The sequence below is a fragment of the Galleria mellonella genome, unplaced genomic scaffold (assembly GCF_026898425.1).
Source record: "Galleria mellonella isolate WM207_F2 unplaced genomic scaffold, CSIRO_AGI_GalMel_v1 utg35, whole genome shotgun sequence".
Lineage (NCBI taxonomy): Eukaryota > Metazoa > Arthropoda > Insecta > Lepidoptera > Pyralidae > Galleria > Galleria mellonella.
In genome coordinates this window covers 949,901-1,077,034 of record NW_026442082.1, presented here as the reverse complement: position 1 = coordinate 1,077,034, position 127,134 = coordinate 949,901, and the positions used below count along the sequence as shown (strand labels likewise).

At 31.9% G+C, this 127,134-nt stretch overlaps 7 protein-coding genes across 8 annotated transcripts; 3 read left to right on the top strand and 4 right to left on the bottom strand.

The window, feature by feature from the left end:
* Positions 1-8,976: 8,976 nt before the first annotated feature.
* LOC113514526 (granzyme M-like) lies at positions 8,977-14,712 on the top strand. 2 transcript variants are annotated; one of them, XM_026898614.3, is made up of 10 exons: positions 8,977-9,086; positions 9,483-9,595; positions 9,996-10,147; positions 10,396-10,478; positions 11,432-11,649; positions 12,077-12,244; positions 12,951-13,139; positions 13,552-13,724; positions 14,052-14,129; positions 14,496-14,712. In XM_026898614.3, the coding sequence occupies exons 1-10, from the start codon at positions 9,041-9,043 to the stop codon at positions 14,677-14,679; spliced, it is 1,404 nt and encodes a 467-aa protein (XP_026754415.3). In that variant the 5' UTR covers positions 8,977-9,040; the 3' UTR covers positions 14,680-14,712. The 2 variants fall into 2 exon arrangements, with proteins under 2 accessions (XP_026754415.3, XP_031764061.2); XM_031908201.2 differs by lacking the exon at positions 12,951-13,139.
* Positions 14,713-14,771: 59 nt separating this feature from the next.
* LOC113514527 (uncharacterized) lies at positions 14,772-21,810 on the top strand. The gene is made up of 8 exons (XM_052896814.1): positions 14,772-14,787; positions 15,322-15,578; positions 16,677-16,911; positions 17,137-17,348; positions 18,301-18,483; positions 18,813-18,971; positions 19,404-19,576; positions 20,247-21,810. The coding sequence occupies exons 1-8, from the start codon at positions 14,772-14,774 to the stop codon at positions 20,323-20,325; spliced, it is 1,314 nt and encodes a 437-aa protein (XP_052752774.1). The 3' UTR covers positions 20,326-21,810.
* Positions 21,811-21,904: 94 nt separating this feature from the next.
* On the bottom strand, positions 21,905-24,947 carry LOC113514528 (uncharacterized). Its single transcript, XM_026898616.3, has 4 exons — positions 24,930-24,947; positions 24,392-24,562; positions 23,675-23,827; positions 21,905-22,458 (listed from the first exon to the last, which is right to left on the bottom strand). Exons 2-4 carry the CDS (start codon positions 24,542-24,544, stop codon positions 22,282-22,284), a joined length of 483 nt encoding a protein of 160 aa, XP_026754417.2. The 5' UTR covers positions 24,545-24,562; positions 24,930-24,947; the 3' UTR covers positions 21,905-22,281.
* A 2,681-nt stretch (positions 24,948-27,628) lies between these two features.
* On the bottom strand, positions 27,629-46,383 carry LOC113514270 (methenyltetrahydrofolate synthase domain-containing protein). Its single transcript, XM_052896858.1, has 13 exons — positions 46,181-46,383; positions 41,555-41,777; positions 38,163-38,323; positions 37,810-37,896; positions 37,298-37,386; positions 36,385-36,459; positions 35,453-35,568; positions 34,212-34,329; positions 33,201-33,368; positions 32,563-32,652; positions 31,989-32,039; positions 30,512-30,742; positions 27,629-29,365 (listed from the first exon to the last, which is right to left on the bottom strand). Exons 1-13 carry the CDS (start codon positions 46,218-46,220, stop codon positions 29,351-29,353), a joined length of 1,464 nt encoding a protein of 487 aa, XP_052752818.1. The 5' UTR covers positions 46,221-46,383; the 3' UTR covers positions 27,629-29,350.
* A 1,842-nt stretch (positions 46,384-48,225) lies between these two features.
* Positions 48,226-118,178, bottom strand: LOC113514271 (BTB/POZ domain-containing protein KCTD9). The gene is made up of 7 exons (XM_052896840.1): positions 117,875-118,178; positions 52,978-53,519; positions 52,235-52,434; positions 51,245-51,380; positions 50,573-50,647; positions 50,205-50,323; positions 48,226-49,436 (listed from the first exon to the last, which is right to left on the bottom strand). Exons 1-7 carry the CDS (start codon positions 118,051-118,053, stop codon positions 49,320-49,322), a joined length of 1,368 nt encoding a protein of 455 aa, XP_052752800.1. The 5' UTR covers positions 118,054-118,178; the 3' UTR covers positions 48,226-49,319.
* Positions 104,255-115,320, top strand: LOC113514240 (microtubule-associated protein futsch-like). The gene is made up of 5 exons (XM_026898267.3): positions 104,255-104,548; positions 104,723-105,850; positions 106,020-107,304; positions 108,334-108,536; positions 112,473-115,320. The coding sequence occupies exons 2-5, from the start codon at positions 104,753-104,755 to the stop codon at positions 113,157-113,159; spliced, it is 3,273 nt and encodes a 1,090-aa protein (XP_026754068.2). The 5' UTR covers positions 104,255-104,548; positions 104,723-104,752; the 3' UTR covers positions 113,160-115,320.
* LOC113514529 (hexosaminidase D-like) lies at positions 118,108-121,893 on the bottom strand. Its single transcript, XM_031908258.2, has 4 exons — positions 121,105-121,893; positions 120,448-120,639; positions 119,772-119,884; positions 118,108-119,107 (listed from the first exon to the last, which is right to left on the bottom strand). The coding sequence occupies exons 1-4, from the start codon at positions 121,444-121,446 to the stop codon at positions 118,108-118,110; spliced, it is 1,647 nt and encodes a 548-aa protein (XP_031764118.2). The 5' UTR covers positions 121,447-121,893.
* Between the last annotated feature and the right edge of the window lie 5,241 nt (positions 121,894-127,134).

Here is a 127,134-nt window from a genome sequence, read left to right as displayed (position 1 = left end):
TAGAGTTGGATTTTGTAGATGAATTGAAAGAGAAATTATAGCCGAGAATGTAAGGAACTACACCCTATTTGTATTAAAATAGTAATTTGGAATAAATAATTAATTAGCAAGACATAAATATATAACAATTTGAGAAGGAAATGAAAATTTTTGGAAATATGAATATATTTAATTCTAAAAATATATTTTATTTAAAATCCTTACTAATATTATGAATGTTAATTATAAATGTGAGTATATTTGTTTGCTACCTCTTAACACTTTCACAGCTTGACCAATTACTATGAAATTTGGTGTACACGTACAATATAGAATGAACAAAAATAAAGACCTTTTGTCCCGGTTAGTGAAAAATCCCGCGAAAAAATGATCACGTGAACGACGCGACGTCGCGGATAAAAGCTAGTTAATAAATATATCCTTTATTTCAATATGATACATATTTTTATGAAAGATACTTGTTTAGGTAATTATAATAAAAACATTTAAACAATATGTTTTTAATACACTGAACATTAAACAAAATATAATATGAAAACAAAGAACTGTTGCCTACAGCCAAAACTTCAAGTTTCTATATTTTATTTAATCGTTACTAATAATACCTATACTTAAACATAGCAGTGTACAACATTATTATACTTTAAGTAATACTTTAATATATTAATAATGTCTTTTACCCCTGACATTATCTGCGTGGCTGGGATATGTTTATTGACTGGGATAAAAAGTGGCCTATATCCTTTTCTATCCATGGGATAGAAAAGTATATATACCATATAGTATCTACGTGTACCAAATTTCATAGAGATTGGTTAAGTCGTTAAGGCACTATAAGCTAACAAACAGACAAGCTCACTTCCACATTTATAATGTCAGTAAGGATTATAAAATTTATTTACTTTGTCTTTTTTTTATCCAATTTAGCATGGCAAACAAGCTGACGGCCCACCTGATGGAAAGTGGGCCTACAGACATGAGCAGTACCAAGGACATAACAGAGTATACAGGTTCGCCAATGTTACTCCCCATGCGTTGCTATTCCTGAGGACTCAGGTGTTATTCCTCTGTAACCTATAAATTGTTGAGGTATGAATAACAGCGTATCTCGTAAAACATTACCAAAACCTAACTGCGGTTGCCAATCTGTCTGCCAAGCATGGCCACTACTGGCAAAGCCCCCCCCCCCTCCATGGGTGGAGTAAGACTCCCTGGTCCTGTTCAGCAATAGACAGTTGATATGATAGACAGTTGAGTTGATATGATAATAAAATTTATAAATTTATAAAATTTAGAAGTGTTTGTACCTCTTATCGATTTAATGACACAATTAATTTTCATTAAATTTTATATACTTATATTATATACATACATTTTATATATCTACATGTAGATAGTAATTAAAATAAAAAAGGGCATGGCTATATGCCGCATCGCTAAGTCAATAATAAATTAAAAAATAAAATAAAAACTAGCTATATTATCAATTTTAAAACCTTTTTACATTATCTGTGTCAAATTGGACCATTAAGTACTTTTATAATTCGGAATGTTAAAATAATTTTTATCAATGTAATTAAAAATTAAAATTATTGATCGTTTTGGCAGCGTTCAAAATGTTAATTGGGTCGCTATCAATATAATTAGGTAGCTTATTTTGTTCTTAAAACAAACGATATCGTAATCCTAATGGTTGCGTATGTATTCTTTTTCAACCGACTTTAGAAAAAGGAGGTTCTCAATTCAGCTATATTTTTTTAAAATATTTGTTGGCTCGTAACTTAGTCAGTTCTAAAGTAATTTGGACTAAATTTTGTTTTATCTGAAAGGATACATTTACAGATTAATCTGATGGAAATTTTATTAAAATCGGTTCAATAGTTTAATTTTTAAACCAAAATAACCGGTTTTGTCACAATTCAAGTCGGTTTTATTTTTGTGGCCGTTTATTTGTTTAATGTTCACGTTTCCTAGGAATGGGTAATACAGAACCGCTTCGATATCCACATATATTTTGGATTTATCTGAACATTGATGGTGGAAAAAATGGTAATTCAATATAATCCGTACTAGACGGATATCTATATTCATTTCAATCGGATATTTAATCTCAATGTTATATATTTATATGCAACTTAGAATGGCAAACAAGCTGACGGCCCACCTGACCTGAGTGGTAACTGTCGCCTATAAACATGAGCAGTACCATGGACATAACAGAGTATACTGTACTGAGTATTACATAACTGATATTTAATATATTTTTTATTTAGCCAATATACCAGTAGCCAGATGTTCTAGCTACAATATATAGATATTTTTTTAATGGATGATAATGGAATGGTATCCTGGTATCCACGCGCTATCGGTATACACCGGCGGGGCACCAGTGAAGGATGATAGGTGAGGATAAAGTAGGTCAGTTAGTCCATCGTGACGAATTCAACAAGAATTGTTCACGATAGTTTCCAGGGGGAACCACGTTATTACACACCCCTAACATTTCACCAGATGATACATAAAAATGCGTTTAACAAATGTGCAATCGAGCAATATTTGAAATCGTTAACAGTACTTCAGGTGTAACTAGTGATGTTAAAGAAGAGAACGTATCTTCTTTCATGTGTCGTTTTAATATGAGATTTCATTTTATACAGTTAATCATGAAATTTCTATATTAATTTCTTCTTCGATCGATAGATACTTTTAGATGGAAAAGGATATCCCTGAGTTGTTGCACCTAAGTACTTAATGTCTCTGGTTTAGTTATCCTGTTTCTACCTAGGAAACCAATGATGTATACATCCCATCCTTCAAATTTCAAGTAATTCATCCTTCCAAAATCAGTAATTTAATAGTCTTGTAATTTTTTACTATTCAAATATATATATATATATATATATATATATATATATATATATAATAGTATAAATTACTTATATCGAAAAAAAATTACAATCGCATTTTTCTAAATTATGTAAATTTGTGTTACATATATATATATATATATATATATATATATATATATATATATATATATATATATATATATATATATATATATATTTGAAACTCATTTATAACTATTTATAATACATTTATAAATAAAATAAACAGTTATTAAATAAGTAAGCTGTTGCCAAATAAGTTATGTATTGGGCTCAAGTGCACGAGGATCGCAACGGCGTCTGCGCTACGAGCTTGTATATCGTGAACTATATATCGTATGATAATAAAAAATGTCTTATTTTTTAGATAAATACATCTAGATTAATTCGTCACTTGGATGTTTTACAGCAATGGCCGTTTTTCAGAAAATTGATAGCAAATGCAAATTTTATGTAAGAAATTAATTTTCGTGCATTTGAAACAAGCATGTCTCATAACCCCGTGGAAACCATCGTGGTTAATTCATATCGAATTCCTCAGGATAGGCCAACTGACCTGCTTTCATCCTCATTTATCATCCCTCACTGGTGCCCCGCCGACATACCTATACCGATAGCGCAGGCGGAGTTACCATTCTGTTCTTACCTATTAAAAAAATCATCAATGGCTAATTAATATTGATGATATTTATTCGAATAAATTAGATGGACCGCAAACGTATTGCAGGGAGTCAGTGAATGCAGGTGGCTCAGGACTGTTCCTTATGACAGTCTATGAGAAAGGCCTATATATTTGTTTTTTGATGGGTTTAAATGGAAAGGTAACCCCGCCTGCGCTAGTGGGATACGCTGGCGGAGCACCAGTAAAGGGTGATCGATGAGAATGAAAACAGGTCAGTTAGCCCATCATGATGAATTCATCAGGAATTAACCACGATAGTTTCCAGGGGGAACCGCGAGGAGGTCGACCTGGTTGGGTATATTGCTAGCAATGGGATTCTCAGTCTCCATTACTAACAATCCCTTTCCCCCCTAAGGGAAAGGCCTATATTCAGTAGTGGGAAGGTAATGGCTGAGATAATGTTGATGATGATCAATTGGGAACGCCAATGATTTTTTGAGTTGGCATTGAGATAAGATACAATCCTTATTCTTACTAATATTATAAATGTGAAAATAAGTTTGTTTGTTTGTTACCTATTAACGCCTTAACAGCTAAACCAATCACTATGAAATTTACTATACGTACTGCGTAGGATGGAAAAGGGCATAGGTTTCATTTTCAATATTTACATTCCGGTCACACAGGCGAAGACGCGGGTAAAAGCTAGTGAATAAATAAATCAAAGTTTTAAAACTCTACAACGTTATGCGTAATACACTTGGGTTGATATTGCCAAGTTTTTGATTCAATCATAGCTAACTATGATAAATTTCCCCAAAAGAGATAAATTTAATTTGGCGAAGCTTCAATGCTTTCTTTAGATATCTGTTTTTTTTTTTTATATTAAAGTGTCTAGAATAAGGATTTTTATAGCGAGTTCTGCGGAACTTAAGGGTTCAGTACAGATATTTTTTAGGGTTCCACACCTAAGAAAAAAAAAACGGAATCTTATTAGATTGTTGTATTGTTTCAACTACATAAGTACGTACTTTTTTTAACTATCATTAACTTTGCGTCAAATATAAAATAATTTATGAGACGTAAATAATCAACGCACGAAATCCTGTACATGCGATTTTTTTGAGGAAATTCATCAAGAATTAATTACGATAGTTTTTAGGAGAAACCGCTGACAAGATTTATTGCTAGCAATGGGACTGCTAGTCCCCATTACTAACAATTCCTCCTTCCCCCACTGTCCGAGGATCCCAATAAGGGAGTTAGTCAGTTTACCTACCGTAAATTCACCAGAATTAGACGCCATGGTTCTCAAGGAGGCCCGTGTAGAAACCGACCTGATAATCCCCTTCCTCAGTGGACCAGAGATTACACAAAAACTAATCTTACTAATATTACAATGTGAAAGTTTCTAAATTTATCTGATTCATGCGGACATAGCCGCAGTATGCAGTAAATATAACTACACGTACAACCAAACGTAGTTACAGGTCGACTCTCCACTAGATGGAGCCACGAACAAAAATATTTTGACCTCTGATGAGCCTTATGATGAGTCTGTCTTTAGCTGTAAACACTGAAGAGCTGAAACGCCGATGATGAATAAAAATATTTACTTCATAGTAATCTTCGTGTTGATAATTTCATTATTAATAATTTTATCTTACATTTTCGTTTTATTTAAAAACAAATTTTATGATTGATTTGCCATCTAGCGGCAAGTAGCAAAGATTAAAAGCGACATCTATTAAACTACACTGATTATTAAAAATTTTATAACTCGAAAACAAAAGCAACAAAGGAAGAAATTTTATAAGCAATGCATAGAGGGATTTTAATTTTATGGGTAAGAACGGAAAGTATTGTTTGTATTTGGAATTTGTTTATAATGTCTCAAAACTGTGATAGTTGGAAACATATTTTTATATTTCTTGAAATATTCACATACACTTTTATAAACAATAATTATTTTAGATTTTTCGCTTTACGAATTTCAGAAATAAAGGAAGGGGGGGGGGAGACTTTATTATTTTATATTTTCAATTATTAGTTTAAAACTACACAGCATATAAATAATTAAAAAATGTTTTAAAATCTACAAATGAAGATATCATATCACTTGAAGTAGAAGTATCATTTTAAAATTTTCTGTACCTTTTTTGAAGGACGGACGAACAGACAGACGGACAAAGTCGCACTATAAGGGTTCCTTTGTATGTATCGTTTTGTTACAGATCTCTAAAAAGTCTCTGAAAGGATACGATTTAAGTTAGCATGCAATCACATTTCAGCAGACCATGACACCGTAATAATAAACTCTGATAGTAAAACGAATTTTATTTCTTCTTTACTATTGTACAACTTTAATTTGTTACTTATTTTGCATTTAGAACTGTTATTTTGTTTTCTAATTTATTCAGCAAGTTAGTACGAACTATTTTTTTTTACACAAAAACTTGTTTTAATGCCACTACAGTCAAACAGTGTATCAATCAAAGTGATAACCGGCACCATATCTCAACAAAGTTTATTTATTTATTTTAAAAAACCAACAGCGGTTTAAAAATAAAATTAACAAACATTTTATAACAAAGTAGTATGGCCAATAACAGGTTTTTCTAAAAAAAAGAAATTGAAAGGAAATTGAAAGAAAATTGAAAGAAAGAAAAGAAATTGATATAGACATATAAAGAAAATTAGACTATTTTAGACTAAATACTTTAAATAGACTATCTTTCACAGTTTAACTACCTATATATTATATTATGAGATATATGATAAATTTCATCAAAATTAGTCGTTTAGTTTTAAATTTAATTAATGTGTCGTTCTAATTTCCAGTATCTCAATTATCAAGCATAGAGAGGCGAAGAAGTAGCGAAATACTATCAAACACAAGAAAAATACTGAACGGACACGAAGTCGGGGATACGAGACCTTATATGGTAAAAAATTAATGTATCTAATATATCAACCCACAGCAATTCACTGCTGGACGTTAGCGTTTATCTTTTATTTTTTATACAACTTAGAATGGCAAACAAGCTGATGGCCCACCTGTTGGAAAATGGTAACCGTCGTACGTCATGAGCATGGACATAACAGAGTATATTGTTTCACCCATGCGTTGGCATTCCTGAGGACACAGGTGTTATTTTTCTGTACCCTGTAAATTCACGCCATATCATCATATCCCACTCTTCAAATCAAAACACAGCCATGCAAACACAACTGCTTTACGGTTGAAACACGAATGGGACAGAGGTATACGCATACGTATAGACTCTCAGACATACCTTTGTAGATAACTACGAGTAATATAATAGTTCCGCTCTCATATTGGGGTAGACAGAAGAAAATTATAGAATGAACACGGACTTCTACAAATATACCTACTCTAATATGCTCACTCAAATATGCCTATGATGTCGGACATAAATTTCTACCAAGATTACACTCCACGGTCCTTTTACGCATTCATTTATTCTCAGCAACTTTAATAATCATGATTGTTGGCATTTGATGGAACTTTATTAATTTTTTTTTTTTAATAAAATTAACATATCACCGTGTGATCCCGATGTAGACTTTTTCACCCGTTCCTTCTCGTGGATATCGTAAAATGCAACTAAGAAAACTTAAAGGTCGAGGGATGGGCAACAGCGCTCCTCTTATAATTTTACCAAAGGCTAGCTGCGTTTGCCAACTCGTCTGCCAAGCGTGGCGACTACTTGCAAAACCCTCCTTAGGGGGAAATTCTTAAATTTGACGTGTACCTACATAATTTTTTTATTTTGTTACTTATATTGTTTGTTTTGTCCTGTAGTTTTGGCATAGAATGAGCCTTTACTTTCCCGTAGGTGTCATAAAAAGCGAATAAGGTAACCTTATGATTGAGGGATGGTCAGCAGCGTCCCTCTTAACAAAAAGCCTAACTACGGTTGCCAGCCTGCTTTGCTTGGCAACTGTTGGCAAAACGCCACTTATGGGAGAAGTTTATGTTCAGCAGTAGATAATTAACAGCTGATATGATAACGATGAAGACGATTGTGTGTCTGGTAAAGAATCCAAAAGATTGCATTTCGTTTTTATCTTTAGGTTTTATGCTAATCAACTTATGATTGAATATTGATAAAAAGAGGTACGTTTTAACCAAACAGTATTCCATTTATGGTATTATTTTAAACATTTTTAATTACCAGTTTCAATCAGTATTGTGTAGTTTATTAATAAGTATAGTACTAATACATATTTATTTTTGTAACATTATTACTCTGATCAAATATAATTATGAGCTATTTTGTATCTATAGTTATGCCTAATGACTCTGCATTGAATTGAAACACGAAGAAAATTAAAATGGCCCATCACCTTTTTTAAAATTATTAAAACAAATTATTCCATTACAGGCCTGCTAAAAATGAAATAAAAAAGATGAGAAGGAATGAATTGGAAAAGATTAAACAAAATGAGAGAAACACAACAAAACATATTTTGACTTTGGACAAAACAGAACAATATCGTCAGAGCATTCATTGATAAACCAGAGGATTAACAGAAACAGAATGTTGTTAATGCAACTACATAAAAATCTTGTCAAAATAAATAACTATATTGGATTATTCTTGGTATTTTTATTGCTATATATGTAAGTGCTAATACAGAGTTAGTTGTAATAGGTATATCAAAAATTATGTTGAGATTTCAATTTCACTCTTTAGTGTTAATAGTTCAGTTTCGCGAATAAATTGCAATTTTTTTTATCAGAACATCACTGTAATGCTTACAATACCCTTCATGCGTTGTCATTCCTGAGGATTAGGGTACTATGCCTCGGTGAGATTACTGGATTGTACTTTCACAGTCATATCCTACCTTTCAAATCGAAGTATACAATTGTCATAGTCTTGTACAAAAGCAAGATTTTTTTAATTGTAGGTACACTTGATTCGTTTTAGTTAAGACTTGCTGAATTTAATAAAGATAAAATTAATACAGTAAAAGTCTGTATTCTACCTACTACAGATAAACTACAGATAAATTCATGGTTTTAAAATTTAAATTATGATTTAGTTTCATTGTTTAAATTTAATACTATTTTATACATATTAAAAAATTATAACTAGAGAATAATAGGACCCAAAAAGCTATTGGACCAAATAGAATGTTTTTATACAGTTATGTTCCTGAAGGTCAAACTTAAAACAAGCAATGTAAATAGTAAAAATTAATTTAATACATCTAATTTATATAACAACTAGCGGTAATTGGCCAGATAAAACGTTTTAAAACATTAAACTACTATGTCGTATTATTTCATTGATATCTACATTTCTAATACACTTTAATATTTTTATTTTTCATCTTATTTAATTTTATATTTAAACCAACATGTTTTTTAGTTGTACATGCCTAGAAAGTTACATGTCGATTAATTTTTGCAATAAGCATGAAATAGTCAATTTACTTTTAATCAATTACTCAAATTTAGTATTGTTTTAGGTTCTTGTTTATAGCGTAATCCTCCAACATGATACGTATATCTTGTATTTTGTTGTTTTTTGTATATATTTTGGGTAATTTAATTATACATAAATTCACCATTTTTTATATTAATATAAGAGTATATACTTTATTTTCTTCTTTCATCTCTATATTTAAAAATAATAGAATTTTCGTCGTTCCTCTGATCGAACTGTTTCTAATTACTCCTCTCCATCCAAAGATTGCTTGGAAGAGATCGCTTTTATCGATAAGGTCGCTATTGTTTTCTCATTGTGATTATTTCTTGTAATTGTTTATATCTATAATAAGTTTACTATTGTAATCTTTTGGAGCAAATAACAAAGAGTATCTATCTATTCTAAATAAAATATAATAATAATATCTTATTGTACAATGATAGAAGAATGAGTTCATCTAGAGAACTATGTTCTTAAATAATATGATTACAGCATTACATGTTGTTCCAGATGTTGAAGCATTAGAATTAACTACGCAATTACCACAAGAAGTAGAAAAAATATTGAATGGTACAAGACGTATCATAAACGGAGAAGAAGTTACAAACGATAGACCCTACATGGTAAAAATTATTACATGATTTAATTAATGCAATACAGATAGCCACTGTCAGAGATTTCAAAAACAATAAAATTTTATATATGATCAAGCAAAAGACGATTTACATTTCAACCAAATTAAAAAAGAAGCAGATTCTCAATTCAATTGTATTTTTAATGTTTGTTACCTCATAACTCCGTCAGTTCTAAACCGATTTGGCAAATTATTTTTTATCTGAATAGATATACTTACAGATTGGTCCTATAGAAAATTTGTCAAACTAGTTCAGTAGTTTAAATTTGAGATCCAAATAACTGGTTTTGTCATAATTAAAGTGTTTTTTGGAATACAATCTTTATTCTTTTAACGAGCGAGACACAAACTTTAATTATTTTCACTTTATCAACTGCGAAAACTTTCAGGTATATTTAAAACTACCACGAAGTAACAAAAAGCAACCAAACTATAGGACATGGTTATGTAGCGGAGTTATTATTCATGAAGAGTACATCATGACTTCTGCTGCCTGTATAGAAGACGCTGAACATTTTTATGTTGTTTCTGGAACATACAAGTATTAATTACTTATTTTTATTCAATATTTATTTATTTGTACTATGCCAACTAAGAAAGTAATAAAAAAATCTAGTTATTTCTAATATAAAAAAATATAATAGGTGTTTTTAAAACACTAATTAAAAAATATTTCAGTATATAACACTTCTAAATATAAAAGATAACTTGGCAATTAAACTTGATAATAAATAAGTTATAAAAATAGTTTCTTTTCGGAAATGTAAATTTTTATAAAAATCTGTTTAGGTACTCTGATGACGACGACAGGTATAACAATCCGTGTATCAAGAATGGTGCAAAGAAAGCGATATGGAAGTGCATTCCTAAAAGTAAATATGTAGAACACAATATTGATAGAAAAGTATTATTTAAAGTTTGACTAAGTAGTAATGAAAGCCAAGCTGCACATATTATATTGTAACCGATCTTATTATTAAAGCTACAACTAATCAGCATGAATGAAATAAGATATCTATAAAATCATGATCAATGATGATCAAATATGAATCAATGATGACAACGAAAGTAGGAGTTGGTTAAACTTATTATTTATAAAAAAAAAGATCTGTGAATAAGCCAGAGAGAGACTTTGTACAAAATCGTTTGTTTGGATACCTCTGTCCCATTCATGTTTCAACCGTGAAGCGGTTATGTTTGCATGACTGTGTTTCGGTTTGAAGGATGGGATATGAATGAATGCAGTGAATTTACACGGTACAGAGGAATAAAACCTTAATCCTCAAGAATGGTAACGCATGAAGGGTATCACGGGTGAAACAGTATACTCTGTTTTGTCCATTGTACTGCTCATGTCATTAAAAGTGGTGAGCCGACAGCTTGTTTACCATTTTAAGTTACATTAAAAAAAACCGTATAGTCTCGGGATAGAAGGGGCCACCCTTTCCTTTTCCGTAGGTGTCTTAAGAGGCGACTAAGGGAACTTGATAATTGAGAAATGGGCGACAGTCTCTTAAAACTTTACCAAAACCTAATTGTGATTGCTTACCAACCTGCCGAGCGTGGCAAGCACTGGCAAAACCTTCCTTTATAAGGGAGTCCTATGTTCAGCAGTGGACAGTTAAAGGCTGATATAATTTTGATGATGAAGGTAAATAGATATACCACAGCTATCGTCGCATATACGAATATAATATTATAGTATCGAAATATAGAGAATAAAAAATTACCAAATGCTCTTATTAGAAGTCTTTAGGCGTATCTTATTGGGAACGATATTTATTAATTTACTCATTTTGATCAAAATTATTTTATTTTATACCAGATTATGTCTTCGATGGTCACGAAAATGACAATATCAGGTGGATGAATAACGATATAGCTGTCGTGAAGGTTGAAGAAGGTTTTGATTTCACCAGACTTATCAAAGGCTGCGACTTCATACCCAAACCAATTTCCCATAACAACCAAAGTCAAATTTTAGAAAATCCCGGTTCAGTTGTCAGTGTCGCAGGCTGGGGTACTACTTCTAAGTACAATGATGTAAGTTTTATCTGAAGATACTTTATAAAGTAATATAACTTTTAAGAACGATGTCATATAATTATTTCTATTAATAGATTCATACTCGTAATAAATTTCTAATTCACATATGTGTTAGGTTGACAAAATCAATATGATGAAAAGTGTTTTAAATTTATTTTTTTTATAATTAATCAATATATAATAATTATATATATATATATATATATATATCCTGAGTGAATCCTTATCTTAATATATAATTATATGAAATACACTAGCTATACTTCTTTTTCTATACTTATGTTCTGCACTTACGGTTCCATTGAATTACCAAGTGTAATCTACAATGTAACTTACGCATTTGGTAAATGTATTATTAATAGCTTTTTCATAGTTTTAGCGTGACCGATATTGTTTAATAATGTTAATTTATACAATATTTTAGTGGGTGAATAGAAGAAAAGAAAACCAACAAAATCTTCTAGAGGCTCATGTAGAAATTATATCCAAAAACAAATGCAAGAGACGTTGGGGCTCCCGCTATCATAACATAATCGACAACTACATGATATGTACCAAGGATGTGGGGCAAACTATGTCGGAGATTTGCAACGTAATGAAACATTTTTTATATTTGTTATTTATTTTTTAGAAACTTAAAATCTTTAGTTTGTCATTGAACGCCGTTTGGTCCCGGCATAGAATGGGCCATCCCTTCCTTTCCCGTAAGTGTTATAAGAGACGACTAAGGTAACTTAATGATCGAGGGGTAGACAGCAGCGTCCTTCTTAAAACATTCCTAAAGCTTAACTACGGTTGCCAACCTGCCTGCCAAGCGTGGCTACTACTGGCAAAACCCCCATTATGGAGGAGACCTATATTCTGCAGTGGACAGTTAACGGCTGATACGATGATGATGATGATGAAAGTAAACAAATATACAAACTTCTTTACAACCTTTTACATTTGTAATAGTAAGTAGGATAATTTAATTTACTTGGTGCTTTTAACCCTCCAATATGAGGATCCCTATGTTCAACACTGGACAGTTAATGACTGATACGGTATGGTAAAACTGGTTTTGCTAATCCTAATTTCGAACTAATTAATAATCACAATAATTATACTAAAATATAAGCACCTGTATAGAATTTATACAATAGTTTCAAGGTATATACGTGCTTGGATCCAGCCCAATTGATTGTAGCAATAATAAAGCAATTTTTTTTTTCTGAAGGAAATATGTAAAAATGCAGTTATAGATGGAAGAAATTGTAAATATCGGAATTTATATTGACAAACCAACATTTTGAATTTAGGAAAAATACGTTGATTGCCAAGATATTAACTATTCAGATGAGGAGGATATGAGAAGAGATGCTCCAATAGTTAAAACTGAAAAAATACCAACAAATCTAGTTATGCACTCCGCTTATCATAATGAATCTTCTGGAAATACATCTGTAAGCAGTAACAGAAGGTCTATGACAGATGGTGGATTCTGTGAGGTAAATATACGAAGGAACTCTTGAAATTAATTTATTATCTGACTACCTTTGTGTCCGTTACTTCGTATATATGGATTTTAGAAGTAGAAAACACAATGAAATAGAGCACTTATGGATAACATATTAAGATAAAAAATACACCAATTTTTAAATTAGATCTTTAGAAACACAACTGCGAAAACTGCATTCAATTTCATTTAATAGCTTTTACGTGATACCGGAACAAAAAGAACAGACAGACAAAATAAAAAAAAAAATGTTTTGTCTTCTAATGCACTAATTAAGACTCCTCATATTTTTTTTTTAATATCTCCCATGTACAATGTACAAAAATTCTCAAGTTACAGTTTTGTCAAATTAGTAAGCTTATAACTATCTATTTTTACTTAACATAATAATAAACGGCCTACAGAATGATCATGGAGGCCCTCTTGTCTATGGAACTGGAGTTAACTCTATTGTAATTGGAGTGATATCAGCTTGCCTTGTCAAAGAGAGAACCAACAAGTGCTACGGACCCTTCTTGTTCACCAGCGTTTATAAAAATCGACAGTTCATCTCTTGCGTCATCTACAAGGACGTTGAGTAAGCACATTTCTTCTTTATTTATAAATAATAAAAGAAAATACTTATATGTATAATATAATTTTAATCTTGTTATAAAATCTATTTATAATAAAAAATACTGTTAGTAAAATGATTGCTCCGAGACGGAAATCTTGTGAAGCATCAGCTGAACTGTTAATATAGCGAAGAAATCAAATCTCATCCACTTCAAAATTTTTTCAATCATATTATTGAATATAATTATTGGTTATGATTTTTATAGAAATGAAGTCAAGAGTCTTATTACTCTATATCATATTTTCATATATATATTTCTTTTTTATAATTCTTTTTTTTTTCTAATAGACCTAAATGCAGACGTCAGTTCAGATCAGGAGTGACTCACGTGGAAAAAGTAATATCATGGAAAAATCATGACGACGGGTAAACAACGTGTATTATTAACTAGCTTTTACTTGCAGCTTCGTTTGCTATTTTGTTCAACAATTGTGATTGTTGGTATAGATAGAAATAAAATAGTTATAAAAAGAAACCCACCTCCTTTACGGTGTAGTTTGAGAAAAAAAATATGTACTCTTCAATTATGAATTATAAACAATAAATCCGAAAAGTGCAATAGAATGCAAAAAGTTTCATGTCAATATTACCCTTAACTCACCCCACCCCTGTAAGTTTTTCGCAAGAAAAGGTAGCCTATAATCGTGTCCAGGAGCACATCTATGCCTATACCAAAATACAAAAGTATCAAAAAACAATATAGCTAATTAATAATATTTATTATTTATACAGACCAGCGAAGAATGAGCTAGAAATGGTGAAAAAGCCAGAAACAGATCCAGAGATCGTGCATGGTGCAGACGAACCAGTCGATGCAATAGACGACAAGGTGTTTCCAGGAAGCGGCTTCATACTGCGTGCCACAAATGATACGAAAGTTCCGCTTGCTTTGAATGAAACTGCTAAAACTGTGTAATGTATTTTAATAATAAAATTAAACTATTACGGACTTGTGTATTTCTTTTTTTAATCAATATAAAAAAAAAACTATAGGATATTTTGTGTAATATGTCTGTTTTGTACAGTAAAACAGTACGTTCTTTGAAACTGTATGTTCTTTGAACTAAAAAGGTTTTTCATTCATTCTATTCCTATCATAAACAATGTGAAAAGGAATAAGTTCACAATACATATATATATATATCTCGAAATATATTATAATCTCGAAAGGTTTTGATATATCTTGATATCCCTTATACGGTATTTTCATTACAAATACAAAGAAGTTAATGAAAATAAAATTTTAAATAGTCAAACATGAAATAATTGAATTTATTGACTTGGAACCATACTATAAATTGAGCAGAGAAATTAATTTAAACTTGGACAAATCAATTTACTGCGATCCTTTGGTTTTGGGATCGTTCTGTTAAAAATTGAGAAATTACCACTTGATTTACTTTTTTATTCTTATAGTGATAGGTATTTATTTAAATTGATATTTCTGTGAAAATATTATAATTATTATTGAACCACAATAATAAGAAAGCAATAAAGAGTTTTCATTCCTTCAATCACAATTATAATTAAGAGTAATTATGTTATAGAATTTTTACAGGCACAACTGTATCAAATCCTACTGATGTTGACAAAAATCCTGACAAAGCGAAACATGCCAAAGAACATAGTTCCGTTAATGTAACGCATCACAAATCTAATCAAGAACACAAACTAAAGAAGGATGTAACAAACAACAGTCTAGCTGAAATTGATGAGACAGAAGACGAAGGTTGGGAATATGAAAACAACTCCATAGTAGATACCAGAAGAATATTGTACAGCAAGAATGTACCTATTGGAAAAAGACCTTACATGGTAAAGCAAATATTCATTATCTAATATTAAAAAAAAAAATTTTAAACTCACGTACACATACACTCACAGAAATTCACTAATTAATTTATCAAAACCAATTTTCAAATTCCGATCCTTTCTCGAGAGTATCGTAAGAGGCGATTTTGGGACTTAACGGTTGAGGACAGTAGCGTCCCTCTTAAAACATCACTAGCCTGACTGCGATTACCAAACCGCCTGCCAAGCATGGCAACTATTGGCAGAGCCCTCAGAGAGAGATAATGGCTAATATGATGGTTATGATGAACACTTAAATCAAAACAACAAAACATATTTTACTGACATAGCTGTTATCTCGCGGAAGACTATAACGCCCCGTTAAAGGGTATAAATACGGCAACACGATTTAAAAACGCATTTTGCGTATCGAAGGGTTAACACTAGGCTCCCAGCACCGATATAATAATTTACCTGAAGACGCCTCGTTTGGAATTAAAACACATGTCGTAAAAGTTAAAACGAAATGGCAGTCGAAAATTGCTGGCTGATATGGAGTTTTGTGGAAGTTCTGGAAGCAATAGTAGTGGTCAATTTTCGAGTGCACACATACAGTCACACACATACTAATGGTAGCGGAATTAAACAAAATAATTCTATTCAAATAACCAGCAACAAAAAATACATAAATGCTTCACAATACAAATATTTAAGTATATAGTTAGTTTGCTCTCTATCAATAATATTATAAATGCAATAGTTTATAATAATGTATTATGGATGAGCGTTCGTTACTCTTTAACGCAAAAACTACTAATCAGGTTTAATTAAAGTTTGCTACACGGGTAGATTATATTTTAACTTAGCTTAAAGGATACTTTAATAACTGAGTCACGCGGGCGGTACCGCAGTATACATCTAGTAGTTAATAAATTTAATTAGTTTTTAATATACTCAAACTAATTACACAAAACTCAGTCAAAAAACAGTTATTTACAGTAAGATATTTTATCCAAGAAAACTTCCCTGTTGTAACCCATTATTACATCTCACTTAGTCAAGCAAAAGCATAAAATTTACGAGTATAGGTACAATAAATTCTAAATTTTTTTTACAATTTAGGTTTACTTACAACTGACTAAAGAGTCCGCTAAAGCCCGCAAGTATCGAGGCTGGCTATGTGGGGGTGTCATCGTAGATCCCTCATATGTGCTTACATCGGCTGCATGTGTGGAAGATGCCGATCATTTCTATATTATCTCCGGCACAACGAAGTTTGTAGACAGCTTTGATTACAAGGAAGACGACTGTGTCTGTAAACATAGAAGAAAAGTTGTTTGGAAATGTATACCTAAGAGTAAGTTGGAATAAAATATATAAATAATAAATATATATCCTTATCTTAGCTTCCTGAATTAAAAGGAACTAAGCATTCTTTATTGTGTTATTAGTTTTGGGTATTTATATTGGAAATTGAACATCTACTCGTATATGTAAATGTCTATTATATACAATAATTGTTTAACATAGTAAACTATTCAGCATAATTTGAATTTGAATAAACTGCATATGAATTTTTTAGATTATAAATTTGACTTTCAAGACAGCATAAAATGGTCATCAAATGACATTGCAATCGTTAAAGTTGATAAACCTTTCAAACTTGGAATTCCTGAAATAGGATGCGAATTTGCTACTGATCTTATTTCCTACAATAATATAAGTAGAGAATTGGAGAAATCTGGAACAAAGGGATACATCACAGGTTGGGGAAGCAGCAGTAATTTTAGAGAGGTAAAAATTTAATATACCTACGGTAGATTTAAAAAAAATATATATTACCAATCACTACATAGTATAAAACAAAGTTGCTGTCGCTGTCTGTCCGTCCCTATGTATGCTTAAATCTTTAAAACTACGCAACGGATTTTTAAAGCGGTTTTTTTTTAATAAATAGAGTGATTCAAGAGGAAGTTTTGTATGTAGAATACATGTATAATGTTGTAGAGAAACACTGATAAATTTAGATGTTTCAAATGTGATGTCGTAAATAAACACACTTTTTTGCGCTTACATTGCAAACGCTGGCTGAACCTCACGAGATAAATCAAAATAATGTACACCTTAAAAAGATCAACAAAAAAATTCGCGATGGCATATATCTATCTCTTAAGGATAACCCACAATAATTATTTTTTATCCTTTACATTTTACAGGAAAAAATGGCTTATTTACAAAGTAAATTTAAGCAATACAGCATTATTTTTTATCCAATTAAGTAATTATTAATCCTTAAATACACTGTCCATTTAATATAGATCAATATGGCCCTGTACAGCATGTAATTTAAATGAATATTTCCGAAGATATTACAGATTTAAAATGCAGGGAGATAGTAGTATTCTGTAGTAAGTAGGTAGGTAAATTTAGTATCAGCATTGCACCCGTGCGAAGCCGGGGCGGGTCACTAGTAGATTATCGTAGATTAAGTAGCATACATATAACACAACATGTAAGTAACTACTATTGGTAGTAAAACTACGAATAAATGTTATATTAAATTTCTTTTTGAATAAAATTCAAACTTCGGTATATTCAAATTAATTTCCAATTTTTTTTTAAAGGTTTATTCACTTAAGCACTTTAGAGCTAACTAGAAACTCTTAATGCCAAATGGCAACACTCTTATAAAATTACCGAATGTATAATATTTTAAGTTTAAGCAAAATTTTTTTCTTTGTTTTAGGGTGTATATCGTCGCCAAAATGTCCATATTCCAGAGAACGCTAAGTATCTCCAAGAGGCGAAGGTCTGTGTGATGGACAACGAGCATTGCGCTAAAAAATGGGCGCAAAGATTCAGGAACATTATCACGCAGTACATGATTTGCACCAAAGATATGATGAGAAGACTTAGCGAAATCTGTAACGTAAGTAGCTGTGAAATTGAAGTACTAATTGTTGTTCCAAGAATTACTACTTACTATTTAGGAACAAACTCATATTTGTTCCATGCTCATGCATTTGAACTGTACATTGCTGTAAAATCTGTGAATAGATTTATGCGCATACATTGTAATATTTTTGCTCGTGCTTCGACTTCCTTTGATTGGTATTGGTAATTACAAAAACTTTGTTTCTTAACGTATCCAAAAGACTATCTATTAAGCTAAGCATTATCATCCATTTAATGTTAGAATAGAAATAAATATTTTATGAAATTACGTAAAATAAACCGTTACATACCTATATTTTGTAGAAAAAATACGCAAACTGTACCGATGTGGAAAGCCGTCGATATGATATTGAAGATACTAATGACAATTTCCAAACTTACAATGTAGATCTTGGACGACATTTGAGAGATCCTGATGATTATACTGCACGGCGATCTTCTCTGCAAGGTGGATTTTGTGAGGTAATAATATCCACGTGACACATTACTAATACAGCTGTTTATTAACCTAACTATAAAGTAACGCTGTGGACCAGACAAAAAATGGGCCACCGCTTATTTTTCACATGGTTTAAATTGGTAAATTAGCGAGTGATTTTTGAAATCATATGCATGATTTTAAACCTGAACTAACAAATAGTTGCTTTTAGCAATAACACCGTTTGTTGCTGGTTCAACATCTTATTCTATTTTTTTTTTATAATAATATAGAGCTGTATACGTCCATAGTCTACAGAGACCGTTTATGATCAGACGAGCTGTATGCTTGTTTGCCACCTTTGTGGAATATAAAAAAAAATACTACTGTAATCTTTTGGAAGAAACAATAAAAAGTATATATCATTCTATCTAATATATAGAGACAATCTACAGTTTGTACAAGCTTTTTTCTAGAATGATCACGGGGGACCACTAATCGTTAAGTATCAAGGCGAAGAGCATGTAATCGGTGTCATATCCGCTTGCAAGATCGACTCCAAAAGCCATAGCTGTCACGGGCCCTTTCTATATACTTCAGTGTATAAGAATAGGCAATTCATATCTTGCGCTATTCATAAAGACGCTGAGTAAATAACTATCTTATAATATCAATGATATTACAAAGTATAGAACTTAAGCAAATTCCGAAGGATTTAATTTTCTATATAAACAATGACCATATTTTTTCTTGTTAGTGAATTAAAATAATGTAGCTGCTAAACCTCCTTTCTACAGCTTAAGTTTTGATTAAAAAAATTACCATTATTAAAAAATTAATTATAATAATTATTCGTCACCAATGTTGAATAATATTAGGTATTCTCGTGAGTACATTTCGGAAAAGAAATACTAAATTATTATTTACGCTGTGTCTTTATTGAATAATAAATATTTGTAATGTTTAGAATTATTTACCCAGATGTTTAAATTTTTTTAATAATGTTTGTATAACTTTTATGTATGGATACAATATAATATGATTGAAGTTACAAACTTTTAAAATTTTTTGATCGGAGAGAAAAATCAAGAACTTCTGACTACTCCATTTTTCATTTTCAATGTATAAAGATAGAATTGTGCATCCGGCTATATATGCTAACTGTATACAATGCCAAAAAGCTAGTGGAGGATGGTTTCAAAGGGGAACTTACACTGCATGGAGGTCGACCTGACAAAATATATTGTTAGCAATGGGGGTTGACATCCCCATTACTAGCAATCTCCTTAAATATATATATATTGTATTTAATTTTGCAGAGACAATTGTAGAAGAGTATTCCGAACTGGCATCACTTACGAAGAGTGGACCGTCAACTGGGACAAAGTGGACGAGTAAATAAATTTTAACTTAGTTCTTAATCCATAAATTAAATACTCCTTTATTAAATGACTAATACGAAATCTACTAAACTACGCACTAAATTGTTTCTGCAAATTTTGGAATTTATTTCAAAAATATGAGTATTTTGAAAATATACAAATACTAGAGGTATTTATTATTTAATGGGTGAAAACAAAATGATGACTCCGTTTGCACTATCGATAAATGTTGGCGGGGCACCAGTGAGAGCTTATAGGTAAGGATGTAAGAAGACCTTGTGAAGGTCAGTCGTAGGGTATATAAAATGGAGCTAAAAAGTGTCCTTTATTATTAACAATTCCTTTCTCTCAATATCAAGATTTAATAGCTTGACACGGTTGAAGCTGCAGGAAACAGTTTTAGATTTTGCAAAATTTTGATAGTACCAACAGGTAATAGGGTCCTGCGGATAAAGTCGCAGGCAATATCTTGTAATATTTTGTAGTTTATTTTGGATGTTTAATAGAACACAAAGACATTTTAATTGCCCGCTAGTTACACGCTTTCTCTCTATATTGGGTTGGCTAGAAGAAAACTCTTTCAGGCATAATACACAATATTTATAACTGTCTTATCTATGTAATTTATATATAGAATATATTTAAAAACATTATATTAATATATGGGAACCTCATTTACATTTACGTGATTACGTAGATGAAGTTGATTCTTCAGATAGTTCTGATTATCTGGAGATTTAAGAACTCGATGTAATAAAATTAAAGGCTTAAATTATAGACTAAATTTATTATAAATGTTTACCTATTATTTACTTCTAATGCTATTAAGACTTACTGTAACTTTTACCTTATACAAAATAATTGCTTTTTAGCGATGATAATACAGAACAAGAAAAAGGTGACAGGTATTTTTTTTTCATTAATTAGCTTAATTTTAATGCACTTAAAAGACTACAGAAACTATAAAAACACACCCAAACCAGTTAGTATTATATTGTCTGAGTCCATATCTACTACTTTTTTTTTTATTTTTTTGATGAAATAGTACCATGGACATAATAGAGTATGACTATGTCGTCGTATAAATATAAATTTAAAAGATAATCAAAACAACTACGTCTATAGTTTTTTTTAATACTTAAGGAATATTATCTTCATAAGGTATATCAGCCCTATCGTAACCTGAACTAATTTCTCAGTTGTTTAGAATAAATGTAATATTATTATTTTACTAGCAATGAAGACAAAGATAAGGTATATTACGAGAATTAAGGCGAAATGTAATACTTTGAATTTACATACGAGAGCATAATGTAAGTATTTAAAATTAACATTCATAAATACTCTTATTATCCAGCAAGGAACAGAATACAGAGACAAAACTTAAAGAAGACTCAGCTTCGTCTGACTCGGAAAGTATAGAAATCAGTCAAGGAAACATAGATAAAGCAGAAAAGAGGCTTGAAAATATAAAAGAAAAAAAATCGAGGAGTAAACATGCTACTAATAAGAGCAAGAAATCGCATGATAAGAAACATGAAGCAAAAATAGGCGGAAAAAAGAAGAAATTGAAGAAATCTAAAGGATCCGATGAGGTTAGAGGGGATAATAAAGAAGAGGTATTCTATGAATCCAATAAAGATGAAAATGTGAATGAACTAGTCGATGAATAATTAATCATTAACGATTATAATTATTAATAAAAGTAATCAATATTTTAGTGGTAATTTAATTTTATTTAAATAGTTTTAAATTTCACGTTTCTACCTGTTAATGTCTATTTGTTCGCTGACATGCTAGGAATCTTTTGCAGTTTAGTTGAAGGCACTTCAAGAAAATGCAGTCCATATTTGCTTAAAGTTTTCAACTAAATTGCAATGTTTTATAGTAACGGAAAAGTATTCTTAAAAAGTTTGCATAAAAAAATAGCAACAAAACTTTGTAATTCTTAGCTCTTCTAATTATTTATAAATTACATTGGTTCAATGATGAAATCCATTTTTAAACAGAACAAAAATGTCATATCGTCCTTGCTGGAGCAGTCAGGATTCTTGTAGAAATTGATAATGACTTGATAACGGGCGGCATTTGCACTGTTCACTGGTAAGTCATCGGTATTTATTACAAAGTCGAATATTGAGTATTCCCCCTGGAATATTAAAGATATATATAATAAACAGAAAACAATATGATAGGTAAATACCAGAGGGAGACTTTGTACAAAAGTCGTTTGCTTGGGTGCCTCTGTCTCATTCGTGTTTCAACCGTAAAGCAGTTGTGTTTGCATGGCTATGTTTTGGTTTGAAGGGTGGGATATGGCGTGAATTTACAGGGTACAGAGGAATAACATCTGAGTCCACAGGAATGACAACGCATGGGGAGTATCATGGGCGAATCAGTATACTGTGTTATGTCCATGGTCCTGCTCATGTCTATAGGCGACGGTTACCACTTTCCATCAGGTGGGCCGTCAGCTTGTTTACCATTTTAAGTTGTATAAAAAAAAGAGGTAGATTTTGCGGTAAATACCAGAAGGAGACTTGATTCAGAAATCGTCTGAATGATTTCCTCGTACCTCGTTTTGACCGCGAAACAACTAAGCATGCATAGCTGTATTTAGAGTTGAAATGTGAGATTTTGCTGTGAAATTACAGGATACGGTAACATAACAGCAATGGCATCGCATGAAATAGTATAACCAACTCAGTATATACTGTGATACTAATGTCTAAGCGTTCCATCAAGTTATTTGCAACTTACATTTTTGTGTATAAGTCTGATTAAGATATGTATAATTAAGCAAAGTAAAAATGAATTATTTATGTATCCTAGAGTACAGTAAAGAAATATACCTCTATTTTTTTTAGTTCAATGTCATTCCTTATTATACCTATCATATCAGCCGTTAAGTATCCACTGCTGAACATAAGCCTCTCCTATTAAAGGGATTTACCAGTTGTTGCCACGCTTGGCAGACGGGTTGACAATTGCAGTAACGCCTTGGTGATGTTTTATGTTCCCTTAGTTATCTCTTATGATACCCATGAATAAAGAAGGGGTAAGATACCCCTATTCTATGCCGGAATCACACGACACTAATTATACCTATTTAATGTGGATGTTTTTATATGATCCTACCCTGTTAAGTTTGAAAAATATATCAACGGTGTTCCAAATACCATAATAAGCTAGGTATGCTAAATAAAGCAACTGATTTTGACAAATCATATTTCAATTTTAAATGATAAACATTGTCCAGGATTCGTCCCACACCTACACATACTAATTTTGAAGTGGGCTTTCTCTGTAGAACAAAATCATGAATTTTTCTATGAATCCATGAATTACTATGATATTATACTTACACTTTCAAAAGGACAGTTATCTGGAAATCCAAAATATTGCAAGTATTTATAATAATTACTTTCTGGATGTAACTCTTCACACAAATCGCAGATAAGATGCGTCGCCATCACTTCGAACTGACCTGACACTTCTTTCTCAATTACTATTTCTATCTGTAAAGACAATTATTGGTACTTAATTACATTATATCTATTTACTCACATTAAGTGCCATAGAAGTAACAAACAGACAAAAAAACAGACTCACTTTCACATTTAATACGTTAGTATAATGAATTAGGAATCGTGAGAGGTGATTTAGAAAGGCGTTTAAAAAGAAATCTTCAGAATAGTTCGAATGTATTATTTTATTTTATTTAACTCTTTATTGCACCAGAAACACAAAAATACCTATAACAATGACAATTGAATAATTGAATTACAGTAACATAAATTACAGGTTAAAATATATTACATAAAAGTACAAAAGACGGTCTTATCGCTAATGTAAACTTTTACAGACAACTTTTGATTTTTTTTTTTACAACACAGGGGGCAAACGAGCATGCGACTCACCTGATGGTAAGTGACTACCGCCGCCCATAATCACCCACAACACCTACGGCATTGCAGGTGTTAAAGGAGAATAGATAGAATGTTTAATTCTAGTCTATTCGATAATAGGTATTTTTTGCTCTGCTTCATTTCTAAAATTGTTTTTACAATTAAATAACTCACCATAGTATTTTCGCCAACATTCTGAAGGAACTTGATAACTCCGGTCATACACGACGTCGTATCGTTATAATCTATCATTTCTATTCCGGAGGTATCGACATACATACTGCTGGTTTCATCGAAACAGACGTGTACTGGAGAATCGAAGTTCATCACATACTCTACCTCGGGCTAGAATATAAACACCTATTTTAAGACAAGTTTCTTGTTTTATTTATAATTTTAAACAAGCTGACGGTCCACCTGGTGAAATTGTGTCCCTCAAAGAGGACCCCATTGCTATTATTTACTTATAGGATCTTATTTCTTTTTTTATATAACATAAGGAGCAAGTAAGCATGCGGTTCACCCGGAGATAAATGATTATTGCCGCCCATAGGCATTTGCAACATCAAAGAAATTGCATGTGTTCCCAGCCTTTTAGGAAGGAATATACTCTTTTTTAAAGTTTCAATGTCTTATATAGAATATTTTGAACCATTACAAAAAAAAATTAAGGTTCATCAGAACTTAGCTAGGTACATTGTGTTGGGCTTACCCATAAAATTTTAGGTACTTACGCCATTTTGACCATTGCAAACACTAATAAAACATAACGCAATAATTAGAAACATTTTAAGTAGGTATATGAAAGTTTGAAGTAGTTCGACAAAATGATATAAATGGCCAAATGACAATATTTATATGTAACACTTTGCATGTTTGATCTGATAATGTAACATGTTTTGTACTATACCTGTTACTTAGATACAGATCTACAATAACAAATGTGTATTGTGACAATACTAATTGTATCTATTAACAAGTGGTGCTAACTTGCAGGTATTTTCCAGCACGACTTTTTTTCTAATAGACAATAATGGAATGATAACCCCGCCTGCGCTATCGGTATACGTTGGCGGGACGCCAGTGAGGATGAAGCAGATCAGTCGGCCCGTCATAATGAATATAAAGAATTAACCATTATGGTTTCCACGGGGAACCACGTGGAGGTCCATCTGACAGGGTATATTGCTAACAATGGGGCCGCTAGTCTTCTTTACTATCAATCCCTTTCTCCCTTTTTAGCACGACTCATAATAAATTGTCATAATAAAGATCGGCAACGGATGAATAATGCCTATGATGTTAGAAGTATGATAGCTGTTCATCAGGGTGGACGGATCGTGTCCTGTCCTTTTGGAAATTGTTGATTGTTAATAATTAATATTATTTTCAAATTAGTATATCACTAAAGAAAGACTAATCCGCCAAATGAAAGTCGCTCAGGGAGCTATGTAAAGAGCTATGTTTGGAGTTTCTCTGTCAGATCGAATCCGAAACTAAGAGGACCAAAGTTACCGAAATAGCTCAATAAATTTGCAAGTTACCACTTTCCATCAAATGGGCCCTCAGCTTGTTTGTCATTCCAAGTTGTATAAAAAAGTTTGTATTGATCATATTTTTCTTTTATGTTTACTGACCGAAATAAAAAGTAGCTTATTCTCCATCCCATATAATACGTGTATATCATATTTCATAATTGTTGGTTGTCGTTAAGTCGCTATAGCAAACAAAATCATTTTCAAATGTGTATTTTTACCAGAGGGAGACTTTGTACAAAAGTCGATTGCTTGGGTACCTCTGTCCCATTCGTGTTTCTACCGTGAAGCAGTTATGTTTGCATGGCTGTTTCGATTTGAAGGGTGGGTATGGCATGAATTTACAGGGTACAGAGGAGTAATACCTGAGTCCTCAGGAATGGCAACGCATGGGGTATCATGGGCAAACAGTATGTGTGTGTACTGTTATATCCATGGTACTGCTCATGTCTATAAGTGACGGTTACCACTTTCCACCAGGTGGGCCGTCAGCTTGTTTGCCATTCTAAGTCGTATAATAAAATAAAATAAAAATTAATAAGGACAATAGCAATAATATAAAAAAATAATGTCAAGCAAGCAGACTGTCCACTTTATAGAAAGTGATAACCGATCAACCGCTACGTGGTCCCCCCTGGAAATCATCGTGCTGAATTCTAGCTGTATTCATCACGATGGGCTAACTGACCTACCTTTTAAGGGAGGAAATTGATTGTTAGTAATGGGTTCTTGCATCGCCATTGTGCAATGCAAGCAATGTGCCCTGACAGGTCGACCTCCACGCGGCTCCCCTGGAAACTTTCGTGTTTAATTCTTAAATTCGTTACGATGGGCTAACTGTCCTGCTTTCATCTTCATTTATCATCTCTTATTGGTGCTCCCCAATGTATACCGATAGCACAAGCGGGGTTACCATTTCATCATCACCCATTAAAAGACCTGCCTTTTCATTCTCACCTATCAACCCTAATTGGTGTACCACCAGTGTACGCCGTTAGGGCACGCGGGGCTACCATTCCTAATGGAATGGTATTTTTCATCAATAAAAAATCAATAACCGTTGGAATAGACGTGTTCTAGAATGAGCTTATAACGAAAACGTAGTGTGGGACAACCTGCGGGTAGATGAAGCGACGACATATACAGGGTGGGTAGTAACTGAAAGCAAAGGACCGAAGATTGTGCCGAGTGGCGTGATCAAGACACGCCTATGTCCTATGTTTAATAGTAGGCTGCAATAGAGCAATTGTGATGATAATTATTTTTAATTGCGCGAAACAATGCCGGTTACTTTGTCCTTCGTGAAGTCCTCATTTGTCCAAACACATATCAACAGAACCTGCCTGCGCAGACAATCCTTTGTCGTATTTTTTCCAGTGAATATAATTAATAGAAGTCTAAACTGTGCGTTACATCATTGAAGACTTTAAATCTCGAATGCGTTGCAGCATAATATTTTGTACGTTGTATTTTGGCAAAGAACAATGAACTCGTGTACGTAGATTTAAAATATAGACTATATAGTCTATGGTAAGTACTCGGCAAACACAAAGGTAGTTATTTTCATAAAAAAAGGTTCCACGTTTGTACGGGTTTAATAAACTTCAAAATCACGAAATTTGACACAGGAAATATGTTGCGTAAATATTTTAAGTAAAACAGCAGTTCACTACAAAAATAGAATTTAATTTGACCCTCAATCTCTAAACGGCAAAATTTCAAAGTACAATCACAACATTAACTTTTAATTGTTGATTATTTAGCTAATAATTTATGGGTGTACCGTTACATCTTTACAAGATAACTATCCTAAAATAGACTTTATACTGAATAAAAAAAAAGGTATATTCAAAAAAAGAAAAAAAAAAAACTAAAACATCTTTAAAAAATTTATTAAAAAAAATACAAAACAAAAAAGTTTCATCATGCTTGCTACCCCAACGTTAGATTACAAAATGAGCTAGCAAATAGTAGTAGTAATTAACAAGTTTATATACATAAATGTATATATATTTCTTTATATATAGCTTAGAATTGCAGAGTGAGACAACAATATTGGGGCACAATAATTTGTGCGACGTAACTACTAGATAATATTAGAAAATGCTTATCATAAATGTATAGCGATATTATGCTGCCAAAACTAAAAATTTCGAAAAATACATTAATATAAATAGTTCCTTTCTATATAAAATACACATCTTTTTTATATACTAAGAGACCAATAAATGCGAGCTACGCGCCCGCACAATCTAGTAGATAAATAGTTTTAACTTAATATGTCATATATATTACTTTTTAAGTCTTAAAGTATTTACCTAATACTGAAAAAGTAACGTTGACATCAAGGGTATAAGGGATAATTCGCCTTTATTCTGCAGAACATGACATCACCTGACAAAAGGATTTTATTTATGTGGCAATTTTGTCATTTTTTCGTCTTCGGTTTAAATATTTGGTACAACTATATAGCTAACTGTTGATTTTTGATATTATTATATGATATTATATAAAACAGTGATCGTCTTAATACTATTTATGTTGGAATTAATAATTATTAGGTCAATTTTCGAATGTGACGTAACGTCATTATTGAGACAATTCGCGTTTCAATTTTAGTATGTAGGTTCTATTTAAAAAAAAAATGTATCCTTTTAGTCAATGACATCATGTTTATAGAACAAATTGGAACTAGCCAGCTTAAATATTTATACCAACTTACATAGATTCGATATGTTAAAATTAGTATATTCCATCAAAAGGACTACTACAAGTTAATGAGAACTGTGAATTTCAGATCATTTTATTGCATCATGTACTTGAAGTTGGCACAAATACATAACAAGAGAAGAACGGGGTCACAGACCTCATATTTTAAAATAAATACCCTTAACACTAATCAAATCCTTCCAAACTAATCTCTAATTTGGTTTGGGATCCCGCTCCTGAAAGCACCTTAAAAGTATATTAAAAAATATATTACTTTTTAATATCTCTATACTATATACTAAAATATAGCTTCTTTTCTCGTAATAATTATGGAAGAATGCTTAAAACGTATGCCTGCATTGAAAATAAACGAGTTGTAAATAAAACTTCTTATGCAGTATACTAAGTTTAGACTAGAGAAAAATTAAAACATCGATAAAGATATATTTCGTTAAGTGTTCTTCTATAAATATAGCTCACTCTCTCTCTAACACGAGGCCGGTCCAGCACAACTGATAAGAACAAAAAACCAGCCAGCGAACTGACGTTCGAGCGCAAACTAAAATCGAACAATCGCTTCCTTTCGATTAAACAACACGTATAACTTTTACGTATTGGAGCAATTCATTTCATTGCACTAATGCTTCTGTGATTCATAGTGTTGAATGTTTTTGCGGCAAATACGTATGAGCCATTCGTATACTCAATAAACAGTAACTTGTGGACCGGCGCAAAGGAAAATCAATCTTAACTCTAAACAATTAGTATCGGAATGCGACGGGCGTGCCGTCTCCGTGTGCAACCAAGCGAACAACGGTTATGCGTGTTTTAGAAATAATAAATCGTTATCGATACTTCGAATGGTGTCGGTCGCTGCTGCTCCCGGGAGTCAATGCACAATGCCCTGTAACAACCACAAATATTTTATGTACTTATTAGATTTACTAAAAAGGCAATATTTCTAAAAAAAAAATTGTTGGATGATTAACATTTTAGTTCGCTTTCAGAGCATTCTTTTAAATAGTTGGAATTAATAAAACATGTTCAATTGTTGAATTGAATAATTCTAGCGTTATCACTTCGGTAAGCTGCGACATAAAAGAAATTATTCTACGGCAGGCGGAGCGAATGGTGCTTGTAGGAACATGGAAGCAGTATCAATGGATGCGGCTTTTTTTATGGATGATGATGGAATGGTAATCCCGCCTGCGCTATCGGTATACGCTAGCAAGGTACTAATGAGGGATGATACGTGAGAATGAAAGCAGGTCATTTAACCTATCGTGACAAAATTTACAAGATTTTACCACGATGGTTTCTAGGTGGAACCGCGTGGAGGTTGATCTGATAAAGAATATTGCTAGCAATGGAGATATTAGATCCTCATCCCTAACAATCCCTTCCCTGCAGTAAATGCTGGTTCAGTCGCAGCGAGCGCAGCAGAGCAAGGGGTGTTTTTTTTAATGTATGATAATGGAACGGTTTCCCCGCCTGTGCTATTGGTATACGCTGGCGGGACACCAGTGAAGGATAAGTAAGGATAAAAAGGTAGGTCAGTTAGCCTATCGTGACGAATTCCACTAGAATTAACCATGATGGTTTCCAGGGGAACCGCGCGGAGGTCGACCTGATAGGATGTATTGCTAACATTACTAAGAACCGCTTTCCCTCGAGCAAGCGGTGTTGAGGTGGTGTCAGTTGGTACGGGTTCAGTAGAAACGGGTACGAGTGGGGCGAGCTCGATGTACAACAGTCGCGGCTGGGGGGAAAGGGATTGTTAGTAATGTAGACTGAGAATCCCATTGCTAGCAATATACCCAACCAGGGCGACCTCCTCGCGGTTCTCCCTGGAAACTATCATGGTTAATTCCTGATGAATTCATCATGATGGGCTAACTGGCCTGTTTTCATTCTCATCTATCACCCTTCACTGGTGCTCCGCCAGCGTATCCCGTTAGCGCAGGCGGGGTTACCTAACCATCTTCACCCATCAAAAAAAAAAACAGTCGCGGCTTGTCGTCTGTAAAAGCTACTAAATAAATCAAAGTACCTCAGCGGCAGGCGGCGCTATTGGTGTAGGCGCGGTGTCGGCCGAGTCGGCGGCGTCGGCGGGGTGGGCGGCGGCGGGCGGCGCGCGCGGCGGCGCGGGCTCCACGCACAGCATGCGCGGCTTGTCGTCCGCGTCAGCCGCGGACCCGTCCCCGCTGCCGCCCAGCGACATCTGCGCGAGCGCAGCCAACACGCTTTCCATGTTCGTTGCTGGCGCATTATCGCCTTCGCCCTGCCGCCGTTATATAAAACATAATTAGTTTTTCCCACAAAAAAATCTACTCAATTTTTTTTAAACAAATAAGAATGGCAAACAAACTGATGGCCCACCTGATGGTAAGTGGTAACCGTCGCCTATAGACATGAGCAGTATCATGGACATAACAGAGTATACTGTTTCGCCCATGATACCCCCCCCCATACGTTGCCATTCCCGAGGACTCGGATGTTATTCCTCTGTACCCTGTAAATTCACTCCACATCCCACCCTTCATATCAAAACACAGCCGTGCAAACACAACTGCTTCACGGTTGAAACACAAATGGGAGAAGCAGAGAGCAAACGACTTTTATACAGTCTCCCTCTGGTGTGACAAAATAATAAACTATTTATTGCGCACAAAAGAGATTTATACAAGAAGCATTTATACAGAATGTACATATACAAAAGGCGGCCTTATCGCTAAAAGCAATCTCTTACATACAACCTGGTTATTTGATATAAAAATTGAACTTCTGAATGGATTTTGATAAAATTGCTATAAGACCAATCCTTTCAGATAAAAAAAAACTATTTTTTCAAATTGGTTTACAACTGACGGAGTTGAGATAACAAAAAATACAGCCGAATTGGGAATCTCCTTCTTTTTAAAATTAGTTGATAAATACAATTGCCTTTGTGGATCATAGGTCAGATTACAGTCATCCAGTTAAACAGTATCTCTGTCCTGCTACTTAAGCGTTCAAACATGACATTATAATTAGTAGTGTTTAAATGACTTATTATCATTTGTCTATTTGATTGCGTATCTGTAATGATGAATAAATACTATATATGTATATATGTTTGACGTCGTTAGCAAACATTGAAAATCGTACACAATGGATGATTTTATCATCGCAGTACAGTACGATTTTATAGTAATTTGCTACTACATTGATTAAAATGACAATATATGATTCTAAGCTCTCTGATACAATCTATTAATTTTGTACTTTCATTGCTTCAGAATTATGCAGATAATTATTATATTATATATTCTTTATTGCACTTGTAAGTTACATACAAAATAATCTATTTATAAATGTTGTGAGCAAGGGTGGACTTATCTCTGACAGAGATCTTATAATTTATGCTGTTGAGTATTTGCCTATTAGAGATCTAGAATAGGAAATCTAAGAGTACACGTTCGCGATTTATATATTTTATAAAAATATACTTAGTATAACTAATTTTGATTATTTGTTGATATACTTACCTTTTGTGGTCCTGCTTTGAAGAAATGCAAATAACAAAATCCTCGGAAGCCCTGCGAAAAAGTTAATAAATTAATAAAATTATTATAAAACTATCCAATAACATAAGAATATTTATAAACTAGCTGTTTTCTGCGGCACTGCCCACTTCTAGCTATGTAGTTCCCATTAGAACTCTTCATGAATCCGGTCTTGTATTATATAATTAAATGATAAGTATTTAATACCCCCATAAAGTTTTAGCAAATTCAATTGATCGGTTATTTCATAGCATTTTATATGTAATTCTTTAGATTGATATAACTTCTTTTATTTATGAACCGGATGAAATAAACACTAAATGTTAAATGGAGCAAACTGCAACGCATTAGTGAAAACCGCGTTCAAATCAGATAAGCCGTTTCTGAGATTAGCGTGCACAAACGTACAGACAAAAATTCTAAAAATTGTTTTGGGTTTTATTTTATTTATTGCGTTCATAAAGCCTTCCTATAATAGTTTTTTCTTATATCTTCCATGTACAGACAGTGACCAGTTACGATTTTATTATATGTATAAATGTGACGTATTACTTACCTTCCACACCATAACCTGTGGCTTGACACCGCGTTCCGATAACGCTTGCTTTAGATCGCGCACTCTTGTGTTTGGGCTAATGTTTGATATCTGTTGACAATAATATGCAAAAATGTAGTAAATAAAAGTGCATTGATTAGACTTAAAAATATATAAAGCTAAAAATGACCAATGCGTAAGGGCCTTTGGTACTCGGTTTACTAAAAAAATTTATTGGCCCAACATTGTAAAGTGTCACAAACAATCAAATAATTTTATATTAATTAACAAGTGTATTCAAAAACACTTTTAAAAACAAGCTTATAAAATATAAGCTATCATCTTAGAACGCTAGTCATATTGAATTTAGTATGGCATCAGTTTGACGTTTTGAGTCATACTTTGTTTTTAACTTTTCAAGATATTTCATTTGAAACTCATATTAAACGGGTCAAAAAAAGAAATACATAATCCGCCATTTTGTGACGGCGGCCATTTTGAAATGCAATAATGAGTATTGCACAATCGATTTAAAATGTTCGTGTTATTATATAAATAAAAGCTTGTAAAAAATAAAAACGTTAACATTTTAGGTCGCTTTCAGTATACTTTCCTATGAACTCACTTAAGCAGATAAATAAATCTTTATTAAAGACTACCTTAACAGTGAAGTCAATGACGGGACGCGGCCGCTTTGGACGTCTTGGACGTGTGTCGCCGTCCTTCCCCTCTTTGCCGTCTTTGCCCGCCGATTTATTACTATTACGACGGCGCGCCGGTCGTCGCTGTTTACCACTTTTCACCTCCTCGCCTTCTGTTGTATTGCCCTGTTAAAATTATTTCTTTGATTAATTTATCTCTGGTAATCATTTGAGGGATACTTTTTGATGACAATAGGTTTTGTTGAATGATTTAAATATGTATTTTGGATAATTCAATATAACTTTAACTGGTTTTTATCAACTATTGCTCTTGATTGTTATGGATGTTTTAGAAAGTTAACTGAGTTTTTTAGATTTAAAATAAATGCATAATTTAGTTCTTATTCACACTATTTTAACGTCGCTTTAGTCGCTTAGTGCCTAATTTTGATTTTTTTTATTAAATCAATTATGAAAGATTTTTTTAATGAACAAAAATAGAATAATGATCCCACTTGTGCTATATACGCTGGCAGGATAGTACCAGTAAGATATGATAGATGAGGTCATCCTCATCAAATCAGTTGGCCTATCATGAGTAATTAATTAAATATCAATCACGATGAATGACAATATGACATTTGAACACTGTTCAAAACTACATAATAATTATCAAAGAACCTATTATACTTTAACAATCACCATAATTAAAATACATATTTTGTTTATCTGTAAGTAATCATACTAAGTACAAAATAATCATGAATGGAAATATTGACATAACTGTTGATAACCAAACAAATGAATGTATGAGTCCTTACCGATATTTTAAATATGAAAGTGATTGTTTCTTTGCCACTTCTTAGTGCCTTAACGACTTCATTAATAACTATGATATTTGATATAGATATATGTACTATGTAGGATAAAGGGGAACAGAGGCTTTTTATGCGGGACAATGAAGACAGTGACATGGACGAAGCGGCGTGTAGAGGCTACTGAATGAGTAAATACATGATGTGAACTGACCTCCCCCTCGCTGTGGCTCTTGTGACTGCGCGTGCGTCGACGCGGACGACGCGGGCGCGCGGGTGCTCGTTCCTCCACGTCCGTGTCCACCTCCTTCAGCGCGCATGCGCGGCCCGCGCTACACACACACACACCACACATACCGTCACTATACTAGTCATCCGCTCCGGCTTTGCACCGGTTGACAGGTGTAGTCTGTTTCAATACAACTTAAAGCAATCGAGTTTTGTTGAAATTATCACAGAAACACGGTCCAAATGAAATTAGTAATAAATCGAAATATTAAATTGGTAAATCGATATTTAATTTGTACTACTATTGTACAAATGCACATCAGCAAACTGTGTTATGGAACTGTTATATTGTTACGTCGATCACAAAATTTGTTGTATTGAAACAAACCATGTTGTAATGAAACAAAAATATAACTTTCTATAAGTGAAAGAATTTTCTCAAACCAGTCAAATATTTTTTTTCTGTATATTCATTAGAAATATAAATTCAAATTTTTCCTCTTTATAATATTAGTTTAGCATCCTGCCTCGGATACAAATACACATACAAACCTTTTATAAACCATAAGATTGTTTATTATAAGTACCAAATATATGAAAGTATATAACAGGCATTGTCAATGAAGATCCATATACATAAATATTATACACACTAGTGGTCAACAAATGGTTGAAACGATGATTTATTAAAGACATACACTAAAACAAAAAAAAAAAAGATTCCAAAGACAACAACAGCACAAAGTCATTTTATCAAATTGTTAAATAATTTTAAAATGTAAATAAAAAGATAGAACTTTCGAAAATCAATACATATAATAAAAAAAAAAGTTTTAGCCAATTTAACTGATTGGTAATATAACATAGCATAACATGTGATATAACTTTTTTATTTATACACTAGATATTAAGTGAAGCAAACCACAACACATTAGTAAAAACCGCATTCAAATCGGTTAATCCGTTTCTGAGATTAGCGTGCACAAACGTACAGACAGATAAAATTTATAAAATCATTGTTTTGGGTTATAATAGTTTTTCTTATATATCTTCAATGTACAGAGAGCGACCAGTTACGATTTTATTATATTGCATTCATTAAAATAGTTCTAATAACCGTCAACACCGAGTTGCATTGACGATTTGCTTGTAACGTAATCCATTTTTTTTCTTTAAATATCATTGTATTGTAATGACAATGTAAATAATGCAACTGCAAGTACTCACAGCATCTCAATATCTCGTAATTGTGCGAGCACTGGCATCATCTGGAGACGGCGGTTGGAGAGCAGGTGCCATAGGATACCAACTGGTCGCTGACTCATACGTTGCGTTTCTATCACCTGAATACAATCGATAATTTTATTATTTTTCAATAATAATAAATATTTATTATAAAATACAAAAGTTTATACTGGCATCAAACTTAGGAAAATCGCCTCGAAAGTAAACAATTACTTATAACAAAATGGCAAATACATAAACATAACTAATGTGGTTGTTATCGTACACTACCCTACTTTTGTATTTTTTATGGTTCCAATAAATACATTTTTAATTTAATTTTAATTTATATATATATTTTTTTATATAATAAAGATGGCAAACAAGTATACAGCCCGTCTGATGGTAAACGGTCACTGTAGCCTATGGACGCCTGCAACAACAGGGGTTTTTTTATGCAACTTAGAATGGCAAACAAGCTGACGGCTCACCTAATGAAAAGTGGTAACGGTTGGATATAGACATGAGCAGTACCATGGACATGACAGAGTATACTGTGTCGCTCACGATACACTCCATGCGTTACCATTCCTGAGGACTTAGGTGTTATTCCTCTGTACCCTGTAAATTAATTGCCCTATTCCACCCTTCAAACCAAAATACAGCCATGCAAACACAAAGTCTTCCTGTCTGTCTGATCTGGGATGTCACATATATATATGTACATATGTTATCGAAATTCAGTAATATAAAGACAAAAAAAGGGAAATACTTATGTAGGAGTAAGATTACAATAAACAATGATAGATAGATTTAGAGCGGATGATCTGAAAAGTGCTACAGAGTAGGTAGACGCAGATGATTGTAAGCCATACTCTGTGGCGAAATAATGGGGAGACACATGTCCAGCAGTGGACGAAAGAGCGGTTGCTTACCTGTGTTGGTGTGACAATTATATCGATTGGTACATCATGAGGACCAAACAACTCAGCTGGTAATGTATCGAACACCTGTAAACACAAATATATATATATATATATATATATATATATATATATATATATATATATATATATATATATATATATACATTATTTGAAAATGAAAATATTAAAAAGATAAATAAGATTGTATTCCACAAACAAAAAAAAAACTACTTCAATTGTGTTATAACCAGTTATTTTATTTTAAAAACTAAACTACTAAACCGATTTCAATAAAATTTCTGTGGGTCCAATCTGTATACGCTTTCAGATAAATTAATAAAAAAAAAACCTTTTTCAAACCGGTCACAACTGGCAAAGACAAGATAACAAACATAAATCGAAATGAGAATTTCCTTCTTTTTGAAGTTAGTTGAAAATCTATTTAAATGAGTTGTATGCGCGTGCACATTGAACCGCTCCAGTACAGGGCATTATCAATTTGAAGGTACACAAACTGACTTCAATATTGCGTTTTTAAATGTTTATTTATTTATTTATATGCTTTTGTACATTCACTTGTAATATATGCATATATTAGGTTTAACAATATTATAAGGAAATAAGTGTAGGTGTTTAATAAATTCTACATGCAGTAAGCATAATGCAAGTAATGCATGAAGCCAGAACAAACATACAGAGATAAAATTTCTAAAAAATATTTTCTTAACTTCTATTGTCCTTATTAAGACCCTTTATATAAATTTTTCATAAATATTCCCTATGACAGATATCGTTCTAGTTACCATTTTTTTATATTCGTAAGATACTACTATCGACATACTATGAAATATGTTATCTAAATGTAATGTAAAGAAAGCATATTTCTATCTCTCTCTCTCTCTAAATAAAAACGTTAACCTACCTGACAATCATGAACAGTGGTCACTACAACTGTATTAGGCTTTATCGCTTTCATGTGCATCATTAGGCCGAATTCCAGATCGCCATAACCTGTTAAAAAAAAACACGACGTATTATCCAATGGTCAAATAAAGGTTAATTATAGAATTACACATAAATCTATGACTAAAAAATTGGCAACTATTTTGAATCATGTACTTTAAAGTTTCAAAACACTTAATATTATAAAATTCTGGGGATAGTTTAATAAGAACAATAATATATAATATGTTTTAGTTACCTATAACAGCATTTTTAAAATTTTCAATTAGAAATATGAAAAATTATTTAATTAGAATCACCAAAAGCGGAGTTACGAATTTTAAAATGTTTTCAATTTACAATATTATTTAATTATAGATTCGAATACAGCTAATACAGACATGATCAGATTTACGGTATATATCTTTTTAAGTTTTATATTAATTTAAAAATAATTTAAATTATTAATATATTAAATAAGCGGGTACTCACCTCTTCCTTTGCCAATGCGATACCCTTCTTTGGACACTGCCACAGATCCCATAACGACCAGATCTAGTGAAACGGAATCTTCTATTCCTGTTATAAATTATAATATTAAATTAGCTATAAATGTGTACTAACGACCAAAGCAATCAAATACTACAACACTAGAAATGTAATAAATGCGTTAAAGATCTTTTTTTGCGTTTAAAATAGAATAATAATATAAATATGTTAATTAAGAGCAATGAATAATATATTAAAAAAATATGCATATAACCTAATTTATATTATTAAACTAATTTGGTGCCCTATGGAATTAATTGCACAATTTTTTTTTCAAAAGATGCGTAAAATATTACCAATAGGTTTTCCATATGTCTCCATGCCATTCCGTGAGACAGCTTGCCTTATGGCAGCCGGACCTGTCTGCCCCTCTGGCAGTTCCAAACGATTGAGGAATCCAGTTTGCAGGCGTGGTACCGGAACATATAAGGTCTTCTCTTGCTCTAGGCATATTACTCTAGAAGTAAAGATTTATCATGATAGAAAATTTTGAAGTAATCTTCGTTTAACTTCGATATTTAAATAAAAATGTCGAAAAAGGATCTAAGAATGAATTACATATGAATGCATTCAATATGTATCTATTATAACCCATATTCTCTATTTAGATATCTAAAGTTATAACTTTCAAGTATTGATATGAGTAAAAATTGAGTTATTATTATTGCCTATTCGAGTTTTTTGATAGCATCTTGAATACGTTTTTAATTCAAACTCGGTGGGCCAATAAAAAAACCTGAGGTGTCATAAGTATCTATATTATGATCTTAAACTTTTAAGTCAACCCAATACCCACCAAATACCTTTTATTTTATAAAACCTCTTATCAAATGGTTCAAAGACACCGTAATTTAAATAACAAAAACTGTTTTTTGGAAATATTTTAAAAGTTAAATACTTTATTCTTTAAGTTTTAATGTGTATAATAAAATTGTTTCACTGTACAAAATTTCACACAACAATGGTGATAAATAAGTAACACTAAGTTCCGCGAAATCCACTTTAGGAATCGCTGATCTTCAGAACTAATATGCAGTACAGTTATGTTTTGCCTGAAAACAACTTACTTATACCCGAGAAAGATAGAAGATTTGAGTAAAACCTTTAAAATATTCCGCATATAGAAGAGAACTAAGGTTTCGCCCCATACATATTTTTTTAAACAACATTGAAAATCATGACCAAATACTGTTAAAATTTCATTATCATTTTACACAGTAAAATAGGCAAGCAGTTAATATGACTATAGGTTATCAGTTTGATAAATTCAAATGTACGGTGCATTATTAATTTTCTTAATTAATTGGTGGGTATTTCTACTGTTAATGAAACAAATTATTGATTGAACAAAGGGTTTAATCTATATTATTTGTTGTACTCTATGGAAATATGGCTGAAGCGTATTTTTTTTTTGGATTTGCGGGGATCTAAGACGTAGGTATATTGCCTTTACTTGCCTAAAAGTTACACATTTATTATGGTAATAAACATGTAATATTTTAGAATACATCATTAAAATACAATTGTCATCAGGGAATAATAAAGTTGAGATAAATGTGTGGTGCGACAAGAATGGATAAGATCAAAAATGAGTACTTTAGGAAATTTTAAAGTACCGCCAGTAATACAAAATAATTGTTTTTTGTGGTATGGGTAGGTGTTGCAAAAGAAAGAAGAAAATGTAGTGAGGTTTTACCTATAAATATGGATGGTAATAAGTGGTTAAACCGTTAAGGCGCTATAAAGAAACAAACAAATTCACTTTCCCATTAATAATATTAGTAAGGATTATGTAAATTTATACAGAGAGTGCTCTTTCTATTCCGTGGATGTCATAAGACTTGAGTAAGAGAACTTAATGGTCAAGGGATGGGCAGTAGTGTCCCTCTTAAAACATCACTAAAAATTGCCAATCCGGATGCTAAGCGTGGCAACTACTGGCAACCCTCCACCTTCCCCTTATGGGGTAAGCCTATGTTCAGCAATAGACAGTTAACGGCTGATAAGATGATGATGATGATGATATAGAGCAATTTCGTTTACTCCTCTATACAATAGACCGAAACATTATTATATTAATGTGATTCGAAATACATAAAAGCATGTAAGAATTTCGATTTAACCGTTACTAATAAATGTAACAATAAACTTGTTTAGTACCTTTTAGCGTAGTAACGACTCAACTACTCGTCACGAAATTTAGCATACACAGTATTTATACAGTAGGGAGAAGAGCATAGGCGACTTTTAGCCTTATCAATCAATATGCACCAAATAAATTGACTTTAAAAAAATAAATCGAACGTGTTCTATAATTTTAAAGCAAATCAATTATCTTTTTTTTTCTAGTATTCGAACAGACTTATTTACTACCTATTATGTATTATAAGTACATCAGAAACGACACCAATATCCATTCATGCAAGAAAATGTTTATAAGCAAGATTTCTAGACAGTTTAGTTAATTTCAACCAGCCTTTCACCACTGTACTATTTCTAGTAATATAATAGAAAATTTATTATTAAACTAGACTTTTTCTGTAGACTATACCTGTCTACACATTAGTCTTGCGACAATGTGTGATGAGCCATGAATACTCAGTCGCCACTTAAATAGGTCTTTAAATCGGAACAGTAAATCGCTAACCTACGATGTTTTGAATTTTTTGATGATCTATAATTAAATTATAATAATTAAAATCTCCAAATCGCAATTATTTTTGTAGTCTAACGTTATTTTACATAACAATGCAAGAAAGTTATAGCACTCGATATGGAATGCATTACTCAAGATATCGGTCATGGCTTGCGTAATGCACTAGATGCGCTTGCGCACTGGAACGCGCCGTACGTACTATTTCAGCGTTTTTTTTTTTACTATTCATTACTTAATGGACAAAGTACTGAGTCATTAGTATTTTCACCTTACAAATATTATAAATGTGAAAGACAGCTTGTTTGTTGAAAATCGTTTCTTCGCCCTCATAAATTAATATATAAAGTATCATCATATCAGACTGCTGTCCATTGCTGAACATAAGCCTCCCCCATTGGGGGTTTTGCCAGTAACTGCCGCGCTTGGCAGGCAGATTGGTAACCGCTGCTGCCCATCACTCCATATAAAGTATCATATATGGTAAATTAAAATGTAAAATATCCGTGTACCAAATTTTATTCAAACTCGTTCAGTAGTTTTTGACACGAAAAAGTAACAAACAACAATCCATGCTAATAAAATTTCGCATTTATAATAGTAATTATATTATTAGTATTGTTTGTATTGTAATTTATGTTCTTTAAGTAATGAAAATAAATTATCTATCTATATAATCTCAATTTTCAAGAACGAGATATTTACCTAATTGTCAGGGTAATATAAGATTGTTTCATAAAAAAAAAAAACTGACTGCAATTGTGGTAAAACCAGTTATTTTGATTTAAAAACTAAACTATTAAATCGATTTTAATAAAATTTATATGGGATCGAGTAATAAAAAAGAATTTGATCAGTTTAAAATTGACGGAGTTATAAGGTAACAAACAAAAAAATATACCACTAAATTGAGATCCTCTTTCTTTTTTTAAGTCGGCTGAAAAGGAGTGGTAGCATATTACATTTTTACTTTGTTATTGCACAGATAAAAAAACATTATTCAGGACTATATACCGTTATGCATTCCTTACTAACCTCACAGGCTCCTGTGGTTTGTCTGGATTCACTTTGATAGTGTTCGCGTTTTTGAACACATCTAGCTCGGCGAGTTTAGCGGCTGCCTCGAAGGCACCTTTGAAGTTCGGAATTCGATTGTATACTGGACGAGGGAACATCGCCAAGCCATTCGTCTCCAGGTGTCTCCATACTTTGACGCGGAACGATTGCTTCGTCACCTCTTCTGGCACGGGCTTTTTGGCTGGAAATAATTTATTTATATGTTACAGAGAAAATTGTATGCCTTGCCAACAGGCTCAGCGTTAGATAAATGAGAAATTAGGACAAACTTAGTAATAAGTATATTTTGCTCTGCAAAAAATCAACGACTTAAATTGCTAATGATTGGCGTAAATGTCGTATAGTTCTTTAATTAAAATATTTTAATTAAAAAGCGAAATCGAATCTGCAAAGATACTTCGCAACAGGCAGTTTTTTTTTTGCAAAGAAAATGATGTTATAATTTATTACCATTAAAAATTGTGTGTGAAAAACAACTGATATCAACTGTGACAAAACCAGTCATTTTGATCTAAAGCGAAACTACTAAACCAATTTTGGTAAAATTTCTATGGGACCAATTTGTAAGTATTGTATTGTATTTGTAACTGATGGAGAATTATGAGGTAAACAAATATGTTATAAAAAAATACAACCATTTTTCGTTTGTATTTTTTAGGAAAACCTCCTTCTTTTTGAAATCGGTTGAAAATCAAAACGACACGCATTTTGTAACTAAGTCTAGTCACATAATAAGAAAACAAGACACTAAGGTTGCCCATAAAACCTATCTATCACAAAATAATCGCAAAGTTAAATAATCATTAATCACAATAAAATTAATATGAATTGAAAACGTCCTTAGAAAATCAGTTAAACAGCGTGTAACGGTTGTGAGATCTTATCAATGCAATTTAAATTGTTTATTAATAAATATGGAATTCTAGATAAGGCTAAAGATATGCAAAAAATGACGCCGTTAATACTCAGTACCTCCGTCTACCTAGTATAGATATACTAGATATATAGACAAAAATAAAAAAAAAATCTTTGGTTCAAAGATCCATAAAACTGATAACATGAAAATACTATTTCATGGGTTCCCAATATAGTACAAAAAAAGTTTTTAGACTCGGAAAATTATATTTTTAGTGTAAAATATATCTTGTGTATAAATTCTACTGCATTGTGTGCCGATTCTGTTTCTTTTAATTTCTGTACGTAAAATCGCAAAGAAACTTTTATATTAAAAATTAAGCATAATCGACCCAAATGGCTGTATAGACTCTTTTTGCCTAGTGATGACGAAAAAAATCGAATGAAGAAATATACAAGTATTTTTGACTAAGGAGTTCAAATAAGCTCGAAAGTATGCCGTAAATTGAAAAAGTTTGGGCTTAGGCCTTTTTATACTAAGTCACAAACGTATGAACACATCGCACAAACTATTGGTCATGGAAACTGAAATTTTATTAATAGGTTCTATAGTTAAAAAGAAATTTAAAAAAAAAAGCTATAGTGAAGCAGGAATGTAAGAAAGATTGTATCATTTACGTTTTATTTTCTTTATTTTTTAAAAAAATTAGTACATACAAAATATATATTTTGTATATTTAACTAGCAGTAACTGATCGCTTTGGCTGAATGAATTAAGACAAAAAATATTTGTCAATTCAGGGTATGGTATCAAATTTCTATTAAATCTGTTTATCAATTTATTTATGATGTAATAACAAATATCTTTACAAACTTAACCACTTCAACTTAATTAAATACAGCGTCAAGACCCTGTATTAGATTTCATCACAGGTGAACCATACATATCCCACAAACAGTAAAGTCTGTCAAGTCGACTTCCACATGGTTTATCCCTGAAAACCATCACTGTTAATTCTTAACAAATTCGTGTTGATAACTGACTAACCTATTATCATCCCTTACAGCCTCGTAAGTGCATATAAATAGCACAGACAGGGTTACCATTCTATTACCATATATAAAAAAATAGATTTTTCTCAAAAATCATAAATAAATTTATCTGATATAGCTCAGATACAACGCTAGTTTAATATAAAAACATTAGTTGGTAAATAAATAATTTTGAAGACTATTAATATTAATAGACAGAGCTATTAATATGAATTAAGCTTAAGATAATAATATCATAGTAAATATATAATAGTAGAATGAGGAACTATTTGTTAATGCAATGAAAATAATATTACAATTTTTTTTTTATAAAGTTTAATACTTACACTTATCTGAAAACATAATAATATTATAATTGATATTTTTTTACAAATATACAGATAGATTTTTTACAAATATAAGACAAACAGGTTGCATTTTTAGGGGACAAAATTTAGGCATAAATTGTTTTAATTTAACAAATTAATATTTAACGAAAAAAAAAAGGTAGTTTCAAACTAAAACACTACAATTCAGTAGTATCTTACTACCAAATTTATATCAACATTACATATAGCAAATTTGCTTCATAACTCAAGGTGATTGTACATCAGTGACTTGAAATACAACACCTGTGTTTACCTATACATACCTAGTATATAATATGGTATTGATACACTTGTATCTATGTATGTAATATTATTAATAGAAACAGCTAAGTACATTTAATTTTTAAAACTCCTTATACCAATGTATCTCATTGGCAATGTGAAACAATACCAAATTCTAACTTCTATGTAATAATTAACATATATGCTCATGACTGTAATCTTTAATGGGATAGTCAGAGACATTTGTCCATTATTGTTGTGATGAATGTAACACTTGACAAGTCTATATTTCACAGAGCATAATAAAATACTTAATACAGGGATGGAACCTACTACTATCATTTAGATTAATTTGATTATTGTATATAAATTACATTATTATTCTGTAAACTGACATTACAAAGAAAAAAAATATTTTTGTTTGTAACAAATAAACTCAAAAATACTTAATAAAATTTTAAATATTGTGTCATGCGTTCATGTGGCTACATATATAGGTAACATGGTGTAATTATTTGTATTTTACTGAAAAAAAAAAAGTGAAGCCATGGCAATTCGCTAATCACATATTTTAAAATATTGTGCAAATGGTTGGATGGGAATCCCAAAATAATGATAATCTCATGAAACCTTTTTTTCTTCTTTTATTTTACTGAAATAAAACAATCAAAATACATCAACATATACAATAAATTCTATTATTTAAAATCCCTTTAATAAATCTCATATAAGGAGGGTAGGGTGGGATTTGGAGAAGTATCATCACAATTTACCAAAGGGGGAGGTCTACAATCTAGATTAAAAAAAATACTAATTGGATATCCTCTTACTATATATGCCAAGGTAAAAAAATATATAAGAAAAACAATACATATACCAGTATATTTTTTATACATGAGTAGGTAGAATACAAATTAATATTAATAAGTATACCCACCTTCCCTCATATTTAAAATGTGTTAACTATTGGCTTTTGCTAAATAAATACTACTACTTATTTATTAGTAAAATTAAAACTATTATATTAATTAACAAAATTAATTATTTTATTCTTTAATTACCACTTCACCCAAAATATTAAAGTACTGTGTACATAATCAGTAGTTTTGTTAGCTTCTTAAACTAATTTATAATATTACCAATTACTAAAAAAATAAGTAAATGGAGAGTTAAGTAATAAAAGAGAAAAATAAAAATATGAGATTAATTTATTATACCTACATAGGCTTTACTGATTATAACTACACACACACACACACAAAATATTTGAGTATCTAACAATATTTTTGTGTACACTAAGTAAGCTTAAATAATAGTTTTGAAATGCAGTTGGATTATTAGATAAGTATTAAACATATTAGACAATTTATGATGGAGACATTATTGTAAATGCAAAATTAATATTAATAGTAACTAAATAATAAGGTATAAACCCTAGTGATTATTAAATTAAAGTTTCTGTAAAGTAAAATATGAATTTGATGAGGTAATACCGATCTTGCATCATTAGAAGACCTTCATAATGATGAATCAGAACAAATAGAAAATAATGACCTTAGAAATTGACATTTTTATATTTATTGTGTAGGTAGTTAGACAATAATGTTTAGAGAATACATGCACCATTATTCGATTTTTCGCACCATATTTTCACGATTTGCTTTAGATATACATTTTACTGCAAATAAATTATCCAATAAATTATAATTTTTACGAAAAGTAGTGGGCTGTACACAAGAATGTGACTCATGTTCACACTCCAATTAAGCTACCCACAGTATCAATAATTATAAGCCGACGAAACTACTCAAATCGGAATAGAAAATGCACGAAACAATTAAACGCAAGTGAAATTACGAATTTAATGCAGTTCAATTCCGATCATTTATCAATAAAAGTGCACTTTTGATCGCATTAATTTTAGACGCATTTTATTGTGGGTACACAAAGAATAAGGTACAATGCAAAAGAAACTTAATTAGCTACTTTTTAATGATTCTAGTACAGTATTTTCTCCAAAATAACAAGAAAACAGCGCTACAATGATTGTTATTCCATTTATTTGACAACAAAATGTGAAACTTACTGGTTTCCGCGGCCGTCGGCGCACCGTCTCCGTTCTGCATATTGGAATTTGTTCTCAAACTGAAGATATTTTACAAATAATCCAACGATCTAAACAAAAATCATGAAAATTATTTGGAAAATAAGACAATTCTTCGCCGGACGGAACCGTCACACACAAAAATAGAACGCGAATAAAAAAACAAATGCATCCAACTTGACAGCATAAACCGCGAGTACTGTCAACATAATAAAAAAATGGGTGCGTTCTCAACCTCACATGCATGTTCTTTAACCCATATTTTTAAAATATTATAAAATATTAATGTAATTATTGTAGATAAAATCAACGTTAAGACATATTTAGATCTAAATCTTGCCAATTTAAAAAACCAAGACGTTTAAAAATACAAAATGAGTATAATATGAAGAGAAGCAGAATAAAAATATATTCGAAAACGCATCGCAATGGTGGTTTCTTGTATGGCGGCAAATTTAAAATTCCTTCAGCGCGGCGTTTATACTTAAGACATGTACTGTAGTTCTAAATAAAACTTGTAATGGTTGTTTTTTTATAATAGGAGAGTAAAAGGTATGTAATAGTACGGAGATACTTTCTCACAACGATATTATGGATGCGTACAGTAAGATCATAAGAAATTATATCTTCTTAGGTAGGTAGTAGGCATAACGCTTATAGAAACAAACCCTCGAGTAATAAAAATGTGTCAAAATTCAATCAGTTAATTTAATTTTTGTCGACCTCCACGCGGTCACCCCTAGAAACCATCATTGTTAATTCCTGATGAATTCATAACTGGCTTGATTTCATTCTCATCTATCCTCCTTCACAATTGGGTCGCTAACGTAGCCATTCGATTTACATCATAAAAAAATATATGCGAATCTCAATCATAAATTTAGTAAAACGTACACATATCTAAGATTTGAATACTTAATTAGTATTAACTATACAAACTAGTAACTCTTCATGCAAATATGGATAAAAAAGTTGATATGTTTTCGGAAAGCATTGATATGGAGACATTCTATCTATATAATCTAAGGAGAACTTTCTAACCACACGGGACGAATAAGCGTATAGGGTCAGCCCTCCTCCTGAAAAATAATCTTAAATATGGTAAGGAGAGCACAATACATTTGTAATCAGTCAGTGTCAGAAGAAAAATTGACGAATATGTAAAATTAACCCTAGAATCAACAAACTGGTGGAGAAATTCAAGTTTCTCATTAGCTCTTTATTATATATATTAGTAAAACATGGTTGAAATTTATTATAAATTTATTTTTTACAACTTTAAACAAATATAAGTCATTAAAATAATGTTGTTTTTTTAGGTAATGACAATTTTGAGGAGGGTTTGAAATATCAGATATAATCTGGACAGGCTACAGACAAAAGAAAGGTTGAAAGTTGAAACAAAAATATAACGTTGTAATTTATAATCTAAGGATATAATAATAAATATGAGGATATAACTAAAATTTACTTTATCAAATAAGGATATCTTGACAATTACAAAAGCTTACACCCATAAAGAGGATACAAATTACAAAGTAAGCATAGTATGTTTTATATCATCCCCTAATATTATTTACTCAGTCTTACAATGTTCTTAGCAGTCTCCTAAATAGTTGAAAATACCACTAAAAATATGATGTGCAATACGAAACTGTTTATAATTTAGCCACAAATGATGGACACTTCAATAATTTACCGTATGATGAGATGGCACGCCACGATTTTATAATTCATATTTACTTATAGGAGATACTTAATAGGGGAAAGCGCCCCACCCATATAACACGTAGTGCGTTATACTAAGTCTATGCATGTAACACGGGGGGAGAGATTGTTAGTTATGGGGATAAGCAGGCTCATTGCTAGTAATCTACATATGCCAGGTCAACCTCCTCGCAGTTCACACGGAAAGAGTCGTATTTAATTCCAGGCGAATTCACCACAAGTGATTTTTTCATCCTCACCTATCGTCTCTCCACCACTTTAAGCGCAGGCAAAGTTCATAATTTCGAAATAAAAGATAATTGAAACAAACAACATTTATTAAATCAAGTAAGTTAAAGTAGGTTTATTCCTTATTTATATTCTTACACAGAAAATACAAAATGAAGAAACTGGAAGCGGAGATATAATTAATGTAGGACTTCTATATTTCAATTACTTTTGTAAAATTCAAGTAGCTTTTTGTAGATCTATCACTTCACTTGACATTTTATTATTAGCTGTTTATCAGAATAATTGTCCGCCGCCATGATTCGTCACAAAAAGAAAACAATATAAGCGCCTCTAACGGTGGATAGTATAATTATTTTACGATATAGTCATTAATGTTTAATCATATGATGAAGTAGCGATGCGTTTTGATTTTGATATCATCAAACGCTGATTATTCATTGATCTGGTCAGAGCACTTCATGATGTGAGCAGCGGGTATTTTCCATATTATGAAATACAACTATTTCTTAAAATGATCGGCCACATCATGAAGCTATCAATTCTAAGATGAACATACCGGTCATTATGACTCAGTATTTTGACATTGAAAATAATAGATAAAAAGATAGGCTTAAGAAAAATCTAGTTCATAAGCTCCAAGTTTTTTCTGTGTAAATGTTTATGAAATGTAGTTATTTAATCTCATCATGAGGAATGTATAAAGTAACAAAAAAAGGCCACACTCTTGGCTGAAGAACTCGCGTTAGAGGTTTTTTTAATGAATGATAATGGAATGGTAACCTCGCCTGCGCTAACGATATATGCTGGCGGGGTACCAGAGAAACATGATAGGTAAGTATAAAAAGACAGATCAGTTAGCCCATCGTGAATTCAGCACGATGGTTTCTAGGGGGATGTTAGAGGTTTGGCTGTAGCACCACCTTATCTTGTTCAACCTCCGATAGAAGATGGAAGCGATTGTGCGAATAATGAGAAGGTTAGTTCCAATGCCAATAATATATCCTGTCAAGTTGCATCCACGTGATCTTTCCTGTAAACCATCGTAGTTCATTCCTGGTGAATTTGTCACGACGCGCTAAATATTCTGCTTTCTTTCTGGTAACCATTCCGTTGTCATTCAAGAAAAAAACCTCCAATTTGGGTTTTGTAAAGGGTAATATGTTTATCTAATAGTTTGGGACATATGAAGAGGAGTGAGCATCAGCTCGAACGCCGCATCCTTCAAGTTCGCGCCACGTAGGTTGGCTTCATGAAGGTCACTGCCAGACAGGTCGCAACACTGAAAAATAATATTTTTTATCGTTAAATCTATTATTTAAATATATATAAATATAAAAAAATAAATTATGTAAAATAAGAATTAATTAATAATTGACAGGTATACACATATTAAATGAAATGGAGGCTTTTTGTTTATTTCAGTTAGTAAACATATCTAGGTCACGCGCACAAAGTCGCGGGTGAAAGCCAAATATTTATTTGTTGAAAAGTTCAATAGTGACAAATTTATTACAGGATCGTCACGGTAGTAATTGTTTCTGAAGAAAACTCAATGTAAGTATAAAAAAGGCCATCTAAATGTTAAAATCAATTTATGGTTTGTGACGATTATTGCTGGAGTTATGTTTTCTTTCAGGTGATAGCTAAAATTCTAAAACAATATGGACATCAAAATTTTATAATAATAGAATTAAAAATACTGCTTATGTTTTTGAGACACAAAAGTAGATTAACATTATTTCGATTATAGTAGGTAAAAACAAAACAATGTATTTATGTGAGTTATACTAACTAGTAACTAAGTAAGATAAATAGATTGTTGTAATCATAGTATAAAGGGTATATTAAGATCTCTTCAGGCAACGCGTATTTGACACACCTGGTGTTGAAGGCGTCTATAGGCTAAAGTGACCGTTTACAATCAAACATGTTGTATGCTCATTTACTACCAAAAAATTAAATACTATTAGAAAATAATTTACATAGATGTAAGGTGTAACAGATAATATGAAGAGTGTATTTTTATAATTGTCAGAGTAATTAATACCTCCAAATCAGCTCCAGCAAGCACAGCAGCTCTGAGATCACAATTTTGAAGGTTGGCATTCTTCAGTGTTGCCACCCTTAAATTAACACCTGCCATGTTGCTACCTTCCAGATTTGCGCCTATAAAAGCAAAATTTTGAAAAAACATGTATCTTATAGGAATAAAAAAATTACATAATGTAATTATCACTTATTTGGTGATAAAAAAGTCAAAATGAAATAAGTATGAAATCAAGACAATAGTAAACATCATCGTTAAAATAATTGATTATGATTAGTGAAAATATTACACAACATAAAAAAAAATTACATATAAATTCATCATTGAAAATAGTGAAAGTGGCCTAAGTTTGGCCTATTAATAAATACCTTTTAAATTCACACCTTCCATGACAGCTCTAGATCCTAGAGGATCCTCCATATTACAACCTTTGAGATTGGCACCTGTAATAAGGTTAAAATAGAAAAATGTACATTTTAAGATACACTTCATATCATGAAAGGTATCATGAGCGAAACAGTATACTGTGTTATGTCCATGATACATGATTCATATCTATAGGCGACAGTTACGACTTTCCATCAGGTGGCATAAAAACAACTTATTGCATAAACAATTCTGATTAATAATAATTCAAGAGACAATAATAATTATTAATTTCAGAGAGCATATTTTCGCCCCCGTATGTTGGATTTTAATATGCTTGGTGTGTATGTTGACAGCTACCCACATAACAAATATCTAAACTACCCACCTCATTACGAATAACAGCCATAAGCATATTGATTATTTTTTTTTAATCATTGTCAATTCAGCCATTCATTTTTAATTTCTAAATGTAAGCTTTCCTTATATAATATTGCAACATAATGTTGTATGAGTTTTAACAAAATAAAAAGTAATCTATAGCATTTAGGGATAATATACCTTTCTAACAGTGAAAAAATTTTGAAAGTCGGATCAGTAGTACAAAAAATTATCACGAATATCAAAACCCACAAATATAGACATTTATAATATTAGTATAGATTATTTCTAACCTTCCATATTAGCACACAAGGCCTTCACTCCAGGCAACTGTGCTCCTTCCAAGTTGGCATGGGATAGATCTGCTCGTTCCAGGCAGCAGTGAGAGAGGTTGGCTCCATTAAGATTACATCGGGATAAGCAAGCATACTGAAAACAAATCAATTATATTTATGCAAAAAATGAGCAAGTCACAATTAATAATTCAAGACTTTAAATCCACCTGAATTTGTCTGTCTTATCAACATTTCCAGTAAATTTTGTATTTTATCATAAGAATTATGCAAGCTCCAACTTTAGAGATAGGACAGTTTTTATACTGTTGTATATCAATAATTCAATGTGTCAGTGTTTTTCTAGAACCACCCTCATTGTCATAACTTTTTATGGGAAAAGCTATTATTACGTAGGGTACTAACACATAGCCTATCTTCAGTGGGGGGAAAGGGATTGTTAGTAGTTAAGTAATGGAGACTGAGAATCCCATTGCTAGCAATATACCCAACCAGGTCGACCTCCTTGCAGTTCCCCCTGGAAACTATCATGGTTAATTCCTGATGAACTCATCATGATGGGCTAACTGGCCTGTTTTCATTCTCATCTATCACCCTTCACTGGTGCTCCGCCATCGTATCCTATTAGTGCAGGTGGGGTTACCATTCCATTTTCACCCAAAAAAAACCTATCATTAGTTGTAATACACCATTCATAATAAAAAAAACCATGACTAATTTGTGTTATTCTTTATTTGATATATAACATATACCAATAAGAAAAAAATTATCTGGTTGGAGGCAATGTATTATTTACTTTCCCAACTATATATAGTTTTGAAATGTAATAAAAAGTTTATAAACAAGTTTATTTAAAAATATTAACTGTAATTTCTTTTTGTAATTTTCTCTTTAAATAATAAGATTTTTATCTGTGATACACAATTCTACCTCAGAATTAGATTGTTAATTTGAATCTATGAGTTTATCTTTTTATATAAGAGTCAATACCTTGAAGTTAATATGTCTTAAATCCAACTTGTTCAGGTCAGCTCCTTGTAAATTGACACCTTGGAATCGCAGTTCGGCAGCTGTAGGTGTAATTATTAACGCACGAACTACATCCATTCTGGTCAATGCTTGTTTGTTGCCTTTTAAACTTTTATATACTTCAATGATTTGCTTCAATTGTGGTATCATGGACTCAATGCCTGAAAATTTGTATTAAAGGTTTATATATATATTAATATTTGTAGAATTATACATGTGGACAGAACTTATACGAATTAACCAATAAAACATACAAATATAGGTTTTATTAGATTAATCCAACATGGTATTAAAGGGCATAAAAATTATTATCACAACAATTAAACTATGACTACGCTCAAATTAAAATATTGATTTGTTCTTGAAACAATTAAAATATATTATATAAGACAAGCACAAATATTTAGATGCACTAATAATATAAATATATAATGCATATTATTTAACTGTAGGTAAAAAGTAATAAATAACAAATATGTTTATAAAGATATTAGTACTTTCAAATAACTGGACAGATTTGAACAGAATTTGATATACAAATTACATACACATTGATTATTAATAAATACATAGATTGATATACATATTTTGGATTACTAATAAAGAGTATTTTTAGCCTGTTCTTAGCTGAAGTTACTAGAATAAAAATTATTTTCATTTATTTATCTTAATACAGGCAAGTAACAATGTACAGTTAATCATACCATAAAATATAGCTTCTGCCAGGACCCCCTTGGGATTTATATGCTTGTCCAAAATCACTTCACCATGCCTGAGATAGTTTAATATAGGCTCAAAATATTTAGGATTCCTGTCTATTAAGTACGCGCCTGACGTGTCTGTAGCACTGGGATTCATTAAGTACATATCGTTGTCGTCTGCGAACATTCTAGCAAGCATCGAATGCGGTTCTTTGGCTAGAAGTGTAGATCGAGAAGTCATAAAGTGTTTCCCACCGACGTTCAGGGTTATCCAGTCAGAAACAGTTTTCCCGCTGTTACTATCTTTGACACCCAAATTTGAAATTGACTCCGCGACAAAATCACAGCTTTGGGAATGTTTACTTTGTAATGATAAGAAGATTTTATCATCATCTTTAATTACCCGTGTATCGAGGATCTCACAACCGTTGGACGAAAACAATTTTATCTCCTCTCTTGGTATATCAAAATGTAATGAAACTTCGTTTAAAAAATCTGACGAATTGTCCACCATCATAACCTTTCCGTCCTCTTCATCTTTGTTTCTGTAAATGTAGGCGCGTCTCATTACGTGTATTTTATAAAATTGTATTATAATTAAATTTTGTGCAATAAAATTTTTCGCCAAAATAACCTATAAATTAATGTAGATAGAATTTGACAGTTTGAAACTAAACCACTGACTGAAGTGAACAAATAATCAAAGAGTATATAACCAAGGCATAAGAGAACGCACTTCATACAAGCTATGTAAACCGACTTGGTCAGGAATATTTCACCAAAATACACAAAAATCCTCTTTTTTTTCATTATATTGGCCAGCTTGATGTTCAAAATGGAAACGAATAGGGTTCTAATTATACTATAGTTTGATGGTAGAAACACAAATCATGTGATAAAAGAAATATATACATTTTATGTCAAATTACATGAACAATAATAATAACAATAACAAAACAATAACAATAATTACAACAATAAAACAAAAGATAACTTTCTTGAATATTATTATTATAGGTATTTATTATTTTACACAATATTCCTTGAGATCTCAATTTCACAATATTATTGATAATTATTGATAGAAAACACAAGTTTCAACACTTCCCGTAATATCTTGTCAATTTCTAGAGTAAACTTCATAAAAGAGTCAATATTAATTATATATAGTCGTAATTTTCAAGTCAGAATAAAAGAAATATGTAATACAAAACTAAAACTGTTCCACAAATAATTTAGATGACAAACATTTGCATCATATTTGATAGTATTTTTATCAGTTAAGTTAGCATTATTGTAATTTCATCATTTAACTAAACGTTGGCATGATATTTCCTGACCAAATCCGTACATTAAAAGCTAGTATGGAAGTTAGATACGCAAAGCTGCAATTAATCATTACATTATTTCAGAGATGGCATTACTCTTGTATTAACAAAAGTGGAAAAGGAGTCTATGCTAGAAATATCAACACACTAAAATAAATGAATATTCGTAGGATTGTATAATTAAATAATATGCCTTTATTTTAAATTTTGATATCTTTAGACATCATAAATATGTAGCTGTTTTATAGATCAAAATTTTAAAATTCATGGAACTAGCTATAAAGCTAAAATGTTTCAACAATATCTATAAAGATATTGTTGAAACTTTTTTGTTCAAATAAATGAAATAAAAACGAACCAAATCCGTAGATTTGAAATCCGTAGAAAGTTGGCCTTTTTATTCTATAATAATCAACGCATCAACAAAATTAAAAATCAACATCAGACAATATCGATTAATAATTCTTATAATATTATTATTACCATTGGGTATGTGTGCGTGTTATAATAGTATAACTATGAAAGTTAATGCATTTAAAAATATATGATAAATAGAGTTCGTATTTTTTATTGTGAAGATATAAATAACATTAATTTTACTAAAGTAATAAATAAGTTTTCGAATTATCGCATATAAAAGACAATTATTTTATTTAGATATAAAATAACATCAGTCGTAAGTTTAATTAGCCAGTAACAGAAAGGTAAACATAGTTTTATTTAGTGGGTAGTGAATATACTATAAAATCTAATACTACCTTCACCTAAAAACATGGAATTACAAAAACTTTGACCTTCACCACCTACGTCTCTAACACAGACTAGAGAGACTATGTCTAGTTTTAAAAATAAATTCCAAAAAAAGAGTGTGAAGTTAAAAAAATATTTATTATTACATTATAGTTATTATTAATTCATATCTACCTCTTTATATATACCTAATACGTAATGTCGTATTTATATGAAGAAAAATAGATGTAGGCGCGATTCCGAGGCGCTTTCGTTTGCTTGGGTACCTGACCCATTCGTGTTTCAACCTTAAAGCAGTTATCTTTGTATGGCTGTGTTTCGGTTTGAAGGGTGGGATATGGCGTGAATTTACAGGGTACAGAGGAATAACACCTGAGTCCTCAGGAATGGCAACGCATGGGGGGTATCATGGGCGAAACAGTATACTCTGTTATGTCCATGGTACTGCTCATGTCAGCTTGTTTTCCATTCTAAGTTGTATAAAAAAAAATTTGGTAGTTTAGCGAAATTACTGTTATGAGCCATCACAAACTTCAAATCTATTAAAAATTTAATTTATATTGGTCTTTAGAATAAAAATTTCGATATGATATCAAATGGAAATAAATTTTAATTTTAGAGATAATTTTAAAGAAATGTCTCTCAGATTCCAGTATGTAATCATTATAAATAAAAAAAAAGCAAGCGAGTTGCGAATAATATATTTTGTTTTTATATTGAACAAAGAATAAGGGAATCTTTGATACTGGAATTTTAGTGCTCAATTGAGAACGCTTTAATGTATGAAACATTAAAATGTACTTATAACAAGTGACTATGATCTTATACGCCATAAGGTATAGAATCCAACGGGCTACTGCAATATTGACTTTAGGTGAACATCTTACCATACATTTTCTAATTTAGAAAAGATCAAAAGATAACTAAAGCGAACTTTATGACGGCCATCTGCGAAATGATGAACGATCAATTTACTTAATAGTTACTACCTGTTTATGGAATTGTCGATATACACACGTAATCCAACAGAATTTAATCTTGATCCTAGGCCACAGTTTAAAATGTGTACATATAAATCTTACTAATAAACTGGATTTACACATAATTATTTTGTCGTATTTCAACAAAATTTTTCTAAGTCTCAGAAATGTTTAATGGTAAAACCTTACCCTAAAAATTGAATTAAAAAAAATAAAAATGGAACTGATTAACATAATCAGTTCCATTTCAATCTGTAGCTAAAATGATTATTAATTTATGTACCCACAACATGACCCAATTGTATTTTAATAACAATAATAATTTAATATGCACAGATCATTAATGAAACATCCACACGTATTTTATTTGATATAATTTCAACATTTAAAATCAGTTGTGCTGGATATATTATTTCCTCGTGATTTTTTTCGGGAAATGTAATATGAAAGGGACATCGACAGAAATAGCTCTATATAACATGAACCCAATATAATCTTGTTGCGACTGGATACAAAAATAGCTTTACGAGTTTTTAATTGAACAGAAGTGGGGTAGATAAACAAATTTGCATGTGGCAGTATATTGGCAGCATTTTCAATAATTTGAGCATAATTTTAACGATGGGTTCTTTCTATACTTAAATGCTTTATTCAGATAAGGCCTTATTTAGAAAAAATAAATATTAACAATTCATGTAGGCACTGAATGTAATGCATGATTTTATAGTTAAATCTTGAAAGTATCAAGAGGTAATAAACAAACAATTGAATTTAATTTTAATAAGTATTAACACAGTCTAAAGAAAGAAGGGCACGTCTAAATAGTGTAACATGTCACGATTTGTCATTTATTCGGGACATGTTAAAGGCGTTGGTATACTGTTTGGTTTTATACTGGGATACCAGTAATTATAACAATGGAGTAAAAATACAATATTCTATCTGTTTTTCATTCTCTCCTCTGGGAAAATAACATCTGAGAGATGATAGGTGAGGATGAAAGCAGGTCAGTTAGGCCTTCGTAAAGTATTCCAGAGAGAGAGAACTACGATAGTTTCCAGAGAGAACTACGTGAAGGTCGACCTGATACGATACATTGCTTGCAATGGGGCTGTTAAACCCCACTACTAACAATCCCTTTCTTCTTATGAATTATATTCCTTTGCATAATCTACCGATGTAATGTAATGTAATGTAAATTGGACTCTCTTTTCCGCACTTAGCCTCTCATTTGGGCCGTTGTGTGTATAAGTCGTGGTTGGTACAGCCAACCCAGCTCCGCTTAGAAGCACAGAAGCTTCTTGGGAGCTTCACAGGTCTCACGGAGCTACCTCACCGTTCCGAGGATTTTAAACGTTGATGGGACAGCTTCACATTCCAGGATTACGTGAGTACTCTACAATCTACCGATGTAAATGTACTAGTTTATTAATATTATGCCCTCTGCGCGAGAAGCCTATTAAACACGACGGGTTAACTGAACCTACTGACCAGTGTGGTAAAATATAGGTTACATCCTCAACTTATAAGGAAACTTAAACAATAGAAAGTTTACGTAAAAATGTTTAGATATTTACATTTTTTTAATGGATGAAAATAAATACTTTTGCTGCGTCTGTACTGTAACTAGGCATTGGCGGGGCGTTAATGATGGATGAGACTTGAGTTGGCCTATCGTGACGAATTCAATAGGAATTAACCACTATGATTTGTAGAGGGTGATAGAGCGTGTCATTCTTTGATACTAATAATCCTCCCCTTACCCCAAATGTTTAGATATTGAAACAGTTAGTAGTTTTCTGTAATTTATAAATGCGTCCCACGGCTTTGATGGGTAAAAATGGTATGGTAACCCCGCCTGCGCTAACGGGATATGCTGGCGGAGCACCAGTGAAGGGTGATAGATGAAAATGAAAACAGGCCAGTTAGCCCATCATGATGAATTTATAAGGAATTAACCATAATAGTTTCCAAGAAGAATCGTGAGGAGGTCGACCTGGTTGGGTATATTGCTAGCAATAGGATTCTTAGTCTCCATTACTAACAATCCCTTTCTCCCCGCGTCCCACGGCTTTGTTCGCAATGTGTTAGTCTAGTATATGATCGGTCTTGTATACCAAACTCCATTCCAATGGTTTAAAGTAAACAAATTGCCGTGTGGTCTCAGCATAGAATGGGCCACTCCTTCCTTTTCCGTGGGTGTCATAAGAGGCGACTAAGGGAATTTAATGGTCGAGGGGTGTGCAGCAATGTCCCTCTTAAAACATCACCAGAGCCTAACTGCGGTTTCCAACCCACCTGCCAAGTGGCAACTACGGCCAAAACCCCCATTATGGAGGAGACCTATATTCTGCAGTGGACATTTAACGGCTGATACGATGATGATGATGATGAAAGTAAACAAATATACAAACTTCTTTACAACCTTTTACATTTGTAATAGTAAGTAGGATAATTTAATTTACTTGGTGCTTTTAAAGAAGTGCCAGTAACCATAAAATTGAGAAGAAAGAGAAGGGATTGTTAGTAATGAGGATTATTAATATCATTGCTAGAAATATACCCTAGTAGATCGACCTCCTCGCGGTTGCCCTAGAATCCAACATGATAAATTTATTGTAGAATTCGTCGCGCCCTGACTGGTGCTCCACCAGCGTACGAGGTCTGTCCGGAAAGTTCGTATAAAAGTGTTCTGGAATGCGAGAAAGAGGAGTGGGGAGGCCAGGTAAGCGCAGGACCCGTTCCTTATGTCCCTAACAATGCTTCAGTTCTGGTCTGACCGCCGTGCGGTGCGAACTGGCTTGTCACGCCATCTGTGAAGTTACCTCTTAACGAAACCCCGTCGGCATGGAGCCCGCTTCCGTTGAAGAGCAGCGCGTCGTAATCAAGTTTCTCTCGAAACTCGGCAAGAATGGCCGTGAAATTTTTGCCGATCTCAGAACAGTTTATGGGGATGATGCTGTGAAGGAACCAACCGTACACAAGTGGCTAAAAAGATTCAGAGAGGGCCGAGAAAGCGTTCAAGATGACCCACGTTCAGGACGTCCTTCCACTTCACATTCCGACGAAAACGTGGAAAGAATTCGAACTTGTGTTAATGGGGACCGTCGTTTAACGGTCAGACAGGTGGCTGAAGAGCTTAATTTGGGCAAAACCGTGGTCCACGAAATTCTAAGAAACGAACTTCAAATGAAAAAAATTTGCGCCAAGATCGTTCCGTGAGTTTTTGAGTAAAAATTCCATTACGGTGACCGAACACCCCCCTATTCGCCGGATTTGGCCCCGTGTGACTTCTTCTTGTTCCCAAAAACCAAATTGGTACTTCGGGGGCGGCATTTGGGGGACATAAATGAGATAAAAAAAGCTACGACGGGGCAGCTGAGAAACCTACAACCAGAGGACTTTCAAGGAGCCTTCTCACAGTGGAAACGGCGTTGGCACAAGTGCATTATGTCACAGGGGGAGTACTTTGAAGGGGATAAAATTGATTTACCTGAATAATTGTAAAATAAAATTTTTAAAAAACTTTTATACGTACTTTCCGGACAAACCTCGTATACCAATAGCGCGGGCGGGGTCACCATTCCATCATCATCCGTAGAAAAACCCCAAAAAACTGCACAATTTCGACACTTTTTAAACGGGTCGTAAAACTAAGAGATAATTGTCAGGTTAGTATGATGCTTTTGATGTTTATCAAGACATCCCTTTAAAATAACACTAATCATTTGATAAGAAAACATGTCTATTTGAATAAAGATGATTTGAATTTGATTTCACACTGAGAGTAATATGTATATCCCTATCCGATGAGCAGCAACTTAGTTTACATTTCTCGGAGAAAAGAGTCACTCTTACGCACATATATTTCACGGAACGGATTGGCTTAAGTTCACTGGGTCCGAAGATATTAACTCATGACACACGGGAAGAACTCCCTGTTTTATTTATAAAATCAGTGTCCAGTCACTACTCGCATTCGCGGACGTCTATCGTGTGTATTTATATGCGTTAGTAAAACGAAAAACTCTGTGAATGTAACGCCGGCGCTTCGTTTTGTTAACCTATCTATTTACTGTGATATAAGCGGACAATGGCTGCAACCGACGTACCCCCGAGTTATCCTCCTCCTCCGCCACCAAAGCGGTTTTCAAGACCGAAGATAACTCTTCAAATCCCTGATACCCCGGTAGCGAGTACCCCAAGAAGTGCGCCGCCTGGTACGCCAATATATATCGGTCCAACTAAGTACCGTGTTAGACCTTTAAATACAGCAGGTTCACGGATTGCCGATCCACATGGCAACCCCCAATTGAATCCGTTCTTTCAACACATGTATCATAATAAGGCCTCAGACTTCATGTTCAAGCAATTCGAAGGGTTCAAAGACTTTACAATGAACACAGCGAAGAGTGGACTGAGTGCTGGCGAAAAGTCGGCATTTTGGTTCGTTAATAAGTTACGGACGCTATCAAAGAAGTGGTTTACTCATTGCTTTTTGTCCGTGTGTTTGTTGTTATACAGTGTTATGGGTGCAGCTATGTTCATGGCTCTGGAAGGTGAGTATTCATTTTATTTTCTTTATTATAATAATTATTTTTTGGATACGAAAATGAACAACCCCGTAAAAATGTAACGGTTACTTATTAAATTGTACAACTTATAGGTGTTAGTTATTCAAATTAAATAACTGCTCTTGATAATTTCAGATACTAATAATTTTATGAACATTTTATGTCTACAAACTCTTTGCGAATTAACATATAATTTATAAATAAAACGAGTTAAATGATGACATTTTTTTTGGACTAGGTATTTTCCTTCTTCTTCGACGTAGTTAAGATGGTGGTGGTGAAGATAGTTTTACAATTTTAAACGAAAGTATTTACTAATTGTAACTACAAATTTATTAGTATAGATAAATTTAACAATAGAAACAACTGTAAAGTGAGGATTTGAAACTTAGTTCCGGTGTTAAACATAAACTCAAGTCTACAAATGTTTGCTAGTTATATAGAATTTCAAACAAGGATACGGAAATAATTCCTAGCATCGCACCACACTGCAGTTCTCTGAAGTTGTACCAATGGGAATTACAAACAAACTTGGTCCAAGTTTCCAATGGTTTACATATATTATATTAGTGTAATTATTGAAGTTTGACACGAACTTAATATTGGGGGTTACTACTGAAATTGCTCACTAAATAATGGTATTCGCATAATGTGCGTAAATAAATGTCACATTTGTTTCCCATTGGGGTAGACAGAGAGAATAGATCGGGATATTTGGCCTCATTAGAAGAAAACAGTGGTACCTACCTTACATACTTATTTTTATTTGGTCCTTTATGGGTATAGCAACTATTTGGATATAATTTAAGATTGTGTTCCATAAAAAAGGACTTCATTTGTAACGAAATTAGTTATTTTGATTTAAAAATTAAACTACTGTACCGATTTTGATAAAATTTCTAAGGGACCAATTTGTAAGTATATTCTTTCAGATAAAAAGTTAATTTGTCCTAATCGATTTATAACTGGGGTTCTTCAAAACGGGGTAAAGACGTTTCTTCAGGGTCGGCAACGCACGTGTAATACTCTACGGTATTGCAGGCGTTCATAGGCTACGGTAACCGCTTACCATTAGGTGGGCCTTATGCTTATTCGCCACCTCAGTGGTATAAAAAAAACTGACGGAGTTATGAGGTAACAAACATAAGAAATACAACCCATTTGAGAACATCTTCTTTTTGAAGTTGGTTGAAAAGCACATGACTTAATAAAGGTTATGGCTTAAAAAAACTACTTCAATTGTGACAAAACCGATTTTATTAAAATTACTATGAGAATAATCTGTAAGTGTATCCTTTCAGATAAAAAGGAATGTTCCAAATCAGCTTAGAACTGACGTACATATTAGGTAATAAATATAAAAAAATACAACCGAATTGAGAAGCTTCTTCTCTTTGAAGTCGGTTGAACATATGTTATTTTGTTTCGTAATTTTGTTTGTCTAAGTTGGTTATTATCGATCTACATTCTTTACTTATTCAAATTATATTAAAATATTTGTTCACCATCTTATTTCTTCAATTCATCCGTTTAAACGCATAATTATGCAGTAGGTACAAGTAGATACAGATACATACGTAAAAAAGTATTTCTTAGTATATTTTGTGTATATATACCTAAAGATATACAGAATTTAGCCTATAAATAAACCTTTTTTATCTCTATACTGTGGTGGGGTGGGGTATTAATTCTTCTCATTGCCTCACCTTTCGGTGGTTGCGGGTTCGATCCCTGTATAATAAAAACGTTTATATGCATGAGTATTTCTGTTTGTATTGATTTGCGTATTTTTAGTTTGTCTACTAAAAAAAGTATTTAAGTATGTTTATTAGTATTTTTTTAGTATTCATAGTCCAAGCTCTTATTAGTTTGAGAGTAGATGCCGCTGTGTGATATGCACAGGGTTGTACTCGTATAGACGAATAAATTTAGACTGCGACTTCATATTAGTGGATTTTGGAAATTGTAAAAAACTTTACATTAGATTTTAAGTCCGACCTTAAGGAACATCACTGAAAAGTTCATCTAATTTGGTTTTGTAGTAGTAGTATTACAAACAAATGTGCAGACATATGAAAATAAAAATTTTTTTAGCTTCTATTGCTCTCATGAAAACCCCTCGTATTATAAAAATAAATATCTCTTGCGTACAGACGTTGTCTAGTTACATTTTTGTGTGTATATAGATTAGGAAAATTAAAAGTTTTTAGTGAACATTTGTGATCGTGGAAAGGTATTGCAGTCATGTCGTAAAGTTGAGAATGTTGAAACAAACCAAGTTTATTGTCTGTGCTGTAGTGTACTGTGTACATGGCAAGTCAATAAAATTAAAATACGAGCACTTGCTTTAGGTATCTGTAGTTTTATTAAATGTATACAATTATTATTATTCGTTATTTATTTATTCTTTATTACACAGTAAAACTTTATAGAAGTAGCAAGTTAAATGCAATATGATATTTTCTACAGGCTAACCATTAGGTAGAAACAGAAAGCGAATTAAGGGCATGCATGTATGTATGTATGTATATATATTAAAATAACGATGAACATTATGGTGTTTATACCGTTTGTCAAATATTTATGAATGTCAATAACACATTGTAAATTTTGATATGAACTTTGAATGTCAAACAATCTGACTACCATATTGGACAATGTTAACAGTCGCCTATCGATATAAACAGTTTCGTGAACATCAGAGATTATATTGGGACATCTTTGGTTTGAATTGATTGAATGTTTTGATTTGTTATTAATTTCATTTAGATAATATTTCTATGATAATTTCAAGAAAACATTATTATCTTTTTATTAAGTTCTATTAAAGTAGATTATAGTAAAATATGAAAAAATATTTTTAATTGTAATTTTTTTTATGCACTTTAGAATCGCATAATGCGTCCCACCTGATGGAATGTAGTAACCGTCACCTATAGATATGAGCAGTATCATCGACATAACAGAGTATACTGTTTCGCCCATGAAACGTCCCATACGTTGCCATTCCTGAGGACTAAGGTATTATTCCTCTGTATCCTGTAAATTCACTGCCATATCCCACCATTCAAACCGAAACATAGCCATGAAAACATAACTGGTTCACGGTAGAAATACGAATGGGACAGAGGTGCCCAAGCAAACGACTTTTGTATAAAGTCTCCCTCTGGTAAATTAATCTAAGTATCTATAAAATGATACCGTAGTTTTGTCTGCAAATATTTTTAGATACATTACTCTGTTTGTGGAACATAATTGTTTTAACCGTGACAAAATTTCAATGATGTAATACACAGCTATCAATGTGAGATCAATGTCTCATTAAGTATAAATTTAGTTCAGTTTATAGCTAGTTACAGCCCGCGACATCGTTTTCGTAAAAATTTATTATGGGAAGATGTGGTCTACTGGACTGTAGTTGAGGTGACGATAAACTATGTAGTTTGTTTCAAACAATTTAATAGAAATTAATAAAAATACATATAAAAACAATAATTAGTTCATCCAAAAGACAGTCTACTAATGTCTATAACATGTACAAATTAAAAATCTACTAATTGTTTTAATATTATTAATTACATTTTCAGAGTATTTTAACAGAATTTGGTTGGCTTTTTATTAAGTTATATTGAAAAATACTATTAAATGTAGGTATATGTGACTAGCGATCTTGTATAAATAGATTTATAAATATGGAGATAGTAAGTCTGTATGAAATGGAGCATTTAATGTTATTTTGTTTCTAGTTTCTATTTTACATGAAAAGCAAGCGCGACGTCTGTATTAGGTTATAAAATAGGTATTTAAATGAACTACGAATAGTTAGTTATCTTGCAGAAAATAATTTTAAACAAATAACCTATAAGATAATAAGACTTTATTCCCTATTATTATTACAATAAAAGTAACTTCAATAGGAACAAAATTAGAATGGGAGAAGTTAAACCCATCCATTAAAAATTTAATCATCAAAATCATTTTAGATTTGACGAAGATATCGTGTTATATACACGTAAAAAACAAAACAAACAGAAAAGACAAGTCTTCTTTTTTGAATATACCTATTATAAAAAAGAAAATTAGTATATATTTTACGATAAGAGATAATGATACACAGGAGCAAATCTGCGTGAACTACCTATATTAATCTACCTATATCTCTATAAGATAGATCTGCATATAGTTTATTTTAAACTTTCGCGTTGTTTACACATAATATTTTAAATACACAATCGGGATTTAACGCGATGAAACAGCTTATACAGGTAAATAATACCTACATACCTGCTCCTTTACGTGGTGGTACGATCTACGTCGAAACGTCGGCAATAAAGAAGCAGGTATGTAGGTACTATTATATTTACTTGTAAAAGATTTTTCATCGCGTCAAGCCCCGATTGTGTATTTAAAAGGTCTGCGTCTAGATCTAATAATAGAAAGTCCGAATAAAAAAGATTCATAAACATAAAACGTACATTAAATATGAACTCCGGACCTGATAATAGGTAGTCGTGATCTTAACAAAGTTTAATTTGTAACTTAAGCTATTACATTTTAATATTTAAAAGTTTTAATGTTCCGCCCCTAGCGGAGTAAAGTTGAACGATTCAGTGTGTTAACAGCTTCCAACCGAACTTTGAAGGGTGTTATTAAAATGAAATTAGAAAATTATTTTTTACCGCCTTCCAATAAGAGGAGTTCTATATTTATCTATCTATATTTTTTGTGCGTATATTACGTAATTATGTCACCAATTATTATTTGATTATAATATTTTTTTTTACATTCAATATAGTTTATGTTTTCGTGTTGATCTTTCATTAATTTTATCAATGTAAAACGATCCAGAATATTTTTTTGTTTTTTACGGAGCAAAAAGTGCTTATTAGAGTTTCATACGATAAAACCGTAAAAAGGGAAAACTGTCTCCGTCTATATATCAAGATTTTTTTCCAAATGGCAAAAGTTACCTATCTGAAATTTATGTTTACCGGAGGGAGTCGGTATAAAGTTACTTTTGGCTCGCATATATCCAAATTTTTTATGCAACTTGCTTTTTTGTCATTTCCAGTTTTTTTTCATAATGAATATAAATAAAATTGTTTGTTATCGTTTGTGCTATTGAAACCAATATTTATTATTGAAACAAATAATGTAATCATATTAGCGGGGTAGGTACCTGTGATGAATGATATGTAAGCATGATGTCAGGTCAGTTGGCCTATCGGCATTGTGACGAAATCATGATGGGGAGGTTGATCTGATAAGATATATAGATAATTTACAGGGTACAGAGGAATAACACCTGAGTCCTCAGGAATGGTAACGCATGGGGGGTATCATGGGCGAAACAGTATACTCGTATTCTGTTATGTCCACGGTACTGCTCATGTCTATAGGCGACGGTTACCACTTTCCATCAGGTGGGCCGTCAGCTTGTTTGTTATTCTAAGTTCTATAAAAAAATTATAAACTTTTATTGATTTATGTTGAAGTAGACTATGAATGGATCTAGCGCGAATTTATAACACGATTCATTATTTGTATTCTATTTTAGGTAATCAAATGCAATGAAAAGGAACGAATAAATGACAGACAATTAATAATTGTAACAAACATCTTGAATCCCTGTTCATTTTGGGAAGCAACGTTGTTTTTCATTATTCCTAAGTAGATATTTTTAATTAATGAGATTTATTACGTCAAATTAACTTTGACTTAGTACACTTTGTTAGATGACTAAGTATTTAATAAACTGTACTTTGTCAGTTAATAGCTTCGCAGCAGGCTACTTCCGTCACCAATTCACTGACAGTCTCGTTATGAATATTTATTTTCAGCCACCTTCAAAGGGAAATTGGAGTGTATGCCTAATTTTATTTATTTATTTTACTTTATTATACACCCTAATAATAAATACATACATAATATTAGAAACCAAACACAAAAAGGAGATTTTTTTTCAATTTATTTCGGTAAACTAACAATGACAAAATATTTTTTGAGTTTTGTCATCAACACCGTTTACCATAGTTTCAATTCAAATATAATATAAATAGCTTGAACAAACAAGAACAGTGAAAAATTATGCGAGTCTTTTAGAGATTAGTTTTTTAAAAGCGTTATATGAATTCACAAGTCTTTTAACTTTGATACCGATTTATTTTAGTGAACTCAATGTGGAAAAAAGCATCAATATCAACGGATGGAACGGTGTACAATATTGTGAAAAACCAAATTATACCAAAAAAAAAAGTAAATAATAATACATCATATTAATTAATGAAATATAACACACTAATATAATAAAAGTAACAAAAATGTCTATACTAAAGTGATAATTTACGTTATCTAGAAGTATCTATTTATACAAATCACGCGAACGAAATTGCGGGTAGAAGCAAATAATATTACAAATATAAAAATAAGTTTGTTACTATTTAACTAGATCAATCATTACAATATACTGTTTAAGAGATTCTTCTAAAGAAATACAAGTCATTTACAAGACAAAATTTTTACGATTAAGTACATTGTAAATGTTGGCAGGGAGGGGGGAGAGATAGATTGTTAGTAATACGGACTACCAATCCCATAGCAATATATCCTATATGTTTTTTTTATACGACTTAGAATGGCAAACAAGCTGACGGCCCACCTGATGAAAGTGGTAACCGTCGCTTATAGACATGAGCAGTACCATGGACATAACAGAGTATACTGTTTCGCCCATGATACCCCTCATGCGTTGCCATTCCTGAGGACTAGGGTGTTATCCCTCTGTACACTGTAAATTCACGCCATATCCCACCCCTCAAACCGAAACGCAGCCATGCAAACACAACTGCTTCACGGTAGAAACACAAATGGGACAGAGGTACCCAAGCAATCGACTTTTGTACAAAGTCTCCCTCTGGTTCTATTTTAAAAGGTTCAAAGTGCAAACAAATTAAAAACAATATTTGAATAAACAATACATGTACTATTTTGAATGAAAAAGGAATTAGCCAACTTTTTATCCTGTTAAATCACATAATGGCTCGGTCACATGTACTTTTTTGCAAATACCAAACTGAAATTGAAGATTCATTAAAGTTTTACTTTCTTGATAATATGTAATGTCTATGGTATTATATTAGTTAATTTTAAACTTTCGCGTTGTTTACACATATTTTACATACACTATCGACGTGGTGTAATCTATTTCACGTCGGCAATATAGAAGCAAGTACAAAATGTACGAGTAGGTATTATTTTTCTGTAAAATTTATCATCGCGTTAAGTCCCGATAGTGTATTTAAAATATGGTATTATATTGTCGACAGTCAGGATAAAATTAAGAGAAATTGTCAAAGTATTCTTTTTATTAGTTTCTATTAATAATGTATTTTTAATGCTTAATAATAGAGAGAAAATAGCAGCAGTAGAAAAACGACCTACACATCGCATAATGAACAACGTTTCGAATGAAATAAAATACTAATGATCTGTTTCGCCCTTCGTTTTATTTTTAAGAGAAATATGATTATGGCCCCTTCACACCTACCTCCATCCTTTGATGATTCGTTATTAATAATAATTTTTAAAAGAAGTTGAAATTAGTCATCACGATTTTTGAGCGTGTGAACGTAGTCGTAGGAGTTATGTAGTCAGGGGCCGTTATATAAATTACAAAGTTTTTTAAATGTGTATGTAATAAGGGTAAGTGAAGTATATTTAAATATTAAACACATTTCAAATAGATGATATAGTTTTTTTTATGTAACTTGTAACAACGGCAACCAAGCTGATGGTCCATTTATTTATAGGTGATAGTTACCATAAAAAGTGGATATAAGAATATGAGAAGCAAAATGGATGTCACAGAATATATTGTGATCTTCATGGTATCCTTCAAGCGTTACTATTTCTAAAGATTATAGTGCTATGCCTCTGTATTCTCTACTTTAATTGTCATATTCTATCTTCAAACCGAAATACAACAATACGAGGTATTCAAGCAGACGATTTTTCTACAAAGCGTTCTTCTAATGGATGAAAAATCTCGCTATGACCGATGGAGTAACAGACACTTCATGTTACCTTTATAAGATATAACCCAAAAATTATTAGCAGTAACTATAAAAATTTGCTTTGTTTATATTGTATAATTTTTATGGATTAGACTTAAATATACTCTGAGGATTGTTTCTAGTTGGATTTAAATGAAAGGAAAAAGGCACGCGTCTTTTTTGAAAGTTATGCAATTTCAAGAAATCAAATGCTCTTTGATACATTTGAATATCGATATTCTGGACGGAATAGTTTGTATAACATTATGCAGATTAATTTATTTTTTAGTACTGATACTTCTATAAGGTTGCGTAGATTCATTTTTCACTTTTGTCAGTGATGACTTTTGTCTGCGGATGAAATATCCTTCGATTCTGCAGGCCATTAGAACTAGTGAATTTATTACTAATAAAAATTAAGATACTACGCTTTAATGCTTTGTGAGCTCAGTGGAGGCGTTGTCAGAAATTGTTATTATAGAGAATTGCTGTCAATCATTCGGACATGTCTTGGAATGTCTGGCACATAGTCTAGCCTTCACGTAAACTAGCTAGTTACAATGCCAATATTTTGAAAAGGATTTTTTGCATAATAATATTTTCAATTTCGAGCTCACCACAAATATGATGTATAAAATAAAACAGTGTTTAATAAAAACCTATACAATTGATTACATCTTGTTGAGTCAGTGTATTAACACTAATGCATGCCTAGATAATGACGGACCGGCATAAACGTAGCGGGTAGGCCGTGCATATTAATACAGTGAAGCAGTCACCATACTACCCTGCAAATTTTTTATATTCATCGCGCAGTTGAGACGCCCTCTGTGTGACACTATACTAGTACAATGCTGTCTTATTGTTGCTCTGTAAATTTTATTATAATATATCTATTTATTGCATTGCAGGGAGTCAGTACATGCAGGTGGCTCAGGACTGTTCTTTATGGTAGTCTATGGGGGAGGTTTATGTCAGCAGTGAACGGATAATGGCTGAAATGACGAAATAATGTATTCGAGTATTCTGACACTTCCCTATGGTTAACTGGGAGAGAATGCTTTTAGCGTTAAGTCCGCCATGTACACATATTTGTACTAATGAATAAATAAATAAATAAATGATGATATCTATTTAAGTAAAATTAAAACCGATAAATATATTAAAAACTATAACTGGCAAATATATATGGCAACGCATGGGGGGTATCATGGGTGAAACAGTATACTTTGTTATGTCCATGGTACTGCTCATGCCTATAGGCGACGGTTACCACTTTCCATCAGGTGGGCCGTCAGCTTGTCTGCCATTCTAAGTCGTATAAAAAAAAACATATAGGATATATTGCTATGGGATTGGTAGTCCGTATTACTAACAATCCATCTCCTTTCCACCCCTGCCGACATTTACAATGTACTTAATCCTAAAAATTTTGTCGTGTAAATAACCTGTATTTCTTTAGAAGAATGACTTAAACCGTATATTGTCAATTATATTTTTTGTTATTTCTGTCTACGGTCGACTGGTACGACACTGTATGGAGTTCAGTCCGCTATACACTATCTAAGTGTATTAAAGTTTAATAAATGATTAAATAAATTGTCAATTCTAAGAATAAATCGATATGACTACAATTACTTTAACGCGAACAAATTATGGTTTTCAATTTCCTTTGAGTAATAGCCCAGGTATCTATTACATCACGACGAGTTGGTTATTTTTGTTCGTGACTGTAAATTGTTTACTTCATTCTTGTCGCTGGAATATGTCGCGAAATATGCGTTAAGTTTTATTTTTAGATGTCTGTAACTTTCTCACTTTGTCATACGTTTCGGCGGAAGCATCGCTGGGTTCTTCTAAGCAACTCCTTATATCGACGTGAACATATCCTCAGCCCTGAAAAATGACATGATAACTGCTATAGTTTTAATATTATGCCATATTTATAAACTATATTCCTTAATAATTTTGTCACCGTTAATATATTACGTACCTCTTCTATTCTATTCATCATCATATCAGTCGTTAACTGTTCGCTGCTGAACATGGGCCTCCTTCTATTGGAGAGTTTTGCCAGTAGTTTTTTTTTTTTTTGATGGGTGAAAATGGAATAGTACCGCCTGCGCTAACGGGATACGCTGGCGGAGCACCAGTGAAGGGTGATCGATGAGAATGAAAACAGGCCAGTTAGCCTATCATGATGAATTCATCAGGAATTAACCATGATAGTTTCCAGGGGGTACCGCGAGGAGGTCGACCTGTTTGGGTATATTGCTAGCAATGGGATTCTCAGTCTCCATTACTAACAATCCCTTTCCCCCCTTTTGCCAGTAGTTGCCACAGTTGACAGGCGGGTTAGCAACTGCGGTTAGACTTTGGAGACGCTTTCAAATGAACTCTGTTGCGCATTAGTCTCGCCAAGCCTAGATCTTTAAGTTTACTTAGTCGCCTCTTACGACACTCACGGAAAAAAGGGTGACCCATTCTATACAAAGACCACATGGCAATTTCGACACACGGCCTTTTCTGTTGTTATTTAAAAATTTAAATAATACAACTGTAGGTACCTGTACATGTTTTTTATTAGTTAATTATAAAATTCTTTCAATTTTATAACATCGATATTCCATATAACTGATATGATAAATATTTTTACAATATATTCCGATTCAATTCATTAGTGGAATAATAATTTTAAATGCAATATCCACTTTATATTCGTAAAAGAAGATAAAAATATAATAGAAAAAGGTGAAAATAAAGTAAATATTATTTAATATGCAGAATAAAATTGTTGTGGTAAAAGTTGAACAATTCAATATTTTATATATTTTCATTGAAACTTATTTTATAAAAAATAAAATCGAAAGATAAGTAGTGAGTGACGTAGTAGTAGTTCATATCACTGTTAGAATAAAATAATAGAATATAAGGATTATTTCCTTTTATATGATATTTCACTCAGGCATGGAGATCTACGTTGACATTTCCAACACAATTTTCGAACCCAATGAAAATATATTTTCAATAATTTTTTTTGCAATATGCTTATGATATATGTCAATGATATCTAAATTTATTTCTTTGACAGACATAAGGACAGGCTTGTATATACTATTTTTCTTCAAAAATAAAACTTTACTAAAATTAAAATTTCATTCTTTTAACATTGGTAAACAAAGTTAGACGGAAATAAGTATGACTGCGCTCGTATTTTATGTTTTTTTCAGCAATTCCAAAAAAGAGACTTCAAAAGTAGGAAAATCTGTTTATTTGTGTATTAAGTGGCTATATATTTTTTTAAATCTATTGAGTTTAGGAATGAAGCTTCGGTTTTTTTGTGGAGCAAAATGTACTTGTTATACTCTTTTATCCAGTTGATTCCCTTTTATCTCTCTATATATATCAAAGTCAATTACATTTCATTTAATACTAGCCGTCTTCTGCAAGTTTGCCCACGCGAAACAGTATATAAAGTATTCCATGTTTTAAGTTACAATAAAACCTATCTGTTTACTGAACGTTCAAATACGTTCATCCGTTTAAGCGTAATTAAGTAACAAACATTCAAACATCCTTTCAAAATTTCACATATATAATATTAGTAGGATGAAGTATTGAGTCTCACCTAATTTGTGAAATGTTGATGACTCAGAAATGTGATTACGGATGCAACATCTGTGGCCTACACCGATAGTCATATAAATTTTGCGGATGCACCAAATTTCAATAGACATTTGGCAAGCAGTCAGCGCCGGCGCCACTGTTTTGACGTGATTCATTAGCCGACTTTGAAAAGAGAGAAGTTACTAACGTAATATCTAAAGTGAAATTATTTGAGTCATTGATGTCATATTCTAAAATTAATCTGTGACACCATTTGTGTAATTAGTGGAACTAATTAATGCACTTTCAGCTATTAGGTACCAACCAATTCATCAAACGTATACCTACATAGACAAAGAAATATTAAAATTCGTCTTTTTATATATTCTATGGAAATTTTCAAATTAAGAAACTATTTATATATTTTCGCAAATCTTGCATTTTTGATAAAAGGTCTCCTTCAGACAAAAAATCTATGTTATGTTCTTAAGTTACCAAAGTGAAATTTATATGAAGCAATATAACATATTCTTACTATTATTATATATAAATGTGACTCTTAGTTTGTCAACGAGTCATGCGTACGAAGTCGCAACTAAAAGCTAGTGTAAATAAAATATTTATTCGGTAATTTAATTACTTAGACTGCTAGGTACTTAGTTTAAGCTCTGCGATAGCGAGACAGTTTGTCAGTCACGATATGTTAAGGTTTACCTATAGATATTAGATAAAATACGTGATAGGTTTAGTGAACTCTCCATAATTCTATTGTTGGTTTTTAAAATGTCATCTCCACCACAGACGGCGAATAGAATTTTGGCGCGAATCCAGTAGGCTCAGTCACGCTAACCGTCACGTGTATTTATTTGGGTTTACACTGAGATGAGGAATTTTAACATGATATATGTCAACGTCATGTGTCGCGTCATTTGTCTAGTCATCTGGTAGTTTGAAAACTACTTTTAAGAAACAATCTAAGAGAAGCCCACGTGAATAAATTGCCAAACTTAAATAGACGAATCTGGTGCACGGGAAGAAAGATAATCGGGAAGAGATAAAAGAAAAAGATAACGTACAGAATTTTAAATCAAGTGATTAAGGAAACAAAGCACAAAATACCAGTGTAAAAACAAAGAAAACTCAATGCGGAGTTTTCAAGATAGCATGGTGATAGGAAGCTATATCTTTTTTTATGGAAAGGTACTTATGTCCAGAAGTAAAGGAATAAATAATATGGCTTCTTATTATGGTTAAATTAATTAGGCATTTAATTAAAACAAGTCTTGCATTATTGTCAATTAAATTCAAAGTCCAAAAAAAGTAGTAATCATTCCCTACAGACGTGAATAATATCATGGATATTACCGAATACATTATGCCATCTATGTAACCCTTCATAAACCATGCCACAACTATGTATGTCTATTTTGCGAAATATTCCTGCGATGCGTGCATCGTATCGCGTGAACAGCCTACAAAGTAGTAGAACATCATTTATTAAATACCCTATAGATAGTAATAATCTCTCTATATCGATTCTTCTGCCGAATTAGTAAATATATACCTGGTATATAAATAAATCATTCTAGTAGGTGTTAAATATTATTCCAGTTGGAAAATATTTATAAATCCTCAGTGGTTTACATCTGCCAACGAATGTTTTTTTTTTCTCTAAAAATAAAAAAAAGAACAAATTTATTTTAATATAGTTCAAAATAAACCATTAAGTATACTAAAAGAACGAGTGACATTAAGTATTAATATAGCAAATGACTACGAATTCTAAGAAACTGAGTCATCTTATGTGAATATAAGATCTGAAGGAAAATATATTTATAATTTCAAAAATATTTATTGTCTTATGTAAGTTTACGCAGATGCTCCAATATTGTTTGAATAATAACTAAATATTAGAATTATAATATATAAATACTAAACAGTACTGATTGTTATTTGCTTAGAGATAAATATTATCCTGTATTTAATATCTCGGTAATAACTAACGTTCTATAATCTTACAATATCATTTAGGCATATAGAGAGATGACCTAGGTACACCTCTGAGATAAGAACTGGGACTAAAATTTAATTACTTTTGATTCAAATACGTTGCAAATTTACAAGTATTCGATGACTGACTATTTAGTAGACTGACTGACTAATAATATTAATATTTAAATTATAATTTTAATGATATTAGCATAGTGTAAGAAACAATCAGTGGTCCAACGCTTTTGACCACTTCTCGCAAATGATTACAATATAATTCGGGACGCGTTGTTGTTTAGATGTATCCGTTGGACGACTGGTAGGAAAGGGTTCTTTAGACTGGAATATTAGTATTTCTAAAAGTAAGACATTAATAATAATAATAAAAATTACCCCAATAAGCTGGTCCTCAAGCTAATATATGTACTTTGTGTTATTGGAAACTAGGCAGAAATCAGAAACAGAACAATTCAGAAAAGTTTATTTCCAAAATCGAACCGAATGATTATTAATATTAATTATATAGGGCCTTTTATAAACATACTGTATTTATACTACTCAAATATTTGCCTGATTTCATTGTCATTTCATGGCATATTAAAAAGTATCTGTTTGCACATTTATTTACTTCTGGCAATGAAACGCTTTATAACGTTTTGACTGCGGTTTCTGTTACAACTTTAAAGGGGCCTGTATATGAGATCTAAGTCCTTGTAATAAGGTTTAATTTTGGTTGTGACTTTTTCTCAATTATATGGGTCAACAAAAAGAAATAGTACTTATTGAATGAGGCGAAATTTTTCAAGATATATATCTAATAAAAGCACCATTAAGGATGTTGTTTAAGTGTCGATGCGGTTAGCGGTAAACTTTTATTTACCGCTGAAGTAAATTGTTACAGATATTTAATACTTTAAGATTCGCTTTTTTAAGTAGTGTTTTGAATTATATATCATTTGTGTAAATGATGTTTAGGGTTTGATTTTTGATGCAGTCATTCTATAGAATAAATGGAAGTGTACAATAATTGAGTTTAATTAGGAAATCTATATTATATTTATTTATTAAATACAAGAAATTTACAACAGTGAGTACATTGGACCCCGCACTAGGCGAACCTGTATCGCCTCTATCTTTAAGAGATTACCAAGATACGGTGATTTATAAATATATACATAGATTACTGTTTTTTTATAATATAAACTTTGATATATAAATACAATCCTTTCATTACTACTTTTAAGTGACTTTAAAAAGTCACTTAAAAGTAGTAATGAAAGGAGAAGTTACAAGTAATTTACGTAAGTAAGTAAAATAAAAAATCGCCGCGTGTGTCCTGGCATAGAACAGGCCATCCCTTCCTAAGCCGTGGGTGTTGTAAGAGATGTCGAAGGATGGGCAGCGGTGTCCCTCTTAAAACATGTTTAAAAGCTTAACTGCGCTTGCTAACCCGCCTGCCAAGCGTGGCAACTACTGGCAAAACTCCTATGGGGAAGACTTATGTTTAGCAGTGAACAGTTAACGGCTGAAATTAAGAAAATGTAAGTTAAATTTTTACGTTAGTATTATTATACTAACGTAAAAATTTAACTTACATCTTAACAAAATTGTTAGCAGGTTATAAATGTTATCAATTAACTAAGATATACTAGGTTACGTAAGAACAGGAAAAAAGTGTTGAGTTGAGAAATTCATTTAAAAGTCGGTTAAAAAGTAGCAATGAATAAATCTGTTGGAACTCTGTAGTTACAGCTACTATAAAATTCCTATATATTTCCGAAAGCAACATAGTTTTCAAAAGCTATATATGTAAGGTGCACTTCCACCTTATTTGCAGCCGTTATTTATATAGTGTTTTCTTATTGATGGGTTCCCGTAAAAGCGATTTCAACGTCACGAACGAAGTGTTAACAACAAAACTAGAGCTGTAAATTGGTAACTTTGTATGTTACAAAGTCAGTTTCTTTTTGTTAAATTTGTTAAATAAATTATTGCTTAAAAATTTGTGTAGTAGGTGAGTAAATCTTTTATTCTAAAAAATAATCATCAAAATTGGTCCAGTATTATCGTATGTGTCGTACGTACAGAATGTGCTTTCGAATTTACTGTATCTTTTTTTTTTGTCAATTGAAATCTGTTTTAAAAGTTACATAAAAAGTTTGATAGCCGCTCCGTAAAAGCAGTAGTAACTTTCATAATGATAAAATTTATATGAAATCAACAAACAATCCAACACGAGAGCACTGATTCGAAAAATTCGCCAGAAGAAATGGTAAAGGCACGTAAATGTTCGGCGCGCTCGATTTTCCAGCGCGGATTAATGTACGATCACCTCAAAACAGTTTTTTTTTTCACTTCATCATTTTTCAACCAGTATGAATCAGTTTGGTCGATCCGTGTAATACTGTGGCTTCAGAAACACTCAGAAAAGATTTTTTAAAAATCTCAAGGAAGCAAAAATTAATAACAGCTTAATCCTTAGAAATGGTAATGCATCAAGTGTTATTATTGGCGTTATAATGCATTTATACCATTAATGAATATTTTACTAAAAGAAACAAATGTACTTGACAACCTATACTGGAGATGTAATTGGTACTTTTGCTCTTAGGTTTTATTTTCTGTTTAATAAATTATGTATGTATTGATTTATATGACTAATGAAAAGAAATATAATGTAGTTAGAATATATGTAAATTTTTCATATTGTTAATAATTTGCACGCCGACATAGAGGCACAATGTATACGGGAAATGTAAACCTCTTTCATCTAAAACTACCTACATTCTAGCAAAATAAATTAATTTAATTTCATGTGATATCCGTGATGCAGTTCTTGTTTATAGAGTATTATTATTATCTCTGCTATAATGACTGTTACTACTTTCCATCAAGTGAGCCATCAGCTTGTTTACCATTTATAAAACAAGTCTGTTTAAAAATATTTTTAAAAACAAGCTCTCATAATATAATCTGCCATCTTGTAGCTGCGGCCATTTTGAAAGATGTAATTTATTTTATCGTTAGCTATTTTCTTTAAGTTCTTATAATTGATACCCATATTAACAGGAACGACTAAGTCTATTACCATCATCATCATCTTAGCTATTATTCGTCTACTGCTGAACATAAGTCTCTCCCATAGGCTACATAAATCTTCCTCTTTGAAGGTTTTGCCAGTAGATACTAGTCTTGGTAGACGTTAAAAAATGTTTTAAAAGGGCCGCTGCTGTCTAACCCTTTGACCTCCCTTAGTCGCCTTCTACGACACCTACGGGAAAGGAAGGGGTAAGTGGTGGCTTATTCTATGCCGGAAGCACACGGCCAATAAATACGGGCAAAAGTAATCCTATAGGTAGTATATCCTATCCTATAGTTACATATCCTGAAATGATGATGATGATGATGATATGAAAACTTGTAAAAACCTAATAGCCTCATGCGGGTAAAGTCGCAGCAAATAGCTATTGTCTAATAAAGATTATTATCCTTAATTGCCTTGTCTTTAACATTATATTACACTATAAATATCGCACTCACAATATGACTAATAAAGTTACATTTTTGTTATCACTTTACTACTCATAAATTGTGTTCGGTGATAAAATAGACATAAACATGACATTATGAGAATAATGGAACACATAGAACGGCATGCTAATATTTGAGTATCTATAATAATATTTAGTAATTTCGCAGAACATAATATGGTGCAAAATGTCTAGTGACGATGTATTAATAGTTTTTGTGCTTTAACATACAGTTTCTTTTTCCGATGATTGGCGTTTCGATTTTCGTACAATACAAAGATTTTCATTCATAAATATATCTCTATTGGTCTGGGTATTACTGTATTGGCATTATAAATGTTAAAGTTTAGGTATCCATGAATGGATTTGAACAAAATTACACATATAAGTTATGTTAAATATATTCTACCTTAGGCTTCAAGTATCATAGCAACCGCTGTTGATTGTATTAAAAATTTAATAAGTACTTAAATACTGTTTAAACTACACTATAACTATACTAATTTAAGCAGCAAGTGTCTATATATTTATATAAAAAAAATACTGTGTGATGTTTCACAGACGACTATTTTGTCATATTTTTTTTTATATTAGAATATTATAAATGGCCATTTGGAGAACATCTATTAAAAAAGAAATACAAAAGGGATTTTTCGATCACAAATGAATGGAGATGTCGGTGAAGGCCGTCCTATATGGGCGAATGTCGACTATATAGGCGACATGCCGAAGAAGGGTCAAATTAAAAATACTCGTAACCGCCGAGCGTGAATGAATAGATTGACGAGTGTGAAGGAATAGAAAGAGGTCTGTTCGAATCAGAGTTTTTTTTCATAGGTTATAATCGAATAGTAACCCCGCCTGCGCTAACGGTATACGCTGGTGGGGCACCAGTGAAGGTGAAGATGAAAGCAGGTCAGTTAGCCCATCGTAACGAATTTCATTAGAATTAACCACGATTGGGGGAACCGCAAGGAGGTCGACCTGATAGCAATTTTTTTAATTTTTTTATTTATTATTATAAAAATACAGAGTTACAGAAATTATTTTACATTAGCGTTCAGAAACCACGTAGGTTTATATTAGTACTATATACATTAAAATATATACAATTGATAGCAATGGGGACTAACCTCCCCATTACTAACAATCCCTTCCCCTCAATCGGAGTATTTAACAATCTATTGTTTCTGCTTACCTCAATGGGAGACAGGCGTGTCGAATATGTATGTATTATAAATTTACTATAAGCTTGGGGTATTATTTTTAACCTTATATGACATCTGTCTTTGACTACTCCATGAAATTGCAATTGTGAACACGTTTAATATAAATTTTTTATTTATTTTACTTACTAGTACCTACGTGACTGAAACAAAATATTTTTCTTTATATCCTATTTGCTTTTATTCAGATTAAGAGAACTGTTTCTCACGCCTTCGTTTCTGTGAAATTTCTTGGAAATCATTCTTGGAATCTTGGATTTCAATTTCCTTTACGCCAATTTTCATGGAAATGATTTTGATATTTTATGTAGGCTATGGAAATGTAGCAAACGACACATAAACTAATATCAGTAATAATGTATTATTTCGTTTATACATTTTTTTATGTAACTTAAAATGGCGAACAAGCTGACGGCCCACCTGATGGAAAGTAGTAACTGTTGACTATAGACATGAGCAATATCATGGACATAATAGAGTATACTGTTTCGCCCATGATAGCATAGATAGCTTCCTCCATGCGTTGCCCGCCCTGAGGACTCAGGTGTTATTCTTCTGTATCCTGTAAATTCACTGCCATATCCCACCCTTCAAACCGAAACACAGTCATGAAAACAGCTGCTTCACGGTAAAAACATGACTGGGATAGAGGTGTCTAAGTAAAACAACTTTTGTACAAAGTCTCTCTCTAGTCTACATATAAATAAAGAACTATCGTATGTAGTACTTCGTAAGTAGATAGATAGATACTTCTTATTGTTTTTTCCATAAGATTACAATAGTAAGCAACTACATGCATAAATGCAAACAACTACAAGAAAATATTACACTAAGAAAACAATGGGTGGCCTTATTCCTAAAAGCGATTTCTTCCAGACAACCTTTGGATGGAGAAGAGTAATTATAAACAGTTTGACTGGAGGCACGAAACTCTGTTCGTTTTTTAAATACATACAGAAATATGCATATGTAGATTGACTAATCAAAAAAATGCAAAGATATCATTCGCTATAAATTATAAGTTACTTATTCTGGTGAAATTTAAAAATAAAATTCAGATTTAAAACAAAGATAGATATGGAAAAGGTCTATAATAAAAGGGAATAAAAATCCTAGTATATGGACGAAAACTACAGCAACTAGTTATTTCACTAAATCTTATTTTAAACTGTCCTTTACATCTATAGACAATTAGATGTTTTATAAAAGCAACAATTTAAAAATATAGGTATCGATAATTCAAAAAGTTTCAATTTAGACTGTGGAATCGTATGTTTACAAGTAAATTAGGCACAACAAAGAAAAAAAAACGTATTACAATGTTGCGTAATAGGCATACAGAGAAGCAAGTTAAAATAAAAACCTTGTGGGAGATATATGTGGGAGTCGAGAAAACTCCTTAAAAATCATATGCCATTTTCTTTCCTTTTCGAGGATGTTTTACTTTGCATTTTTATTTTATTTTTAAATAATACGATAAAAAAAAAAACAAAAATCAATGCGATGCCGATATATTAATCTCTATTTGTTTTTCTTGCTAATGCATTTGACGATAGTTTCATAGTGTAGATATGTAATCATGTCAATCATTGATGCGTAATAAAGTACCTATTCCATCAAAGGCAGATGTTGTTATGTTTTTTATTCAAACATCAGCCAGAGTTCTTTCTTTTTGTTATTGTATGGATTTTTATTTAAAGTACCTGAAGTAATAGTATAGGTACAACAGCGTTATTCTTACTTGTGTTTAAAGCATTTTTTGTATAGGGCGGCACCTTTGTATTTGAAAGATTGATTGGTTGATAAAGAGGAATCCATAGAATTCCTTACATTTTATTTTTGTAATATCATATAAAAATGATAGGCATTTCATGACGGTTATGGGACAATCATTGCAAAACAATACAAGATAGAACGCCGAGCATTATATTTTATTTCAATAGGCCAATTTAAGTAACAAATTTTGTGGAAATTATTACAGAAACGCTTTAAATGAAATTGGTAAAAAATCGCAATACTTGTATTCAATCAATTAATATAATTTTTATTTGTAACTATTATTAGACATCAGCAAACAATCTTATAGACGGATCAATTATTCGATAGTTTATTATTTTTAACCGACCTTAAAAAAGGAGGAGGCTTCTCAATTTGGTGTTATTTTTTGTTTGTTATCTTTTTTTATTTATGATAATGGTCTGGTAATCCTGCCTGCGCTATTAATATACACTGGCAGGGCACCAGTGAGGGATGATAGGTGAGAATGAAAAGCCAGGTCAGTTAGCTCATTGTGATGGATACACCTGGAATTCAGCACGATGGTTTCCAAGGGAGACCATGTGGATGTCGACGTGACAGCGTATACTTCTAGAAATGGGACTGGTAGTTCATATTACTAACAATCCCTTCCCCTCTGTTTGTTACTTTAGGATAGAGAAGGATTTAGGCTATTTTTCATACTGGTGAGTGAACATTTCCTAGTCATGTAGACGAAGTCGCGGCGGAAAGCTAGTTTAAAATAAAATAAAAAGTTAATTCCCAAAGGTCTATGTCATGATGTCACGTTATCGATTGCGAACTTGAAAGTGAATGTGCGTAGGTACGGGCCTCTCACTAAAATTTATTATCACGATTCTGAGTAGAGATAATTATATCACTCTAAAATTAAACAGCGAATGTTATTCTAGTAGTGAACGGTAAATGTTATACATAGCCCTTGAGCTAATACCCTTTTTGAAGGTCGGTTCTAATCATGATTGTCACATTATTCCAGCACTGATATACATATAGATAGATGACGCCATGTATACAAGGCGGGCACTTCAGTAATAGTCAACCATTACTACCTTATTAGCTGTGCAAAAAAGTAGATATTAAAATAATATTGTCAAGTATTTGTAACTTATATCAATATTATAAAGCTGAGAAATATTTGGATGTTCGGATAATTATTATTATTTAATCACGCTAAAACGGTTTAACGAATATAAATTTACACACGGTACACGAGTAGGTTATATTTTTACTATAACAACAAAGTTGTAGGTTATAGCTAGTTATAAATATTATATTATAGCATTTATTAGCAATAGGCTAATAAATATAGATAGGCATATAATAGGCCATCCCTTCCTTTCCCGTGAATGTCGTAAGAGGCAACTAAGGGAACTTATGATGAAGGGATGGGCAACAGCATCACTGTTAAAACATCACCAAAAAGTCAAACTGCGGTTGCCAACCTGCCTGCCAAGCATGTCAATTACTGGCAAAACTCCCCTTATGGAAAAGGCCATATTCATCAGTGGGCAATTAACGGCTGATATAACACAAAAAAAAAATTTTGCTGTGATAAGGAATCAGTTATTTATTATGCCGTCTTTCATACCGTGTGGTATCGCTTTCGTTAATGCTTTAAATTTTATTTGCGGACTATCTTGAGTTTATTTAAGACCAAAAATTTTAAAGCAGTTGCGTTATCTATTCCCATCAATGTCTCTGGTTTACACGAATAAAAAATAAATCCCCAATATCAAAGTCCAGTTCGTATATAATTTTGAACAGTTCTGAACATAGTGAACGCGAAACTTAGTGTTACTAAATTTAATTAAGTAATTATTGTCTTCCAAAATGAAACTGAATTAGAATTATTTGTGTAAAGACTAATAAGACTTGAAAAGCGTATTTAATAATTAACAAGAACTTAATTAATTAGTCTGTTATGCTAATTTAATTCGAGAAGCGTCTCAAACGGGCTAATTGCTTTAATAGAACTGACATTAGCTATTTTATAAACAGAATCAAATACAATTTGAATCTGCTTATGAAAACACAATCCGCAAGTTCGTTCTCATAACCGGGACATCAATTTACTAAGATAAAAATTTGCGAATAATAAAGACTTCTTATTTCAATAATTATGTGGGCGAAACGACTATAAGTTGGTACAGAAACACGCTGTCTTTAGGAATATAATATAATATATAAAATTCTCGTGACGCGGTGTTTGTTACCAAACTCCTCCGAAACGGCTTTATCGACTTTCATCCCGCTAGTTTTTTTTTATACAACTTAGAATGGCAAACAAGCTGACGGCCCACCTGATGGAAAGTGGTAACCGTCGCCTATAGACATGGGCAGTACCATGGACATAACAGAGTATACTGTTTCGCCCTTTGATACCCTCCATGCGTTGCCATTCCTGAGGACTTAGGTGTTATTCCTCTGTACCCTTTAAATTCACGCCATATCCCTCCCTTCAAACCGAAACACAGCCATGCAAACACAACTGATTCACGGTTGAAACACGAATGGGACAGAGGTACCCAAGCAATCGACTTTTGTACAAAGTCTCCCTCTGGTAAAATAAAGAATAAAGTTTCATTTTTGTAAAAGATACTAGTTTCTGTTGGCGATTTTGTCTGCAAGATTGTGTAATAGAGATAAGTCTTTCTTTTTTAATAATATGTATGTGCAATATTTCATGATAATTGATTGAGTTGTTAAAGTGTTATGCCATGATGTAGTATACAAACTTACGTAAGCATTAATTTATTGTTTCACAAAAGAAACCAATTTCTATGGTAGCAAAATTATAATGGATAAATAGCCTGTGGAGTGTGAAAACAATTATTAAAATTGAATAAGAATTGCTTAAGACATAAGAATGAATTAGCTGTTTTTATTTATGTTGTCTTTTATTTACATAAATGGAGGGTTCAAATGAATGAATGCTCACTTGAACTCTAAGTAGACTGTAGTAAGGTTAAGCTTCGTAAGTAAAAATTTGTATACTTGTCGTTTAAACAAAATGCTTCTACACAAAAAAGAACAGAAGAAACTGAAAGGAAATTTAAATTAATTTATTTCTTTTTTAAAGGTACAATTCGAAATTTATAACATATGCCTTATATATATACCTTATTTTGCCGACCCGGCATAGAAAGGGCCATCGCTTACTTTCCCGTGGGCGTCGCAAGAAGCGACAAAGAGAACATAATGATTGAGGAAAGGGCAGTATCCCTCTTTAAATATCACCAGAGCCTAAATGCGGTTGCCAACCCTGCCAAGCGTGGCAACTACTGGCAAAACTCCCCAATAAAGGAAGGCCTATGTTCAGCAATGGGCAGATAACGGTTGATGTGATGATGATGATACTTTATTTTTTAATTATGTATCTAACCTGCTTATTATAGGTTTTTTAAAGATTCTCATTCGTAGATACGCAGAACGCAAGTTCTTCCTATCTATTCTTTATCTATGTTCTTTGTAACGAAATATTGGCCAGTGACTATAAATTACTGAGATTACATAAAAAATGTATCCTATTTTGAAATATAAAATTTGTCTATTGCCCTGTTGTGTATTTTCCCTAATAGAAAAATTTAAAAATGTCTCGAACAGTTCAAAAAAGATAAGCAAATCAGAAAAAAATTTGCTGCACAATTATTTGAAATGTTTAAACCTTTAGATTAGTAAATGCCGAAAATAAAAGATGGTAAATTGTATTACATTTGTGAATTGAATAAAATATTTGCTACTGTATATATTTATAAAACTATCGGATTTGCAGCAATATGCCGAGTGAGTACCTATTTACAAATTAAATATAATATTGTATTGGGTAGAACAATTTATTCGAATTTCCATTTGTAGAGATTATTCTTTGTTAACAAACCAATAGGTACATTGAAATAATATCGTTACAAGAATTATATTAAAAGTACCTTTATTGTAATAATCGGTTAAAGTAGTTTATTGTAATAACATCGAAGCAAAACTTAGGGTTCGAATTGAACTGTCAAAACAACTAATCTGTTTCTACCGCCCGGCCTACTAGTCTCATTTTGCTATCCCATGGGGAAACCGGTACTAATGTGTCCCAATAGTTTTATGGAGCGAGTGATACTAATATATAATAATAGAAAGCTCTTTTTATATATTTAAAGACTACGTAAATTTCATAATATCAAGCATTATACACATATACATTGTAACAGTGTATGTAGTTTTTTGATGCTTGCAGGGGTACTGATTCTATGCTAGGAACGTGCCTTTAAATACATTCACAAGACATACATATGTCACAACATGCTTTATAATTCTGAATACTTAAATAAATTTGGTACTTTATTAGCACTTTTATTTACAATAAAAATTGTAATAAATACGTGATTTTTTACTAGTTTTACAACTTTAATTTAGATCTGTCACATACATAAATTTACAAAACACGCACAATAGTATAACAAGTTTCTTTTCTCATTTTTGTGATTGTATTACCATTTTATCAGAATCTAGTACGTTATATAGTCAGACGTAACGTATTATTACTATAAAATAAATATTAAATTATATATATCAAATTATTCTAACACTATTTGCTACTAAGAGTACTACACCGTTGTAAGACCGACATTACACACACAGGCACGTGTTTACAAACGACATTGCTTCACTTGTTTATTATTTGTATTTTTTTACTTATAATTGTTTTTTTTTAGTACTATATTTAGTTCATATAAATTAATATTTTTTTAATGTTACAGAGTACAAGGAGTACGATATCTGTCTAGGGAAGCGAGCCGACAAAATTGTCTCCTTAAAAGAAATTCTTAGGATTATTTTTCTGTATGCGACATTTTGCGTGATTAGAACCATACCACTTCTCTGTTACCTATATTTGGGGGTTGTATACATATTATGTCAGAGTGCAGTCTGCTTTGTGTTCTGTTTGTAAAAATGCAAACGAAAATGAAAATTCAAATCATTTCAGTGTAATCATGTTTCCATTTTCTAAAAGCCAATTAAAATTATTTTGAATGACATGTGTTTAATTAAATTTATCTATCAAATTTATCTAGAATTATTGTTCTATTCTATATACATATATTTTTAGGCTCGCGGGTTAAACAGAAAGAAATGAGTGCCATTTCTCTTTTCATAATTTTTGTTTATTTCTTATATACTGCAAATAGCAAATCAATTTAAGGGCTCATTTAATCTATTAAAAATATGTTACTATAGTCTACAATAGTAACATATTTTGTAATTCATAATTGAAGTGTCTATAGACACTAAAAAAATTACCGTCAATTTTTTTGGAATTTTAATAAACGGAGAATATATAATGCTATATTTAATGGAGGAAACAATGCGCAATAGAATATAATATTTTATATACGTATTGCTGTTTCATAGCAGAAATAAGTAATATGGTACACGTACTTATCCAAGCGGATGACATACGAGTATTTCACCCACACTCTTAAAAATAATTTTCTATCCATCCCACTCATCCCGTCGTGTTTTTTTTTATGATGGGACACTTTATTATTTTAGTGATCGTTCCATATAGTCAATTAGGATGAGTGACAAATATTTTCTGGACTTTGCTGATATATTAAGTAGAGTAGGAACTACTTCAATAGACTTACGAGTACAAGACAACCTACGTTGTCGACAAACGAAATCGATCATCTAAGAAAGAAGTTAGAAAATGAATTTGTTTTGTAAGTAACGCGTATGATTGATGATCAGATATTTTTGCAGAAAGGGGAGGACAATGGAATTGATCATTGTCTGATAATGCGGCGGATATTGAACGCTTTTATTGTTAGTGCTTTTGGTGATATAGTCCTTAAATGTTTATAAAGACTTACTATCTGATCCCGTTGTTTTTCTCGCGCGAATACAAAGTACTTCTACAGGGTGAAATCGAATCATTAGTATCCTTTAATTTCTCATTTTCCCATATTGATCCTTGTCGTCTAATTATCAAGTAAGTGTGAGATTTTTGTCGGTTCTCAACATACATTTCTTTGGGAAAATATTCAGTTTTACTAACAGAACACTTCTTTTCCATTTCAACCTGTATAATGTTATAGTTATGCCGCCGTATGGTCGCGGCATAGAATGAGCCATCCCGTCTTTTCCTGTATGTGTCGTAAGAGTCGACTAAGGAAACTTAACGGTCGAGGGATGGGCAGCAATATTACCAAAGTCTAACTGCGATTGTCAACCTACATTCCAAGTGTGGCAACTACTACCCTTCATATGGGGAGGCCTATGTCCAGCAGTAGGAGAGTAATGGTAATGCTGCCTAACATACTAGAACATTATATATGTGTGTACCAGATTTTATTCCAATTCGTTTACCACCGTTTGCGTGATCGAAGAATAAAATTTGAAATATCTTATCTTCCGTGCCTTTAGCTTCACATTTATTTTTACGAAAAAGGAAGAAAAAACCTATATTAGACTCACGTACTATTTTTCACTTCATAAATAGATATTAAATAAATATCGGAGAGTTTAGTCAAAGGATTCCATTTCTAAATACATTTATACTTCAGCTATAAAGATCCGCAGGTACTATCCTTAATCTATGGCTATAACGAAGTAAACGTGATTTATTTGTTTACGCTAGAAAACCGAATTAGTTTAACATAACACCCTTCTTACAAATAATGAGACGGTGATTTGTTCTTTTGATGTGTACGGTACATTATTAATGTATATGGAAAACTAACTGTTAGCTGCGGCTTTGCACCCATGATGTGTTTATTTTTTCAATTGAAATTTATCAAAATACTTTTTTATATTTATGTTATAAAATAAACTTATGTTTCAAATTTCAGATTTATATATTTGTTATTGTACGTTGTTAGTTAATTAGGACAAACGAATGTATAAGTATAGTTTAAAAATTAAATCATTTTCTACTTGTATAAAAGCACATTTTTTATTGTTATTTAAATAAATTTATTGACGAAAAACAATTTGGTACAAAAGGCCGATTTAATGCTAGTATCATTCTCTGTCAGACAGTCTACCTATCGGTACTTCATTATTGGGATAGGTAAAGATAATAACAGTTAACATTGTATACCTATATACAATAAATATATAAAATATAAATAATAAATAAAATATAAAAGATGGATGATAGTTACTATTGTTTTTTTTAGTCCCCCGTAGGAGTGCAGCTTGTTCCCGGATATTAATTTCCAGGCTTTTTAGCAAATTTTATTTCCTTCCAAGTTTTCCTCACACTTTACTACCATGTTTCCTTTCATTCCTCATTTTTCATTCCACTTTTTCCCATTTGTTGTAACAATCTTATTGGTTTATTTCAAATTTCCAGTTTTGGTTTGTCGAAGAACTACAGTCCCTCGGCATAGTGTTATTTTTATTGTACGGTACCGTCTACATCTTCGCATATAGTTACTATTGTTGTAATGAGCTCATGAGGAGAGTATGGACTTTTTTTTAACATGAATTTACTTGCACGTCGATACTTTTCACGCGAATTTAGGTTAGTAGCAAATTAACCTCGAATACGGAACTGTTGCTGAAAAAACAAACGTGTGGCGTTAAGAAAACAACTCGATTTTTCATGTTTAGGTTTGTGATTCAAATCTGTGCTCCGATTGCTCGGTTTACCCAACAAAAATAAATATTTATACAGTCACATCATAACGCAGAAACTCTTTATCGACACATCATGAATATTTATATAAAAAAAAATGTAAATATATGCTCGAATGTAAATAGGGATGGACGAGAGACATCCGTTTTATAAATTTTAATGTACAAATGGTCCCCAGATAATATGGCGTAAATACGACAGTTCATTAGCGAAAGATTTAATGTGTTAAAACATTTTTTATTTTTGCTGTTTGTTCTTGCTTACTATCCCGCCAGCCTTATACCGAGAGCGCAGACGGGGTTCTTTTAATGGATGTAAATGATATGGTAACCTCGCCTGCACTATCGGTATACACTGGCGGTGTACTAGTGAGAGGTGATAGATGAGAATGAAAAGGCAGGTCAGTTAACCCATCATCATGAATTCAACGATAAATTTGTCATGGTAGTTTCCAGGGGAATTGCATGGAGGTCGGCCTGATAGGGTATATTGATAGCAATGGGACCTAACCTCCTCATTACTAACAATCCCTTCTTTTCCCTCCCTGCAAACGGGGTTAGATACCAATACACATATCTCAATAAAAAAATAAACATTCGAATGGTATTTCAAATATTATATGCATAAATTAACGGTAAATACAAACCTAAGTGATTTAACCTTCTGTCACTTAGACGATAATATCCGCAAGTATTCTGCCAGTCAAAATAAAGGAAATAAGGTAATCGGCTCTGTAAAATTGAACCTACATTATTAACGAGTATTGAACGAGAAGTTACAATCTTCGAACTGTCGTGATCTCTTTGAATTAAATTGTTCACCCGAGCGAAAATACGAACTGCGTTGCATTTTTTAACTTGCTGTCGATCAATCTAAACATCACGTTTAATACATGAAAGTAAGAAAATGAAATTGCCATTTTAACACATTTTAGATTAATTGATATGGACATGGATGAAAAGATGAGAATTATGTTGCAAAAATAATGATTTTTAAAGTGGAAGTTACACGGCAAGAGGAAGGCTCGAAAAACGAATTGATTAGGTAGAATAGGACATCAATGTTTGCGATGAGACAAATGAAGTAATTGAGGCAAGGTTAGAATCATCGTCTTAATTGTTACAATCTATCCATCGTCCATTGTTGAGTATAAGTCTCCTTCATATTTTGGTAGAAAGTAGATACGATTCTGTGCCACTTACATCCAGCTATTCCTGCAACAAATCGAGATCCAGATTAGAATAGAAGGCGAAAAGTCCCTGTGCGAAATACAAGAAAAAGGCTGCAACGATGATTATCATCATCATCATATCAGCTGTTAACTGTTCACTGCTGAACATAGACTTCTCTTATAAAGGAGGTTTGCTAGTAGTTCCCACGCTTGGCAGGCGGGTTTGCAACTGCAGTTAGCCTTAAGTCAATGATGATTACTAATTAAACAAAGATACTGTATAAAATATATTTAATAACCCCGACTTCACACGGATATAGTATGAAGAAAATGGAATCAAATTTTTCAAACTTTTTTTCATACAAACTTTATCCTGATAAAGTAATACAGTAAAAACGAATGTGCCAAATAGGTGCAATCATTCTAAAATGATGTGCTTACAAATATTCGACAATTGACTTTGTATTTATATATATTAAATACTATACATCAATAAGTAAACATTAAAAAAATCTGAATAGTACTACTCATTATAACGAATAAGAGTGTTATGAGAACAGAAATATATCATTGAATAAAGCTCTTTAGGGTCACGATATTAATTTTACGTAGTATCAATTTGATTTTGATTTAACAACAGCTGTCTCTCGCAGCAAACAGTTGAAACTTTACAAGTGCACTCTCCCATCCAAATAGTCCATGAAGACGTCAGGCTATTGCGAGTAATTTAGTATAAATTCGCCATTGTTGGCAGCGTGATTGAAATGTGAGCGGAAATCAAAATGTCTAGTATTATTTCTTCGATACAAAGGGTTTTAATTGCAAGTAATAAATAAATTGCAGTTTGGGAATTGCTTAATTGGAATTGCGTGTAGTTTCGACATAGAATGGGTCACTGACTAAGTGAATTTAATGATCGAGGGATGAACAGCAGCGTCCCTCTTAGAACATCACCAAAGACTAACTGCATAACTTCTTTACTGTATATATGCAGTAAAGAATAACTGCGAACATAATTCATGACATTTCAGCCTGTATATGCCACTAAAAAATTTTATGTTTAGATTTTCTGTGAATATGAATAATAACCAATTGGGAGTTGAAGAACGTTAAGATACATTTTCTGGAAATATAAACGGAAATAGGGAATGCTTCCCTCCATCCCTCCTGTGTACTGTGTTTTTAATGACATCTAATTACAGCACGAACTACTTGCTCTAGGGACTTGAAATTTTGTGATTTGACTCCGTGTGTCTATAAGTACCTAAATAAGATTTTCTTCATTAAATAATTGAAACGATTGTCCGGAAATATCCACGGCAATTGGGGATGGGAAATATTGGGTTCTTCATAGAATTAAATTATTACAGAATATTTATCCAGTTTTCTTTAGTTTTCTATTATTATCCAGATATTTATATTGTTATTTATTTATTATTTCTTTATTGAGCACATTAAAAATCTTTGGTACAAAGGCGGGCTTAGTGCAATATAGCATTCTTTCCCAGCCAACCTTTGGATAAATAGAAATGAAAATATGTAGTGAAAAAAATTGAAAGTTGTTGCGAGTAAATAGTTATTAATTACTGTTTTACTTTATCTAGATATCATAATATTATGTATGTATCAACCTTTAATTATCCACTGCTTAACATAGCCTCCGCCATAAGGGGGTTTTGCCAGTAGGTACTCTTATCAGACGGGTTGGCAAACGTAGTTTGGCTTTTAGTGATATTTTAAGAGGGACACGGCTGTCCCTCCCTCCACCATATTAAGAGATTGTCAGTAATGCAGACTACCAGTCCCATTGCTAGCAATATATCCTGCCAGGTCGACTTCCACGTAGTCCCCCCCTGGAAACCTGCTGAAATCCTGGTGTATTCATCACGATGGACTAACCGACCTGCCATTTAATCTCACCTATCATCCTTCACTGGTGTCCTGCCAGCATATACCGATAGCGTAAGCGGGGTAACCATTCCATTGTCATCCATTAAAAAAATCCCTCCACTATAAGCTCCCTTAGTCGGCTCTTAGGATATCCATGCGAAAGGAGGGGGTGGCCTATTCTATACCGGGACCTACACGGCTTATAATAATAATATTATGACTACTTTATTATCAAACCTTTTTATCTAGTTCCATGATTAATTAGTAGATAATGCCCTTATATTTTATATGTGTGTCTACTATGAATCTATATTTGAAATTTAAATAAATAATATTACTACCAATAAACAAGGAAAATAAAATCATTGATATAATTAATGTAATGTAACTGAACTGAATTTGAGTCGTTGGGAATAACGGGTGGGTTGAAATACATTCGTACAATCATAAACTTAATGAAATGTGAGAATTCACATTTATACTGAGAATTCGGTCTTTATTTATGTTAATTCAGTCGGTACATATGTTTAATGTACTCGAAATATCCGCATAACTCGAATATCAAACGAATTTAAATTCGTGGTAAAGATGCTGAATAGCAATAAAGCGTAGACTAATATCCCACTTAATAGAAAGTGGTAACCATCGTCTATAGAAATTAACAGAGTGATTACATGTCTCATTGTAAACGATCTTAATAGAATTTTCTTTCTATAACCCATCAATGTAAATGTACTAGTCTGTTAGTAGAAAGCTCTCAGCGCGAGAGGTTTATTAAATACGGTCGGTTAGTAAAGCAAATACTATTTTGAAGGGGGAAAAGGATTGTTAGCAATGGAGTTTGACAGCCTCATTGCTAGCAATATACCTTATTAGGTCGACCTCCACTTGGTTCTCCCTAGAAACCATCGTAAATAATTCTTGTCGAATTCGTCACGATGGGCTACCTGACCTACTTCATCCTAACCTATCATTCGTCACTGGTGCCCCGCCGGTGTATACCGATAGCGCGAGTGGGGTTACCATTTCATTATCATCCATTTAAAAAAAATACTATTATGATTCGTACAAGGTGGACTTTTTAATTTTCCTAAACATTTAGATCTGTGAGTAACATAATGGCTATTAAATAGGATTCTGTTTTAAAAGACCGTATTGCAAAATTTTTATAAATCACCTGGTTTTACTTTCATGAATAGGATAAATATATATCTTTATTTTTTTTTTGCTATTTCGCCAGTGGCAAACAATCTGACGACGTATCTGTGAGAAAATGATAAACTTCGCCTATAGACATGAACAGCGCCAAGACATTTCAGAAAACAATGTCATCCATGGTACCCGTCATATGTATGTTGTTTTTCCTGAGGAATATTAAGGTCACCTTCGTACACAATATACCTCGACTGTAAATTTTTTTTTATACCACTGAGGTGGCAAGCAAGCATACGGCCCACCTGATGGTAGGTGGTTACCGTAGCCTATGAACACCTGCAATACCAGAGGTATTACGCGTGCGTTGCTAACCCTGAAGATACCTCTTTACCCCCCTTTTGAAGAACCCCATGCTGTAGTTTCTTGGGAAAACCTCGGCAGGGAGCTCATTGCACAACCTGAGTGTTCGTGGGAGGAAACATCTCTGAAACCGCGCAGTACGCGACCATTGAGGCTGTAGGACATGAGGATGAACTCCCTGTCGATGGCGAGCCGTACGATGGTAGAAAGTGGCTAATTGAATAAATTTAAATCTAATCGGATGTTTAAAGTTATTTCTAGTTCAACAAAAGTATCGATTGTCTGAGAACTAATAATGTCACCTTCGTACTCAATGAATCTCGACTGTTAATTAAATTTAAGTCTAATCGAATGTTTAACGTTATTTCTAGTTCAACAAAAGTATCGAAATAAATTAATTCGTAAAAAGACGATTTAACAAAGAAGGTTCACGTTACAAACAAATATGTGGATGTAATGAAGTCGTTTGCGTGTAAATGCGTCTGTTATTATGTCGTGACACCTACGTAGTAAATTTGCGTGGCGCTAACGTAATGTATGTCAATAAACACACATGTGCAGTCAGGTATCAACATGTGTGTCAGACATTTCTAAATAATCGATTGCCTAAATCAGTAGTGATGGAATAATCTGAGTATCGATTAAATTACTAGATACTCTGTCGATAGTATCAATGCGAGGAGTTATAAAATTTAATCTGTAGTTATGTGGGGTATGCGATATTATTTTCAAAATAATATTATCCATAAAATCCCTAATTCAATACTAATATTATATCGAAATGAGTAAATTTGTTTTATTGTTATCTTTCAGTTCGATTAATCGTCAAGATATTTGGCATACATATTGTAGTATTTGGGTTAAAGAAAGGCAGGCTTATTTTTATCTTATTCACATGGAAATAATCGCGAGTAAAGCTAGTTATACTCGTTTATATCGATACTATTTCAAACAGAATTTATTGAATTAAACAAATCGAATAGATTTATTTTATGGTTTTGTATATTACATAGTCGTTTATATTTGGTTTTATTTTAGTTTAATAATATAAAAATAGTGAATAGTTGTATTAAGTAATATCGTTATCGATATATCGATTAATAATCGATTCCCAACTATTACAAAGCAACATTAATGTATTCAATGGTAAGCTGACATCTGTGCCAGTTGTGACTCACCGGATAGGAGGATAATGGAAGTTCAGTCAGATGCTGAAATAATATCTGTAATAGCAGGAATATTAGTACTAAATTATGCTTTAATTATCAAAATTATGCTTTATTTATAAAAAAATCAAAAAGATATCTTTATATATTTATTTTGAAAAAAAAAAAAAAACATTTGGTATCATTTTAGATACTTTAGGCGTTACGGTAATCAAAATATTGAAATTTATTTAACAATGAAACAAAGCAAACTCGGGTATCAAATTTGAAACTTCAGGTATTTAAGATTTAAATCTTTAAAACTACGCGACAGATTTTGAAGCGGTTTTTTTTAATAGATAGAGTCATCCAAGAGGAAGGTTTATATGTATAATACATGTATAATATTGTAGAGAAACACTGATAAATTTAGACGTTTCTAATGTGATGTCGTAAATAAACACATTTATTTGCGCTTACATTGCAAACGCTGGCTGAACCCTACGAGATAGATTAAAATAATGTACTACAATAATAATAATCTATCTCCTTGGAATAACAGGCTATTTTATGTTTTTTTTTGTAAAGAACCCGTCCGAAACCGGGGCGGGTAGCTAGTGTACTATAAAAAAAATATACGATAAAATTGTATAAATTGTGACCAGTACTCGTGTCTCACCGTTAATATAAGTAGATAACCTAAAACTGCTAAGCCGATTATGAATTCTCAAACTCATCAAAGCATCAAAGGATAAAATACAAGCCCATAGAATGTAAATTATATTCATTTTAGCAATAGCAAACCATTCACAATATAATATTATTGGCATTGAGGGTCAGGTTACTGGAAACTTCTACGAAGCTAAATGGACGAATCTTGTTGGTTGCTCTCGATCGGGCTTAGGGAAGATTGCAATCGCTGTTTATTCATCATGTTTCACTTGAAAGATAATACTATAGCTAATATTTTATTCATTTGATTTTTGTTTTCCAACAAAATATATTTAGCGTTCGTGTTCCTTAATGATCTTATGACGAGCTTTGTGCACCACTGTACAATGTTATGTAAATAAGGTCCCATATTTGAAGCATGCCTACATCAGGTTAGGGATTTTTATTTTTAAAATTTTTTTTAAGTACACATTATATTTTAAAATAATAGCTAATATTTTAATTTACGTGTATTTTAATCGAGTAAGATTGACTAGTTTCTGGACTATCCGAGATCTTAGTCAACACAACGGGTAGTTTAATGACTACCTGCTAATAAATACATTTTTAATGTAATCATCAAAAATTTTCAGAATGATTAGACTTAGGTTTGTGCGACCTGGGTGTTATCTGATGTTTGTTATGAATGTTCCTTGTTTGTAAAAGAAAAACACATCATATTTCATCATTCTATAATAGGTCATAATTGTGCTGCATTTATTTCAATTTAATTAAATAGTATTATTACTTAAACTGTGGTACAATTGTATTATTAAAGTCGACTGTCATTACCATACATACTATACTTATACTCAACCATATCATACCATTACATTTTATTATTATAATGTATATCGATGGGGAACAAAAAATTTTGGAATGACGACCCTGTACAGCTAAACGCAGTGTAGGGCGACCCCCACTATATGGAGCGACGACCTCAAATGCATTGCAGGAAGACAATGGCTTAAGGTGGCTTAAAATCGTTTCTTATAGCAGTATATAGGGGAGTCCTATGTTCAGCAGTGGACAGATAACGGCTGATATGATGATGTTGGTTATAATATTTATATAAAATATATAAGTCTATATGTACCTTGATATAAATATTATTAATACATATTTAATGTATATAGTTTTACTGTTGTCTTTATGTTTTCTTATAAAAACAAAACGGAGTAAGTTAACATTGTAACGAATAAATGTTACAAGTTATATATTTTGTTAAATATACATTTTTGACATTGTATGTGAATATTTGATCAAATAAATACCCAATTTAACGTGCCTTCGAATAAAATATAATTTGGAATTTTAGAAGCTAACGAAAATCGCTGACAAAATCCTGTGAAGGAATTTATTGGGCTTCTGGCAGAAATAGGTTAGGAGGTCGCACGTTTATTTAAAAATATTTTCTTGTCAGTTGTCACGTATGATGTGTGTTAATTGCTATGTATTCAAGGTGCATTGAAAATAAATCAGTGTTAAACCAATTACAAAAAGAGAACGTTATATTGCTACTAATAAGGTTATTTTTCTATTAATAATAATGTTTATAAAAATATTTAAACAGCAAAACTTATTTGAATAAGATTCATACACAGACTATATTCATTTTTTAATATATTAAAATATATATTTTATAATATATTCTATATATAGAACGATTTATAAACTCATTGCCCTAGCGATAAGACCGTCTTTTACACCTTTATGTATTTCAAACTACATTTATGTTACAGTATTTCATTTGAATTGTTCAATTGTCATAGTATATTTTTATGTTTCTGATGCAATAAAGAGTTAAAGAAATAAATAATACTGATTTACGCTTGCTAGGCATATTATTCATTATAGATATAATGTTCTTTATAGCAGTATATAGGGGAGGCATATGTTGGATAGTGGATAGATAATGATGGATGTAATATAAAGCTCTTAAAATTAGATTTTTTTTATGCAATTTAGAATGGCAAACAAGCTGACGGCCCACCTGATAGAAAGTGGTAACCGTCGCCTATAGACATGGGCAGTACCATTTGATAATACTTGAATAATAATATACAAATTAATCGTGATGTCTTTGTTGTGATATAGAAGGTTGAAGCACCGTCGCCTTCCGATGACAATGGGATCGATCCCAGCACAATACAAACATTCAAGGGGGGAAAGGGATTGTTAGCAATGGAGTTTGACAGCCCCATTGCTAGCAATATGCCCTATTAGGTCAACCTCCACGTGGTTCCCCCTGGAAACCATCGTGAACAATTCTTGTTGAATTCGTCACGATGGGCCAACTGACCTGCTTCATCCTCACCTATCATCCTTCACTGGTGCTCCGCCAGCGTATCCCGATAGCGCAGGCGGGGTTACTATTCCATTATCACCCATTAAAAAAAATACAAACATTCGTATTCATAACTGTATGATGATGATATCAGCAGTTAACTGTTCACTGCTGAACATAGACTTCCTCTTGGGGGGTTTGCCAGTAGTTGCCACGTTTGGCAGGGTGGGTAATCGAAGTTAGGCTTTAATGAAGTTGTAGGAAGGATGCTGCTGCCCTTTCAACTATTAAACGCCCTCAGTCAACTCTTATAATATCCACGGGTAGGGAAGGAGTAGCTTATTCTATGCCGGGACGACACAATAACTTTATAACTATTTATATTGTTTTAAATATTATCTATGCATATGTATGTATTTACAAAAAAGTATTTACAATTATTTTCTCTCTCACTGCATTGGATTGGCTATAAGAGATCTCCTTTAGAAATAAGCCCACTTGCTTGATTTAATTGAGACTAGATGGTGCTGTGTGTGTCATTATTATTTTTTTATTTCATTTATTACTAGCTTCTTGCCAGTTACTTCATGTGCGCGGATTTTAGAAGTCGGAAAGCTAATGAGATAGACTATTTTTAGATGGCGTATCAAAATAAAATAATATAATATACTGGTATATACACCACTACACAAGTGGTAACAGACGGACAAAATTTCTACAAATTATTCTTTTGGCTTCTATTGTCATAACTTTTCTTAAATACCTGCTATTTACAGACATCGTTTAGTTATAATTTTATTATATTAATAAGATTTAATTCAAGTTGAATAAGGTTATGTGATTCATTTGAACTCCATGATTGGTATTGTTACGTGATCTCATAATAAAGCCTATTATTCTTTCCATTATTCCTCGTATTCGATACATCGATCCTTGTTAAATACGAGGAACTCTCGCATTCATAAAAATCAATCAAGTAAACTATTTGATTGAACGCTACAAGCAACTAAAGAAAAATATTATACTATTATTATAAATGTGAAAGTATCTTTTTTTAAGATTTATTTTTAATGATAATAATGATAATGGAATGGTTAACTAGGAGAGAATGCTTTTAGCATTAAGTCTGCCATGTACACATATTTGTACTAATGAATAAATAAATAAATAAATAAATGATAATGGAATGGTAACCCCACCTGTGCTATCAGGATACGCTGATGGGGCACCAGTGAGGGATGATAGGTGAGGATGAAAAGGTAGGTCAGTTAGCCCATCGTGACGAATTCCACAAGAATTAACCACGATGGTGTCCAGGGGGATTCGCGTGGAGGTCGACTCGATAGGGCATATTGCTAGCAATGGGTCAATTAGACCCCATTACTAACAATACCTTTCCTCCCTTTTTGTTATGTTTGAATATTTGTTAATCAATTACCCCGAAACGGCTGAACGTATTTAAATAAAATTTAGAACATAGACAGATCATTATTAGGGATTTATCTATAGGATACTTTTATACTAATTTATTTGTATCTATTAATTTATTAATAAATTTTACAAAAATGTATGGCACATAACACGGACTCAATGCTATATACCTACCATTTTCTCCCAGTTAACCTTTAGAAGAACAAAAATCTAATTGCGGGGAAAGCCACGCAAAACGAATAATTTGATAATAATGAAAAACTCCAAGTTTTAATAGAATGTTAGGATATTCGCGAAGTTATAGCATAGATAATAAGTTATTGATCCGTACGATACAAAAAAGGAATAAAAGCCAATATATACAATGTCATTGCCGTGTGGTCCCAGTATAGAATAGGCTACCCATTTCTTTCCCATCGGTGTCGTAACAGGCGACTAAAGGAACTTAATGGTAGAAGAATGAATAGCAGAATCCCTCTTGCATTATCACCAAAGACTAACTACGGTTGTCAACCCGCCCACCAAGAGTGGCAATTATTGGCAACACCTCCCTTGTGGGGGGGATGTTCAGGGGAGGTGCTTATGTTCAGTAATAGATAGTTAAAAGCTGATATGAGGATGATGAAATAGACCTTCACGCTGTCTCCCCTAGAAACTATAGTAATTATTCTTTGGTATAGGTACCAGCTATGATGAGTCAACTGAACTGAATTTATTCTCGCCTATTAACACTCATTGGTATCCCGCTAACGTATACTTACAAGTATAATGCCGATAGGGTTACTGATCCATTTTTATACGTAATGAAGAAAAAAAGGAAGGATATTTTTGAAAATTTTTTCAACCTCTCTCCTACTGACACTTGTAACGTGTTTGTAAAATTTTCATCTCATGTAAATGAATCGTATTTCTTTGAGAAAATGATTATCTTAAATTATAATTCTCAGCAAGAACATGCTCATAAAGTAATTCTTTATTTTTCCAGGTCCCAGTGAAGAGTCGTATATAAAGAATAATAATATAACAACAGTACGGATGGACTTAGCGATGAAACTACATAGGATTGTTGAAAATAAAACACTATTTGAGGTATGTACTCACTTGTATTTATTCATAATTAATTAGTAACATTAAAAAATATAGTACAATTATTATTAATAATTTAAGTCTTTAAAATAAAAATAAAATATACAATAATAAATTAGAAATTAGATTAAAACAAAACGGAATGTGGATGAAATTACATACAAAAGGTAGGCAATTATAATTTTACTGAGAGATAAATACAATAAGTGTATACATATTTTGTTTGATGGGTGATTCCCACCTGTTGTACTGATATACGCTGGCGTGGCACCAGTGAGACATGATAGGCAAAGTGAGCAGGTCAATTGGTTTACAGTGATGGATTCATAAATAATAAACAAAGATGGTTTTCAGAGGGAACCGTGTGGAGGTCGATCTGATAGCGTATATTGCTAGTAATGGAACTGTTAGATCTTTATTACTGTTAATAATCCCTTTCCTCTCAGTATACAGATATTAGGAGTATAATAATTGATTTAAAAATTACATTACTGAACCAATTTGGATAAAATTTTTAAGGGTCTAATCTAAAAGATTATCAGATAAAAAATGGGTTTATAAATAAAGGACTTTTGTAGTAACAAAGATAAATAAACACAACCGAACATCTTTCTTTTTTGAAGTTGGTTAAAAATACACTTTTCTTAATTTCCATATCGTTGTTGTTGTTGAGAAAGGAATACGTGTTTTCGAACTGATTTTAATGAATAGATATTTAAGAATATTAGACAGTATGAGAAATTTTAAAACCTTAGGAAAGATATATTACCTGCCGTAAATGGAAATAATATTATAAATCTACGTCAAAATTGGCGACAAAAAAACTGGCTGGTTAGAAACAAACCAGCAATTACAATAATAATACGAATTGTTATTGCAATTGCGACGAAACGCTGCTAGAATTCTTGGAGCCACTTCGATTTGACACGAAACGTTGACACAGTATAGTATTTTCGCTGTTACATATTTTTTATACCAATTTAGTAAATAATAATATTATACTTTTGTTCTATAGAAGGACAATTATCATCACATCATCGAAATCATCGAAGAAGACTTGATAGAGTACGAAGAGAATTATACGGAGTTGAAGTCCCACTCCAAAAATAAGACTTGGACCTTCTGGAATTCTATGTTTTATGCTGGAACAATTTACACAACTATAGGTTCGTATAAATTTTCTCTCTTCTTTTCTCTTCTTAACACAAAATAGTCCAAGGATCCTAAGGTCACATCCCAAATTAACCTCTGAATTATTAAAGTGATGTTTGAATTTATTAAAAATGATGGCAACTTGCTCCCTGTTTTGGAGAGCAAGTGAAGCTTTCGTCTGGTAAATCACAACAAAGACCTCCGTCTATAACGAAGGAGGCCTGGAAACTCTTGATACCTGGAGACGACACCCCCACACGACTACTAGTATTAGTATGCTTACTTTCTATTTTCCTGATAGAAAATGACAATAAAGTCAACAACCTCATCGTGCTAGTTGTAATTTGCAGTTAGACTAGATGTATCCTTGCAGTATATTTATTTTAAGCATGATCCATGTGTGGGATTCAAATTCCATTTGAATCCATTCAGTGTGATTTATGTATCCAAACTTATTTACAAACGATTACGATATTAATTAGTCAAAAATACAATTGTAAACTCAAGTAGCGTAATCTTGCTGTGGTAAGAATAAATAGTCCAAATTTGCTGAGCATATTTTAATGAAACATGCTATACAGCACAAGCCTACTACCGGTTCTAAAATTATTATTAGAATATTTTTGAGTCTGTTTAAATTACTACTTCGGCCACATTGGTTTTTTTTATTCAGGTGTATCTACTCTTACCAATTATTTATCAAAGTAAATCGTATATGTGGTTTATTTCTCTTATTAGATGGATATTATAAATCGCTTAACCACCCAATGTGATGCCTGTGACTCTAACAAGACGTAATTTTTAAGTCATTTTAAGGTCGCGTTTCTCAAATGACTTAATGATGACGTCTTTTTCCAGACAAACATCCCATGCTACTAGGGAGCATTAAAAAGTATTATATTATGTAAGGGTATTTAAGAACTTTGCCATTGACTGTCGGGCTTCTGTTGTGTGGTAATTTCTGGAAAGAAAATTAGTTAATAACATCGGTACTATAAACTATTAGACAGTATGAGAAATAATTATAAAGTATTATTCAATAGAATTCAGTTATCTGTAATAAAACACAACAGTTCTAAAATTAGGTAGGTATTAAATATCCGAAGCGTAGAACGTAAAAATACTGAAGAGCATTTTATTATGTGCCAAAATAAAAGCTTTTAATTGAAAACATGAATGAATGAAGGTGTTATATCGCATTTTCTGATTTTCGCTATACTATGAATGGATGGAGGTATTATTAAGAGGTGCGATGTGCATATTAACATAACCTATACTTGCACTCGATTAATATCTCTCTCTTCGTCCACTTCATTAGTAAAGTGTAAATAAATAAAAATAAATAAATAAGGTCGTGTCCTTAAAAGGTGTCTGTTGCCTCTTTTATGATATTTCTCCATTTCGCACGGTCTTCAGCCTCTACTCCCGGGTACTATAACTTTTAGTTATTAGTTTGTATATATTACCTCCGTCTATTTATATAATAGTGAAAATCCAAAAATGCAACATATTTTCTTCTTCTATTCATGTCATCTATTTTAAAATGAATTATTTTTAATAGCCAACAAATTGACCATCTCTGTAAATTGCTGATACTTATTAATTCCTCTCTTTCCGAGAATAGGGAAAGAAGATAAAAATTATATGAGAAATCGGTTCAGGGCTGATATATCTAAAGGAGGTAAAAGCCCTTAAAAATAAAAAAAAAAATAAAATAAAAAAAATGTCTTTCCCTTCTTTCTCATAGATAACTAGTTTCCAGTTACACAAATCGTAACCTATATTATCCATACATTTTATTATCGTTATTAATAATACAATACATAAATAAAAAAAAAAGTTCTTATTAAAAATTAATATCTATTAGAAAAAATAACTACAGATTTTTAAATGTAAATTCAGGTAAACCTATTATTTACATTGAATTTGCAATAGCGCCTGTCCTATTACTATGAGCAATGCTGTAGAATACACGTATTATCTTCAAACTTCCGTCAGGCATTTTCACTTCCATAATAACGAACAAAACACGCGAAACAAAAAGCTTTCAAATGCGCTGGAATCTGAATCGTTTGCCTGGAACTGCATTCGTTAACACTTTCAAAGCTTTATACGAAACAATATATTTGTTTATTTTCCTTTCTAAAGGTAACAACCAGGACAATCCTTTTGTTGGTTGCGATGTAATAAAGCCATTCGTAATTAAAGTCTTTATTTTGGTGTGGATTATTTTTACTGCTATTCCGTAAGAGTGTTTAACTAAATTTGTTTTAATTTAAATAAGTAAGCACTTACTTAATTGTTTCAATTAAGTATTATGGATGCAAATGTTATCTATTAAAGTTAAAATACCTATGTATATTTTAAACCCACGTTCCTTTGAAAGTTTTAATTAGATAGATACTCTCGTTAACACTTTATCTTATTTAGGTTTTAGGTAGGTACTTAATTAGTTATTCCGTAGTTACTCAATATAAAGTTCTAGATGGTTATTTATAGTACAATATACCTACACAAATTTACTCTTGTTTTATCTATATATCTAAGTTTTTATAACACAATTGATTCATTTAATCTTTAGCGTTTAAACAGTAATTGTTCTAATTTATTTTAGTGAATAGTTTCTTTAGTATTATAGTAACCTGCGGCTTCGCCCATGATCGTATCGTGATGTTAAATAGTCTATAATGATTCTTAAAAAGACAGCTATCAATTGCATAAAGAATTTTTCAAATCCGCCTGGTAGTTCCAGAGATTACGGCGTTTAATAAACTCTTCCACTTTACGTGTTACGAGTAGTATAGATGTACGAATTTCAACATCGAAGTGTGGTAATGTCCCAATTCTTTGTTAATTTTCAAAAACAATTTAACTATATTTTTCTAAAACTAAAGCTTTGAATGATGGATATATCGCGAGGTGAGAACTTAACAAAATCTAATAGGAGGCTTAAAATTAATTGTTGTTTTTCAATTCGCGTTTCTTTGGAAAAAATGGTTAGTTTCACTTATAAAACATTCTATTTATATTAATAATTTTAAATTCAGTGGACAAGAAGAAATTCTTGTCAAGTTTAGTTTAAACTATTCATAATAGGAAAGAAACATAGTCGAATTGAGAACAAGAGAACCAATTTTTCGAAGTTAGTTTACAACCCCGCGATCTTATTACAAATAGTTAATCTTAATATAGTCAATACTAAATAAATCGACGAACAAGACTTGATAAACAAATATATATGTATATAAATGATACGATTCTTTATTTTAGGTCCGATTAACATTGACCCATCTACTTTTCTATTTCGTATTTATGTTTTGGAAGCGCTCGATGTACGCGGCGGGTCCTGTTATTTTGGTGTCGACTTATTATCGACGCGATGCACACATACCAACCAAAGTGAATGTAGGTGTGGATGTTTTAAATTTGGATCTGTGCCCGGAGCTCAATGCTTTTCTCTCAGTCACAAGACTCAACCATAAGGAGTCTTTGAAATTGCGCGACACGCACTTTTGTTATAATAACAAAACTTGTGAGAGTAAACTTATATTTAAAAAAGCATCTTACGACTGTATGTGACAACGAAGTGACGAAAATGAAAGTGACTTTGGACACCCTGTGTTTACGTTCATTGCTAAGGAGCGTCCGAAATAGATTCTTTTCTTAGACATCTGATTTGACCCCGATACGATAAAGAAGTTTGGTATCGACTGCGATAGAGAACGGTGAGTTTAATTTATTTATTTGCTAATAGTTCTACCTGGCTCAGATGTGTATTGCTGTCTCAGAAACAATTGGCAGAAAATATATTATGTACTGCCAAATTTAATTGTTCTTTGTTATTATATTATATGGCAGTACTGTTAATTCATTGTTATCTGATTAACGTTTTTTTTCAGTGGCTGTTGATTGGGAGGGACGTAATAGTAATGAATGAGGAGAAGAATGAAGAAAATATTACCCTGACAATCCCTATTATAAAAGCCGAATCCGAAACCCAAACAAGTGGTCAATTAGTGTCTAAATCTCCTAGTAACAGTAAAACTACCGAAATAGAAATGGAAAGTGAACAAAAACAAAATATGTCTATTAGAAAACGAAGAAATTTATCCAAAAATCGAACTCAAGCCGCAAGACAAAGGGAAAAAACACCTGAACCCGGAAGAACTCCAATTCATGAAGATACAACTACCTCTGATGACGAAGATAATCTACCACAACGTAATTCCAGAGAAATAGAAGCTGATAATACTTATGAAGAAATGAAACGATTAGTCCAAGAAAAAGCAAGTGTTAAAGATCCTGTTTACGATTTAGATACAGATGAAGTTCTTGAAGCAAGAGCTATTGCTGCTAATGAAAGAAGACGTCGGAGTATCTCACCTTTTGCTTTGCCAGATAAAATTGAAGAAGATACTAAATTAGAGCGCAAGGGTAGTTTCATAGACCCAACTAATAAATTACTCAGTACTAATTATACTTTAAATCTTAAAGATGAGGATAAAAGTCGTCGTAATTCTTTAACCATGGAAATGCCAATAGAAAGGAGATCTTCATTATCACCACCTATTTCAACTAACACAACATCTAAAGAGAGCGATTTTATATACCCAACTACACCTAAAAAGTTGGAAGAAATTGTGTATCCCGACGAAAAGAAACCGGATGATAAACACAGAAAATTAAAAACGCCGGTCAAGAACGAAGAAGTATTTACATTTGATGATAAAGATATTAAAACAAATGCAAAGATAACTACTCCAAAAACACCGGAAACTCCTATTACTCCAGGAGAAATAGTAACTAAAGTTATACAAGTAGAAAGAACTCCAAGCAAGAAAACAACAGCAGATAAAAAACCAGTAGTTGAAGTAAGGGAAAGAATTGTTAGGACTCCAAGTAGAAAAATGTCAAGTGATGTAAAACCAGTTATTGTTCGACAACAAGTTTCCAAACCAAAAGAAGATCAACAAAGTAAAGTGCCTCCTGTAAAACCAGCGCGGAGTAAATCTGCTACAAGATTTGGGGTCAGTTTTTATATAAAATTATTTTTGATATTATTTGTTGCTTTGTTAATAGCATTATATTTTCAACTGACATAAATCATCACAATGACTGATCACCATGTTATTAGTATATTATTTTCTGATAGTTTAAGAAGAGAAACTAATATTTTATCCATAATGATATTTACAGAGTAAAACTAGTGAGAGTGAGATGAGTGAAGATCAAGCGAAGCAACAAAAATCTAATGCACCAGAATCAAAACGTAAAATAGTACCTACACCACGTCGTTTCATGAAAAATAGATCTCCAAGAGCCAAGAGATCTCAGTCTGCTAATAGAATTGAATCAATTCAAGTAGTAGATAAATCTGGTATAGGTATGAGTCAAACTAGTCGGGAGATTATCGAACTCATGCAGATAGCTAGAGCACGAAGTTTGTCGATTCCAAAAGATGACCCAAGACTTCCATCTGAATATAAAGACTATAAAAAAAATTTACAAACCCCTACAAAGACTCCCTCAACACCAAGACAATCGAGGGGTATTTCATGTCCAAAAACTATTCAAATAATTAGTGATAAAGAAATATTATCCGGCCTGACAACGAATCAGAGAATAAATATAGAACATGAAAAACGTAGTAGACGAAGCTCAGGTTATATTGATGCCAGTCAATCTGAATATACTTCTAGTTGCTATTCTACATCTCCTAGTGAAAATGAGTTTGATTTTGACTTATCAGAAAAAACGGCTGAGTTAACTCGCAAACTAAATATTTTGAGTCAAGAAGTAGATGATCGTAATACTTTGAGTAATATACTTTTAGCTAATGACAACTTTGATCAGGTAAAAACAGAACCTCAACTTATACAGAAACCTATAACAAGAAAAAAATCATTGATAGATAATGAATTAGAAATTTCTGATCAGATAAAAATGGATAATCAAAAATCAACGTTAAGGAAAAGGTCTTTGACAGATAATAAAGCTATTATCAAGAAAGAACCGATTGCACCAGAAGTACAAAATAGTATCAAATCAAAAACTGACGAGAATAAAAAAGAAGTACAATTTAAATGGAAAATCATACGTAATTGGCAACAATTTAAACAAGAATATGCGGCAGACTATACTAAGATAAAATTATTACGAAATAGATGTATTTCTGACTTACTGCTGTTAATAATAATGTGTGGTTTGGGTGGTATGATGTTTAGAGCTTTAGAAGGATCTTTTGAAAATGCATACAAATGTGGAACCAGAGGTGTAAAGCGTGATTTCATAGAAAATTTATGGAGAGGTAGTCACTACTTGAGAGAAGAAGATTGGAAATCGATGGCTAGAAAAAAACTGTACGAATTTGAAAATCAACTGCACACGGCGCATGAAGCTGGAGTTACATCTTATAGTGGGCAAAAATCCTGGAACTTTATGAATTCCTTTGTTTATTGTTTGACATTAATAACAACTATTGGTAAGATTGCAGTTTGATATTTTTTCATAATAGTACATATTTTCCATATTTTAATACATTATTATGAATTACGATGAAATTCTAATGAATAAATCTAATTATAATTAATTAATTCTAATTCTTAAAATAACAGAGTCTATAGATAGATAGATACTCTTTATTGCTTCCTCCAAAAGATTACAATAGTAAACTTATTATAAATATAAATAATTACAAGATGATATGTTTTATTATTGAATGTGTTATTTATTTATAATAACTTACCACTTTCTGACAGTACAAAGTTTAAAACCTAAATTTAATGCTAAATAGAATTCTCTCCCTAAGTTTTGGTAAAAAAATAGAAAATTATATTGACTTGAAATTGCCTGTTTAGTACGATTTGTTTATAAATAAATATATTATGCAATTATACTTTTAAATATATTGGTTCTAAAGCAGGAGTTATTATTAATTAACGGATTTATTGTAAAAAAAACAATCGTTTCGAGAACTTTTTAAACTTAATGTTTTTGTATTAAGAACAATAAAAATATTAAAATTTGTTTGCTGTAATGTTTGATACAATATTATTATTATCAATTTGGCTGCTATAAAAAAGATAGATTATTGGACTTACCTATAAAAAACGAGTAGTTACAATATATGATACCAGCAAATATAAAAAGTTAGACACTACTTTAATTTCTTGATAATTTTAGATGATGAAAAAACAAAAAGAACCTATCGTAGAATATATTCATATAAAAATATTTATTTAGGATTTATTTAAAGTAAAAATATATTTTAATAATAATATTAATATTATTTTGTAAAAGTAATTTAAATTTATAAATCATAATAAATATATAAGTAGTTATCATGATTAAACATAACCAAAATATATTTGGTTGGTTTTATTTTGTTATTTCCTTTACTGTTTATTTTTTAGGTACAAGTACCCGTACCCCTAGATGTTCTAAATCAATATAATTAATTTTTGTTCTTTTTCTGTATTGTTAATCTTTAAAATTAATTACACTATTACAGGTTATGGTCACATAGCTCCAAAGACTAGGTATGGGCAAGCAGCCACCATAGTGTACGCAATTATCGGGATCCCTTTGTTCCTGATAGTTTTAGCTGACTTCGGTAAATTATTCACAAGAATTATCAAGTTCTTCTGGGCGTTTATAAGGAGATTCTATTACACGAGAAGTTGCAGGAAGGTTAGGAGGACTGCGCCTGTGCAGGTTTGCATCTTTAATTATTTTGTAGACTTTATCTATGTGAGTTAGGAGAATTAGGTTTACCAAAGGGAAAAATACTAATGTCGTTTCCGTGAGTACCTCTATCATACCTACATTTCTGCTGTAAAGCAGCTATGCTTGCATGGTTGTAGGTTTGAAGAGTAGTTTATAGCAATGAAGTTACAGGGTACGGAAACATAATGCCACAGTTCCGGGGGAAAGGGATTGTTAGTAACAGAGTCAGCCTCATTGCTGCAATATAACCTGCACGCGGTTCTCTCTAGAAACTATTATAGTTAACTGATAAATTCGTCACGATGGGCTAACTAACTTGTTTTCATTCCTTACTGGTGTCCGTATCGATAGCACGGGCAGAGTTACTATTTCATTTTCGTTTATTAAATAATAATTACATAAGGGGAATTTCGTGTCACATACTTACTGTATTTTACGATTTCCATGGTGCTGGTTATGTTTACAGGCCACAATTACTTTTATTAAGTCGACTGTAAGCTTGTTTGGTATTCTAAGTATCATAAAAAAGTTTAAAAGTCCTTTGTATTATTTAAACAATAATAATATAAAATCTGTAGAACACATTTAACTGAAATCCGATCACTCTTATAGGCGTGATTGAATAACAAACATTTTATACAAACTTTCACAATTTTCGGTTATATGATACAAATGTAATGTCATTGTACAAAAGTCGTTTGTTTGTGTACTTCTGTACCATTCGTGTTTCAACCGTAAAGCAGTTGTGTTTGCATGGCTGTGTTTCGGTTTGTTTGGTGGGATATGGCGTGAATGTCCAGGGTACAGAGGAATAACATCTGAGTCCTCAGGAATGGCAACGCATGGGGGGTATCATGGGCAAAACAGTATACTCTGTTACTCTGTTGTGTCCATGGTACTGCTCATGTCTATAGGTGACGGTTACCACTTTCCATCAGGTGAGCCGTCAGCTTGTTTGCCATTCTAAGTTGTATAAAAAAAATTTCATATAGAGAGGCCAAAGATATGGCCTGGGATAGAGCTGGCTGGAAGTAGATGCATAAATTAGTTGCACCGATAAGAGGAAACTCTTAAGTGAAAAGAAATATTATATGATATAAATCTTATTTAAATACTTGTAATTCTTTCCCATTGTGTTTATTGCAAAAGGTTTTTATTTTTATACACAGCATCGGTTTCAAAATTACATTTTCAGGTGTTTTTATTAAAATTATATAATTAATATAATGAAGTTCCAGCGAGAAATCATAATACAAACAGAATTATTAGACATATTTACCAGAGGGAGACTTTGTACAAAAGTCGTTTTGGGTACCTCTGTCCCATTCGTGTTTCTACCGTAAAGCAGTTGTGTTTGCATGGCTGTGTTTCGATTTGAAGGGGGGGGGGGGATATGGCAGTGAATTTACAGGGTATAGAGGAATAACACCCGAGGAATGGCAACGCAAGGAGGGGGGGGGGTGTATCATGGGCAAAACAGTATATTACTCTGTTGTGTCCATGGTACTGCTCATTTTTATAGGCGACAGTTACTACTTACCAGGTGGGCCGTCAGCTTGTTTGCCATTCTAAATTGCATAAAAAATTAATAAAAAAAAATAGTTATTTATATATAATTGTATGTAAATTAAAATTCATATTTTTAGTGTTCCAATAACTAGTTATTACTAAAGTTTCTGTTGTCCTACATACTTGTAAAGGTGTCTTATAATAATATATTTTAGGACTACGTGACGCGTTAAACTTGATCTACCTAATGTTTTCCTATTCATCCTTAAGAGAGGCTATAAAGGAGATCACCGTTCGTGAAAATAAAGGCAAAAAGACATTCAATTTATTTAATTTCATCCGTACTCTCTTATGGCGTATACAGAGACAAGTATTACAGAATATTCTATTATATTTATAAAAAAGTATAGTAATCAAAATTAGGTACAATTAATGATTAGCTTCAAATGTTATGTTATGTTCATTTATTACATAGTTATATACAATTGAACGATGGGAATGTTATGAATTTATTATATGTATTTGTTGTTTATTTAATTATCCGGGTGTAGTCAAAATAATTATAATATTTTTCGTATATTAATAGTCATGATTGTCGGTACTTTAGAATTTTGTACACATATTGACATTTTTATTATATATATTATTAAAAATGGGTTTAGCTTCTCTGAGTCAAAGCATTCGACGTTCCATTGTTTCTATCTATCCTAATGGGAGATAGATGTGACAGATAATTATGTATATTTGTATTGTTAAAAGGAGCAGGGACTCAGGACCCTTCTTTACTTTTGTCCAGCGACGCTTTTGTCCAGCAGTGGACGGATAATGGCTGATATGATGATGATGTATTGTTAAAAACATTTGTATACTTCCACAAAAATGTATTAATAAATATCTAACTGATTTCGCCTTTTAAGGCATTTTTAAAGGTTATATTCACTAGTTTTTTCTCATGCAATCAATTAAAGGATTACCATTTTTCAATTGCACTAATAATTGACCTCTTCCTTTCCCGTGAGTGCCGTAATAGGCAACTAAGTAATTTAATAGTCGAGGGATGGGCAGCAGCGTCCCTCTTTAATTATCATAAAAATTCTAACTCCAGTTGCCAATCCTTCTGCTAAGCATGCTATCTACTGGCAAAACATCCCTTATAGGAGAGTCCTATGTTCAATTGTAGACAGATAAGGGCTGATATGATAACGATAATGAACTAGCTAATCTACTTCGTACATGTAGATTTCAGAAATCGGAAACTAATAAAATAAATAACTTGTAGATGATGTATTAATATAAAATATACATCAATTTTGAAAAACACAACAGTAAAACAGTAAACCTCATCCAATTTGGTGCAATAGTTTTTGCGTGATGCTGGAACAAATATACGAACAAAAGACAAAATTTATATAAAATATTGTTTTGGCATGTATTGGTCTTATTGAAGCCCCTTACATAATTTTTTATTAAATATCTACTAAGAGATAGATACTCTTTATTATTTTCTACAAAAGATAACATGGAAGTAAATTTATTATAAAAACAAACAATTACAAGAAATGTTCACATTGAGAAAACAATGGGTAGCCTTATCGCTAACGAGACATTGTCTAATTACAACTTTATTATATTAGTAGGATTATAATAATTTGGTTTCCCGTCATATAAATATCTCAAAAATATAAGACCCTAGTTTATGTAAACGTTCGCGTTAATTCCCGTCTCTTATAAACCATAAAACATGCAGCGCAAAAATCTAAAACTTAACATCAAAAATATCGTTTATGCATTTTTATTCACCCTTCTGTCATAAAGACATTGTATCGTAATATCTCTGCGGTAATCTTACTGCTATTAAAATCTTTAAACTTAACGACAACATGCAAGCAAGTTGTTTGGCAACGGAATATCCTGCTTGGAAACAGAGGCAGCCGTGCAAATGATTCTGTACAAAGTTTTCTTTAATAATTTTCAGTGTAAGGAAGGAAGAGTTCACTAAAGGAAGAATTTCATAACTCGTCTTACGTTTCACTTGTCTTAGACAGTACACGATTGATGACTGTATACTCATTTATTACTTTCTTTGCAGTATTTTCTTTTGTTAGTAATTTGCCAGACCACACACTCGCAAAAATCACAAGGGACCGTATTTCAACATTCGTCTTTTTTCTGTTAACATTTATTTACTCCCAGCTTTTATTAATCTTGCTCCACAATCAACAAAGTACTTATTTATCAAGGAATTTTTCTACACAACGTTGCTCTGAAAATATTAATATGTATAAAGAAAACAATGAGTTTGGTTTTATTTTGCGGCGTGTAATGATTACGCCCGGAGGTGTGTGTTTGTACTTCTGTGATCCTTTTGTTTTCAATACATATTTGTTAATCCAATGATATTTTTTACGATTGCAGGAGGTTATGAAAGGTCTGAATATCGTCTACGAGGTTGTAAGACGACCTTCGCAGATCTTCAACGAAGATGAGATTCGTGATCATCCTAATGGCGACCACGAAGGAAAAGATACACAAGCACCTACAGTAGAAAGGAAACCAAGTGATATACCACCACCTTTGCCTCCCAAACCTGGTACAGTTCAAGATATCGATGTTGAGACAGACCTCGGAACACCAGCGCCATCTGTTTTTGAAATAGACGATGAATTCAACCTACCAGTTACAGTAGCTGTCTTCATTCTTATCATATATATTTTTATTGGCGCTGTCTGTTACAGCATGTGGGAAGATTGGGACTTCTTCAAATCGTTCTACTTTGTCTTCATTTCTATGTCAACAATAGGCCTCGGAGATGTGGTTCCCGATCACCCTATATTTATGATGTCTTCCATACTGTATCTGATCTTCGGTTTAGCATTCACTTCCATGTGTATTAATGTTGTACAAGTGAAATTAACTAATACATTTAAACATGCCAGTGCCAAGCTTGGCGCTACAATAGGTTTGCAGGTTTCTGATGAAGACGGTAGTCTTGTAACTACCACTCCTGTTCCATTGGAGATCGTTCCAGTTCATAAACCAAGGAATGAATTACCACCACAAGAAAGCAAAAGTAAAGAAGAAAATGAACAAAAAAATAGATAAGATTCATGTAATCGATGTAGGCGTTCTTACTAAATATAACTTCAGTGTTATAAGTGATATAATTACTAACTGTGGGGTGCCTAGAGATTTTGTATTAATTTACTTACTCTAGTATTGTTGCGAAATATGACTTATTTGTTCTAGTCATAGTATTTAAAAGAATTATTAATTATTATAGATTTATTATTTAATAAGTAAGTACATAAAAAAACATGCACAAAAGCAATATAAATTAAAATATACAAATCATCCTATGAAATACAACTTACGAGATAAAAATAGAATATGAAATTTTTTACAAGTCAATAAAAAAAATACAATAAATGTTTCAAAATAACGTCAATCAAAATAAAATTAATTATTTTTTGTAGGTATAAATATAAATATGTTCTTAAAAGTAGATTTTATTAAAAAATATTTAAAATTAGTTTGACATATTTTACGAGAATATAAATTTAAATTGTAATATAAAAAGTTATCAGATTTATTTATTAAGATTAAGATTATTGTAATACACTTCTTTGCAAAAATGGGCACTTTTGTCGTAATAGCTTGAGATTTGACTAAAACTGTGCATGTACTGAAATGTTTAATAGAATTTAGAAGTCTAATAATAATATATAATTACTATAAAGTAAAATCTAAACTGAGGACATTTTAACATTAGTGAAATAATATTTATTTTAATGCACTTTTAATTATTTATTCTAAATGCTCGCTTTTTGCAAAGAGGTCTGAAATTTCTGTAAGTGTGAATCGTAATCGATAAGTTTTATTAGATTTTTTAAATAATTTTATACATAATTGTTATTTAAAAATTGTTGATGTGTGTGTAAATAAAGATATTTATTATTATATTTACAATAGTTTTAAATTTTTATATAAATTACTATTAAAAATCTTCAATTGAAATCTATCTGTAGGAAAATGGTATTCACTTCCATAATGACTCAAGTAAGAGATGTAATAATAATGCGAGGGCTTTGGTACTCAGTTGACACTGTCATCCTTGTAAGTGATTCGTCATGAAGTAAAGATATAAAACCTATCTAAAGCATATAGTAAGTATGAGTATTCAATTGGACGATTCATAGAATTTCCGCCCATATGTTAGCTAGTTATCACGCGAAAATAGCTATTATGTATAGTTGTCATAAAAAGTAGTATTTATTAAAGCAAATACTACACCATAGTCGATAATCTAAGGTACATTTTATTTGCATAGTTGTCTAAAAGAGATTACGATTTTAAGGTTTACTTGAACCAGCAGGTTGGATCATAATAATTACATTTACTCGTATCTATTTATCGTCGAATTAGTCGAGGTAAACCTATGGGTAATATAAACATAATAAAATTTAAATGTGGTGGCCATAAAATGTCATTTCGTTAAAACGAAAAAGAAAATTCAAGTCTTTACAATATGGGAATTAATTAGCGACTATAGAACGGACGGAATTGTGTTTTATTTGAGCGCTCTGAAATGATTAATTATTAAGGGCTACTATGGGTTTTTATGTTACAAATGGTTGCTTTGTGCTGCTGTCACACGATATCCGATTCGTGCGATAACGTTATGCAATACATACATGTATGTATAGGTATGTACATATCCATTTTTGTTACGCAAATTTGGTGTTTTTAAAACAAGGGTTATTCAATCATCTTATACTTATACTTATCTGGATATAGGGTATATTAATGGGTGATAATGAAACGGAAACCTCGCCTACCCTATCGGCATACACTGCCGGGGCACCAGTGAGGGGTGATAGGTGATGATGAAAGCAAGTCTGTTAGCCCATCGTGATGAATTTACAAGAATTAACAACGACAGTTTCCAGGGGGAACCGCGTGGAGGTCGACTTGATAGGGTATATTGTTAGTAATGAGGAAGTTAGACCCTGTTACTAACAATCCCTTTTACCCCTAGCTGAAGGGTTTTTTTATGGATGATAATGAAATGGTTACCCTGCCTGCGCTACCAGTATACACTAGCGAAGTACCAGTGAGGGATGATAAATGATAATGAAGCAGGTTAGTTAGCCCATCGTGACGTATTCCACAATAAATCAATCAGGATGGTTTTCAGAGAGTACCGCGTGGACATCAACCTGATAGTGTATATTGCTAGCAATGGTATTGCTAATCTCCATTACTAACAATCCCTACTCGTCCCCTAGATAAAGGGTTGCAAATCATTTCCAAGAAATATTTCAGCTTCCAAGTGTAACTCATAGATTTTAATAAAAAATTAATAAAGGGGCTCATTACCGTCACCTTAATTGTAGGAGTGTATAGGCTATAATTTTTTTTTATATTTGTTTTATATATACCTTGGTATGACAAACAATCTAAATGCTCATGTGATGAAAAGTGCTATGGCGGTATATGCGGTATAGTGTAGGCAGTATAGGCGGTATAAATGTAGTTTTTGAGTATGTGAGGGAACCAAAAACTGTGTTTTTTTAAATCAAGATGATGACGTATAATTATATACCATAGATATATCTATGGTATATACCATAGATGTAGGTAGGCTGGATCATATATATCTAGACAGAGCCTTAAATAAAAGAAAAAATAAGTCAAAAAACGGCCAGTTAAATGTAAATATAAACAAATAAAAACTTATTAAGGAGAATGGAGGTTTGTTTATCGTTTATAATGCCTTAACTGATTATTTAATTATTATGCAATTTGGTATACACCTAAAATGGGAAATGAAGAAGGATATAGCATGTTTTCTATACCGATCAGTAAACATATCCCGATTACGCGGACAAAGTTGTGGGTAAAAGCTAGTAATATAGTAAAGATAATCATCATCATCATATTAGCTTTTAACTGCCTTCCCCTTAATGGCAAAACGCCAGTAGTTGCTACACTTGGTAAGTGGATTGACAACCGCAGTGAGTCTTTAGAAATGTTTTAAGAGGGACGCTGCTGTCCATCCCTCGCCCTTCCTTAGTTGCTTACGACGACACCCACGGGAAAGGAACGGGTGACCTGTTCTTGTGCGGAGACCACACGGTCATAGTAAAGGTCACCAAGTATAAAAGGAGTATAATTTTAAAATTTTCATCAATTGAAACAAAAATATCCGTTGCTTTTCATTCCCAGGGAGACACTTTATTCGTTATGACATAGATATAGGTAAATCTATATAATCTGTCTTATGGAAAAATAATTGAAAGTATGAAATAACGCTGTTTTGTTAACAGCGTACGGAAATATGAATCGAAATATTCGTACATTATGGAATCCATTTAATAGCAGAAAATTACAAAATAATAATGCAAAAAACAGATAAGAAAACCTTTTCATCTGTTCTGTTTCATCCGCCGACTGAACGAACATTCGGTAATAATATTTTTTTAACCCATTGTTGTCGGTAATGGAAACGACGTCTGCCGGTTCTCAAAAGCTTAGCAGGAATTTAATTACTCTCTAATCCAGCGGTCGATGTTTGTTGGCCGCTTTCCTTAGCGCTTCGTCGAGAATGCCGATTGGTATTTAAACTTCGATGAATATTTGGTCTTTTTATACTTATTTAGTGTTTAATGACAAAAAAGAGGTGTTTGTCGATTTGCGTGTTTTTATTTTTTGTATAATTTATATAAATAATTAAAGATTCAAACCGACTTCAAATGTGATAAAACCAGTTATTTTTATCTAAAAGCTGAACTATTTATGACTGGTTTAATCTGTAAGTACATCCTTTAGGATAAAAAAGGAATTTTCCAAATCGGTTTAGAACTAATAGAGTTATATGGTAAAAAATATTAAAAAAAATACAACTAAATTAAGAATCTCCTATGAAGTCGGTTAAAATGAAGAAGGTTCTAATTCGGTTATATTTTTGATTACTTCCGTAACTTCAGAACTCTGTCAGTTATAAACCGATTTGAAAAAATCTTTTTCTTGTATCTATAAGGATATACTTTTAAATTGGCAGCTATTTTTTTGTGGAATAAATTCTTAAATTTTCTTGTGATAATTCTTTAATAATATTTGTGTCGTGTTGGTCTCAATTTAATATTGCTGTAGGTAATTGAAGCGGCTGTTTTTTTACAGTTTATTAAGAAACAAAATCTACTTACTGTCTTACAATTTCGCAATATAAATTTAAACATTAAAATGTTTAATATGTCTCAATTATCTATAACACATTTTTTCATCCATCTGTGCATTTATTTACTTTAAAATAAGAAAAGTGTGATAATCAGCATTGTCACGATCATCATCATATCATCATCATACCTTTAATTGTTCACTGCTGAACATAAGCTTCCACAGGGAATCTTGCTAGTAGTTGCCACGCTTGGCAGGCGGATTGGCAACTACAGTTAGGCTTTGGAGATATTCTAAGAGGGATGCTGCTGTCCATCCCTCGCCCTCCCTTAATCGCCTTTTATGACACCCACGGGGTAAGAAGGAGCGGCCTATTCTATGCCGGGACCGCACGGTCTTTTTGTCATGATAGAAGTGTTTTTTCTTTTGCAAAGAAAAGTAAATTTTATATACTTATTGTAATTATTTATGTTGTCTTTACTCGTGTTTTAAATTCGGGAATGTCCGACTACAAGTAGTTTCGAACTGAACTGGAGCCCTTATTTATAAGCGCGGCTCACTGTCATATCGCAAGTAGTACATTAATAATTACTACACAGTATAATTTACGATACATAGATATTATTTATGTACCTACTTACTTGTTTTTAATGTTCAAGCATGTCGAATTTCTATATTCACTCAAGGCGATGCACTTCTTTTTATGGGCAATATAGAGCAGTTGAGTAAAAACACCAATAATTTCCCTAGAGACTACAGAATGGGTTTTACAAAAAGTGCGCAATAAGGCAAAGTATATGTAGTGCTCTTGGTGCTGCATGCATCCTTTAAGGCATGTCAATATTTATATTTTTTGTACACAAAGTTGTTTATACTATATATTATTATTATTGTAAGCGATGGGTCCTCTTTCCCAAATACGGGGCTTCTTATAATCATTCAAAATCATCATCAAATTGTGCAGTTTCTTTTTCAAATCGAATGTTAAATAAGTTACGTATTCCACAATAAATTCTTTTTTATAGTATTCTTCCAAAATATTACTAACTTTATTTTCAACAACGAGTAACTGGTAAAATGAATCATTACACCAAACAATATTATCAGATACAGTATTCATGTTTATAGTTTTTAATTTTGAATAATATTTTATGAAAAAGAAATTGTTATTCAATTCATTACTTATAGCAGTGCTTACAGAAATATATTTTTTTAGTGAACTGTACAGTTCTACACCATTAAAAAGACAAGATGACCATTCTATATTATTTTGTCCAAATAAAGGTACTCGATTACATAACAAACTTTGTTTGATATCTGTACTTAAGTAATTCTTGTAAATGACATCCATATTATGATTGGCGCTATCATAACTGATTCCTTCTTGAATTTTTTTAATAAATATTAAATTTATTATTAGACTGGGTATAGATGGTGGTAGAAGTTCACAAGGAGGATCCATATGACTGTATCTTGACCATCCAGTTAGTATGATCCCTTTAAAATTGTAAACATTACTCTCACCGCCAAATTTATAATCCAAAATCAAATTAAACCAACTGAAATGGTTGGAAAATCTCTTTTTTTCATTAGGAATAATGGCCGTTCTTCCATCAGCTCCTTTAAATGCTGATGCAATCCATATATTTGAGAACTTTTTGTGATATTTCATAAGATTTATGTGTGATACTTTGACTTGAGGCTCATAATCCCAATATACGATTTCTATGTCGTTGAGTGACTGAAAGTCAATGCTATACCATTCTTTTAGTGTTATCTGACGAAGCATATCGTCCCATATAAGAACGGTCGTTTCTTTTGAGAAACTACTGACAATATTTGATATCGTTTTGACGTGATGAACGAAAAGGTCTCTGTAAAATGTATAATATAATGACGATTAAAAGACCGATATAAAACATCTAAAATATTAGAAAAAGTTATCATATAAATAAAAAAAGAAAATATTTACAATAATTTTATAAAATATGAATAAAAAATATAAGAAGATTGATTCTTCTCTCAATTTTTTATTATCTTAGTCAAGAAAAGAGCTTCAATCTATACTATTATATAACTAGCCACGACTTATATATTTACTTTATTAATACGTATTATGTTTAGTTATTTATTTCTATTGTATTATATGTGACTTATGTATGTATAATTTTTGTAAGTATATTATTCTATATATTTGTATGTTCATTTATCGTAAAATGTTTATTAATGTTTTTATTTATCAAAATATTTATTTTATTAACAAATTGTTTTTGTTAGATCAATGCACCGCCATTTACTTTCTCTGTTTAATTCCGCCCTGTAGACATATTTTTGTGCGTGCAAAAGTATAAATAAATTTTATTAAAACATATGATCCGAAGAGTTAGTAATAATACTTAGAGAATAAAAAGAGAAGCTACGAAATATTCGTAGTAATAAATATAATAAACAGAACAATATGGGAAATAAAAAAATAATATAATTTTAAAACTATAGTGTTCTAATTATGCTAAATTATACTTATAATATTTTACTTACATCTTTGATAAATGACGTTTCAAACATTGTTGACATTCATTTATATGATAAACTTCATCACAGCCAATATGAATGTACTTCAAAGGTACGACGCTGGTATGAAATTCTATTACCTGAAATAATTGATAGAATTTTTAATATAACAGAATATGATTTATTAGTATAAGTCAAACATTAACATGTTGTCTTAGCAACAATATTAGTATGAGCTAAATATGAAAGATGAAAGACTTCCTGCCCCAACCTATATTTCCCCTGCCTACTACTTCCAAGAAAAATTTAATAACAATATATGTGGAAAAGATGAGAAAAATAAAAAATAGAAAAAAAGTTAATATTTTTTTTTAATTTAGGCTATTAGCCAGTGTTAGGCTATTCATAGCGTCTCGTTAACAGACTTCTTCTTTAAAAAGTCTCACTCACTTGGGCTAAATAAAAAGTTTATTGCATTTTTCGGTTCATATTGATACGGCCGTGTGGTCCCGGCATAGAATAAGCCACTTTTTCCTTTTCCGTGAGTGTCGTAAGAGGCGACTAACGGAGGGCAAGCGCTGCTGCCCAGTGTCCATCTTAAAACATCTCCAAAGCTTAACTACGGTTGCCAAGCGTGGCAACTACTAGCAAAACCCTCCAAGGGAGGGTTTTACCTGATAGTTTATTTCATCTAATGACTTACTTGTCGTATCATATGTTCAATCAAAGTAAAACTTTCTGCTTTATTTGGGCAGATAGAGTCTGGATGCGTTTGAACCTCTCGTAAGTGCTTGAATTGGGCCAATTTTAATACGTATTCCAAATGGCCAAATGTCTGAATTAGAGGTATTATTTCAAAGCCAAAATTATATGCATTGGTGATAAATTTTTTAACCTGAAAATATTTTTTATCACATTAAAAATGTTTTATTATATTAATGCAATATGTTACTAATATCAACATTATTGCATATATAAATGTTTTTTTTTTTATTTAATTTAGGTTCAAGTGATGTTGTATTAGTTTTTATTTTTTGTTTTAAGCTAATTTGTGATGTATTTGATGACTAAAATTAAATCCATTTCATTGTGTACTATATTCTGCATGAGTAAGTTTGAGTATCAAGTAAACATATATACATATAATTAGATAAACAATCCCTCAATTTCTTTAGTAATTTCAATAAGTAAAGTTTAATTTGCATATATGTCATTTTTCATATATTCCCACGTTAGGCAATATCTTCGCCAATTCTGAGCAACTAGTCACTTTTATTTGTTGTGAAATAAAATCTTAAACTATTCAATAATTTATGTATTATTTTAGTCTCAATCGCTGTTTCATTAAAGCATAAATTACCTCGTGTTTTTTGTAACAGTTCTTTGCGCTTATGTTGGTCAAATTTCCTTCATACGGGAACATATCTTCATATTCTAATAGCAGTCCATTAACACCATGGGATTTCATTAAAGGAAATAGCGATTCCAAATACTCCAACTTCAGTGGGGATCCTTTGAAATCCAAATGAACAACAACATTTGGTAAAGTTACAGAGGATATATCAATCGTTCTTGTTGTTACACGATTCAGCATAAAAGACTCTTTAAAGGTTACGTAGAACACAAACACGGACACTATTAAAATTGTAAAAATTATATATTTCACTTTTAAGAATATTATTTTAGCGAAAACAAAACGCATTTTGAAGATTTATTGTTTTCAAATAATTATATTATTTAAGAAAAAAAATTGTCACAATAAATATCAAATCGTAGGGATTACCAATTATTTCTTTATTATTAAAAGACTGAAAGATTAAAAAAATAATAGATCAAAAGATTTTATTCTAAATTACTTCATAAAACACTTTTCATTTTAATTGCTCTATCCTCGAAAAACTTTTTAATTTTTACTTGTAATGTTCTTTTAATTATTTTTTATATAATTCACACTTTACATTTTAAACCATTGGGTTGATTATCCAGTATTATATAAAAAAAGTTGGCTACCTACTAAGTATTAAAATATTTATTAGATGTACTTAAAAAAGATAAACGATTCTATAGTTAGATTTTATGATCTTAGATTTGAAATAAACACCTTATTTTTCACTGGATAAAAATATTTTGCAGTTGAATTGCGTGTTTACGGTATTGTCAAAAGTATTATACTGAATAGAGTAGGTAATACGGAAACCTTAGTGTTTGTATGGCTTCTTCTTGCTAACAACTTTACTTGTTACAGAAAAGTCGATAGTTTTATTATACCCAGTTGATCGCTTCTAAAGTATCACTACTAGAGCGAGACTTTGTATAAAATTCATTTGCTTGGGTACCTCTATCCAGTTCGTGTTTCTACCATGAAGCAGTTGTGTTTGCATGGCTGTGTTTCGGTTTGAAGGGTGGGATATGGCAGTAAATTTGCAGGGTACAGAGGAATAACACCTGAGTCCTCAAGAATGGCAATGCATGGGGGTATCATGGGCGGTTAACAGTATACTCTGTTATGTTCATGATACTGCTCATGTCTATAGGCAACGGTTATCAATTTCTATCAAGTGGGCCGTCAGCTTGTTTGCCATTCTAAGTTGTATAAGAAAAAAACTTATAAACATTGTTACTTAAGTTCAGATTGGAGATAAGCATGGACAAATTTCCAAATAGAAACTAATATTGTAGTAATATGTATATATGTGAACATAGATATTTTAAAGTAGTTGTAATCCATGGCATATTTCGTATGAATATAATTCAAAATTATCTTCCTTATTTATTTAAAGGTAAAGGAGAAAAGAAAGAAGGCAGTGGCTATTTGGCGTAGTAAATTTATCGAATAAAAAAAAACATTCATGTTAATAAAACATGCTAATAATTCATAATGAAGTCCATGATATCCATAATCCAGGTTGTCTGTAAGAGATTGCTTTAAGCGATAAGGCCGCCTTTTGTATATGCACATTCAGAGTTTATTATTATTATTAAAGTATACATAAAAATATTTATAGTAGTATATATCACATAAATATATAAATATTATATGATATATACTTATAATTATTTACTAATACCATTACAAATCGAACACCTATCATTGAATAGACTGAATCAATACGAACAATATGAAACATCATCTTACTGTAAATTACAAGCATAGAATAATCAACGAGACGACCCTTTCTGAGAATTGATCATTTTAAAGTAACAGCCAAGTTGCGACACTACAATGGAAAATTCAAATATAACTTTCAACAATGTAAAATAGATCTATTTCCATTAGAATAATAGTTAAAATACTTTGTGGGGACATAAACAAAGTCTGAAGTTCCTGACAAGATGTTTTGACGAATTTGTATTGCTTATTCATGGTGGTGGATATTCCTTTATAAATTGATTAGTCTTCATCTATATACATATAATAAAATTATAATTAGATGATATCTGTACAAAGATAATATTAAAAAAAAAGTACGGATACATGAGGAGTCTTGATAATACGAGTTTGAATTTATTAATCACATACCAATTAATTGTATGGATTTCGAAAATAATTATAAATCAGCGCCAAGTCTTTTCCCAACTCGGTTGGTAAATCCTAAGATTTATTATTTATCTAGTTTGGTGTCAATTTCCTCACAAGTTCTAGAGTGATATACCTAGTAGGTATTTCGTAATTTCCTTTTATTTAGCAACTAATATATAATTGTTACTTAGAATGTCAAAGAAGGTGACGGCTCACCTGATCGAAAGTGGTAACCGTCGCCAATAAATATGAATGCTACAGAATACACCGTAATATACACGCCGCCTTTCATGGGTTTCCATTCTTAAAGACTATGGTCCTATGCTTCTGTACTCTGAAATCCAACTGGTATATTCTATCCCTCGAATGAATACAGCCACACAAACACAGATGCTTCACAGCAAAAACACAGGCGAGATAGAAAAATGTAGAATGATACCAATTTTTTACTAAGTCTTTCTCTGGTAAATCATCTATTTATCAATAGGTATATTATTTTTATCCTATTTTTTATATTTGATATATATATAAAGATTTGCAAGTATCGATTATAGACAAAACAACTTGAATATTGAATTCCGCCCGCTAGCAATCACTGTTGGTACGAGTAGATACCTACAAACAAACTTTCTAACAAAATTAATTCCAGCTAGTCTCTACAAACCATATCTGAATACAATCCAAGTTCCTGATGCCTCTAACAATTAGCTAAACATCTGGAAGTGTTTGAAACAGTATCGTCTACCAACTTAACTATTCTAAAACGTTGTTTGAGGGACAAAATTACTGTATTCAGCTATCAAAGGGAACTGCCCTGAATCGGATTTAACTAAATTCATAGGAATACATCGATTAAACCAATTAAGCTTAAATTTCCAACCATTTGTTGAATTTGGCACGGATAGCTATTGTAATATTCAAACTAATAATTAATGAATGAAAAGGTGACATAACTTATAAATATACAAATTATTTATTTATTTAACTTTTATATGAAAAACAAAGGTACACACGGTGGATATAATATCTAAAAGAATTAGATAAGATTTAAGGCGCTTTACTCCTACTTTATCTTGAGACATACTGGCGTAGCTTTATATTTTTCTTCTCGCTAGCCGCCAAGAACTATCGCGATAAAAAAAGTACTTAATTGTGGAGAGTTCGTCAAAAAAAAAAATACAAATAAGTTTAAAATAAAATAGCGGTACTCACCAGTTGGTATTCTTTTTGTTTGGGAGCCAAACGAGCTATACTACCACACTGATAGAAAGTGCCCATAAAGGTAGTCATCATAAGAAGGTAGCCACTATCGCCCATGAATACCTGCAATACGAAAGGTGTTCTCTCGTATGTTGCCGGCGTTTTAAATGTTTATAGGCATGTTTAATAAAATGTCCCATTATATTATACGAGTATTATATTGTAAAGGGTAAAACTGAAGAAGGGAGCTCACTCCTCCTACCATATATACGAGGTGAAAATGAACGGGATAGTACGTAGATAGACAGAAAGTATTCGATAGCTATACGCTATTCTTTTTAGTATTATAAGTATTTTTCTTTATCACCATCGACAGGGAATTTATCCTAACACGCTTGAACCGAAATGGTCATGTACAGTATGAATTCAAAGAAATTTTTCTTCGGCGAATGCTCAGGCTATGGAATGAGTTTTCCCTTGAGACTACAGTATGGAATTTTTAAAAAATGGTTTATTAAGGGTCGGTAACGCACACGTGCCAGCCCTAGTGTTGCAGGCGTCTATAGGTAACAATAACCATCGGATAGTCTTGTTTGCCACCTTTTTGATATAAAAAATGGAGAAGGACATTGACTGCATTTAATCTTAATCAATCGATTCCAATAATGACGAAATCACAGGTAAAATCTAGTATGACTAAAAATATAACTCACTAGAAGGAGACTTTGTACAAAAATCGTTTGCTTGGGCACCTTTGTTCCATTCGTGTTTCTACCGTGAAGAAGTTGTGTTTGCATAACTGTGGTTTGAAGAGTGGGATATGGCAGTGAATTTACTGGGTACAGAGTAATAGCACCTGAGTCCTCAGGAATGGCAACGCATGGGGAGTATCATGGGCGAAACAGTATACTCTGTTATGTCCATGGTACTGCTTATGTCTATAGGCAACGGTTACCACATTCCATCAAGTGGGCCGTCAGCTTGTATGTATAGAAATTTTATCAAAATCAGTTCAGAAGTTTGATTTTTAAAATCAAAATCACTAGTTTTGCCATGATTAAAGTTAGTATTTTTTTCAAGAACCAAATCTACTTGTTTATAATTGCTCAATACGTGACACGTGTGAGGCTCGACATATAATGGGTTTTCCTTCCTTTCCCGTGAATATTGTAAGAGGCGGCTAAGGGAACTTAATGGCTGAGGGATAGGCAGCAGCGTCCCTCTTAAAACATCATTAAATCCTAACTCCATTTTCCTACTCGACTGCCAACTACTGGCAAAGCCTTCTTTATGTGAGAGGCCTATGTTCAGCAATAGACAACGGCTGACATAATAATAATAAATATCTATATAAAGTAACGTAAGCATTACAACCTAAAAAAATAAATATTGACATTAGTAATATACTAAATAAAAATGAATTGATATTAACTCAACTAGTTTAGTTTATAATTTATTACACCATATTTTGAATATCTGCATACATTTCATACGTCTCAACATAATAATGATAAACATAATTAAATTCCAGGGTTGGTGAAATTCAGTTAACCCAGTTTATTATTATTCCATAACAATGATAGTTCAAAAATCGCAGTTTCCACAAATACTCGAACATTGTTACGTCAATCCTCGTATTTCTGAAAAGTCCACGAAATACAAAGTGTTATTCGCAATTGAGTGCCCTAAAGTATCTTGTTAAGCAAACTGTACTCAAGTTGGGTTTATTAGGATGGCAAATGGGCTACAGGATATATGGCGTCATTTTACTATCGCAAGCGAAATTGGCTGCTTTATAAGGGTTCCGCATCGATACATAGTAACAAAAAATATTTTTCTTAGAATATGCCACGAATGTCGTAAGAATAGTTTGTAGGTATTTTGTGTGTTCAAGAGATTTCAGAAAGATAGAATTTCTTAATTATACTTTTGTGTGATTTAGAGAGTTATTTTTAATTTATTTATTTATTGTCATTAAATTTATTCCTATTTTGCTGTTTTTATATTTGAAATATTAAATTATTTTAAATACATAGACTTGTTTATATTACCTAATCATGTACTGCATAACTATTAATATTTTATAACGTAAATACAAAAAATACAATCTAGTTTTGAATCTCCTCCTTTTTTAAACATAAATATTTCAAACACTAAATATCGTCATAGTCGTAGAATACCGTCAGTATTCTACGACTATGACGATATATAATCGTGTTACTAAACTGTCTAATTTTCCATCAAATTATTTCTTCTGCACATAAATAATTCGAATTTCTACAGACCAATTTTGCTGCCAACCAAAAAATATCACATATTTCTTCAAGGGCTCAAACATTTGAGATCTAGATGACTGTTTAAACATATTTTAAAATATTTAACACTGCATGTAGGCATTTTAAATAATTAATTGAAAAAAATATCTTTTGACAGCTCGACTAAGTGGGATTCGAACCCACGTCTGCGAGTATGTGCTATCCAGGACAAGAATGTTCTCAGTTACAACACAGAAGGAATATTATTATATAATTTTATTTATATTATATTTATATCAGAAAACTTATGTCCATTTTTGTAAGCAGGCGTACTAAAAACTATGTTTTTTTATGCAACTTAGAATAGCAAACAAGATGATAGTACACCGATGGAAAGTGGTAACTTTCGCCTATA

Bases quoted from the DNA above. Each gene is read 5' to 3' on its own strand.
- LOC113514526 (XM_026898614.3), top strand. From the start codon at position 9,041: ATGATACGTATATCTTGTATTTTGTTGTTTTTTGTATATATTTTGG. The intron at 10,148-10,395 runs GTATTAATTACT...AAATCTGTTTAG, and splicing joins GTTGTTTCTGGAACATACAA to GTACTCTGATGACGACGACA. The intron at 14,130-14,495 runs GTAAACAACGTG...TTATTTATACAG, and splicing joins TGGAAAAATCATGACGACGG to ACCAGCGAAGAATGAGCTAG.
- LOC113514527 (XM_052896814.1), top strand. The intron at 16,912-17,136 runs GTAAGTTGGAAT...TGAATTTTTTAG, and splicing joins TTGGAAATGTATACCTAAGA to ATTATAAATTTGACTTTCAA. The intron at 18,972-19,403 runs GTAATAATATCC...GCTTTTTTCTAG, and splicing joins TGCAAGGTGGATTTTGTGAG to AATGATCACGGGGGACCACT.
- LOC113514528 (XM_026898616.3), bottom strand. From the start codon at position 24,544: ATGAACTTCGATTCTCCAGTACACGTCTGTTTCGATGAAACCAGCAGT. The intron at 23,828-24,391 runs GTGAGTTATTTA...TTGTCTTTACAG, and splicing joins ATGTTGGCGAAAATACTATG to ATAGAAATAGTAATTGAGAA. The intron at 22,459-23,674 runs GTAAGTATAATA...TTAATATTCCAG, and splicing joins ATAACTGTCCTTTTGAAAGT to GGGGAATACTCAATATTCGA.
- LOC113514270 (XM_052896858.1), bottom strand. From the start codon at position 46,220: ATGCAGAACGGAGACGGTGCGCCGACGGCCGCGGAAACCA. The intron at 36,460-37,297 runs GTAGGTTAACGT...TTGTGTTTACAG, and splicing joins CCACTGTTCATGATTGTCAG to GTGTTCGATACATTACCAGC. The intron at 33,369-34,211 runs GTCAGTTCACAT...TAATTTTAACAG, and splicing joins AGAGCCACAGCGAGGGGGAG to GGCAATACAACAGAAGGCGA.
- LOC113514240 (XM_026898267.3), top strand. From the start codon at position 104,753: ATGAATGAGGAGAAGAATGAAGAAAATATTACCCTGACAATCCCTATT. The intron at 105,851-106,019 runs GTCAGTTTTTAT...TGATATTTACAG, and splicing joins AATCTGCTACAAGATTTGGG to AGTAAAACTAGTGAGAGTGA. The intron at 107,305-108,333 runs GTAAGATTGCAG...ACACTATTACAG, and splicing joins GACATTAATAACAACTATTG to GTTATGGTCACATAGCTCCA.
- LOC113514271 (XM_052896840.1), bottom strand. From the start codon at position 118,053: ATGCAGCACCAAGAGCACTACATATACTTTGCCTTATTGCGCACTTTT. The intron at 53,520-117,874 runs GTAAGTAGGTAC...CTACATTTACAG, and splicing joins TGCTTGAACATTAAAAACAA to AAACAAAGATGAAGAGGACG. The intron at 50,648-51,244 runs GTTAGAAATAAT...ACCTTATTACAG, and splicing joins CTTGTGTGCTAATATGGAAG to GTGCCAATCTCAAAGGTTGT.
- LOC113514529 (XM_031908258.2), bottom strand. From the start codon at position 121,446: ATGCGTTTTGTTTTCGCTAAAATAATATTCTTAAAAGTGAAATATATA. The intron at 120,640-121,104 runs GTAATTTATGCT...AAATATTTTCAG, and splicing joins ACTGTTACAAAAAACACGAG to GTTAAAAAATTTATCACCAA. The intron at 119,108-119,771 runs GTAAGTAAAATA...TACATTTTACAG, and splicing joins AAACGTCATTTATCAAAGAT to AGACCTTTTCGTTCATCACG.